General features: G+C 52.6%; 4 protein-coding genes across 13 annotated transcripts; 2 read left to right on the top strand and 2 right to left on the bottom strand.

Annotated features, from left to right (window-relative positions):
- The first annotated feature begins 4143 nt into the window (after positions 1-4143).
- Positions 4144-51740, top strand: ERBB2 (erb-b2 receptor tyrosine kinase 2). 3 transcript variants are annotated; one of them, XM_090044511.1, is made up of 28 exons: positions 4144-7032; positions 13841-13897; positions 29568-29719; positions 30713-30899; positions 31958-32095; positions 32990-33058; positions 33473-33585; positions 34042-34183; positions 34953-35069; positions 35385-35511; positions 36099-36172; positions 37104-37194; positions 37632-37831; positions 38469-38601; positions 39497-39587; positions 39807-39964; positions 40210-40257; positions 40627-40765; positions 41269-41391; positions 41892-41990; positions 42540-42725; positions 43530-43685; positions 45257-45332; positions 45412-45558; positions 46061-46158; positions 47318-47491; positions 48027-48300; positions 49606-51740. In XM_090044511.1, exons 1-28 carry the CDS (start codon positions 6945-6947, stop codon positions 49974-49976), a joined length of 3828 nt encoding a protein of 1275 aa, XP_089900637.1. In that variant the 5' UTR covers positions 4144-6944; the 3' UTR covers positions 49977-51740. The 3 variants fall into 3 exon arrangements, with proteins under 3 accessions (XP_089900637.1, XP_089900635.1, XP_089900636.1); XM_090044509.1 differs by lacking the exons at positions 4144-7032; positions 13841-13897 and adding an exon at positions 7394-7974; XM_090044510.1 differs by lacking the exons at positions 4144-7032; positions 13841-13897 and adding an exon at positions 8123-8585.
- Positions 51741-54547: 2807 nt separating this feature from the next.
- MIEN1 (migration and invasion enhancer 1) lies at positions 54548-60941 on the bottom strand. Its single transcript, XM_090044513.1, has 4 exons — positions 60538-60941; positions 59096-59193; positions 56938-57014; positions 54548-55831 (listed from the first exon to the last, which is right to left on the bottom strand). The coding sequence occupies exons 1-4, from the start codon at positions 60612-60614 to the stop codon at positions 55748-55750; spliced, it is 336 nt and encodes a 111-aa protein (XP_089900639.1). The 5' UTR covers positions 60615-60941; the 3' UTR covers positions 54548-55747.
- A 1413-nt stretch (positions 60942-62354) lies between these two features.
- LOC149866955 (zinc-binding protein A33-like) lies at positions 62355-63401 on the bottom strand. The gene has a single exon (XM_090041669.1). The coding sequence runs from the start codon at positions 63399-63401 to the stop codon at positions 62355-62357; it is 1047 nt and encodes a 348-aa protein (XP_089897795.1).
- A 2965-nt stretch (positions 63402-66366) lies between these two features.
- GRB7 (growth factor receptor bound protein 7) lies at positions 66367-119526 on the top strand. Of its 8 annotated transcripts, XM_090044503.1 has the most exons (18): positions 66644-66771; positions 69326-69498; positions 71209-71299; positions 76170-76296; positions 95910-96111; positions 97680-97821; positions 105732-105888; positions 106344-106465; positions 107012-107089; positions 107422-107559; positions 109243-109353; positions 110027-110125; positions 110324-110404; positions 112456-112572; positions 113919-113979; positions 115237-115324; positions 116405-116498; positions 116851-119526. In XM_090044503.1, exons 2-18 carry the CDS (start codon positions 69431-69433, stop codon positions 116995-116997), a joined length of 1923 nt encoding a protein of 640 aa, XP_089900629.1. In that variant the 5' UTR covers positions 66644-66771; positions 69326-69430; the 3' UTR covers positions 116998-119526. The 8 variants fall into 8 exon arrangements, with proteins under 8 accessions (XP_089900630.1, XP_089900629.1, XP_089900631.1 ...); XM_090044502.1 differs by lacking the exons at positions 66644-66771; positions 69326-69498 and adding an exon at positions 70226-70572 and having other exon boundaries at positions 107015-107089; XM_090044501.1 differs by lacking the exons at positions 66644-66771; positions 69326-69498 and adding an exon at positions 70228-70572.
- The last annotated feature ends 1425 nt before the right edge of the window (positions 119527-120951 follow it).

Here is a 120951-nt window from a genome sequence, read left to right as displayed (position 1 = left end):
TTTAGAACACTCCTGAAGAGATCTTGTCATCAATCCAAAATCCAGTCTTGACAGCAGATGTGGGAGCCAGGAGCCCCTAACAAGACTTCACGGCCTGATCAACCAGTGAAGTTGTGTTTGCAACTTTTTGGGATGGTGAGCATCCGCTTTGACTAGCTACAAATCTAAACTTTCTAAAATCCTGCTTCAATTTTAATTAGAATTGTATCTGTTAGGGTTCAATAAACTTGCCTTTAGTTTAGGACAACCATGTCTTAGTTTCCTTGCCTGATATAAGATCCATTATAGCGTCATAGGGATACAACAGGAAACATTCATCCCCAGGCCCGTGTCCTCTCACCTACTGCTGCTGCCCAGGGACCATGCGGTTACAAACTCCCAGGCCCATCTGACATTCCTTGCAGGGGGAGGACAGCGGTGCAGAGTCTAAATGGGATTGTGCCCATGCTTTCCCCAGACGCTGCCAGACCTAGCACATTGTCGAAGAGAGAGAGAGAAAATGAAATTACATGCTGGAACTAAAAGTCTAAGGGGTTGAAATGGGACAAAAATAGGAAACGGGACTAATGTGAACAAAGTGGCCATAATCATGGCCTTCTCTATGTCTGGAAGTAAGCACTGCTTTAACTTGCATGAGCTTTAAACCCATCTAATTGAACGAGCAAAGTTCCCGTCAAGAATGACGGGGTGGACGGGACAGAGGCCTCTGTTCCTCCCCACCTCCCTCCCCCCGCTTCAGGCCACGGTTGGGGCTGGGGCATGGGCTGCTTATAATTTCATAGTAGGTAGGGTAGGAAGGGACCTGAGCAGATCATCAAGTCCGACCCCCTGCCATGGGCAGGAAAGAATGCTGGGGTCAAATAACCCTGGCTAGGTGATTATCTAGCCTCCTTCCGAAGACCCCCAGGGTGGGAGTGAGCACTACTGCCCTTAGAAGTTGGTTCCAGATCCTAGCTGCCCTGACTTTGAAGTAGTGCCTCCTGATGTCTAGCCTGAATCCACTCTCCATCAATTTATGGCCGTTACTCCTTGTTACTCTCAGTAGTGCTCGGGGGAACAGGGACTTTCCCATTGCCTGCTGGTCTCCCTTGGCCAGTTTATAGATGGCCCCAGATCCCCTCCCAGCCTACATTTGTGGTTCAGGTCCCTTAACCTCTCCTCGTGGGGCTTGCCCTTCTGCCCCCTGATCATGTGAGTGGCCCTCCTCTGGACCCTCTCAATGTTGTCCACATCCCTCCTGAAGTGTGGCACCCAGAACTGGATGCAGTACGCCAACTGCAGCCTGACCAGTGTCATACAGAGGGGGAGGATCACCTTGTTGGACCTGCTTATGATGCATCTGTGGATGCATGACAAGGTATGGTTAGCCTTCCTGACTGCATCCCCACACTGCTGGCCCATGTTCATCTTGGAGTCTGTAATGACTCCAAGATCCTTTTCTGCCTCTGCACTGACTAGAAGGGAGTTCCCCAGCCTGTAGGTATGGTGCTGGTTCTTCTTCCCCAGGTGTAGCTCCTTGCACTTGTCAGTACTGAATCCCATCTTATTCTTATGTGCCCACCCCTACAACCTGTCCAGATCCAATTGCAGCCTGTCCCTCCCTTCTAGTGTGCCCACTTCTCCCCACATCTTGTTCAAATTCGCAGATAACACTAAGGTGCTTTTCACCCCTTCATCTGAGTTGCTGATGAAGTCCGGGCCCAAGGACCGAGCCCTGGGGGACCCCACTGCCCACATCCCTCCTGGTCAAAAATGACCCATCCACCACCACTCTCTGGGTGCGGCCCTCCAGCCAATTGGTGACCCATCTGACTGTGTAGGCATCGACACCACAATCTCCTATTTTTTTTAATGAGAATGGGGTGAGGGACAGTGTCGAAGGCCTTCCTAAAATCCAGAAAGACTGTCCACCGTGACACCCGTGTCCAAGGAGTTTGTGACCTGATCATAGAAGGCCACCAGGTTGGTCTGACAGGACCTGCCTCTAATGGACCCATGTTGGTTGCCCCTAAGCATACACTCCCTTGCTTGCCCCTCGCAGATGTGCACCTGGATAATTTCCCCAAAGAGCTTCCCCAGGACCAAGGTAAAATTAACAGGCCTATAATTTCCTGGGTCCTCCTTCCTCCCTTTTTTGAAAATGGGGACCACATTGACCCTTTTCCAGTCTTCTGGCACATTGCAAGAGCACCACAAGTGCTCATAAAGCTGTGCCAGGGGTTCCCCCATTCCTGCTGCTGCTTTGGGCTGGGGCCGGGGCCTGGGCGATTCACCGTCTCCCCCCGACGCTTCAGGCAACAGCTGAGGCCAGGGCTGCTCCCCGCCTCCCCCCTGCCACTTTGGGCCAGGGCCGGGGCTTGGGCTGCTCCCCGTTTCCCCTCCCCCGGCTGCTTCTATTTGGGGCCAGAGCCACTGCCCTCTTCCCCTTCCTGCTCCCCTCCCTCCATTTTTCCCCACCACATCCCCTCCCTGCTGGCTGTTGTTGTGGGGGGGACTCCATCCCGTCCATTATGGCGGCGCTCTGGTTCCCGTCCTCCCCCTCTGCCTCCAAAGCGCAAGGGAGGGGGGCAAGGCCAGCTCCACTCCCATCAGTCCCCACTGTCATGGCAGCGCTCTGCAGTCTGGCCCTGTCTGCGTACAGCACTCTGACTGGCCACCAAGACAGCCAATCAGAGCATGACTAAAGCATTACAGACAGACAGACTTAGGTTTTTATAATATTAGAATGGGTGCAAAACCCAGCATGGATACTCACTTTTTGGCTGAAGAGGAATTTGTTTGTTTGGTTTAAACTGATTCCTAATCAATTTCAGCTAAACTCAGATGACAGAGCTTAAACTGAAATAAAAGTATCCACATGCTCTTTTGCCCAAGCTTAGTGCAATTGGCTCATGATCGCATCTTAGGTCATGGTGGGCAAAATGATGGATCCGGCTACTGGCCATACTCCATTTCCAAGCAGCCTGTGTGGCTGGGGGCAGTTTCCACAGAGACCCCAGCAACAGCCTCACTGTGATAGTGTGAGGCCAGGGTTTCCATGGAGACTGGCCCCAGCAGCTGGCAGGGTGCAGGGCCAGGGCAGAGCTGCAATTGGCTGCCTGCATGCTCCAGGCAGGGGTGTGCAGGCGGTGGATCACAGCTCTGGCCCAGCTCTTCCCAGCACCACTGCCTGCCCCACACAGGTGGCAGCAGCTGAGCCTGCCCCACTCCCACCGCAGTACGCCCCCCCCATACCCCTCCCCCAGGACCAGTCTGGCTGCTGGGGCCGGTCTCCATGGAAACCCTGGCCCTAGGCTGCTGCTGGGGTCTCCATGGAAACTGGTCCCAGCCACTTCGGCTGGAGAAATGGAGTCCACTGCTAACCGGACCTGGCCTGTGAGCCAGACTTTGCCCACCCCCATCTTAGGTAAAAATAGGTGCAAACTTTTCCAGGCAGATCAATCCTCAAGAACCACTCTGTGTGTAAAGAAGGCCTAAGAAAAGTAATATAGGTGCCTTCATGCCAAATTGGCAAAAGGTTTTGACTTGAAAATATCCAAGCCAAAGTGAGCTATGGGTCTTCCATCCTGGAAACTCCTTTCAAAACAGTGCTGTAAAACCATTGACAAAGAGAGAGCCAGTTGCAATGCAGAACTCCCTTCCCAGAGATCTGCCTTGCAGGGTAGATGGGACCAAACTCTTTGTCTTCAAATCAGCTAACATCCTCTACCAAGCTCACTCTGGGCTACCCTCCAAGATGCAACTGTGTTTAACCCTCCCCTCGCAATGTAAGAGGCTCCCCTTCCCTTCATTCTTCCTTCCCAGTCCTTGTACTCCACTTGCCTCTGCTCACTCTCACACACAGACATCTCAACCAAAGCACAATTGCTGCAATTGTAAAGCAGGGCCTGGCTGTTATCAGGTGCAGATTACAGAAACCACAGAGTAATAAACTTGTTTTCCCCTCTTTCTTTTCCCTCCCATTTTCAAACTGCTGCAAGAAAGAGAGTGAGAGAAAAAAATAAATAACAACAACAGATGGGGTTTTTTATTTCTCCTCTTGGCTGCCTGAAGGGCTCGGCAGAGGCTTGAATGGAGTTCATTCTCTAATAGTCCCTCCTTCATCCAAGATTTTCCTTCCCCGGGGTGTAATCTGTCAACCCAACTCCTCCCCCAAACCACCCTCCCCTGCCCTGTGCTCTCCTTCAACTCAGAGACAGAACTGTGGCAGTCTATTGTGGCCCGGATGACAACTTCCAGCTACATGAGGAAATGAAGTGAGGTCTGCCAAAGGGACCAAGCTCCTCATATTAGTCTTTTCAGGCTGGGGACAGGCATCAAGCAGTAAGCACCAAATTCCCAGCAGCAACATCATGCCAATATCCACACAGACCCAGTACTTTAGAGACCCGTCTACGTTCCAGGACACAACGAAACTACCCTGTGCTGGTGGAAGCACTTAGGATTTTAACTAGCGGGCTCTTTTCATACACATTATCTTAAGAGTATTAACTAGCAACAGTCCCTTGTACTGAGAAACTGAAGAGGCTGCTTTTCATTTGGGATTCATATAGTATATTATATAGAAGAATAACTGAGATACTGTACCCCTCAGATGCCTTCTGCCCACCACGTTCAAAGACCTTAGAATATGAAGCCTCACAGTCTCCTGTATTTAAGGTTCATTGTGCTGTTTTAAAGCAAGGGAAACTGAGGCCTAAAAAGGTGAAGTGACATGTCTGAAGGGGTCCAGTTGGGTATGGCACAGATCCCAGTAAGGGACCTGGGAGTCCTGTCTCCCAGTCACCTGCGTTGACTAAATTAAGCACCCTGCAGTAAGGAAGTGACAACTCCTTGGCTCAGTGTTCAGTTACATTTCAATGTGGAGGCCTGAAGTTTAAAAGGCAGAGCTGGATATGGGACCAAATTCAGCCTTGGGGCAAAACCACTACAAGTTCTTTGAGAAATCAGGGGGAATGGCAACATTATGAGAGCATCATCCACACTGGAATTGGCCCAGAGTACCTTGCTTAAATTGCTGTTTCAGTTTAGGAACTTTTTTTCTTGCTGCTCTTAGCAACAAGTGATCTCTCTGTCATCCTGACTTCCAAAAACTCCAGTTCATGGCATTTGAGTGCATGAATGGCACTTGAATGCTGACTCCCTAAAGAACTCCAACAGTAAGCAGCAAAAGTAACTGATCTGTCATGGAGCTTTTAGTCTTGCCACACTCATGTCTGGATAAACTGAATCAATGCAGGCTAACACCCTCTATTTAGTGAGCTAGAACTACCCTCTCGCATAACACTTTACGGCAGGGGTGGGCAAAATGTGTCCCAGGGGCCATTCTATCCAGCCCGCAGGGCCCCTAAAAATTTAGAAAATTAACATTAATCTGCCCTGGGCTGCCCGTCATGCGGCCCTCGATGGCTTGCTGAAACTCAGTAAGTGGCCCTTCGCCCAAAATAACTGCCCACCCCTGCTTTATGGGATCCTTTTCCTTCCTTGCAAGGCAAGGAGATGGGGCAGGCTGGAAGGCATCTTTCCACAGATTTTCAGGCCATAAAGGACCTTACTGATTATCCAAATTTACCTTCATTATCCTAATTAGGGCTTTTCCATGGCATCCAGCCCATAGTGGTACCAGTCATTTCCTCACCCAGAAGCAAAGAGAGGTTTAGCTGCTCAGTTTCAGTCCAATTTGACTTTTCACAAAGTTTTGCAGTGTTCAGATTCAGGATCTTATGCTGGTTCATCTACCAATTAGGGATTGAATAGGCCAAGAAATCCATCCTGGGAGCCTCTCAAGCTCCACCCATAGATCAAACTCCTTCCCTTGAAAGGTCAGAACAAAAGGTCACTTACAGATCTTATACTTTCACCCTTCTCCTTTCTCAGATATCCTTATCAGCAGCAAAATAGTTAACAGTGAATACACAAAGTTAAATGTATCAGCCCTGATCCATAGACTTCACAGCTAACACAGGGCAACAAAGGGGAGTTCACACCCCATGTGATCTTCGGTTTCAGACTTTCAGCAAATTCAAGCAGAGATCAGCACTTATTTACAGTCCAGGATCTGAAGACTTTTTTCACATCCCCATAAACACCTCTTAAGGAAAGCTTGGATTCTGGAGTGTAAGGAGGTCATCTCCACATAATCTCCTTGTGACAACACCACCCTGGCAATTTACAACTCTTATTTCTGCTATGGAGAAATGCCACTAATTAAGAAATATCAGGGGCAGGCGAGGAGGTGATGTGAGATGCTAAAAACTCCAAGTTCAGACTATCTTTCTTACAGCTTGAAGGAGGGACAGGGCATTGGCAAGCACCAACAGACAGTCTGATTTCTGAGGGGCTGAAGTTACTGGGATGGGTGCTGGTACCATCATATTTGAGTGCCCCACAATTTTCCTTGCTAATTTTTGCACTGCAGTGTGGCAGGGCAGTGCCACTGTCCCTCTATACAGAGTGGGGACTGGATCACAGTGCATCTACATGGCAGATTCTCCAGTGTTATACATACCCACACTATCTGCACAGGAACAGCTCAGAGCTCATTGTGAGCCAGGCTGTTTAATGGTTGCCTGGGTATCTTTGCACATCAATGTAGGCTCAACCTTTGCGTGACTTACCTACTATAGTCTCACACTGCGGCAAAATAGGGAACCTGGCAGCCACAGGACACTGGCAGCCCTCATCCTCTTGCTTTACATGAGGCAGATTAGGGTGTTTGTGGTGTCTCTGGGCAATATTCCTTGCAGTTGTGCAGCTGGGTTGATTGTGTGGTTTTAAGAACAAGTTAGACAAGGACTTGTATGGGATGGCGGGGGTTGAACTAGACAGCCTCCAGAGGTCCCTTCTAGCCCTGCCTTTATGATTCTTGGGCTTCCTATGATACGTGCGAACTTTCCTGGCCGGGCCCCCCTGTCTCTGCCACAAGCCATGGGCTGGAGTCTGCAATGAAAAAGATGATCTCTCTCAGCAGCTGCTGCTTCTTCCTGGGGCTGCTTTTAGCCTCTTTCTTGCCAGGCTTCTGGAGCACTGAAGGTGGGTCAGATGATAGGAAGCCCAAGAGTATCCTAACACTCGCACCTTCCTTCCCTTTTGAAGGGGTTCAGCACCCCCACAGCCAACTGATGATGATGCCAGGCTGGGATTCACAGATAGGTATAATGCCTATGCTTGGGGCCAACGTCTTCAAAGGATCCTGGTGTTAATTTGGGCCCAGGGCCCAACCCTTCCCAGTGAGAGAAGCCTTTAAAAGCACATCCCCTTCAAAACCCTTCAACACCCCTCCCCCCCCAAAAAAAACCTAGGTGCATATTTCACTGGTGTCTTGGGAACTGCACCCTTTTGGAAATCCATCGCTCAACCTCAGCCTGCAGAATGGCAGTGAAACCCATCTGCCCAGCCTCTCTCCCCTACACTCCCTTTTGTATTTCTCTGGAGTGATTCCTAGAGCTGTCTGCCAGCTTGGGGGTCTTAGAAAAAGGGATCCCCCTCCCCCCCACCAAGGCATAGGCAGAGATCAGCCCTTCCAGCCATCCTATTTCTTCACCTCTCACTTAGCTTAGATCTGTGCCGGAGCAGCCCGGGCTGGGCTGAGGAGGGACGAAGGAGGCAAAGAGCAAAGCGAAGGCGGACTGACCCTGAAGCGGCAGCCCAGGGCGAAGCGGCTTTCCCAGGCGGCGCACAATGGGCTTGGCAGCGAGCAGGCACGGAGCGCCCTACCACTCCCCAGGGAGTCGGAATCCGGCTCAGGGGCGCGCCGCCCGTCCCGAGGAGGAAGTGCAGTAGCAAAGCGGTGCGGCTCCGGGCTTGCAAAACCAGGGAAAACACACGCGCGAACTTTCCTGGCCGGGCCCCCTCTCTCTGCCACAAGCCATGGGCTGGAGTCTGCAATGAAAAAGATGATCTCTCTCAGCAGCTGCTGCTTCTTCCTGGGGCTGCTTTTGGCCTCTTTCTTGCCAAGCTTCTGGAGCACCGAAGGTGAGTCAGATTGGAAACGGAGGGGAGGGGGGAAAGACATGGGGGCTGGAAGCTGGAATGGGACGCTCAGGAAGGGGAGAAACTTCAGAGGGCCGGTGGGATGCGGGGGAAGGAAAGCGGCAGCTCTGGATCTTGAATATTGCCGACTCCAACACCCCCTGGATCCCCCCCCCCGGCGGGGGGGGGGGCGGAAGAGTGGGTGGGAAGCACCCCCCCAAAATAAAACTTTTGCTAAAGTTCATGGAGCTCGCGTGGAGGCAGAGCTCGGACCCACGGGAAGAATTGCGGTGAAGTTCCTCAGAGATTTAGCCGGGAAAGCAGAGAAACAAACCCCGCACCGCGGAGGGCCAAGTGCGAGGCGAGCCGGGGGGTGGGCAGGAGAAGAGCGGCTCAGTTGCCCGAGGCAGGAAACGGACCAGGGCCCCGGCACTGATCCCGCCCGCTCCGGTGTCGTTTCGTGGGGTTTACGCCCCGACCGAACAGGGCGATCGCTGCTTTCCTGCCCCCGTCTCCGCGCCGGGACCTTGGCACCGTCGGACGTGACCGCGGCGGCAGCGGGCTGCAGTTGCTCTGGGGCCGAGGAGAGAGAGTCGGAGCTGGTTTTTAAAATGGTTTCTTTCATTCCTTTGCTGCTGCGCCGAGGCAGAGGGTGGCTTAGGCATTTCGGAGCTGCGGAGGGGGGTTTATTGTGTGGCCGGTCGGCGACTTTGCTTGTGGAGCGGGGCGGAAAAAAAGGCATTATAAGGCAGGCACTAAAGTTTCAGGCTTGGCACTCTGCTGTCTGCGTGCGGGAAGTAAGGAGAGTGTGGCTAACTGGTGGGAGCCGGCTGGATCGCCTCTCAGGTGCTGGGTGAGCTACGCGGCTCGGCACATGCCCTTCATTTAGCTCGGTGTCCGCAGGGCCGCCGGATAACCCGGAGAGGAGTTTACTTTGCAAAATTGGGTTCTAGCTGGACTTTGCAGCGGGGGTGGAAGGAGGTGTTTGCTCATCAGGTTACAAAACACCTGATGGGGAAATAAGCTAGATGGCAAAGGCCGTGGGTCCTCTGCACTGATGCAGAAGGCAGTGTTGTTACCATCGCACCTGTCCTGCCTGCTGGGTCAAGCCCTTTATGGCAGCTGACTGCTGTGAGGCTGCAGCCTTATGGCTACAGGGACATTTTGTTGTGGCAGTTCTCACCCTGGGAGAGGAGAAAGGCAACCTAGCAGGTAGGGTTGGGGAGGGGAAGGAGGTGGGTAAGAATTACCTCATGAAAGCAACAAACAAGTCATCAGCATTTTCTGATTCCTTAGCTGGGTATGGGGAGGACTGGCAGATTAGGCAGATCTACTTGATGCCCATTTCTCTTGGCTCTGTAATACCCTTGATTTAGTGATAACAGGCCCTGAGTCTCAAAGAATAGTCTTCTGTGTCGGACCTGGCATCCTGAAGTGCTTTACATGTACAAGAGTAACCTCATTGCATGGTGATGCAGCCACTGCTGGGGTGGAGCTGCTTCACAGTCCAGACTTTGCCAGGTGTAGTCCTGGAAGAAGAGCCTTACAATCAGCCTTTCCTATGCCCTACCATCTCTGTGCCGAGGGAAAGCTCAGCCCCTACTTGTGCCAGGCTAGCTGGAACTCCTGGTAGGAGTCTAAATAGTCTACGTCCTTTAGCAGGCTGTGCCATGAGGCTGGCCCTGCTGCCATGGTGGTCACAGTCCAGAAGAAGGCTACCCAAGAGTTTGGCAGGAAGTAAAAGGAAAACTCCTTCAAATGGAATCCAGAGGAGGGAGCGGGATTGCACTTGGCAGAATGTATTCAGTCAGGACAGCAGGGCTAACCCACCTGCTCTTGAAGGGTGGAGCAGAATCCCACAGGATTTCCATATTATATCAAGTAAGGGTAAGTTAGCTTGATACCTGAGCTGAAAGACGGAGCCTATGCCCCTGCTTGCTATGGTTCAGAGGGAAAGCTGCCTAGTGCCTCCTGCTGCAAGAGCACTGTTTGGGTTTCCCTGTGGGTGTGTCTGTCTGCCTCTCTCTTTCTCTTAGGCATTCTCTGTCCACACCCCATCCTATTCTGCTGGTGAGATCCTAGCAAACGCCGGATAGTCACTCACTTTCCCTAGTTCACATGCTAACCTGATTCTTCATGTTTACCTGGAAGAGAATATCTTACATGAACAGCCACATCAAACCCCCATGAAAGGGAACCCTTGCGGGGAATGGGGGATATTCTGGTGAGATCGGAATGACGGGGTTCCAAAGCAAACACCAGCACTGTGCTGTTAATGCTCCTGGCATTAAGAAGTCTGATCTGAGATTTTTTTGAAAGGTCTTTGCAGAGGCTAAAAGTCACATTAGCTCCAGTCCTTCCTGGATGGAGTTCAGCTTGTGTGTGGTCCCATATGCAGGTTGCTGTGCACATGTTCAAGTATCAACAGCTCAGGCACCTGTAGAAACTCCCTCAGTCTATATAGCATTACAGAGTCACTGCTGCAAAACTACTTTAGACAGTGGGTGGTCTGAAAGAACTGAGCCTGACCTGTAGGATGTGGGGTCAGGCTCACAGGCCATTTACTCAGGGCGTGACTGCAAGGTTTACATGCAGTTTGACCCCTGGGGTGAATCTCTTTTATTTATGTGTGTGTATTGTCTGAAGTTTTTTGTGCCTGTTTGTGAGGTCAGGGCATGTAAACAAATGAAGTACATTAGATCTCTCCAAGATTGTCAGCAGGCTTTGGAAGAGCCCATGTTAGATGTATAGAAAGACCTGTTGAATCACATCCTCCCACAGGTTCAGATTTTCTCCCTGTGTCTGTTCTCTGTGTCTTGCCTGCTACCTTAGTTCTGCATGTCTAGAGCAGCAGTTGGCAGCCTTTGCAGGCTGAAGTGACCCAGCTCAGGTCAAAGGCAGGCAGACTCTAAGACCCATCTAGAGTTCATGTGACGTCTCCACCATCCACTGCCACTGAAGCCCAATATCCCCGGGTTAGATCCAGTGGCTCTGTGAGCTGGATCTGGTCCTCTGGTCATAGGTTGCCAACCTCTGGTCTCGAGAGATGGCTCTTTTGTTTTTTCTTAGAATGTAATTCTGCAGCCTGTTAGGTGTCCTCCTTAGGAAGCCTTGTTCACATACGCCATCTCTTCAGTTCAGCCCCTCCAGCCCCCTGATTAGATTTTAGTGAACAGCAGATATTCTTGTTATTATGCAGGGTAATGTACAGGCCTCATTGAGATCATGGTGCTCAGTACTGTATGAACCTACAGTAAGAAACAAACCTTGGCTGAAAGACTGTGTAGCAGACAACTTGTCATTCCTAGATGTATGGTGTGAATCCATCCCAGATCTCCAAAATTGCTATGATCAGATGGCTTTGCAGTGGCAAACATGAACTGAACATATGGACCCTCAGGCCACTTCCCACTGGAAAAGTTTTGGAGCTCACTGGACCCCCTGTTAGCAGGCTTATCAGAGGGGGCTGAGTTGGAAAGCTAGACTTCCCTCCCTGTCATAGAACATATTTAGCTTCAGAGGCTATTTACAGCGCTTGAGGCACATGCTGGGAGATCACCCCCTGTTACGCTATCCTGGGGTTAAGCAGATGCTTGCAGTCATCTGGGGCTTTGAACAGGTTCTGTGTGCATGAAGCATTTAAAACCAATACACCTGAGAGGCCTGTTTGCCTCCAGGGAAAGTGCTGACTGCATGAGTGAGTCTTTAATGATTGATCATTGACTAACCTTGCCTGGAAACTGGGCTGCCTCACATTCCTGAACAAGTTTAATGGCTAAGCCCTGCTCCTTCTCCTTGCTTTGGATTCTCTTGCAAGGGGTGTACAGAGGCCTTAAAGAGAGGGAGGACCAGGGACAGAGTACATACCATCCCCCCCAGCTCCATCATTGCCCTGAAGCCATTGGGGTAAAGTGGGAGGTAGCAGGGAGCCTTTGGGGTGAAGTGGGATGAAGGGAGGAGTCTCAGCGCCTGTGTCCTGGACACTGTAAATGGGATGGATATGCCCTGCTTAGCACATACCTGGTCCAGATGTACTTCTCCTTCTGCTAGGATGTGGTGTCATGGTCAGCCCTGAATTCCCTTGATAGAGAGTAGGTGGGATGCCCATGACAGCTTGCATTTCCCTGCCCCTACAGTTTACAGTCTGCCTGGTTTACATGGCTCTGAAATCTATAACCTCTTAGCTATCTCCAGGCCAGCCTGGCAAACAGCAGAATTAGCTTTCCATGCACACATCCTTTCTCTCTGATATTGCCTTGCACCTCATCACAAGGCCCAAGAGGTGGTTTGCTTCTTGGCATACTTGGTCAGTAGGAAAAAAGGGAAGAGGCCCACCCAACCCAGTTTGTTCAGGTACCAAAGCTAAGGTAATCCAGCAAGTGGGACTGTGAACACCCATTGAACCCCACCTTAGGAAAAGTTTATCTGTCTGAGACCCCATTGAACACCAAGGCCTGGTCAAGAGCTGGAGAGGAAGGGTTACACATAGATACTAGCCTGGGAATGAAGAGAAACAATTTAATTTCCCTGCCCTACCCCATCCCCACCACTGGACCAGATCCTCAAAGGTCTTCTAGTGCCTAACTTCAATTGAAGTCCATGGAAGTTAAGCACTTAAAGACCTCTGCAGAGCTGGGACGGGTGAATGCACTAAAGATTATGACGTGGTAAATAGAGCAATTCTCCTTTAAAATGAATGCTGTGTAAAATGTGTATTCATGCTCCACACGTATTTGGATCCAGTTTGAGGTAAAAGCCACCCACTCTCATTCTCTGTGGATCACATATTAAAAGTCAGGCAATCAAGCTAAAACTAGGTGCTTCATCTGCACCACAGCCCTCCAGCACAATTCCCCTCCCATATTAGCAAAGACCTGCTCTCCTCAAAAGGCTGCACAAATAGGGTTTGGGGAAGCCCAGTGTAGGTTAACAGGGTTCTCAAGCTGAGCTTTGAGAAATCTCCACTGTGCTGTATATTTGTAGCTGGTCAAAAGGGTCCCCATGCAGAGGGGAGTGGATTCCACCATCACGCCAGGGGGGAACTGCTATGGGTGGAACCAGAGCTGTCCCAAGGGGTGCGCGGGACCTGGAGCATATCAGCCCCTGCAGGGCCAGGTGGTGGTGAATGGCCAGACCATGGAGCTGGGGGGAGTGGCTGGAGCATGGAACTGGCAGTGTGTGGAGGCCATGAGGGCCTGTACAGTACCATCCATGGGGCCCCCCCAAAGCACGGGGCCTGGGGCAGTCACCCCAATTCACCCCTCCCCCCTGGGGATGACTGGGTGAAACCCTTCTGAAAACCTGACCCTAGTCACAGGACCTTGGTTCTCCTGGCCTTTGCCTCAGGGAGGGCCCCATCCTAGTTTCAGTAGCCCATTGTTCTCTGTGATTCTGCAGCAATCTTATGGTAGCAGTTGGATTTTCGACCTTGAGCTTTGGCTGCAGGTATAAACTCATTGATTTTGCAGTCCTGCCTTCCATGCAACCAGGGACGCGCACGCACACACGCTCCCCAGCCAGGATTGTTCCGCTGGCAGCAAACAGCTGCATGTATTTGGTCCTGATCTATGTATCAGCCAAGCTCTTGGAGCTCTTCTGGTCAGATAGCATTCCCCATGCTTGCTGAGTTGGCTCCCATTATCCTCTAGGGAATGATACATAGCCTTAAGACCCCCTGGTCCTTCTGCATAGAGTACAAGAAGAGGCTTCAGTGTCTGAAAAGGATTCCTGCATTGAAATTTCCTCAGTGCTTGAAGTTAGGGGGTGAGGGGAAACAGGGGAAAACAGGTTCCTCTGTGATGGGGCAGGGCAGGGTCAAGCCCAGAAGGCCAGTCCTTGGCATTGATTATTCTCTTCTTTCTCTCCCCAGTCCCTGGGGAGCTGTGGCAGCACACACAAAGCACCCATAGCCCACCTTCTTTTAAAAGTAACCTTTAAACTCCCGCCAAGGCTCTCAGACCTCTCCTGAGCTTCCAGCCTCTCCTGAGTCCCAACACGGGCTGTTAAATGTTAACTCTTGAGTTCTGGACAGCCCTGCTTGCTGCGCATTGCAGGCCTGGCTCCCAGACCCAGGCACCAAGGAGGGGAACCCAAACCCAAACCCAATCTTCACCAAAAGCACCTGGCTGAAGGACAGGCTGGTACTAGAGAAAATTGATTTGCTGCAGATTTAATCTGTATTAACACCCCCTCGCTGCTGGCCCAGTGTTAGCAACAGGGTGGGGTGGTTCTCATGTGCCTGGTTTTTGGCTTTCAGATTGTAGGATCACAGGGAAGTAGGGCTGGAAGAGAGCTCACAAGGTCTAGTCCATGTCCCTGCTCAGGGCAGGATCATCCCTGACTAAACCATCCCAGCCAAGTGTCTGTTCAATCTACAGCTGAACATTTCCAGGGATGGAGATTCTTCCACTTCCCTAGGTAGCCTGATCTAGTAATAGGTGCTGGGATGGTAAGCCCCCAAAACAAAGGCCTATAGGAAGATGTCCTCAAGCTGCCAGTCACAGTAGAGCTTTTATTTCTGTAATCCTTCAGCTACTGGGGCAGTGATAGATGTGCAAATCAGCTTTATCGGAGGCAATCAATATGGTGGGCCGGGAAGGAAAGACCTTGCTACAAGCTGCTGCCTAGAGTTACTGGGGGATGAAACGGATTCCCCTTCCAAGCTGTCCCTGAAACAGACAGACAGCTCAGCTGGAGCTAGAATTGGCTGGGAGGTGTCCAGTGGGACACACAATACTTTTCACTGGCCAGACCCTCCTGATCTTTGGCTAAAAACTCTCATCACCTTCACTGGTTTTCCTCTACTTATCCACTCTGGCTCTTGATTTATTCCCAGCCCCTCACCGCTCCGATTCTGTGCATTCGGTCTGGTTTCCTTCCCTCTTATCTGCCCTTCCCCTACAGCCCTCTCTCTCCTGGTGGGAAAGCAGCAGTGTGGCAGACACTTTTTTGCTGCAAGCACCTCTTTTCCTTGCCCCTCTAGATTCAGCCCAAGCAGGGACGAGGTACCACACGAGGAAATAGCAAGGCTGTGATGTCTTGTGGGTGAGACCAGGCTCTGGTGGTGGAAGGAAGTACTCTGTTTGAGAAGGTTGGTTTCTGGTGACTGCAGCCCCACAAAGAGGCTCTGAGCTCTGCCCATGAGACAGTGGGGAATCTGCTAACCTAAGAGTAGGTGGTCCCCTGTTTGTTCTCCCTTATGCATATTATTTGGGTGATTAGTGGGGAACCAGGAGGCTAGACAAGTCTGGGGTGGAGTGAATTTCTCCAGCCTCTTGACCTTTGGTGTCCTGTCACTATTTTTATTCTTTTGTGAATTCTAATCTTGCTTCACAAGATGATCTTCCTGCTGCTTTGCTTCTTCAGGTCTTGGTGGGAATAAAACTTAGAAAAATTCCATGTAACCCTCTTTTTTCCTTCTTCTGGGGGAGGGGATTGATGTAATGGTCTTTTCTATCGCAGAGGGCTCTGACTCGGGAGAGTGTCCTGGGAAATGCAGCCAGCTCAGTCTGCCCTGACTAGAGAAGTGGGTAAAGAATAAAAACTAGAAGAGGGAAAACTAAAGATCTGCAGCCAGACCTTCTAGCTTCCCCATCTGACAGGGGTGGAGTGCACACTGCATGAATACTTGTTTGCCAAGCCTTTGCCTTGCTGCCACTCCCAGCTACCTGCCCTCATGACATGACGCTACTCACTGCCTGTTTACTTGTAGATCATGGTAGCACAACACACCAGGGGGCTGCCAGTAGTTATTCTCCACAGCACCCTAGCCTCCACAGGGAGGGCATGAGTGTCTGCACATGAAGTGAGTCTGGGGTCATGAAAGCTCATCTGTACATCTCTGATTTAGTTAGTCTGTAAGGTGCACATTTACCCTGTCTTTTGCACAGAAGAGGTCAGACACTGACAGGCTTAGCTGAGGTCTTCGACAGGTCAAGTGGTCCAGCTGACCAGGGCAATGGGAGAGGGAAAGGATTTCAGTAGCTGTGCTGTGGACAGGCTGGAGGGAAGTAGCAGAAGAGATGTGGAGTAAGGTACTGAGCCAGGATGGTGCTTGGGCAGAGGGAGAGAGGATGATGTCTCAGGTTGAGAGTCAAAACAGAATCCATGGCTGTTGAAGAGACGCAACCCCCACTCTCCTCCATGCTGCCTGGTCTGACCTTGCCTTTTGACATTTAATCCCGGGCTTTGTAGCCCATTCCCTGGGATGAGGGGAAGCTTAGAAGAAGGCTTCACAGACATGTCTCATGACCCAAAGCAGGTGGGGGGCTGCTAGACTCGGATGGCTTTAGGCACAAGGCAGACTGCTGCTGGGCAGCTGCTTGGCACATGGGGAGCTGTCAGTCAAGCCGTCTGACTGCCTGGGGAGTGATCTGTTTCTTAGCAGGGGCCCGGAGGCAAAAGGCTGGGAGGGGTAGATGAATAATTGACTGCTGCAGGGGGGAAGAGTGGGACTGTTTGGATTAGGAATCAAAAAGGGTGGTTAGGAGTTTGTCTGGAATAACCAGCTTGTGGCAAGGTGAGAAGAGAGGGAAAGAAACAGAGGCAAGACAGCATCTCGGCATAGATCTGCAACCTTGACTCGCAATCCTGCGCCTCACAGGCCTCCCCACGCAGCCTGGAAGGAATCCCTTGTCCTGCTGCAAAGTCACGTAGCTGATGCGTGAGCTCGTCAGGAATCTGGCGAATGGAATCCTGGTTCCCGTGATCTGGGGAGGAAGCCAATGAGCTCCCACTGGGAATGAGGGGATGGTCAAAGGCCCGAATACTGGCCTGACTCTGGCATGTGTGACAATGCAGTTTGCTTTTTATTGTCAGGGACTCGGGACACCCTGAGCGAATCCTGCTGCTCACCAGCTGCTGCCCCTCCTGCACCCTCTTATCTCAGTTGTGAGGGATTCAGATTCCCTCTCCTCCCTGGATGCTTCCCTTAATCCTAGGTCCCAGAGAAGAGAACTGAATGACTCTACATGGCTATGGAAGGGGAGGCAGGAGTGAGGGGGATGGACTCGTGGGTTGCGAATCACGGTTCTGCTTCTGGTTCTCCCACTGTCCGGTGGTATGACTTTGAGCAAGCTGCATCAGCTCCGTCCCTTAGTTTCCCCACCTGCCAAATGCTGTGGCTTTAGGCAGCAACTGAAAACCAGCAGTAATGACAATTTAACATGGCCAAGACAGGCAACACAGGCACGCTTGCCTCCCAGGAGTGTGGAGCGGGTTTGCCCACATGGAAAGGACTTTGAAGATCTTCTGATGAAGGGTAAAGGGACATGAATATAAACTTCTCCAGTGATCAGATTTGGAAGCCAGTTCCCCAGCTGGTGGAAAGGGCTCAGGGGGTTGAGCCGATCAGGGCTTGTGCTTCAAAGGGAAAGATCAAATGTTGGAAAAGGGGGAGGGTATCTCTAGCATGCTGGGGGATGTAAATGAAAGACATGGCTGAAGTTAGCTGCTCTGCAGCTTCATAGATCCTGGCATAGGCAGGGACCATGACTGTTTCTCATGGGACGTTGGGAGCTGGTCTAATGTGTTCTCCCCACACCTGCACTTGCCCGTCCTACCCAGCCAGGGTGAAAGGTGGAAACCTGTACCCCAGGGACCAGGAAGGCCAATCTGGAGCAAAAGCCCTCTAGGATCACAGAGCAGTTTTGGGGACAAACAGGGTCATGGAGGCCTGGAGACTGGGCAGAGGATTTCATAGACATCGGGGCTGGAAGGGACCTCGGGAGATCATCGAGTCCAGCCCCCTGCCCAAAGGGCAGGAAGTCAGCTGGGGTCATAGGATCCCAGCAAGATAAGCATCCAATTTACTCTTGAAGGTGTTCAATGTAGGTGCTTGAACCACCTCTGATGGCAGGCTGTTCCAGACCTAAGGGGTCTGTTCCAGGATCCCGAGGGGTTCTCAATTTTGCACATCCTGCTGCTCCTGGACCAGTCTTCCTGGCTGGGAACATCTCAAGCTGGTTTGCTGGCTTGCCTGAGAGGCCTGAGTGAATTTTAATCTGTCCTTCCCCCAAGGCCCAGATATGCATTCCCGACTCAGGCCTTTCCATTGATCTGGGCCACAGAGGCCTGAGGCCTACTACCGTCCGTTGCTGGGAGACTGTGCACAGACATCCAGAGAATGCCTGGGCTGCAGGGAGTTGACTTTATTAGAGGCCCTTTCAGGCCATTGTCCCCTGTAGAGTCCCTGCTGTGGATTAAACAGTGGGAATGAGATGTCATTAGTGCAGCTGTCTCTCTTGCTGGGCCGGATAGGCCAGGAAGGAACAGGACAGAATCTCCCCTGGTCCCGCAGGCCACATGCCAAGCTACCCCATCCACCATTGCCCAGTCCTCGTGGGAAACAGCTGGCCATTGGCTCAAATATAACTTGGCTCCTTCCCCAAAGAGAAGCATGCATTTGCTAAAGCACCGTCCTAGTGGTCAAACTCCCTAATGAGGCTCAACCCTAATTAAGAGCTCAGTCTTTCCCCTTTGTCCTACCCCAGCAGGGAAGACCCTTATTTTCCCTACATGAAGAGAGAGGAAGAGGTTAGGGCACTAGTCTGGGCCCAAGGAGGCCCAGGTTCTTTCCTTACAGTGCCAAAGTTTCCCTTTCTCGTATGACCCATAGCACATTTTTCTGCGAACCAAGTTGCTCCCTACCTCACCAGGAAGTGGTGAGGACAAAGATAACTGCTTGTGAGATGCTCAGATACTATGTGCGTGAGGCCACAAAATTAGATCAGCAGTGATTGGGAAAAGAGAGATAGGACTAAAGATGTAGCGTCCTGAGGGAGGAAGCTCTCTCTGGTCAGAGGAAGCTAAAAGGATGGTGACCCCGAGAAAATCCATATGTTCATCCTGAGGAGTATTGGTTTCTAGGGAGGCTAATATAAGCCATCGAGGATTGGTTCCCCATGTATCTATGAATCTATGCTGGTGATTACATAGTTGCTAGGATCAGAAGGGACCTCAACAGATCATTGAGTCTGACCCCCTGCTTAGGCAGGCAAGAGTGCTGGGGTCAGATGACCCCAGCCAGATGCCTATCCAACCTTCTCTTAAAGACCCCCAAGGTAAGGGAGAGCACTGCCTCCCATGGAAGCCCATTCCGAATTTTGGCCACCCTTATCATGAAGAAGTTCTTCCTGATGTCTAGCCTAAATCTGCTTTCTGTCATGTAGGTTGATGGTATGCCACAACACCTGAACAGCAGATGCCATAATGTTGTGATTGGCACTGTTGGAACACAGGATGCTATGCACCCTGATGGCACGTAGCACCTTGGGTGCTCAGAGAGTACAACACTAGCAGTGCAAAGGGGCAGCCGCAGCCAAGCAATAGGGCTGGGTAGCTGTGGGTGAGGCAGAGTTAAAAAATGCGTCCAACCTGAAAGAGCGGTTCTGTCAACTACCCGGGGGCCAACACCCTTGCTTCCCGCCACAGGGTGACTCATGGTGTTCTGGAGTAGTCTGGGACCTGACATGCTGGGACTGTTGGGTGTGAGCCACCAGGTCTCACCTGCATCTTAACACAGGAAGTGTCAGGCCCCAGCTCAGCCCCAGTCAAGGTTGGATGCTGGAATCAGGGGATGCATTTTTGGCTTGTGTTGAGGCAGGAGGCCGGATTGAGGGATCTGAATGGACCTTTCTGGCTTTAAACTCCAACGCTAGGGGGCGCTATCTGCGGCTCCATTCTTCCCCTACACCGCAGCCCAAGTCTTGCAGATGACAGCCAGATGACACAGTACTCCTGGCCTACAGCTGGACCATAGTTTCATAGTTTCTAGGGTCAGAAGGGACCTGAGTAGATCATCTAGTCCGACCCCCTGCCATGGCAGGAAAGATTACTGGGGTCAAATGACCCCAGCAAGGTGTTCATCTAACCTCCTCTTAAAGACCCCCAGGGTAGGAGCCTGCACCACTTCTCTTGGAAGTTGGTTCCAGATCCTAGCTGCCCTGACCGTGAAGTAGCGCCTCCAGATACCTAGCCTAAATCTACCCTCTGCCAGCTTGTGACCGTTATTCCTGGTCACTCCTGGCAGTGCTCGGGGGAACAGGGACTCCCCCAGTGCCTGCTGATCCCCCCTGACTAGTTTGTAACAGGCCACTAGATCCCTCCCCCAGCCTTCTCTTGTGGAGGCTGAACAGGTTCAGGTCCTGTAGCCTCTCCTCATAAGGCCTGCCCTGCTGCCCCCTGATCATACGAGTGGCCCTCCTCTGGACCCTCTCCATGCTGTCCACATCCCTCTTGAAGTACAGCACCCAGAACTGGACGCAGTACTCCAGCTGCAGCCTGACCAGTGCCACATAGAGGGGGAGGATCACCTCCTTGGACCTGCTCGAGATGCATCTGTGGATGCACAACAAGGTACGGTTGGCCTTCCAAGCTTAGGCCCCATTGTCAGGCCTTGGACACACTCACATTCATACTGCCCTTCTCTCACAAGGGCCTCACACACTCCACCCTCTCTCACAGGGTCTCTTTCTCGCATCGATAACTTATACTGCCTTGCTCCCTCTTGGAGCGGGCCCCTTAGGCTATAGGCTTTACCTAGTTCATACTTTAGGTTGCATATGTACCATCTTTTGGGCCTCTCCCGCAACCCTCACCAGGGTAGTGGCCAGCCAATTACCCAACCAGGTCTAAGCTTGCCCTGGCCCCTAACCAGGGAAACTCTATACATTCAAACATGCTGGGCTCCCAGCCCTCCGGTTCTTCTCCCCCACTGGGGTCCCTACTCTCTGCCCTCCTTCCTAGGGTCACCCCTCACCAGGGCATTCTCATCTCACACCACGACTGGTGCTACGGGGACTCTCACTCCCCCGTGGAGCAGCAGGTCATTGTGCTCAACTATAGGTCTTGCTTTTGACCCATACTCCGCCTCCCAGCAGTGGAGGACTTACCAGGGTCAGGCCTCGCCCCTGTATTTTGGACTGAGCCCCCTTACTTGGCCTCTGGCCCAGGCTACAGCCTCAGACATCTGGAGACATACCTAGGCCTACTTCCCTTCACTGGAGCCCCTCATCTCTTCCCCCCTCACTGGGGCCATGGGTCTTCCCTCCCCAGTGGGCTCAGGTGGCCATAGTCATGCCTAGGCCCAACTACCTCCAACGTTACGTTACCCACCCCAAGGTGAGGGCTAGTGTTAAGGTGCCCCGACCCACCTTTCACCAGGGTGGTAACTGGCCAGGCATTTCCTGGGGGTTCCCACACCACTGAGAGCCCTACCAGGCCACCCACTCCCGGCAGAGTACAGTTTTAGGTCATGCCCAGGACCAGGAGCCTCCTAGCCATCCCCTACAGCTCCTGCTCTTATCACCAGGATGTTGCATGGAGCCTTACAGCCAAGTGATGTTACTGCCATGGTCCCCCACAATCAAGCACCTGCTGGCTGCTTAGCTCCACTCTTAAAGTGGCAGGCACCAACAGTGCCCTGCCACACACCTTCCAACTTAAAATAGTTCCTGGGGGAGGTTTCCCCTGCTGCTCCTCTAAAGCAGGCTCCACTCAGAGCCTGTGAGAGCTCTCAAGTGGCAAGCACCCCAAAGGTGTTCTGCCATACACTTCCCCCCTTAAAATTACATTTGGGGGCTTCACTTGGCTGCCTTCCCTGCTGGCTTTGTCCTGGCTTATTGCAGCCCCTGCCACGTGGTGAGCCCCCCAAAGGTGCTCCGTCACACTGATGTATAACTGCCCCTATCTTTTCATAATGTTCCAGCCAGAGAATCAAGCAGGGGTGCTATGGGGAGGGGCAAAGGCACATGCTTTCCTCTACACATATCACAAAGCATTTCTCCTCCATGACTCTCTAAACCCAAGCACAGCTCTGGAGCCCTCCTTTTTCAGCAGCCCAGGCACAGCTTCAGAACAGATGCTAACAGAAGGTAGCTATGAAGCAAGAGTTCCCAAGTGCAAGACAGCCTGTGATCCTTCATATCTCCAGCAGAAACCAGCCAGTCCTGCTGCTACCTTAATGCAGCAGGCATGGAGAGGAGGTGATGAACTATATGGCTGCTGGCTGACCCAGGTGAAGTGATTTTGTTAGTTCTCAGCTCTTCTCCTTGTGCTTTGGGCAAACATCCAGCTCCCAGAAAGAGCCATTTTATTTGATCTAGACTAGAGTATCTGTTACCTGAGTGCCTCCCAATCTTTAATGGAGTTACCTTCACAACACCTGTGGACGGCAGGGCTGGGTGTTTCACAGGTGGGGAAACTGAGGCACATAGCAGCTAAGGGATTTCCCTGAGGTCACACTGGGAATCCATGGCAGGGCAAGGACTTGAACTGGAGACTCTAAAGCCCTAACAGCTGCTCTACATTTCCCCCTCATTTCCTACAGTTAGCTGTGCTAGAGTCTCTCCTGGGAAGCTCCCCCTCCCAGCCTGCCCATCCGACAGTGCTCAGAGCAGGCAAGGAGGGGCGTGGGGCATGGAGGCTAACTACACAGCAAACAAAACCAGATCCCCTGTAAGTTGGGAGTGTGGGGCCACAGCCTGATTCTGGGCCAGTTTAAGAGGTTGCCTCTCCTTGGCAAGGCAATGCTGTTAGTGGTTTTATTTGTTTCCAGGTCTCAACAATGAAGCCTTTTTTGTTTTAAATTCCCCCCGCTGAGATGTTGGCAGAGAATTCCTGCCAGCCTCCCTGCAGTCTGCCTCCCGCCCCCTCTCTGTGCACACTTAACACCAGCCACCGGAGAAGGGTTTTAGAGCTATCTGACATCAGCACCCCAGAAGCAGATGATCAGGGATCTGTGGGTGTCTTGCTTGGGATGCCATTGGAAATGATGAGCCCTGAGCTAAGGCCACTCCTTACATGCCCCTCCAGTCCAGCAGCTTTTTCTAGAACTGCCTGGGCTTTTTTCATCAGCATTTGCTAACTGGGCTCGGCTTAAAAAAGTGTGACTTATTACATGAGCAGAAGTGAGTGGGATTTAACTGTTTCAGTGCCTTGTACTTGCACGTGGGTGAATTGGGAGGCTGTCAGATGCACCTGTGCAGAAATGACAGCTGCCTGATCCCTTGCTATAGTACCCTGTCTACAACTGTCCCTCCCTGCTTCAGTAGAGGAAAATGCACAGCAGAGTTCAGCCATTGCAGTGTACAGTAGTAGCAGCAAAACATTCGACTGCAGGCAAGAGGACAAAGGTTATGGTAGCACCTGTTCTGGAACCTGGATGTGTGCTGGAGTCAGAAAGGCTGATAGGAACTGTTCTGTCCTCATATTTCTTCTCCATGGCTCGATGTTGGAAGCTTGCCTCTCTCAGAGAATTGGGATGATGGACAGACAGATGAAGGGATATGGGGAGTTTGTCTGGACTTCCCAGGTTTTGGCTCTGTAAAAATCCAGTCCAAGATCAGTAAGGCCTTCCCCCTGGATGATCTCTCACTGGTCTTGGCTCCTATCCTTCCCTCTCAGCTGTCAAACTTAGGTGTGTGGAGGTGCATGTGGAATGCAGAGTGGAAGAGAGCAGCAAAGTTTTCCTAAAGATTATCATGTTCAGGATGGAGATGTGGGATGCTGGGGTTTTCCAGCTGAGCTGGGGGACTGCCTTCAGCATTGTAGGGTTCTCCAACCCACGAGCGAATCAGGGGTAAGACTAACTGCCACAGCATATCATCAGAGTCACAACTGTGTTTATCAGCAGACCGGTGATGTCAGTTTCCTGCCAAGGGAGCTTATCTGATCAATTACAAACCAGTCCATAAGGCAGGATCAAATTCAGGTTCCTCTGCTAGGGCTAGTCATAGTATTATTTCTTCTAGGTGTTTGTTCATTGTCTGCAGGGAGGGACAGAGCACAGAGAGGAAAGGTAGTGAAAGGTGCCCTTCCCAGTCAGGAAGACTAGATCTTGCCTCCTGGCTAGTGATTTATCACAGGCATTTAATTTGCCACTGAACACTGGAGAGCAGATAGGGTAATGGTGTGAGGGAGGAAGGTGAGCAGGGGTAGTTTCTACAAGCCTCACCCTCAGCTTTTCCCACTGACACACTGTTGAAATTAAAGATATACCAAGTCCAGTGCCAGTACCTCCTATATGGTATGTGTTACCCATGCCTGCTCAGTGTGGCTTTCTGACCCCTCCAGTAGTGACAGGGCAACACAACAGTTTTAGTTGAAATAAAGGCATAGGTTCCCATTGCTACTCCAGGGTATGGTGCTCTATACGGCCTTCAGCTTCCTGAGGTAATATTAACAATAGGCCAGGCTTGTAGACAGCGTTTCCTCTAAGCCGCGTGGGGTATGCATGGCTGCACAGGCGCGCTCATGCTGTGCTACCAGGCACGCCTGCACAGCCACGCACACCATGCAGCTTAGAGGGAACGCTGTTTGTCGAGTCTGTATTCAGATGCTAACTCCACACATGTTCAGGGCTAGACTTTTGCCTCTACCCTTTATATGCAGGGGGGCTTGTTCTGTTAGGGTCCCAGATTCCTCCACCAAACTAGGATCATTTTTAGTTAGAGCATTGGTCTAGTTCATCCTCAGACTGTAAGGTCTTTGGGGCAGAAACTTTCGTTTTCTTACGTGAATATATGGCACCTAGCACAGCAGTTCCTTATCTGGGCTATGGCCTCAAGGCACTCTCTTTCTGCTGGGATCCCACTCAATCAGATGCTGGAAGGGAAATTTACCAGGCTGATGAATGTGTCCTTGGGGCATGCCTGAGTCTGGATCTTGGGATACCTGCAGCTAGGAGACTCAGGGATTCCTGGTACAACTACTTATTCCCTGGCAGGTTTCACCAGCCCTGTCAGATGCCTTGGAACAGTTAAGTAGTGGGGTCAGGAGCCCAAGGATTGGCCCAACAATCTTTTGCTTTCCTCCAACATCATCCAGCAGAGCTGCGAAGAGCATTAGCTCCCCTAACCCCAGTTGATTCCACCATCTTATGGGGCAATTTAGGCACAGAAAGGCAAAGCGACTTACTGACGTCATACAGGATGATACTGGCAAAGATAGGATTGGAACCCAGGAGTCCTTGGTGAAGGAAGTTGTTATTGACTGGCTCTGCCATGTAGAAATTAAACATTAGCCCATGGAGCCTGGGCTAATGGACAGTCACCTGCTAGCTTCTGAATGACCTCAGGAGATCTGCTTCGAAGGGCTGTGCTTTTAAGGCGGTGCAAACTAAAGATTTTGAGAGGTTGAGTCAGGCGGCAAAGGGCAAGGCATGTAATTTCTATTCCAGGCTCTGGAACAGGGACGGGCAAAGCCTGGCCTGTGGGCTGGATTGGGCCCATGGCAGACTCCATTGCCCAGCAGCCCCTGTCCTCGTCGCTATGGCCAGTTTCCCTGGAGAACCAGGAGCAGCAGCGCCGTGACAGTGCAGGGCCAGGGTTTTCATGGAGACTAGCTCCAGTAGCGCTGGCCAGGTGCATGGCGGGGCGGGGAGCTGCTCTGGGTCTGGGATCTTGCAGCTGTGATAGTGTGGTCTTGAGCTGGGGCAGAGCTGCGATGGGCAGGGGCATGCAGGTAGCAGGACCATTCTGTCACCACTGCAAGATCCCAACCCCAGAGCAGCTCCTTGCCCAGCCACGCGCCCTGCCAGCGCGGCTGGGGCAGGTCTGCATGGAAACCTTGGCCCTGCGCTGTCATGGCACTGCCACTACTGGGGTCTCCATGGGAATTGGCCATAGGGAAGGGGCTTCTGGGAAATGGAGTCCAGCTGCTGGCCTGATCCACCATTTTGTCCATGCCTGCTCTAGAATCTCTTCTGGAGCCTACTGTAGCTCAAACAATTGAATTCTCAATAAGCTACATTTCAAGTGCTATGATGTAGGACTGGATCCTTCCTGATCCTCCAGACATTCCCCGGGTGCAGCACCCATGAGGGTCCAGAGGCTGGATGTAGCTGTGTGGTGCACACTCTTTCCTTTTTCACCCTTGCACCTTGAGACTCTTCTAGAGAGGGGGAGGACTGGGTAAGAGGGTATTCAGAATCAGAAGATTTGCTCAGGCCTGTTGCTGCACAGGTGAGTATGTGTGCTGGGAGTCAGGCAGCACGCATACATCCCCTCTCTCTCCTTGTCCCACCTGCTCCAGGGTCAAAGCCAAAGGAAAGTGGAAGTGCCACCTGGGCTTCTTAGTACCTAGTTTTGTTTCTTGCCTCACTAGACACAATTCCCAGCTCAGTCCCAGTCAGCTCCACCCCAGACCCAGTACGGATCAGGCAGGCAGTGAAACAGAAAACACTGAAGCAAGCGTCAAGTTATGCAATACCCCTTTACCCTGGGGCCCTTGGAGACCTGGATAGCTTCCAGCCCCACACAGGTCAGCGTGCCCACCCTGCTGGCTGTGTGAATCAAGTCTGTTTAGTTTGGGGAAGCTGGGATTTCAGTAAACACAGTGTGGGAGTGCCAGATTGATGCCGCTTCAGGGTTTTTTTACCACCCTCCCTTAGCTGTGGGAAAGGGCTGTTAGCCGAGTGCAGCAAGCTCAGCTAGGCTTATAACCTCTGAGTCCAGTGAAGTAAAAAGGAAGAGCATGGCATGTAAATAGAAGGTTGGGTAACATGGTAGGAGCTGGGGAAGGGTACACTGGCGTCCAGAGGAAGAGATCAAAAACAGAGGAGTTCTCTGGGCCTGTGGGCAGGACTGATAAACTGCCTCCTGATCAGTTACATGCAGCAGAGCAAAAAGACTGGCACCCAGTGCAGGACTGACTATCCCCCCCAGCAGCATGGAGATCAGAGCTGCAGCCTGGCACTCGGAGCAAGCCAAGGAGGGGAAACTTCCAGAGGCATCAAGTGAAACAGAGCAGGTTGGCTTGGCCACCTCAGCTAGGCAAAGAGGAAAAACAATAAAAACAGACTGAGGGCACCACTGCTGGGGGGAGTGAGTGAGATCTATTTTTAACTAAGCCTTTTTGTCTGCCATGCCTAGGAGGCAGCTGATGGAAGGGATGCAGCAGGGTCTAGGTCTGTTCAGTTTTCTGGGTTTCATTACCAGCTCTAAGAAGGGAGGCAGGGGAAGTCTCTTGGGTTAGCGCAGGGGACTTAGATGCAAGTTTCAGGGGCCTTATTTCCAGCTCTGGTGGGGGAATGGGATGTAACAGTTTGAGCAATGCACCTGGAGGCAGGACTCCTGGGTTCTGTTCCTGGCTCTTGGAAAGGAGGGTGTGATCAACTGCTAAGACCTATTTTTCAAGTCTTAGAAGGAAACCAGGGATCTGTTGGTCTCTTTGCTTCAGCTGACTGGATGGCTTGGGAGAAGAGTCCCTGCTCTTCTCTATGGTGAAGTTTCTCCACCTGTGAAGCAGACACGATGGATTTATCTGCCCTCGCCTGCCCAAGGCAACATTAAATGTTACCTAGTGTTTGTGCCTCAGCCTGAAGTCCTCACATGTCAGGCCCCTATTAAGCCTCACTTGCTCCAAAACTGGACTTATAAAGTGCTGCATGCTGGACTGTGATATTGAGGGACTCTCTCTCTCTCTCTCTCTGTCTCTAATTAATCGACAGAAGCCCTTTGTTCCACTGATCACAATGCAGGGGGAACGGGGGCGGGGAGGGTGAGGAGAAAGGTCCTGACACTCAGAAGCCATCAATCCATTCGGCCTCCCGCTGCGACCTCTCCTCGCCATGAGCTTTTGTACAGGCCAAGGTGGGGGTTGAGAATGGGGTGGGGGTTGGACAAAAAACAAATTGCTCTTTTGCAGGGTCATCGCCAAACCCAATTGTTCTGCCCTGTTGTGGGGAGAAGTTATACAGGAAGCTCATAGGAAGCTGTTGAAAGCAGCCCGGAGATAAATGGATGTTACTTTAATCCGTGACATTTCCTGTAGAGACTGACACTTCCGAAATGTGTCCAGTGTCCAAAATGTGTGGGGAGCAAGTCACCGACCTGCAGGATATTAATGCCAGCCTTAATACATTTCTAGAAGGGGGGTGGTAGCAGGGGGCATGTGGCAGGAAATCATAAACTTTCCAGAGAGCTAGGGGCTGGGGGTGAGGAAGGGGTGGGGAGTTAAACTTGGCTTCAGTGAAGTTGGATTGGTCCTGAGCCTCAATAGCCATTTGTGTGGGTGTCTTTCCCCATCTAAGTATAGCAGCCAGCTACTAGCAGGGGGTATAACAGTCAGACTGTACTGCTTAGCTGTGCCATGCTCTCAGCCATCCCTCCTGAACCTTGTTGTCTGCTTTGAATGCAGCAAGGCCCCTTAATAAAGATAAATCCGGCCTGTCAGCTGTATTTCCATTCCCCTAATCAGTTGGCTAGTCCATCCTCCCTGCTTCAGACCAGCCCAGCATGAATCGACCTCAGAGTATTTCTTGAATCTCTGCTGTAAGCCCCACCTGACACGGCCAAAGTGCTGGTGAAAAAGCAACCTGCTCACACACACCTCATACATTATATTTTACTGTAACTTTTCCTTTGGCTTTCGGTGAGTATTTAAAGAGCATGTGCTTGATTTACAAACAGGCAGTGGGTGGGTGGGTAACCACTGGAACAGACAAAAAGAGATAAATGGATGCATAGATGGGAAGAAAGTCAGATCTGGCTGAAAGGTGCTTCCAGAAAAGGTTTAAGATTCACCAGAAGCTGTATTGAAAAGGTTTCTTTTTTTAAAAAACTATTAAGAACTGCTGTCAGGGTCCTGAATGTCCCTTGCAACAAAGGATGGCATCACTGCTATATAATACCATCCAGGTCTTTATTGTGTGCATTACAGTAGTGTCTGGAAGGCTCATTGGTGAGGCCCTGTGAGTGCATGTGTCAAGAGACTGTTCAAGATTATTGCCCTGTTCTTACAGCCAGGGAATTGAGACGCAGAGGGATTTCAAGACCAGGTTTTCCAATAACTCAGCTTGTTGAGGGTTTAAACCCTTCAAAAATCTGACCCCATTGTTGTGTTCTAAGTAGGAGTTAAGCTGTGCCAGAAAATCTGCCCTCCCACCCCAACACACACATTCCCTGTGACTTGCTCAGTGTCCCTGGGTAGCTTGCAGTACAGTCTGTAACAGAACCTAATCTCCGATGTTTCTGTTCAGCACCTTTGCTAAAAGGCCAGACTACACTGGACAGAGGTAGAGAACTTCCTAACTACCAGGGAAGTCCACATTTCAGCTCTGTGCCTTGTCGAGAAGTGCCCCCAAACTATGGCTCAGCATGGTGACTGCCTAGGAGTTGGTTTAGGGCACAGCACTGTTTCTCCAACCTTCACAAGGGTGAGACACACATTCAGATAGACTAGTGGTTCTCAGCCTTTTTGGATTCAAGGCACCCCTTGTTAGACTCAAGACACCCTTGGAAAGTGCCAGCTCTTAGCTTTCACTTCCTCCTTGACTACAGAAAAATAATGAAGCAGCTCTTCGGTTGCAAAGAACTCAGAAAACCCCAAGTGGGTCAGAATGGTTTTGACACTATGGATTCCTACGGGAAATTTTTGGATTTATCCTATGAATCATATTAGTGTTTGCACACCTACCGGTGCTAATATTGCCTGGCACTCTTAAAAGACTTGCATAGACCCTTTTGAGAATCATGGAGACGGATTCAATGCTGACCCATCTCTCCAATTGAAGCCCATTGCCTCTGTCCTCTCCAAGTTCCTACCACCTTGGCTTCCCACCCATCTCACTGGCTCCTTCTTTCTTACTCCCATCTTAGTTTGCACAGGGACTGATATGAAGCTACTGCATCCCTCCAGCCCAGAAAACCACTATGCCACCCTCAGTCGCCTCTATCAGGACTGCCAGGTGGTGCAAGGCAACCTGGAGATTACCTACTTGGGAGCAGATGCTGACATGTCTTTCCTCAAGGTGAGTGACTCACCACAGAAGCTCTGTGCTTTCCTTTCCTGGTTCCTGCAGTGGATGACAGATAGCAGGGGGTAACACTGCAGCAACCTGCATATGGGTCATTGCAAGGGATTGAGCCCAGGTCCATCATTCCTGAAAGCATCCTTTGCCACTGCTGGAGCTAAGGAATAGCTCCCATGGTAAGATGTTAGAAAAGGGATGGAACAAAAAAACATGCCTGTTTGCCTGAGAGGACCTTATGAGTCTCCTAATAAATGTACCCCAGCCAATGGGAGCTGCTTCAGGAAATCCATTAGAGGACCCTTCACCTGTAGTCCTGAATTTCAGTCCCACCACAGGTGAGTCCCTACCCGCTGTCTATTTGTGTTTCCTGCTGGGAACATCTACTGGGTGTCTAAGGGTCAAAACATCATGTATCCCTGGGGGCTGGTGAGGCTGCTAGGCTCCCTCTCAGCAATTTCTTTCTGTGACAAAAGGATAAAGCACTTCCAGTGGGATGGATAGTCTCCATTAGTTTGTCGGTGAGGTGGGGGGATACAGAGAAATGGAGGGAGCAATGTTAATATTCTGGGATTATTGGTTTTGGAAGAATCTTTCCAAATCAGCTCAGGAATAGTGGGTGGAAGGCTCATCTGTTCTGGGAGAGGATAGATGTCCAGGCAGTCCCCACAATAAGGGAACCAGTCCCCACAGATGTCCAGCTAGTCCTCTTCACCATTCATACATCACTTGGAATTCAGACAATGCTGTGTTCCCATCTTGGCTTTGACCAGCATGGACCTGATAGAGACTGGAGATCTCCTGGCCCTCCTAAGGGTCACCCGCATCCAGCAGCAGAGCTGTTTGTAATACTGGTGGTTCCAAAAGTCAAGGCTCTTGCTTTTGGAGCCAGAGGTCATGGGTTCTGTGCCCACTGACAGCTCATCTAGGGGGTCATCACTTTGGCGTCTGGTCTGATCCAGGTCCCTGGCCTCATCCTCTATGCCCCTGTAGGACATTACAGAGGTCCAAGGCTACGTGCTGATTGCGCAGAACCAAGTGAGCCACCTGCATTTGCAGAACCTGCGGATCATCCGGGGCACTCAGCTCTATGAAGACAAATACGCACTGGCCGTCCTTTTCAACACCAGTCCCAATGAGACAGCAGGACTGATGGAGCTGGGCATGAGACATCTGACCGGTAGGGAGACTGGTTCCGGAGCCCTTTGGGGTGTGAGTGGCAGTGGCCTGGTCTCTTCAGTAAAACACCCAGAATTATGGTGGTTGGAACATCCTGTTGTATCAGACTGGTGGTTGCCCATCCAGGGCAGTGTCCCCTGTAGCTGGGATCAAAGGTCCTTCAGCTTGATACCCTTTCCATGCCTGGTCAGACCAGCGGTCTACCAAGACCAACATTTCCACCTCTCTATTACTTTTGATCAGACCAGTGATCTGACAGTCTGCTATTCCCTGACCCAGTGACCTGAATCTGTGCGATGGCCAGTGTTCTGGCCATACCTGATCTGACTAGTAACTCATCTAGTGCAATATGCCCCATTCATGAGAACAGTGATCCCTCTCACCTCATATCCCTGCCTTCCTGCTGTGACAGAGCTGAGCTGTGGCGCATTTGCTCTAGTTTTTCCCCCTGTGATAGATCAGAACAATGGTCCATGATGGTCAGCATCTACCATGCTTTGCCAGGTTACAGCAATAGTCTATGTAGGTAGGTGTTGCCAATAGTGCTCCGTTGGCAACACCAACTGCCATGTGGACATGTGGCTAGTACCCTTGTTTCCTTACCACCAGATCCAACCACTGTGCTCAACAAATCATGAATCCCTGTCCCTGAGCAGCCAATGCCAGCTGCTTCAGTGCCCAATGGTGCAATACCCTGGCACTGTGGCTATGTGGTAGCAGATTCCTTCCCAACCATTCCACAGTGGGTGAGTCTTGAGCATGAAAACCAACAGTCCCTGCAGGTCTGATCCTAACTCAGGCATAGCTGAGTCATGCAGCTCTTCCAAAGTCCACTGCCTTTTTGATCTTTATTGATGCCTCTACCTTGCCTATATCATTGCATCCCTTTCAGCTGAGAGCACGATCCTCCAGGTACATCACATAGATAAGGATTACTGTGCTGGGGGCAGCTCAGTGTCCCTTCTGGGCCAGTGTCTCACAGCCTGGATGGATGGGCAGGCTGAAGAACAGGTTGCAGTCATGCCCAAGACTCTTTCACAGTTAAATCCATCCTTACAGAGATCCTGAAGGGAGGGGTGATCATTCAGGGGAACCCTCAGCTGTGCTTTCAGGAGACCATCCTGTGGAATGACATCTTCCATAAGTCAAACGACTTCCACCAGAACCAGATAATCGACAGCCAGCGGAACAGGACATGTGAGTGCCCTTCTTGGTTCCCCCCCAGCTGGAGGGGTCAGGTTGTCCACTGTGCTGTGGGAAGCCACAGCATGTCCAGCAGGTCCAGCCTGGCCCATCTAGTGCCATCAGAAAAGCAGTGCTGGTACATGGGGATGTGGGTCAGGCTTCGGATGTGGGAAGGGAGCACAGGCATGTTTTGTGCATGGGACCTGTCCTAGGCAGCAAATTCTTGCAATGTCTTCCACATGCTTCAGGGCAAAGCCTGGGGCAGGGCTTGCTGTAAAACATGAAGCCTCAGCGTGATCCAGACACCAGCATAGCCTCAGCTTGGACCATCCCAGGAGACTAGCTCTAACACGTGAACAAGTCCAGGCTGCTGCTGTGGACACTCCAACTAGGAGCTGAATCCACAGCCGGTGGCATCCAGAGGATTGGAGTGCTGGAGTGGTTCCTTGAGTGCTGTGGTTATGTGGTGCGCCTCACTCCCTAGAGCCACTATGCCCATTGTCACCTGCAGCCACTCACATCCCATGCTCCCTCAGACCTGTCCCAGAAGCCTTTTTACCAGCTTAGACTGTGCCCAGAATGCCTGAAGAGGGTGCAGACAGTGCCCCAAGATACTGCCCATTAACAGAGGACTGGAGATGGGGAACAGTGCTGGGCTTACCGTCCCAGGGGCCTGCTGGTCAGCTTCTGAGTCAAGAAGCCACAGCTGGGTGGGAAGCAGATTTTTCACAAATGAGGCCCTAGACCCCTCCCTGGTGGGGAGTTTGTGCAGGGGCCTGGCAAGACCGAGGAGGTGAGGAGTTCATGCCAAAGGGACTGGGGCACGTTTCCCCGTTTCCCCCCTCACCCAACCCAAAGGTTTGGGGATGTCCTCACAGCTCCTGGCTTCTCTCTGTGTATGCCCAGGTGCTGACTGCCAGAGCTTCTGCCCTGGAGAGCACTGCTGGGGAGCCAGCAAGAAAGACTGCCAGACATGTGAGTACTGGACACAGGGGCTGTGCTGGATTCCCTTTCTCTATGGCACAGCTCACCCACGTCCCAGTCCAGCCAGCCAGCCAGGCCTGCTCAGAGCTGGACAAGCATGTAGGGTGAACTAGTCCCCACAGCAATTAGGGTAAGGACTTACAAGGCTGGACTGGGCGCTGATGGGAGAGGAGAGTCAAAAATTGGAGGGTGGAGGCACTGGGCAGGGAAGAGGTCAGGATGGATCCATGTAAAGGAAGGGGAAGTTGGGACAGAGAACTTGCCCTGTTGGGTCAGGGAGCCCCAAGCTCTGTGGGTACAGTCATTATGCACCTGGCTTCCGTCCTCCAATGACACCCAGCAGGACTTAGCAGGTGCCTCTGAGCTGAGCAGATATTCATGGTGGCCCCTCTCTCTCTGTCACAGTGACCAACACTATTTGCCATGGGTGCCCCAGGTGCAAGGGCAACAAGCCAACAGACTGCTGTCATGAGCAGTGTGCAGCAGGCTGCACCGGGCCCAGGCACTCGGACTGCCTGGTGAGTGCCTGCCCACCTATGGGTCTTCACGGTGGGTTAACATGGAGGGACAGAGAACAGGCAGGGTAGGGGGATAGTAGCTCAGATGGGTTAGAGGGCAGGAGGAATGGGTAGAGGCTGGGGAGATGGGTAGTACACGGGGGTGGAGGATGTGATCACCCAGTAGGGTAGGGCAGTAGGGCCAGGGGATTCACATGGTGGAGTTAGGGTGAGGAGATGTTAGTATGGGGGATGTTAATCTAGTGGGATTAGAGGGATTGGGGAGTGGGTTTTCACATGGAGAGAGCTAGCAGGGTGGGGGACAGGACATTCATGTACAGGGGCTTAAGGTAACAGTGGGAATGGTTGGTAGGACAGGGCAGGAGGGAAGGCAGGGTGAGACTGGATGCAAGAGATGGGGCTGGGAAATTGGTTACCCCAGTGACTGAGGTCATAGATTGGCTCACTCTCCCCCAGGCCTGCTTGAACTTCAATGGGAGTGGCACCTGCCAGCTTCATTGTCCCCCGCTTGTCATCTACAACTCAGACACCTTTGAATCAGTGAATAACCCAGATGCGCGTTACACCTTTGGAGCCAGCTGTGTCAAAAAGTGTCCCTGTAAGTGTCACTCCCCACCCCTGGGCGGTCCCACTGGGGGTGGATGTAGGTGGGCTGAGGGGTGGGCTGAGGGAGGCAGCTGCAAATGCTGGGGCTGTGGCCACACACTCCTGTGTGATGGATACCCATGAATGGGGTGGGGACGGGGGGTCAGTTTGCAAAGTTCCCCTTGCTGGCAGGCTGAAGTCCCAGCTGGGAGGTCACCACAGTCTGAGAGGCTTGCTTGGGGCTTCTGCAAATAGGATGCAATCCCCTTTGTGGATTATGAATCCACAGAGCTCTAGGGAACATGCATGCCCTCTGCTTCAGCACTAACCAAACTCCTTATGCTGGGATTAAGCACGTAAAGATTAATAGCCAGGGAGCTGCATGATGCTTTGCTATGAGGAGCTGCTGTGGGGGATCATTCCTCTCCCCATCTCCCAGAGACACCCGCACTGAGGATCAGGTGCCTGGATCCAAGCGTCTGAGAGATTTGTACCCAGCTCAGAGTTTAGGGGCCTGGATTGAAACCCTGGCTTGGAACTAGCCAGGTTTGTGTGAGATACCAGGCTCATGCATTTATTGACAGTCTTTACCAGAGTCCCAATCATGAATGGCTTCCATCCTACAGCCCCACTATAGCAAGCTGAGGCCTGGAGAGGCAAAGTGACTGGCCCACAGTTACACACAGGGGGTCTGTGGCAGAGCTGGGACTCCAATCTAAGGGATGCAGTCCTGCACCCCAGACTAGAAGTCCTGACAGATGGTCCCTCTTCCTCTCCTGCAGATAACTACCTTGCAACTGAAGTTGGATCCTGCACGCTGGTGTGTCCCCAGAACAGCCATGAGGTGACCGTGGACAATGTGCAGAAGTGTGAGAAGTGCAGCAAGCCCTGCCCAGAAGGTAGAGCCAAGAGCCTGGAGCCCCCTCCTCACCTCTACCCAGAGAGAGAGTGGGGAAGGCAGGTCCAGCAAACAAGTTCCCTTTGGGAAGAAGGAGGAAGCATGTGGAGGCACATGAAGTCCCTGGGGAGTTGATAATAGGGAGCAGTAGGAGGGGCTGGGAGGTGCCTCCATCCTGACAAGAGGGGTAGGGAGGGCATGGGGAGTGTGAGGGTTAGAGGGGGTCAAGTTGAGCAGTTCCATCCTGGGGTCTAACCAGTCTGGATGAGGGAGAAGTGTTAGTCTCCCTCAGCCACCTGCCCTTTCTCTCTCCTAGCCTGCTATGGGCTGGGTGTGGACTTCCTGAAGGGTGTCCGGGCAGTCAACTCCTCCAACATCCACCACTTCACCGGTTGCACCAAGATCTTTGGGAGCCTGGCCTTCCTGCCTGAGACCTTCGCAGGGTGAGTAGCAGCTTCAGAAGTCTCCATCTCTGCTGCCCAGGCCTTGCAAACTTGGCATGGCTCCAGCCTGGGGAGCTAAGGCCCTACATAGTATTGGACTCTGGTTGGCAGCAGCGGGGCGGGGGGAAGGACTTGTGCTCATGGCATGTCAGGGCACCAGGAGCTGCCCAGCTCCAAGGTCTGCTGTCTGGCAAAGGAGCAGATCCCCTGCTCCAAAAGCACATGCCTCCATTCAGTGCAGGACCCATGACACACAGCTGAGTGACTTTGATTCTGTCCAGTAGGGGGCAAACCACTGCCACTTTATTACGCACATTTTTGTCTTGAGTCGAACCTCCCTGATGATGCAGCCTGGCTGGCCTGAGCTCAGTGTTTAAAGGGGTGCAAAGCAAGCATGACCCTGGGCTTCATCACTTCACATCCAAGCATCTGTTCACTCCTCAAAAATTTCCTGCTGGACCTAGCTGAAAGCATGGTGCAATAGGCCTTGTGGAGGAGGGGGCAGGGTCTCGGGTGATTCCCCCATTGCATGATGCTTGGGTCTACCTCTGTGGGCTCCCCCCAGAACTCTGCTCCTTCTCTAACAGGGATCCCAGCACCAAGACGGCACCCCTGGATCCAGAGCAGCTGAAGATCTTTGAGAACCTGGAGGAGCTGACAGGTGGGGGGTGGAGTCCTTCATATCCTGGCCTCTGTATGCTCACATGCATGTGCACACACCCATACACACTCATATACTTGGTCCCAGTGCCCTGCTTATTTCCACCAAACCAAAAGCCAAAGCTGCATTTTCTGACATGTAGATGCGTTCCATTCTCTTGCAAAGCTGCTGGGATGGGATTGAATGATGCAGCTGCCCAAGGAGCTCATTGCCAGGCTCAAGCCTCTCTTTGAGGCTGAGGCTGAGGCTGAGGCTTTTGCTAAAGATCATGTGACACCAGGTTAGAAATCCTAGAGCTGCTGCAGTGTGTGCATGCAGGTGGAGTGCCCACTGGGAGCAGCCTGGGGCAGGGTGCCCTTTGTCTGGACTTCACTGAAAGGTTTTGCCAGCATAGCGAAGATCACATGCCTGAGCAACACGGTTCTGCAGATAACTTCCCCCTACCCTGTTTTGGATACAGCTATGCCAGTCAGAGGGCTTTTGCCCCAAGCAGGGGTTGGCAACATTTTCAGGCAGACAGCCAAAATCACCCACAACCTTGACCTGTAAGATGTTGGCATGCCAGGGGTGGACGGCAGGGAGCCGTGAAGGGCCCGATCCTTGTTGTAGCAGCGCAGCCCTGGCCTCTTCCCCAAGGTATAAGTGCCAAGGAAAATGCCTTTGCCATGCTCTGGCATGTGTGCTGGTGGTTCCCTACCTCTGCCCCAAAGCTGCTGTGGACTGGGGAGATGGAAACCAGAAAAAAACTCTTCTCTTGCAATATGTAGCATCTCCTCTAAGAGGCTGTATACAGCTGTAGTCTTAGCCAGGCATTGAGTCATGTGGGTGATGGAAGTTGGTGGTAAGCCAGTGGGTAGAATAGATCCATTGCTGGCTTGTTGTAGCCTGTTGTTCAGATGGATCAGGACATGACCCTGTGTGTGTTTCATAGGCTTCCTATACATCGAGTCCTGGCCAGAGAGCCTGTCAGACCTGAGTGTCTTCCAGAACCTGCGGGTCATCCGTGGACGGGTACTCCACAAGTGAGTTGGCCCTTGTGGTGGAAAGAGACATGCCCTCCACTGGGTCCATGTCCCCTGGGAATACCTGAGGCATACAGCCTGATAAAGGAGTGAAGGGAGAGGCCCAAAGGTCTTGCTCACTCAAGGAGCAGCAGAACAAATCAGCTGTTCCTCTCTGGGGGCACCTCCTGAGCAATGGGCATGGGGCCCTTTGTCTCTAAACTTCTGCTTGGTTGGAAGTCACCCACATATGGAATGAGTTTGCTCAATCTCAGCCTAGAGCCCCACCCCTCCCTCTAACCACCAGCACAGTTTATGGCATGGAAGAGCCAGGTGGGATGATGAATCCATTCAAGATCTGTCCCCACTCCCTATGTGGGGTCAGCTGGGCCCCCGCTTGCTGAAACCCTCCAGTAACGCTGTCCTGCTCACCATATGCTGTGGCCATCTCTCTGCAGTGGTGCCTACTCCCTGATGCTGCAGAACCTCTCCATTGTCTCACTGGGCCTGCGCTCCTTGCAGGAGATCAGCGGCGGGATGGTGCTGGTTCACCAGAACCCCAACCTCTGCTTCCTCCAGAAGGTGCCTTGGAAGGCCATCTTCAGGAACCCACGCCAGGCCCTTTTCCAGACCCACAACAAGCCCACAGATCAGTGTGGTAAGAAGGCAGGGGTTACAGGATGGTTGGTCCTCTGCTTCCTCTGGAACCCAGTTCCAATGCCCAATTCAGCTGGGCTTTGGGTGGCCCTGGCAAGCTAGATTGGCATCAGCGGCTGGGGCATTGGAGGATGGGCTTAGCAAGGAGCAGTACACAGTGCCAATTTTATCCCCAAGCTCACCCTCAGGGCCTCTTAGTACCCTGATGCCAACTGTCTTGTCAGCTGCCTCCCTGCCCCCAGGTGCCAGTGGGTGCTGCCCTGACTGACATATCCCTCCAGCCCCAGGGCCCATGGGCACTCTTTGCATTGACTGATGTCTCTACCTATTCCATCAAGTGCTCCCCATTGACTTCCACGTGTACCCAGTGGGTACTACCTGGTGCATGTCCCATACTCCTCATTGATGCCACCATCTGTGATCTCAGCTGTGTCTCCCTGGTAACCACTGATCCTTCATCCTCCTCTTCTGTCATGGGCATTTTCTGCTGCTGTTCTGTGTCTGGGGGAGTCCCTGATCCTGCCCACCACCAAAATGCCGGGGGGGGGGGGGGGGGGGGGGGGTTGGGCATTTCTGTAAGGGGCCATGTGGACTGAGGATCAGGTAGACGGGACTCTAACCATGGCCTCCTCCTTCAGAGAAAGAGGGGTTGGTGTGCTACTACCTCTGTGCCCAGGGGCTCTGCTGGGGCCCCGGCCCGACGCAATGCATCAGCTGTGAGCGGTTTCTGCGTGGGCAGGAGTGTGTGGAGTCCTGCAACATCCTGGATGGGTAAGCAGGGGCTCTGCTGGTGCAGGGGAGCTGCTCCTTGGCTGCATGTGATGGGCACCACATCCAATACTTAACCCTGGCACCAGCCAGGCTGCCCCCTCTGCTGCCCCATCAGTCCTACTGGAGCTGCCCTAGCTGGGCTGTGCATGTCTCCAGGGGGCCCTGTGGACTGAGTACTTGCAGGGGTTGACCTTCCCAGGCCAACCACTGAGTCTCCACTAAGGAGGGCATTTGCCCTTTGGGATGGGGCTGGGAGGGAAATGGGTGCAGAGGTTGCTTCCTGACTCCCCTTGTGTGGGGAGAGTGGGGAGCAGTCTGGCAGCCTATGGGTTCAGACCAGTAGGGTCTGGGGGTTGTTTGGAGAGAGAGAGATACTTAACCTGCTTTGGAGGCACTTGGCTCTGCTCTGGCTTGAGGAAGGATGCCCTTCAGTGTGGTTCACACCCTCTTTGGGAGTGTGGATGGGGTCCAGATTGTGCAAAGTCCAGAATTCCCACTAGGTCCCTTAAAGACTTGGGCAGCAGCCTTGGAGGCTGCTGACCCCATCCCAGTCACACCTGCTCACTGCAAAAGATCAACAGGACATATCTGGGGGTGGGAGGCGGGGGGACAGTGAATGGGGCAGAGTCCAGAGGCAGGTCTGGTGATCCCTGGGGAGAGCCTCCATATGGGGCCCCCATTCCTGGTCCAGACTCAAGGGATTGGAGGTGGCTGTAGCAGCCTGGGGCAGAGGGATATCCCTGCTCCCCTGTGTGGCTCCTCTGTGAGAAGCACTGCCATGTTTTCAGGGACCTGGCACTTACTCCCATGGCTAGCAGGGAGATGGGCCTGAGCTGGGACAGTCCAGTGGGTTTGTACAGAGGCTGGGTCAGAGTCTGGTTCCTCCTCCTGACAGGGCTGTCCGGGAACATGCCAACGGGACCCGTTGCCTCCCCTGTCACCCTGAGTGTCTACCCCAGAATGGCACAGAAACTTGCCATGGATCGGTGAGGATTGGTGTGCAGGGGTGGGGGAGAGGGAAGCGGGGAGGGGATTGGGTGGTACACCCCCTTGAATAGAAAGGGAGGGGGCAGCCACCATTTCTAATCCATTTTGGCCAGCGTTATTGACCAAGTCTTTGGGTTGTCCCTGGACTCCTGGGTTTCTGAACTTCCCGCTGCACCCTGGCTGTGTTCTCTGTACTCACCACACATCCTTCACCTCAGGAGGCAGACGAGTGTGTGGCCTGCGCCCATTACAAAGATGACCAGTACTGCGTGGATAAGTGCCCAAGTGGGGTGAAAGCTGACTCCTTTGTGCCTATCTGGAAATACCCAGACAAAGATGGCATCTGCCAGCTGTGCCAAACCAACTGCACCCACTTGTGAGTACAAACAGCTAGCTGGAGCCAGGCTTTGCCTCCTGATCACAAAGGCAGAGGGGTTTGTCTGCATAGGAGAAAGCAAAACTGGGCTGAGTGACTGGGGATGGGCAGAAGGGAGGAAAGGACTGGAGGTACCCCAGCAGATGGCATAAGGCAGGAGGCCCTGTCACCTGGCACTGGGGATTTCCCCTGGCCCATCTATTTCCCATCAGTTAACAAGTCTTCTTCTCTGTATCTTCCCCCAGGTGCACAATTCGGGATGAGGATGGTTGCCCCGTGGACCAGAAGCCAAGGTATTGTGCACCCCCACCATGCCCACCTCCCTGCTCCTGCTGAGTGCCCCCACATGTCACTTACAGGGTTTTGTCCTCTCTTGGGGAATCTGGATCCCTCTGCCCCACTGTATTACCACCCTCTGGACAGGGAACCCCAGAGGAAAAATCCCTGTTGGGGAAGGAGGCAGCCCTACAGAACTCCCAGGACCACGAGATCTGGGATAGTCCTGGGCAGATCATCCTTCCCTATGGGCCTCCCTGGGAGACGTGTCCTGGGTATACCCTCCCTTGACCCCAACCCATCCCTGTCCTCTGTAGGGAGTCAAATCAGTCTCCTTCATAGACTGGTCCCCAGTGTAATTCAGCAGCCACCCCATCCTTTCCCAGCCAGGTGACATCCATCATTGCCAGCGTGGTTGGTGCCCTCCTGGCTTTGGTGCTTGTCCTCCTCACCATAGTGTGCATCAAGAAGAAGAGGCAGCAGGAGAGGAAGCACACGATGCGGCGCCTCCTGCAGGAGACCGAGGTATGGCAGAGGTCCCTAGCCTCATACCCTTAGTTCCCGGCCCTTGGGCTGCTCCCGATTCTCCATTTCCTACAGCAAGAGTGCTCAACCCCCAGGCCACAAGCCAAATCCAGCCCACAGAGCCACAGCATCTGGTTCACAGGGCTCCCCACAGGTCGGGAAATGTAGTGGCAGGGAAGCAGTGGCAATTAATACTGCCACTCCCTGGGGCTCAATTAATACTGTCACTTCCTGGGGCTCAATACAGCAGCTCCTCTGTTGCCAAATTCCTAAGCCTTGCACAGCCAGATTGGGCCCTGCCATGCCCACCCCACGTGCCTGATTGGGCCCACCAGCCAGATCCAGCCCATGGATGGAGCACGCACTGCCCATCCAACCTGCAGAGCAAAAAGGTTGACCACCACTGTCCTACAGAAATACAAGACAGGCTTCAACAGGAGCTGACAGGTCCTGTGGTCCCTGGCTTGTGTCCTCACTAATGCTGGTTTCCTCCTTACTGGCAGCTGGTGGAACCACTGACCCCCAGTGGGGCTCTTCCCAACCAAGCCCAGATGCGGATCCTCAAGGAGACTGAGCTCAAAAAAGTGAAAGTTTTGGGCTCTGGAGCCTTTGGCACTGTCTACAAGGTGAGACTGGGTGGGGGGCATCAGGCACCTTCCAGAGCATGCCAATGCTTCCCCCCTGCAAGAGTAAAGCATAAGGTGTTCAGGCTAGGAGTGTAGGGGCTACAAGACTCATGGGCAGGGTAGAGGGGTGAGACCATGGTTGTCTCAGTGGGCTGTGGGGAGCAGGGCTGAGAGCTGGGTAGATGCAGTGGGGAGCATCATGGCTGGGGGTTGTTAAGCCCACTTACTCAGACATTTAAGCAGCACCCACAGGCTCCTGGGGAGATGAGGGGATTATTCCTACCCTGAGATCCTTTATTTGGTCCTCACCGAGCAAGGCTCATGCTTGAACAGGCAGCTGTGATAGTGCATTCCCATTTCACCAGTGCCAGTGCTCAGCCCCTTGGCCATGACCTTTAGCTTCACCTAGCCCCAACTTTTGTGCTGACTTTATGGGGCCTATGGGAGCTCTCTGTGGATTGGTGTGGCAATGTGCCCATGGCTTCCTCCTCCCTCCTCAGGGCATCTGGATCCCGGATGGCGAGAGCATCAAGATCCCTGTGGCCATCAAGGTCTTGAGAGAGAACACATCGCCCAAGGCCAACAAGGAGATCCTAGACGTGAGTGCACGTGATGTACATACACTGCACACGTGTGTTCCACTGCATGGCATACGCACAATGGCCTTGTGTGGGGACAAGACTAACAAAACCAGCCACGCAGCTTCATTGCAAGCTACTAGTTCATAGACCCTCACACAGGTCCCCTCTGGTCTGAGGGCTCAAACCACTAAGCCCCAATTGACACGCCATAGCAATGAGTATAAACTGTCCTTGCCCCACAGAGCTACCCAAAGTGGCTCCTGCCCACCTGCTCCACTCTCATCCTGGGCACCTCAGCAGGTGGGTGTGATGAGTGGGGACAGCCTGTCTGGTTGTTACCCAGTTTGAATTATTGGAAAAGGGAAGAAGGGTGCCCTCATGCCATGTCCTTTGTTTGATCTCCACCTTGCAAGATTTCCTGATCACAGAGGGACCCCTGCAAGGGGTCCCAGGGACCCCAGGGGAATCAAGGGGTTGGGTCTGGTCTGGGAGTCTGTCTCTCTCCATGGCTGGGTGGAGCCTCCTGCTGGGTGTTTTTGTTTCAAACTCCCTTCCTCTCCACCCTAGGAGGCCTATGTGATGGCAGGTGTAGGCAGCCCCTATGTCTCCCGCCTGTTGGGCATCTGCCTCACCTCCACAGTGCAGCTGGTCACCCAGCTCATGCCTTATGGCTGCCTCCTGGACTATGTGCGTGAGAATAAAGACCGCATTGGCTCCCAAGACCTGCTCAACTGGTGTGTGCAGATAGCAAAGGTAGGAAGATCCCTGGCAAGGTGGGAGGGATGGCTTATCAGCCTCATCGCCAGTTAATGCTTCTTGGGTGACTGGGGAGTACAGGTTCAAATCCTAGCTGAGCCCACTAGGCCATTTCCCACTCAATGAGTTTACCCTGGTTAGGTCTCATCTCCTCTGCTCAGGCATTAAAGATCATATGGCCATGCTCATAAGCATAGGGAAGGGGCTTTACAGGACTTGCTGCCTCAAACTTGCACTGCATGGTGGTCATTCCCCATCCCAGAGGTGGCTGCATTTTTCCAGCATGTACCCCAATGCTTGCATCCTCCAGGATGAAGGGTGTTATCCAGACCCAGGAAGTAAATTGATGTCAAAATGCAGCCGCTACCTCCCATGTCTGCAGTGCTAGAGGATACTATGTCATCCAATTCATGAGTGTGCCTCATGACATCAAGTAGCTCCCTGGCACAAAAGGGCATCATTCCACATTCCCAAATGGCCTGCTAGGTATCAAGGGACTATTACCTAGTGGGTAGAGCAGGAGGGTACAGGAGGACTCCTGGGTTCTGCTCCCAGCTCTGCTATTGACTTGCTGGGTGACTTTAGGTGACTCATTAGCCCTTTCTATGCCTCACTTAGAAGAGTTCTGTCCTCCAGAAGGGGTGGTTAGGTCTGATGTCTGCAGCATGCTTTGAGACTTCCCCCAGAGGGCACTGCACTGCTAAGGTGGGTGAGGCAGTCAGATAGATGGATTCCCTGAGAACTCTAGCCCCAGGGTTGAGGGTTACGGATATCTGTGTCGTTCTCCCCTCCGAACACCAGGGCATGAGCTACCTGGAGGATGTGCGGCTTGTGCACCGTGACCTCGCTGCTCGCAATGTCCTGGTGAAAAGCCCCAATCACGTGAAAATCACAGACTTTGGCTTGGCCCGGCTGCTGGACATCGATGAGACAGAGTACCATGCGGATGGGGGCAAGGTGAGGCATGTGGGACCCAATTCTGAGAAGCCAGCAATGAGCCTGGCCATAATCTACCATTAGCGGAGCTCCTCCCTGGAGCAGTGTCTCATTACAAGCACACGGTGGCTGTGAGCTGTGGCTGGCACATGGGCAGGAAGCCATGGGAGTCCCTTGCTCCCCCAAGTGCCAGGCTGAGAGCAGTGAGGCTGGGGCACTGTACCACAGAGGGACACTTGCTGGGCAGGGAGGGCAAGGTGGCACTGGGTTGGCTTCTCCTCATGCTGTCCTGGCAGAACACCCCTTTGCCCCAAATCAGCTCCATCCCCTGCTTCCTTCACAGCCCAGTCACTGCTATGGCACTAATGATACCTCAAAGCAGGGCACTAACCTAGAGGTATCAAACTCATCTGGCCCCAAAGCCCCACAGACCAGTGCCATGTGCAGCACACACTAGCCCTGGCCTCTTGCATGGCAGGTGGCACCTACATCAAACCAACCCTGCACACTGGATCTGTCACATAGCCCTGTGGGGCCAATCTGTGTGTCCCATCTAGGGCTGGCACCAGTGTGTGCTGTATGTGGCACATGAGATCAGCCCAAGACCCACAGGCAGCACAGCAGGCCAGATGATAGCGCTCCATGAGCTGGATCAGGCCATGGGCTGGATCTTTCACACTGTTGCCCATTGCCCCCCTCCTCCCCCCTACTAGTGCACATATGTGCCCTCTCACCAGAAAGGGGCAACTCAAATGATAAGTGCCATTTCAGTCTATCTAGGCTTCCTCCTCCTCATGCACATGGATTTGGCATTTATTGTTGGCTTTATTGTCTTTAATAGCCCATGTCTTTATTGGGCTAATGCCTGGGACCTGGTTGCTAGTCGGTCTCTCTGCTATGCCATTCTGATTGGTGTGTGAGCAGAGATGTGTCCTGCAGCAATAGAGGAGTGGGTGATGAACATAAGCCCTAACTGGGCTTATAGCTACTAGGCCTTTTTACTCAAGGAAGTGAACCACACTCAAATGGTCTTTGGTTCGCTGAGCACTGCCTGTATGTACTAGCCAGGCCAATATGCCATAGTACAGGTTTGTGGCCTTATTGTGTTTTTATGGTACTAGGGTATGGGCTAGGCCTGGGGTCCATTTCTGCTGGTGTGAGACTGCAGTTGTATCTAGGAATACTTGCTGCCATCTGACCCAGTGGTGAAAAGTTGGTAGCAGGACCCAGTGAGCTGAAGAACGAGAAAGATTGGTCAAATACTGAGATATGAGACTAGGAAAAGAAATAGCAAACCTCAAAATATTTTAGTTTCTAAATATAGCTGCACTGCCTTACAGGAGCTATAATTTGGATCCCTCTTTTTCTCATTGTGCTTTGTGCTGGGCTCCCCAGCTGGACTTCAGATTCCTCTATGCATTGCTTCCCCTCACCCAGAGGGGAGACTGTGATGCATCAAACATGAGGTAGTCAGTTAGTATTTATTTGCTGTTACCTGCAAACTCCTCCACCCACGGATGCCAAAGCTCCCAAATACATACAAAGCAAAGCTGAACTTACACCACCCATGTTGCTCTCTTTCCTGTACTCAGGTCCCCATCAAGTGGATGGCTCTGGAGTCCATCCTACGCCGGAAGTTCACACACCAGAGTGATGTCTGGAGCTATGGTATGTTACATCCCCAGCTGTAGGGTCTCTGGTGGTGAAAATCCTGCTGCTCCTGGCCCTGACATGTCTGACTTTCCAGGCGTGACGGTTTGGGAGCTGATGACCTTTGGTGCCAAGCCATATGATGGAATCCCTGCTCGTGAGATCCCCGACCTCCTGGAGAAGGGGGAGAGGCTGCCACAGCCTCCCATCTGCACCATCGATGTCTATATGATCATGGTGAAATGTATGGACCTTTTAGTTTCTTATTTGTGGGCTGTATGACTAGGTGGCTTGTTTGATCTCCAGACTTGTACACGTGACTGAAGAATTCTTCACCAAAGGGCTAGGAGACTACAGTGTCAGGATGTGGAGAATGGATGACATTTTTCTTCCTGCTGAGAGCTGGGTGGTCTCTTTCCTGGGTAAAGACCCTGGAATTGGGTTATCTGTGCTGGTAGAACAGAGATGGCTATGGAGAGCATCCACTGGGAGAGTGAGATGTGCTTCTTTCTGGGCTCTAGGTTTGCTGCTTTGTCTGCTCCTGTGACAGAGTGAGAGACAGGAATCACCCAAAATCTTTTAAGCCAGCTTTAAGTGTGCAGGATATGTGGACCACAGAAAGGTGGAGTCCCATGTCCTGAGCATGAAGGAGGTCACTGCACTTAGTCCTAGCACAAATTCCTGCTGTAGCATCTCCCATATGATGTTTGGCTGGCAGGCTCACTGGTGCCTTGCTCTGTCTACAGGCTGGATGATCGACTCTGAGTGTCGCCCCAAGTTCCGGGAGCTGGTCTCAGAGTTCTCTCGCATGGCACGGGACCCGCCACGCTTTGTGGTCATCCAGGTATATAGAACAGGCCTGTGTTACTGGACAGCTTTTGGCAGGGTGGGCTCAGGGGTAGAGACTTGTGAGACTTCTCTTTATATCTGCCTTGCTACTGCTTGGGTCTAAAAATCTGTCAGTTGTGGTGTATACAACTGGGATAAACTCTACTCAACATGTACATGACCTGGCTTTATTTCACCTCATTCTAATCCTTAGCAGGTCCACAGACTCCCTAATCTCCACCAAATCTAACATCATAAATACAAGGGACAAGACAGCTAGTCCAAGGCAGGAATATCTCTGTCTAAACCATCCCAGACAATTGTTTGTCTAACCTGCATTTTAAAATTTCTAATGGTAGCCTCCATCACATTTCTAGGTTGTGTGTTCCAGTACATAACCACCTTCAAAATTGGAAAACTGTTCCTAATCTCCAATCCATATCTCTCTCTATTGCAATTTCAGCCCATTACTTCTCATCCTGTCCCCAGTGGGCAGAGTGGACACTTGATCACTATCCTCTTGACAACAACCTTTTAATTCAAAACTTCTTGTCAAATGCTCCCTTACCTTTCTTTTCTCCAGATGAAACAATTCCAATTCTTTCAGTCTTTCCTTCTATGCCATATTTTCTAGACCTATGGTCATTTTAGATGTTCTTTTCTGGATACTTCTTAATTTATTCATGTTTTTCTCAAAGTGCAGCACACCAGGCTGGGCACTGGCAAAGATGATACATGGTCTAGTGCAGGAACAAGTCAGGACTCCAGGGCTCCATTGCCTCTCATTCACTGAGCTGCTTTGATCAAGTCAGTTCTCTTTGCAGCTCAGTCTTTCCTCCTGAGGCCAGCAGGTTACACATCTGTCAAGTGGTTTGGGTTAAAAGGTGCCAGAGGCCAAGAATGAATATAGCCTTTAATGAAGGAGTGTCCTTTCTAGACAGTTAGGCACCTAGGTGCAGTCTTCATACCAACTACCTGGGGCAGAATGTATCTCCAGAACATATTGCTGGCAGAGGGCATTAGCAGCTAAGGTGCTAGCTGCTTGGCAGTCTACCCACCCACTCTCTCATCCTGGAGCTATGCTGGTTCAGGGGTCCTTGGGGGTTTTTATCCTGATGGCTCAATAGATTGAAGAGAAATGTCAATGAACAACCCTCTCCCATCCTTTCCTGTAGAATGAAGACAAGATGGGACTGGCTAGTCCCATAGCCAGCACCTTCTACCGCACCCTCCTAGAAGAGGAGGACATGCAGGATTTGGTGGACGCTGAGGAGTACCTGGTGCCTCACCAGGGCTTCTTCAACGGGGAGACCTCAACCAACTACCGCAGCAGGATCTCTTCCACCAGGGTATGTGCGGGTGTTCTCTGATGTGGGTGAGGCCTTGAATTTATCTTTGCCACCACTTTCCAGGCCAAGCCAGATGCTGAATGTGAGCCAAATCACCTTGGGTTGTATGCAAAAAAAAAGTACGTGGAGGATGACATCAGGTCAGGCCTAGGCTAGGAGAAACTCCCAGAGCTGCAGGGTGTGGTGTGGGTGACTCAGTGGCATGCCTCTAGACTGGCATTGGCCCAGGTGACCTGGCATGACAGGTGCTCAGGTGATAGAGCCCCAGGCCTTCACCTAAGGTGCACAATGAACCCCTCTCCCTGCGTTTCCCTAGCAGAGTTTGCAGTTAACTTGACTGCTGCTTTGTGCTGGAGGCTGAGCTCTCAGCTAGCTCAGGAGTATCCCTGCAAATGTCCTAGCATTGATACCTCCTGCCCCATTGCACCAGCACCTCCTCTGCCTTGGCATCTGGACTGCGTGCTGCCCCTGATTACTTACTCCATGGTCTGTTCCTTCCTCTAACCCCTCTTTTCCTTCCCCTATCACAACCTAGAGCACCGGAGAGACCCAGGTGGATGCAGAGGAGACTGAGGAACCATGTCCATACCCCTACCCAGGCCAGGCTCTCCCTGAGCAGTCGGAAGGGCCTGCTCCTGATTCGATGGATGGGGACTATGCCTCAAACAAAGCCCTGCAGAGCCTGCCTGCACGAGAGATGAGCACCCTCCAGCGGTACAGCGAGGATCCCACCAGCATTTCAAGTGATGAAAACAAGGGGTTGGAAGCCGACAGCTATGTTACACCAACTTCCCGCTGTGTGGCTCCAGGTACCGTGGTGGGTGGAAGGGCTCTCCTTGAAGCAGGGGGAAAAGAAGCCACATTCCAGAGCAGCTTCCAGTGCTGAACAGTGGTGAACAAATGCACAGAGATGGAATTGGGAGACATGCTCTTCCTAGCTCTGCCATCAATTTGCTGGGTGACCCCATCAAGTCCCCCGCTGCCCAGAAAACAGAGATCATTAGTCCTTTTGTCTCCTGAGGCCTAATTCATTAGCATCAGAAAATCATTTCTCATCTAGGGTATGTGTTTGGCCTGTATCTGAGACCTTCCCTTTCTCTCCTCCTCAGTCCTCTTTTCTATGAGTGCAAAGCTATCATCACTCTTACAGAGAGAAACTGAAGCCCAAAGAGGCTAAGAGACTTGAGCTTGTGTAAAATGACAGAACAGCTCTGAGGAAAGCATCCATCATGTCAGGTGGTTTTGATACAGAAAGGCTGTGCTCGCTGGGTGTAGCCACCCAACACTATCTGAGGTGCTGGCATGTCTTGGTCTGGGCACTCTGATATCAGTTTACATGTGATGCTTGCAATACTGTATGCCATGCTGCATAAACAGTACAGGCATCTTCTGAGACCTGGCTGCTTTTAGTTAACCTGCTTTGGTCCCAGTTCCCATGCTGAAGCCTAGGTGATAACAAGCTGTTCTGCTGGTTCTTTTCTTTTTTTGATGATGAAATAAGGTAAAACAAGGTCATAAAGGAAAAATAGAAGAGGGATCATGAGCTTAAGAGAACCGGCAGGGAGACAGTTAGTGACCTGGAAAGGAAGATTTTATTCTCTGATTAAGAAATTACCTAATTTTGCCAGCACAGCTGTCAGAGATAAGAGCAGTGCTGAGGCAGTTATACCAGTATAGCCTGTTTTACTCAGGGGCTGGTTTTACTATTACCACTGTGGAGTACAGTTTAGTCAGCAGGCTTGTGCCCACACAATGATGCGTCTATACTAATGCCACTGCAACACACACATATGTACTTTGGGTGGCTCAGATACTATCGCAGGGCAGGCTGGTGAACTGAGCTATCCACTCAGCTTCTCAGACAGGTTCTGTAGTACATGCTGAGCTCTGTGCTGCAACCCTAGTGCTGCTAGCAGTCTCAAAGCTAGCTTGGGCACGCCTAAAGTAGTCACAGTGACTGCAAAGACATAATCTAGGGGTGTTTTGTTGCTATAGTGAAGCACCCCCCCACTGTAGGCAAGAGCTAAGACAGGCTGTACCTGCCCTGGCCCAAGGAGCTGTATGAGGAGTTGGTAGAGTATCCATGACTAACTGGTGTCTACCTCCATTTCTAGAATATGTGAACCAGATGGAGAAATGCCTCTCACCTACCAAACACCCAAGGTCCCATGTATCCACGCTGGAGAAGCCAAAGGGCCATTTGGGAAAGAACGGGCTGATCAAGGAACCAAAGAACCCCTTCCAGGGCAGCTTTGCCAACGCAGTGGAGAACCCAGAGTACCTAGCCCCCCACAGCCTCCCCTTGGCCCCTGCATTCACACAGGCCTTTGACAACCCTTACTACTGGAACCAGGACCCTTCCAAAGCCAACCTTACTGAGCTGAGCTCCACAATGAACAGCTTTGCCCCAACACCAACGGCTGAGAACCCCGAGTACCTTGGCCTCACCGAGCCCATCACACGGCCCAAGGACACATTGGCTTAATGGCCACAGCTGTTTAATAGCCAGCGGAAAAAGCTCTTGCAGCCAACGTATCATTGTATGAACAGTTCTGGCTGATCTATGCACAGGACTCCAGCGATGAATGCATCCATGGAGAACAGCACCATGGCCCCTTAACTAATCACTCAAAAGCACCTCTTAAGTCTCCTTAAAATGAGATGTGGCTGGAGATGAACTGGAAGGACTTGAAAGGGCTGTTGATTCATCTCTAACACAACAAGCACCTGGCAGCAGGCGCAGTGCTACTTGCAACAAGTTTGTTTTCACTTTTTTATGCAATCAGAGTCCTTTTGGCAGATACCTTAACGTTTTGGACAAGGTGGGGACCATATCCCCATCCCCTCTTCTCCATGCAGGAATGTGCCAGACTGCTTCATTTTCATGGGCAACTTAGCTTGGAAATACCCACAGCCAACACAACGGTGGGGTTGAAACACAAGGGCCTCAATCAGAGCAATCCCGATTGGACAAAATGCAATGTGGAGCCCTATAAGGACAGCAAACCACTTGCCTCTTCTCAAGAGGAAAGGAAAGGGAGGGAAAATGTCCTTAACTCACTTTGGGTACCAGTAAGGTTGATGGTTACTCTTGCAATCTGAACAGGATCACCAGTAGTTCATGTTTTGTTTTGGTTTTACACACCTATGGAAAAAGCTTTCAGGGACTTGGTATAGAAAAAATGGGTGGGGGCAAGCTGAAACAAGAAGCACCTCTTCCCTGCCCCTAAACATCTCAGAACCAGCGAGAATCCCACATCAAACATGCACTGTGTACTCTAGCTTGGAGCTCTTTCTGTCTCTCATCAAACCACCAAGAACAGCTAAGGAGCTGTTCCCAGTCTAAACCACTACTCCTACAGGTTCCTACCAAGGACAGTACTGCTCAGCTATCAAATTCAGCACCCATTCTGGAGAACAGGGTGGAAGTCAGAGGTAGCCGTGCTCTCTTGTTGTGGGGAAAACCTTATCAGTGACTTATGCAGCTGGGAAGACTTCTTCCGTGCAAACTTTATAAAATGGGGGAGGAGTTGGGCATGGGTGTTGGTTTGCTCTGATTCTCACACTGAGAGCACAACATTAAGCTTGTCGCACTTGCCTTGACTTTCCATTAAGCCAATGGACTAAAAGCCAGGAAGGCCTCTAGCTTTTCCTGCGGTGGCACTGTTTCCACATGAATGTGATGGTTTCCTTCACTACTGTACCTGCAGTATTTATTTTTTTTAAATCAGCTGTCCCCAATTTCCCCTCCAGATTTTTCATGACTACAGATCACATAAATGCACAATGATTAATCCATCTGCTCCCCAAAACTGGTCTGTCTCCTGACCCAACAAAAACCCTTTCCCATTAGAAAGCCATTCTGTCTGCATATGACAACCACTCAGATCTTCCACACGGTTGCCACTAAATTCAGACCTTTGCTAACTTGCATATCTGGGTAAGATTTTCTCCTAAAGAAGGTCAGGTGGAACTTGGCTGTGGGTAGAAAACAGAGTTGTCTAATCTGCAGCCCAAGAGGGGTTAATTTACAGTCCACAGGCTCCCACTTCCAAACTCCTGCAGAGTCTGCTGGCTCCCCAACCTTCTGCCTGCTCAGAAATTGGACTGCCTTCTGTTAACATATCCCCAATGTCCATTTTGAACAAATGTTAGTATTGTACATTTTAGGTGACTGCTGGATTATTTTAAATCAATTGTATCAAAACTATTTGTATATTTGAGAATTGTACATTGTTTTTCTACTCTATTTGTCTAAGTGTTTTTCCCCCCCTTTTCTCCTATGAGTAGATGTTTCTATTGTTTGTTTTCTGCTTTTAGCATCGGTTGAAGAGAGAAATATCAAGCATTTAGTGTCCACAGCACATAATAATTCTTAGTGCTGTAAGAGACCCTTCTTACAGACAGCAGAGGAACATACTTACCCCTCATGGCTGTAAGTCTAGCTTGAGTCATTGGTAACATGGATGGATAATTGTATATGCTTCTGGGAAAGCCATACTTTAACTGACACTGAAACAGAATAATTAAACCCGGTATACCTACCAGTTGGAGGAAGGAGGGGGCCTCCACTCGTCTTGTTCACAGATGGGCAGTGGCTCCCAGGAGACGTCAACTTCACTTGCAGTCCCTTAAAAAAAAAAAAAGACACCCGCCTTTCCTACTACTAGCTGAGAAGGTGAGTGACCCATAGCATTCATCAATCCAGAATGCGTTAATGAAAGCCTTCGTAAGAAGCGACAAGCTTCTCATTCTAACCTGATCTCTTGAGGGTAAACAGTGTCTCTACCCACTCTGGTGTGTCAGGGACAATGGTCACCAGCATTGGAAAGCAGGATGTCCAGACTTGCTGTCCTTTTCCTGAAGATGGAGCATACACCAAAAGGGACACTAAAGTGATTTTTTTCTATCCATTAAAGCATAACCAGTGAGAAACACTTTTGCCCAATATTGCCGAAGCACAAATCAGCACCCCCCGCCCCCCGATTTCTCTCTGTAGGGCTATGCACAAGCCAACCTATGGAAGTGTTTTCAAGTTTGTTAATGTCGTTCCTCTTAAGAGAAAACAGCATGTTGTGACATTAACAACCACTTGGCATTTCACGTCAGCTTATGTCTTCTGCATATCCCAGCAACCAAGAAGGACCTCATTAGCTTTGAGTGCAGCCTTTTAAAATGAGATACCGAACACTTGAAACTGTTCGCCTACCTGTAATTAATTTACTATAACAAGTCTGGGAGCCCAGCTGGAGCTAAAATACACTCAGAGAAGCTAACCTTTGCCACATGCATGCAGTATCAAAAAGAAGAAATAAAAATACGTGGCATCTCACAATTAACCCTTATACCCCCAAAGGCATTTGCTTTTGGCTGTTTTCCTTCCCGAGAGGCTAACTCAATATAAAATCCTAGTTTCTCTGGTTTACCTTACCAAGCTATATTGACATAAAACCTGCCTATGGCTGAACTCCACTAGGCTTTTACAATGGATTAGCTATGGAGAGGCAACACATTTTTTTCCAGTGAACATACTTATTTTACAATAGAGAGAACCTGAGGCAAGAGGCCATGTGACTTTCCCTAATTGCAGCTTCCCAGATGAAAATGCATTAAGTGCTAATTATTCATCTCTCACACAAAAGCAGGCACCAAAGCAAACCTGACTGCACGCATTTGTCTCACTAATGGACCCTTCATATACAAATTTGTTGCAAACTTAAAAGTTCCCAAGGACCAACTTGGCCTAGAGCAGTGGTTCTCAACCTTTTCAGACTTGAGGTCTTCCTTGATAGATTTGAGACACCCCTTGAAAATACTGGCTCTAACTTTCACTAGATTTTTGACTCCAGAAAAACACCAGAGCAGTTTTTCTGTTGCAAGGAACTCGAAAAGAGCACACTTGATGAGAACATTTTTAACACCAAGCACTCCTATTTAAAAACACTTGGGTTTAGCTTGTGAATCATGTTTGCACATCTAATGGTGGTTGAGGATCACTGCACTAGAACAGTGGTGGTAAACCTTTTTGCCTTGGAGGGCCAGATAAGGGTTGCTGTTAGTGGGCCCAATCCAGTGTGTGAAGCAGGCACCGTGCAGCCTGATCTGGCAGCATGGAAAGCATTGGGATACAGAGCCTAGCTCCAACACAGTTACAGGACAGGGGCATGGCACAGTTCCATCTCAGCTGTGCAGGGGACAGAGACGTGGCTCAGTCCCAACTCAACCCTATGGGACTTGAGAATTTGGCAGAATGGGAGGGTGGCAGTATTAATCGCTAGGGGTGCATCAACAGAGATTTTTGGGGCCAATACCAATGGCTGATTTTTAAGGAGGCAGCGTGGCCAACATACAGCATGCAGACAACATACACCAAAGCCGGGTCGTGGAAGCAGCCCCAGCCTCCGGACACAGGTAAGTATATGGGGTGTGGGGGTTGGAGGTCCAGGAGATTGTCTGGAGGGCTGGGGTATGTGTGTGTGTGTATATATACGTACCTGCTGGCACAGGATGGTGGCCAGGCACAGGGCTGTGGTGGGGCAGGGGAGGGGGGAGGAAATTGCTTGGCCCTTCAGTAGGGGAAGGGAATGGAGGTGGGGGCAGTCTTCTGCCATGGGGAGCTCAGTGTCTGAGCTGGTGGCACGGGCCCAGTGCCTTGCAGTTGCTGCTTAGGGGGAGGGATGGGGGCAGCTGGGGGCCTCCTCCAGCAGGGCTGTGGGGGGTGGGGGAGCAGAGGACTGCAGGTTGGGAGTGAGGGGACTCAGCATGGCTTGGGGGGGGGGGGCAGGGGATTGTGGGTCAGGCGAAGCCATCCATCTTGGTAAATGAATCCTGGTACAAAAAATGCTGAGAACTGCTGGCCTAGAGCATCACACTTCAGGCAGTTCAAAGCTCTGACTTCAAATAAAAGGTGTGACCAATATTCACCCTAGGCACTACTGTAACTGTAGGTAGAGTGTAAAAGCCCACTGTGCCCATCACCTAAAACACAGTCAAAGAATCTGGTGTACATACCACCTGCCTGACAGCTACAGACGTCAAAGTGAAATGGAACAGAAGTTTTATTCTGATTTGTATTTATTACTGGCTCTTTTTATACACAGTATATAATAAATAGAGTCACCCGCCCCTATCTCAAAGCATAAATTAGTTGCCGGGTAATCAGAATTTCATTGGCACCACCAGGTTCTTTAATGCTAGCATGTCTCCCAAGTCACTTAGCACTTCTATCTTGCTCATTCCCCCTGTTGACATTTAGTGTCAAAGGGCAAAGTCCTGACACAATAGCAAGGTGAAAATTGGGTGTTAGAATACAGGAGGGGCTCATTTTTGCAGAAGCAAATGGGCAATTAGAAGAGTCACTCACATAAGGTACCCTCAGGAGAAGAACAATTCAGAAAATAATGTTTCCATCCAAAAAACCCTTACTGTCTAGCTGATCCCACTTTAGCACTGGTTTAAACAGTGATGAAGAGGATTTTAATAATTAACTGTAGCATTCAGAGTTTAAGAACAATTAATTTCTTCTGTGGTATAGTTTATGGGCAGATTTCTACCAACAGGCCTTCAAAGCTTTGGTCATTTGGCTGCAGAAGGCCCCAGAGGGTCACCTTAATCTGCTACAGAAAGAAGCCCTTCATCAGACCGCAATGCCAGGCAAAGCTTTCTTACAGTGCCTACTACAACTTCTGTTGGGAGTTGGAAGGGGGTGGCATTCAGGTCTCTCTTAGGGACCCTCAAGCCATGAGGATTCTAAGGGAGGGTGGCAGTGAGCAAGGAAGTGTTCTCCTCATGTGCTCAAGGAGTAGGAGAAATGTGGATTAAAGGAGGGCTGAAAAATAACTGAGAGAGGTACAAAAAAATGCTGGGGCTGGGAGGAAGGAGGAGGAGCCCACACTCTCCTCTCTGGGGCTTGTATGGGTGGTCTAAGGTGAGACAGGTTAACAGACAGGTTCCACTCATCAGTATCCAACACACTAAGAGCACTGCATCATAAGTTCTCAGGATCCATTTCCAATAATACCTACCCCCACAACCAACCTGTGAAACAGCTCCATTTCTCACAAGGCTCTTTATACAGCATTAGCAATTCATGTTACCTTCAATTCTCTTCCATACATGACACTGCTCAGGCACAGAGCAAACTAATTAAGCCAGAAGACAGAGAATGAAGAAGCAGCAAGATAATGAAATAAGGGTAGACGAGTGGGACTGAAGGTGATCAGAGCACAGGAATGGACAAGGGCAGTACTGCCAAGGCTACAGGATGACACATGGAGGACGACTGTTGGTGATTTTCTCTAAGGGCTCTCCATTCCTGGCTCTTCTTATTGCTTCAATCAGCTAGAAAAAAAAAGATAAAAGTTGAAAGGCATTAATCCATCCACCAAACACTCTTTTGCAGGCCTCTAGTGGATATGAATGATTAAACCTTGTCCTCACTCAGGGGTCAAGATTTCAAAAAGCACAGGCTGATCTTGGATTTCCCAATGTAGTGCACCTTCAAAAGGCCTGGCTTTCACAAAGGGCTGAGCACTCAACTTCTGAAAAACTCAGCCCTATTAAAAAAAGTATTTCAAGCCAGGTATTCAAAATAAAATAAAATATCACTACTCGCTTTTGAAACTCTTGGCCAGAGGTTTCAAAATACGCTGCAAGGAATGCATCCTGCGCTTTTGGAAGTGGGCAGCACAGCTTACAATTCCAAGCCATGCTACAGCAGGATTCAGTGGTATCAGAATGCCATGGTTCAGACTGAAATATTCCTCTTTGGTATGAAACTGGTAGGACCACTAGGATTTGAACTAAGGGCAGCAAAGTCATCAGGCAGAGACAAAGTCCACAGTGCCATTGGGCAGCTGGTTGGACACTGACACCAGCCCCAGCCTGGTCCCTCCCATGAGGTCACTGCTGGGGAGTCAGGTACCCAGGAGGAACCTATGGGAACCACAAGCCCCTAACAGGGAGACTATAAAACCCCTCCTATTTCCTGTGGGACCCACCCCAGCAATAATATCCCTGTGTGTACTTCTGGACCTCTGCCTCACTCCAGCACGATTCATGCCTTACTCCAGCCTCACCATAGCCTCTGCCCCTGCCTTGTCTGGACCTCCTGGCTCTCATCTTCCATCTGCCCTGACCACAGTACCACCTCAACCCTTAGCCAGATGACTTGGATTGCAACAGATACCTGGTATCACCCCTAGCCTGCCTACAATAACTCATTAAGTGACCACCCATGGCCCAGTCGATCCTGACAGAAATGAGCTTTAATAAGACTCCGTGGAGAGTACTAAAGCCCTAGTGTGATGAAATGCCTTTGAGAAACTGCAGGCTTCCAGAAACAGAAAACTTCTCAGTCACAAAGGAGTTGCTGTGAACACAAGAGTCCTTACAGGCACTTTCGAAACAGGCTGATGCAAGGTGTAAACTAGGATCTGGACACTTACATCTTTCTCATATGGAAAGCCACCATTCTCTAGTTTGGAGAAGACAAGCTGCCCATTAATTTCAATTTCGAAGGCACCTTAAAAATATATAAAGAGAGATGTAACAATGCACAGACACTTCCAAAACACTTTTTAAAATTCATTACTCACCGTTATAAAGTTGAATCAGACTCTCCAATGTTCAAAGAGAAGATAAAAAACATAACTAACAAGCTATATTATAAGCCTGCTCTGCACCCATCTTCATATATGGTTTTTTTAGTTTAAAAGATCTGATTGTTGTATGAAAATACCACACCTCATAACCTCCCTGCAAGGCAGACAAGTGTTACCATTGCTTTATGGAAGAGGAAACAGAAACATAAAAAGATGTCATGACTATGCCAGTCATCCAAAAGACGGGACCAAACACTCATTTTTAGAAACAGAATGCAGGAGCCCAGCTTCAAACATACAGTGTAGGATCAGCACCCAGAACTGGACGCAGTACTCCAATTGCGACCTGACCAGTGCCACACAGAGGGGGAGGATCACCTCCTTGAACCTGCTCGAGATGCATCGGTGGATGCATGACCAGGTAAGGCTGGCCTTCCTGACCGCTTCCCCACACTGTTGGCACATGTTCATTTTGGCATCAATAATGACTCTAAGATCCTTTTCTGCCTCTGCACTGACAAGAAGGGAGTTCCCCAGCTTGTAGGTATGCTGCTGGTTCTTCCTCCCCACGTGTAATACCTTGCACTTGTCAGTGCTGAAACCCATCCTGTTCTCATCCACCCACCCCTGTAACCTGTCTGGGTCCTATTGCAGCTTATTCCTCCCTTCTAGCACACCCACTTCTCCCCACATCTTAGTGTCATCTGTGAATTTGAACACGGCGCTTTTTACACTCCTGTCCAAGTCTCTGATGAAGATGAACAGTGTGGGCTTGAGGACCGAGCCCTGTGGAACCCCACTAACCACATCCCTCCAGGCTGAAAATGACCTGTCCACCAACACTCTCTGGGTGCAGCCCTCCAGCCAACTAATGACCCACTTGACTATAGGTGTTGACGCCACAGTCCCCATGTTTTTTAATGAGAATGGGGTGACAGACAGTGTCGAAGGCCTTCCTAAAACCCAGAAAGATTATGTCCACTGCTACACCTGCATCTAAGGATTTTGTGACCTGGTCATAGAAGGCCACCAGGTTGGTTTGACAGGACCTGCCTCTAATGAACCTGTGTTGGTTGCCCCTCAGCATAATCTCTCCTGCTGGCCCCTCGTGGACATGCGCTAGGATAACTCTCTCAAAAAGCTTACCCAGGACTGACTGACCTCTAATTTCCTGGGTCCTCCTCCCTCCCTTTTTTGAAAATAGGAACCACACTGGCCCTTTTCCAATCCTCTGGCACCTTGCCAGAGCACCATGAGTGCTCATAAAGCCATGCCAGGAGTCCCGCAATGACTTCTGCTAATTCCCTCAGCACTCGGGTGGAGATCGTCAGGACCAGCTGATTTCAATACGTCCAGTCCCTCCAGAAGTTCCCTGACTAGGCCCTCACTGACCCACGGGGGTCCTGGTTGGGGGGCGGGGGGGGATGACCCAGTTCCTGCTCAGAAAAATGGAGGCAAAGAAATTGTTAAATAGCTTAGCTTTGCTGTCTGGTGCGACAACCATATTTCCTAGCATGTCCTGCAGAGGCCCCGTGCTACCTGGTACCCTCTATGTATTTAAAAAAGGACTTCTTGTCCTTGATCTGGGTAGCTTCTTGAGGAGGTGTGGAAGGGGCTGAACCCCTGCACACTCAGGGCAGGTACATATCAGGGTCTCCCTTTGTTGGCAGAAGAGATAGGTGTTGGCAGTGTCCATGAAACATGCCTGATACATGGCCATGATGGCAGCTCTGTGTAGGAGTTGTCAACTGAGGTTCCCAATGGCTCGTGTCACAGTGGGGTACAAAAGCAGTGCTGAGGGCAGGCAGGTCTCAGACCAGGGAGCTGTACAGCCAATGAGAAATTCATCTACATGGGATCAAAACTACGGCCTTTTATCCCAAAGGGATTTAACTATTTTTTCCCCAAATTATTTTCTGATATACAAGACCTATATGGTTACAAAGCTTTGACTGGCACACTGGCATCCGAGCTCTTCAGAGATCTTGCTGGAAAGTCGTACCTTTCCCCCCAAGCCTGGACTCGATTTCTATGTCTGGGTACTCTTCTTTCACTGCACTCGCCAGCTCCTGGTACGTCGACTCAAACCCACAGGGCTCACTGAGAACAAGAAAAGAGAACTCTGCCGTCAGGCAAGGGGGGGTGGGGGGTGGGCACACAACACCGACAGTCTCTCTGTGAGCAGCACTAACACAGCCAGAGGTGTCACTGCACAGGCTGAATTATTACACGAGTTACCTGTGGGCCCAGGCCCGCTCTGAAACTACATGCCCCACTCTGTTTCTGGAGAAGGGGCACTAAAGGCATAACTGGGTACTTGGGACAACTGAAGAGAAAGCTGGGGTGGGGGTTGCAGGACAATGACAACTGCTTCAACTGCCAAGGACAAGGCTTGGCCACCTGTGGCCCCCAGGCCAGATCTGCCCCAGGGCACCTGGGGGGTGGGGAATGACACATACACATACCAGAATCATAGAAAGTCAGGGTTGGAAGGGACCTCAGCAGATCCTTTAGTCCAATCTCCTGCCCAAAGCAGAATCACCAACTAGATCATCCCAGCCAAGGCTTTGTCCAGCTGGGTTTTGAACATCTCTAAGGATGAGATTACACCACATCCGTGGGTAACCTGTTCTAGTGTTTTACTCCCCTCCTAGTGAGAAAAGCTTTCCTGATATCTAACCTAAACTTCCCTTGCTGCAGCTTGAGACCATTGCTCCTTGTTCTGTCATCTGTCACCACTGAGAACAGTCTAGCTCCATCCTCCTTGTAACCAACTCTTCAGGTAGTTGAAGGCTACTATTAAATCCCCTCATAGTCTTCTCTTCTCTGAACAAAACTAAACAAGACCAGTTCCCTCAGTCTTTCCTCATCAGTCATGTGTCCCAGCCCCTCACCATTTTCTTAGTTCTCCCTTGGACTCTTTCCAATTTGTCCACATCCTTTCTATAACAGGGGGCGCAAAACCAGATACAGGACTCCAGATGTAGCCTCACCAGTGCTGAATAGAGGGGAATAATCACTTCCCTTGATCTGCTGGCAACGCTCCTACCAGGGCAGCTCAGGATGCCGTTAGCCTGCTTGGCAACAAGAACACACTCACTGCTGGCTCAGAGCTGAGAGCAAAGCTGAGCCACTTACCCCCTCCTGCAAAGCCCTCCTTGCTGGGCACCTGCAGCAGGGCCGATGCCAGGGGCATTTGCTAGGAGCCACGTCAGGCTAAGGGGGGGGGGGTCCCGGGGCGGGCAGAGCAAGCGGGGAGGAGAGAGCGGAGGGGGAGCAACCCCCTGCTGCGCCCCCGGCTTGGCTGGGCTGTCTCCCTCCACCCTGTGACTTATGTCCTTCTAAGGCCACCGTACCGAACCGTACCATACCCCAGCCCACCCACAGCCGCGGCCCTCCCGTAAGGGGGAGCGGCAGCCCGGGCCCCTTCGCAGCGGATCTCACCAGTACTCCACCACAATGCGGACCCCGCGCCCCGCGGCTGAAGACAGCACCGCCGCGGGCTCGGCTCCGCCGCTCATCTCTACTGCCGCCGGCTGGCCCAGCTAGCGCTTCCGGGTTCCTGGGTCACGTGCACGGAGCACTTCCGGCTGCTCCCCCCGCCACACACAGCGCCGCGCAGGCGCACAGCCGGCACCGCGCTCCGGCACTCCCTGCTGGCCCGGTGGGGCAGCGCGGCGCCCTGCGCCCAGCCCGGCCTCGGCCCGCGAGCCGCCCTAGGCTTGGGCGGGGTGTGGGCACCCTGCGCCCTGGCGGCTGCTCGCCCACGGGGCCGGCCCCTTGGTGCCGCCCAGCGCCCGGCCCCACTGGCCTCTGCCTACTGCGGTTGCGCCGCGCGCTCGCTTGGCGGCACGCCCGGCCCCTGAGGTCTGGCCCCTCCCTGCGCGGGGTCCCGCCGCCCTCCGCTCCTACCCCGGGCCGAGCCAGGGCGGCGCCCTGCGGGGTCGCGGGGCAGTGCCGACCCACACACCTCGGCGGCGGAGGAAGGAGCGAGGAGGCCGCGTGCGTGGGCAGGAGAGAGAAGAGACGGGCACCGCATAAACCCGCTCGTTTGGGCCATCACACCCCAAAGCCGGCCCTGCTTTTTTCAGCTATGGGGTGCGACTAACTGGCAAGCCAGGCTCGCCTCGCTTCCCGCACCCCGCAACCAGGACGATCAGCTGTTGAGGACTTGTGGCGACTTGTGGCTACGGGCAGTTTCTCCTACAAACAAGTGTTCATTGTTTTGGTTCGAGGGGTCTCCCTGCCTCCCACGCCGACCTTTCTGCGGTAGCTTGAATCCCGCGTGTGCAAAAAGACACCTGGTTCAGAGAAAATGTTTGCTGTGTTCTGAGGATTCCTCTCGTCCTCCCCCTGTAGAAGACCCCCTCAGCTCCCTCTCCCCCAAAAACCTGTTTCTGTGTGGCCTCCATTAGATCTGAGTCTTAAAATGTTTCCCCCCAAACAGTCACCAACAGGTCAATGTGTTTCCATACCCATGAAATGGTATTGTAATTGGAAAATCTTTCCCCCGCAAAAAACAATTCATCCATGACAATCCTCTTCCCCTAGAAACAGCCAACCACACAGGACTCAGTTTGTTCCACCTCTTCATTGAGTTTATACCTGTGATACGCAGTCCTAGGCACTCCTGGGTGAATTGCGGCCAAAGAGAAACCTTTGGTGTAGAGGTGCTCAACCTCTATCTTTCGGGCCAAATATGGCCTGTGAAGCCGTGACATCCAGCCCATGGGGCTCCTCATGGATTGGGAAATTTAGTGGCAGGGGAGCAGTGACAAATCATTCTGCTGCCTTTCCCCCACTGCCAAATTTTCAATTCACTGATGCTGGACCACACCTCCTCCTTTCCCAGTATGGCTGTATTGGGCTTGGGACACATCCCACTTCCCCAGTGCGCAGCCAGATCCGGCCTGCGGATGCTCTGAGCGCCGTATGTCTGCTACAAAGAGGAAAAAAGTTGGGCACCACTGCTCTGGTGCATTAGTTTAATTGGTACCATGGCTGAGAGAAGAGACATGTATTAGTCACAAGTGCAGGGATGACAGACCTGTAGTGTGCAGGGAACCAAAACCCCTGGCATAACATTTCTTCGCCAAGAGCTGCAGGGGGATAAGGTGAGGAGCCGCTTGTAGTCTCAGCATTGCTGTTTGCATTCATTTAGTCGAGTCCTATTCACTGCAGGCCCAGACCCATGTTTGCTCCTCAAAGAGCAGAAAAGGGACTCATCTGGGCAGGGGTCTCCAGATGTGCCTCCCTTTGCTTCAGTCACACAGCCTCAGAGGTTCATGGTCGTGTTCAGACAGCACCAACCCAGGGCACAGGAGAGGGTACAGCATGCCCTGGAAGCAGCCCTGGAGCAGGCAGATCTTAGCCATGCTATGGGCATCATAAAACCCAACCCTACCACACTCATAATCCAGGCAAATGCCCACCCTCCTGGGTCTGGTGTTAAGGGTCAGGCGGTCTGGGGGTGAGGAGAGGGCATAGTAACGGTCACCTGGCAGCTTCCGAAGGGCCCAGTAGCCATTTTCTGGGATCAGCTCTTCTGTCGCCTGGCGGTTGACTCTGTGGCTGGCTACCCCAACTACCCAGTTGCTTTTGTTCCCAACACTCACCTCCCAGTAGTGCCTGCCCGAGCAGAAGCCTTGGGAGCAGAGTACATACAGACAGGGCTGGAAGCGCTGGGGATCCTTGGGAATGGCCTGGGAGCGGGGTCCCAGCTTCACTGCTTTCAAGTCTTCAGAAAGATCCAGATGGGCGTGAGCTGTGTGTGGATCCAGGGTGAGGCTCTCCAGCGCAGACTGCATAGCCTGTCCCAGCATCCTCCTGCAGACAGCATACATCAGAGGAGGGCTGCAAAGGCTTGCTGGCTTGCTGAGACTCAGCTCCTCCGTGTGCTCCTTCAGCTCTGCCTTGAACCTGTCTACTTGGCTCCCTGCCGCATCTGCAAGGTGTTCGTCATACTCTCTCACCTGGCCCAGGTAATCCACTATCTCCAAAACGTCGGCTGCTCTCTCAGTGATCTTCTTCAGCCTGTTCTCCAGACCTCCAATTACCTGCTCTTCCTCTTGGCTAATCTTGGCCATCACTGACTGCTCCTCAGCGTAGAGGATGTTGTGCATCTCCTTGAACTGCCCCATGACTTCCTCTCGGAGGGACTCCAGGCTCATCTGAACAGCCTGGATCCCCTCCTTGTAGTGACAACAAAGCTTTTCTGCCTCTTGGTTAGCCTCCAAGAACTCAGAGACCACGTCTTCCACTCTCTTGCCACCACCTTGCTCCCTGGGGTCCTTCTTCGAAGCCTCCATGGAGAAGCTTCCTGCCTTCTCTCTGTCCCTTCAGCTCCTGCAATGGGAGGTTAGCAGTCCCACCTCTACATGCCACTTTTTGCCTTACAGTCTCCAGGTGCCTCTACAGCTGGATCTGCCTACACCCCAGCAGGGCTCTTCCTCCTTGATAAATAACTACTGGTATTTGTGCTGCACTGGAACCAGCCCACAGCAAAGCCGCACCCTGCCACTGGCTTCGAGACAAGTTCCAGTTTCCAAAGGCTTGGCTATGAGTTACTTTCAGTTTCCCTGAAAACGATGGGAGGGTCCTGCATTCAGTTTCTCCTGACACCAGCTAGGGGATTCCAGAGGCCAGAGTCCTCTTGTTATCTGCAGACCAAATGCAGTGTCCACAAAGGCTCTCTATTGTGCCAAAAGTTTAGGGCCCTCCCCTGGGAGGGGCTCAGATATCAGAGCAGTAGTCTGAATCAGCGGTGCCCAACCTTTCAGCCCCATGGGCTGGATGGGTGGTGCCAGGTCCATCCACAGGCTGGATCTAGTCATGGGCCTCGGTACACAGGGCCAGCGTGGAGGGGAGGGTTGCAGCCTGTCCCTGGTGGGGGCAGGGAGAAGCCTGGTCCCTATCCAGACAGCGGGGAAAGGGTGGAGATGGGAGTGGAGCAGCCCTGATTTGGACACTTGTGGTTGGGAAGGAACAGAGTAGCCTAGATCTAGATATGTGGGGGATGGGGAGCAGTCCAGCCTGATCCAGATGTGTGGGGCAGGATTGGACAGGGAGCAGCCCAGCCCAATCAGACGCCCGGGTTGCAGGCCCAGCTCTGATTCTGCTGTGTGGCAATGGCCCAGGTACAGCTGGATCCGGAGCTTCTACTGCTTCTCTGCTGCCAAATTTTCTGACCTCTGCAGCTGGATGCCATGGCTCTGCAGGCTGCTTTTGGCTTGTGGGCCAGAGGGTGAGCACTCCTGGTCTAAATCAGTGATTCTCACACATGGTGCTGGGCTACTCTGGAGTACTGCCAGATCCTTTGAAAGGTACAGGGAGATGTGAAGAGCTAAGTGAGGGATGAGGAGATAAGCAGATAAAGCAGAAGCTCAGTTTACTCCTGTGTGGCCAGCCCCTCCACAAGGAGGGAAGCACTGCATTATATAAATTAGTTTTGAAATTGGATGCCACTCAATTCACAAATGCTATGGAGGTGTGCCTCAAGTCAATTGCGGGTACCTCGAGTCCAATGACTGGTGCCTGGAGACCAAAAAGGTTGAGAACCACTGATCTAAATACACAAAGAGCTGAGCAGAGAGGAGGGCCAGTTCAGAGCCCCAGTTGCCCCTGGGGAAAAGGCGGGTGTCATGAAGGCACCTAACAATTATGGAGGACGTTTTTGGACCTTCGTCTCAGAGCTCAGGCTACTGGCTGGCCACCTGCTGGCCCTTAACAGCCTAGGTGGCAGCTGGATGGTTGCAAGACATGTCCCAGACCCTGGACCCTTCAGACCCTCCAGGTGAATACTTCTGGGGCCTGAAGGTCCCACAAGGATCCCTGTCACATCTAGTGAGGCTGGGCCCATGGTTTCTGTTGTCCCATAGCCTGGCATAGTTATTTACACCTCTGCAAAAATCATGGTTGTTCTCAGACATGCCGCCAGGGGGCAGCAGCACTCCCCTCCCAAAATGATACCATGGGATAGGTAGGCCTGACCCTCACCCCCATATCTGCTGCCTAGTGGGGTCCACCTGCCCGGCTGCACTGGTGCAGAGAGCGCTGGCAAGGAAGGGCAGGTTGGATCCTGGCAAAGGGATGGGCTGTGCTATGAGCTTCCTTGGCATTTCACCCTTGCTTCTGTCCACCAGGGTGAAACCAGCCCATCATGAGATGGGCTCCACCATGAATGGATTGTAGCCAGGGTTCAGCACTATGGGTTGACATATCTCATGCCAAAGCAAGGACTTCAGGCTTTCTCAGGCCTTGCCCCATCAAAGCAGTTGAGACTCTGCCAGGTCACCACTATTTCCTTAAAGGACTGCTGTGATGGTGGGAGGGGAGGGCTCATTCCCCCCTGGAAAGAGGGGCAGGGCAGGGATGGGGAGGATCTGACTGGAATGCAGCTGCCCTGGATATAAAAGAAAGCACCACTCAGCCCCCAGATGAGGTCTAGGGAACAGCTTGAATGGAAGCCAAGCTCCTGTTGTTAAAAGTTTATCACCAGCAGGTTGGGAAATTGGGGCACCATTAACTCTTTCCCTGCTGCAAAATGCCCTGGGAGCTCTCTGGCAGTACCTTTCAGCTGCCACTTTTAATTCCCAGGAGGCCTCTGGGTGCTGGCTGGGATGGGAGGGAACAATCAGATCACTGGATTGCTTGGAAGCCCCACTTCCCATGTGCTTGAGGCCACAGTGGCATCTTCCCCACCGCCCCAAGGGGGCCAAGAGATCGGGGAGGGAGTGGAGCCCTTTACTGCCCATGTGCCACTTCCAACCCATGGCTGGGTGCAGGTTTTCCTGCCGGTGAGGGAGACCTGAGTGCCTCCATCCTGCTTGGCTCCCTCCCTCCCTGGGCAGACAGAAATAGCTCAGAACACGGCTTGGCACTGGGTGGAGCTGACGTCACCCAGGGTCCGGGGGTAAGAGCCATTCTGTATGCCAGCATGCAGGGATCCCAGCAAGTGGCCTCCCCCTTTGCTCAGAGCACTAGGTGGGTCAGGGATGGGTGGGGAACCTGGGGGGTGACCAGGTGTGGGGGTATGTATGTGTGTTGAGGGGGGGGGTGAGGTGGCTCAGCCCTGCTCCTCACAGAGCTGGACTTGTCACTATTTGAAACATCCAGCCCTGTCATCTTACGCAAGTGTGAAATGCATGGGCTCCCAGGGCAGCTGCTACGTGTATGAGCAGGGCTGCAAGGGGTATAGGCGGCGTGGCCAGGGTGGGGAGAGGGGGCGGGGAGGGAGCTGCCCACTACACTGCCAGCTGAGTCATTTCAGAACTGGGGCTTGAAGCTGGCCGGATGGCGGCAGGGATGGCTGTAAATACTTGGGCCCCTGTAACCAGCCCTTGTTAATGGCAGAACTCACCAGTTAAAGAGGGGAAGAGGGACAGGGGAGGGGGTGCTGCTGCCAAAGCCATAACAGAGGTGGGGACCCTGGAATTTATCCCCAGAGTGGCAGCAACAGTGTGGGGGGTGCACAGCGAGGGGCTCAGTGGTGGAGGCCACTCTGAGAGGCTGGCTGTGGCAAGCATGGATCGGGGCATGCAGGAGGGCCGGAGCTTTCCCTGGAAGAAGGCCATGGGGGTAGTGTTTTGCTGCACCTGCCTACAGAAACGTGGCCCCCTGGGAAAATCACCCATGTGTCCTGAACGGAAGAGGAGCCGCAGTACAGCCTCCCGTTGCAAGGTAATGCACCCATTCCCTCACCCCAGGGGTGACATGAGAGCCCGGGGAGCTGCATGGCCTTATGCCCAGTGGAGAGGGGGACCATGCCCCATCAGCACCCAGGGCCCCTTCTTTAAGATGGTGCCCAGGCATGCTGTTGTGTGCAAGCACTCTGAGTGCACATAGGCATGGATCTGGGGGCAGGGGGAGAGGGGCTTGTGCATGTGCATGTGACTGGGTAGATACGTGTGTACCCACAGACCTACCAACCAGGGAAGGTGCAGGGAGGTGCCTGCTGAGCCACAGCCTAGGACCCACAGGTCCCCATGCCCTGACATTTGCCTGGCCTGTGCCCTTGCCCCTGAGTCCTGCACAAGCAGAAGTAGGCTGCTCATGGCACAGGTGCTTCCTATGGCACAGGTGACCCGTGTGCCGCCTCTCTGGGTGTGTGCAATGAATGGCCAAGCAGCCACCAGGGGGTGCTGGTGAGAGGGACCAGGCCTTGGTCCCAGCACATGAGAAGCTGTCATTTTTTTTTTGCACCAAAGCTCTTTTGGCTCCTGCCTCCTCTTTCCACTGCTGGGGGCTTGGGGACCACCTGCTGCCCAGCCCCCAGGGGCTCCTTTCTAAGCCAGCAGGGCTCAGGCCTGTGGGGGCCAGGCACAACCTCAACCCTTCTCCTTGCTTTCCTCCCCAGCCCTTCTCCTCAGCTCCTCCTTGCACGGCTGAGAGGGGCCTGTGCTCTGGTCTGTCCTGGGCTGCTAGCTCCGGCTGCTTCACTCAGTGGTGCATTACAGCAGTGCATGGGTCAGCCTCATTAGAAATAATTCATTAGAAAGACCAAGCTGGTTCCCATGGGAAGAACGGTTTCCGTTGGCCTTTCTCCTCTGCCCACTCAGGACAGGTTTTGGGCAGGTGTGGCTGCTCCTTCACACTGTTCCTGTGCATGTGTGCCTGCTTGTATGTGTGTGTGGATGCAAGCGGACAAGGGCAGGTGGACTGTTATGCTCAGCAGCTGTGTGTGCAGGGGGCAGAGCGGCAGAGGGGCAGGCTTGGCTGCTATGAGGTACACTGACATCGGGGTGTCCACTTCACCTTAGCCTGGCTCAGGAGGAGTTGGAGTGGGAGGGTGTGAGAAGGGAACTGCCAGTGGTTCTGCATTGGGTAGGGAGGGACTTTGCCAGAGTTCAGGCCCGGGACTTTCCTGCTTCGAGTGGACACTGCAGGGCAGCAGTTCTGCACAGGGCCAAGAGGAGCCATGACAGCAGGGCAGAGGAAAGGCCAGGCGGAGCTGAAGGCAGTGAGACTCTGGCATGGCTGTGCTCCAACTTGGCATGGCTCAAAGTGAGGGAGGGAGGGGCCCCTGGTGCCTCGCACTGCTGCTGATTTATTGATCCTGGTCAGCGTGGCTCCTAATTGGTGTGTGGGAGCCAAGATGAACAGCTGTACCCAGCACCTTAGGATTATGCAGCTGGTCAGTGGCTGGCCTGAGGCTGGCAGCCCAGGTGATCACCCCTCACTGCCAGGTGGCTGCACAGCTGTATCAGGCTGATGCTACCTACCTCCCCTATGCCTTACTCCATGGCCTCTGACCTATCCTGCACATCCCTTGAGCTACAGGAAGAGACCTTCTTCCACACCCAGGTCCCACGTGCAGCACCATCCAGGCCGCTACCACCAAGCCCCCATTCACTATGCCAGCCCCATCTCCCCAGCAGGCTGTTCCCACAGCCAGGCCCCTCTGAGTCAGTAGCATAGGAGGGCTATGGCTGGCCCACAGCCTGGGTATGAGTGAAGCCCACAGACCCTCCCACGAATGCCAGGCCAGCTTAGGGGGTTTCTGGTAAGGAGAGAAATGCTGCACTCTGCCTGGGTGGAGTTGCTGGTACATATGGGGTTGTGTTCCCCACAGGTGACACGGGGGCACGGAGAGGCTGAGAAGACAGCCTGCCTTCCAGAAGCTCCCTGCTGCCACAGGCTGCTCCCAGTCCTTGGGGAACCAGCTCCCCGTGCAGTTGGGTGGGTCATGGCAGAGGCATTTTGGGGCTGGCTGCCTTGGGCAGGCTCCTGGAAGTGCTGCCTCTGTCCAAAGGGTTCCTGGAAGCAGCTTTATGTTCTTAGAAACATAATATAAGCTGGGGCATGAGGCTGTGTGGGGAGGGAGGTGGCAGCCTCACAGAGGCCCTGGCAGCCAAGCCAAAGCTGTAATTGTACAGCTATGAAGGATTTTTATTTCCTTAAAATGCTGGGAACAGGCAGGACTGACTGTTCCTGCTTGGCTGGCAAGACTCAAGATCCCAGGGAAACCCAGGGCTCTCAGAGTCCAGGTGGGGTTAACTGTGAGGCTGGGATGGTTTCACACTGTGGGATGGTGGGGAGGAAAGGGCCCGGGGCGGAGGCATAGCTCCCATCCATCAGGGATGGCCTCCCCACTCCAGATGTTGTGGGGAGTCCTTATTACTCCTGGGTCTTATTCTCATCCTAGACACTGGATCCCTGCTTTCCTTTGGGCAAATCATAGCAGCCCTGTGTCCCTTCCTGTCTTGTGGGAATGACACCCACTCTTCCCTTTCAGCATGCGTTGCGATGCAGCTCTGCTGGGAGTTGAGGGCCATGTCCTTAGCAGAGAAGGCACCTTTGCATCTCTGCCTGGTGCAGTGGCTACAGCTGGCTTCCCTCCATGGGGACCATTCTGTATTGTCACCCCCCAGCATCAGAAGCTGAAATCCCTACCACACCCTCCTCCAGGTGAGCTTAACACATCTGTGGCAGATGTACCAAGGCCCAGACCCTCACTCTGCACTTGGATTTTGGGGACACGAGCTTACAATGCTTGCTCTGTACTAGCCTGACATCACTTGTATCTTTCAATCATCCAGAGGGGTTTGCATGTGCAACCTTAGCCAGGACCTCCTCCCCCCATGCCACAGGGTGGCATCTGCTGGTACTTTCCACCCCATCTCCCCAGCACTCTGCAGTCCTTCTTGGAGAACAGCAGCATATGAATGCTCAGGGTGAAGCTCCAGCCTGTGATCTATGCCAGGAAAACAATTCTGGAGAGGTGGAGGCTTGCCAGAAGGAGAATGTCAGTGAGTTGAACTGACCCCTTGCTGAAAATTCAATGTAGCAGAGGCTGGTCTTACTGCTCTTGTTTGCTTAGCATGGACATGTTGGGGATGGAGTTTAATCTAGTAAAAGTAGGTGACTGGGAGTGAGGAGGGTCCTATTGACTGGGTCATAATGCTTCCTCAGGGAGGCAGGATCACTGAGTGGCTAGAGCAGGCAATTAAAAGGCAGGATTCATGGATTCAGTGACCACTGATAAGAAAGTGAGAGCACAGGTCTGGCTGGCAGGACTCCTGAGTTCCTTCCCCAGCTCTGCTACTGATTCACTGCATGACCCTGCAGTGACATCACTTACCCTGCCCATGCCTCAGGTTTCCTCAGTTGTCATCACTGGCTGGTCTTAAGGCTGAATTCAGTGACTGTGAGCACCAAGGTATGGTCCCAGGTGGGTTGAGGAGGTGGTGTGCCACTCTTGAGAAAGGCACTGCCCACTTCTCCAGAGCCCTGCAGAAGCGAGAACCTATCTCAAGCCTGTGGGGTGCCCTGTTGTGCCCACACAGTGCTGCCATCTCTATTCCCTCCTGCATGCAGCCAGCAGCAGCAGCGAGCTATAGCTGGGAAATTACAGCAAAGCCACAGCCCAGATAAGGCTCCCTGCTGGGGCTGGTGGTTTGGAACAGACATGGTGATAACTGCTGGGGACAGACTAGAGGAGGCAGACAGGGGATGCAAGAAGCCACCGGCGCCATGGGCGAGGTAGGGCAGCTCCTGGGCTCTATGTCCTGGAGATCCTGGGAGGTGGGGGAGCCTTGTTCCTGTCACCCTTTATTGCTATCTCTCTTCTTGTAGAAGTGTGTGTGTGGTGGGGGAGGTGGGGATCAGGAACCCTCCCTAGAACCTGGTAGGGGAAATCCTGGTGTCAGGACTGGCCATGTAAGGGGAAAGGAGGGGAGTGTTGTGGCCAACACTCTGTGTGTGTGTGTGTGTGTGTGTGTGTGTGCATGCGTGTGCGTGTGTGTGTGTGTGTCTAAGGGTCTTGGGGACTGCGGTGCAGTGACTATGGTGAGAACACATGCCTGGATGCCACGATGGTGGGCTCTGTGTGAGCATCTGCATGGACAGCCCCAGTGGATGGTTTGATGCGTGTTGGGGTGGGGAGGGAGGGGTCCTACGTGGTTCCCACAGCACCTTTGCAGCTGGTGCCCTAGCTATTCCTGTGGCTGGCGGCAAGATGAAGGGGGAGCTGAGCCTGAGCTGCCCTGGACCCAGGGCTGGGGGAACTTGTGTTGCTGTTGTCCCTACTCAGGGGCTTCTCCCCACTGGTGGAATGGGGGTCTCCCAGCCTCCAGAGGGGAAATGGGACTAACTCCTCCCTCCTGTCACCTGCTGCAGGAGAACAGAGAGTTGGGGACCTCTGGGCGCAGACTTCGGGAGTGGATCCGTGGGAGACCTCACCGACTCACCACCCAGAACCAGGGCAAAGGTAAGAAACTCACTCACATCCCCACCTGTGTGATGCACCCTCACCAGGGAAGAGAGATCTGTGGGGATACAGCCCCCTCAGCCTCACACATGGGGAACTGAGGCACAGAAAGAGGCAGGGCTAAGCTGATGAGTTTTCATGGTGGCAGGGCTGGGGGTGGACCCCAGGGTGGGGACTCTGGGCATAAGTTCAGGCCCACCCATTTCAGTACCCAGACTGGGTGTGACAGCCCTGCCCCAGGCTCACAGGCTTCTGTCCCCATACAGACTTTATGGGGAGAGTCTGCCACCCTTGTGGCCACTGCAGGCAAGCAGTTGTGCCCACCACTGGCTCCTTCTGTGCTCAGGAGGGGGCGGCATGTGGTCCAGTGCAGAGGTACCTGGAATGGGAGCCAGAAGCTGGTACTGGGTCTGACACTGCCTCAGGGAAAATCACATCCCCTTTTTGGGCTTCAGTTTCCCCACCTGCCTCTTCCTAGCTCCTTATGGCAGGACCAGGACTGGTGTGATATCTGGCATGACAGTACCCTTTAGGGGAGATACATGGCAAGGGGTTCATGATCCATGGGCCTACTGCCCAGGGGCTGAGCTGGGGTGGGAGGAAGGGAACCCCAAGGCCTCTTACCCCTGGTGAAAGTGTGACTGACAGCAGCAGAGTGACCACCCCCAACCACCTCTGTCCTGCTATGGAGGGACCCTCTAAGGGGTCATGGGTGGGGACTGATAATTGTCTGCAAGGGGGCATGATGCTGTCAGTGGGGAGGGGGGGAGGGGCAGCTTTTGTACATGGTCCCTTGGCTCAGGTCCTCTGAGGGTCCCAAAGTGCACAACTCCCATCATTTTCATCAGATGTCAGTGGGAGTTTGGTACCTAAATCCCTTTGGAAATCTGGGCCTTGGATGCTGAGATCTGGAATGAGACTTGCCAAACTCATCACACCCAGGCTACCAGTGAGAGCCCCAGATGGGTCTGACCAGCCTGGAAGGGAACTAGCAGTGGAAGAAGCAGTCTCCACAGACCACATCCCCTCTGGCCTATACCCTGGGGCTAGGGTTAAATATAGCAGGGCTGTGTCCCCTGCCCCTCCTTAGGCCACCCAACCACAAGTGGGACATGGCTGGATCCAGCCCCTGGCTGGGGAGCTGTCTCCCTCTCCCCCACTGAAGCTGGACGCTTAGCAGAGATGGCACCAGTGGGGTTAGGAGGGGTTTATAACAACAGGAAAATGGGGCATCCCAGCAGTGACTGCTTCAGGCTGGGGGACATCCACCCCCACACAAGGACCAGTAGACCAGCTGGGTGCTTTTCCCTCTAGGGTGGGAGGTTGATAATCTTTTTGCCTGACCCAGCCCCAAGCAGGATCTCATTGGGCTTTGGGAAGAGGTTTCCCCGCATGACACCACCACCTGCAGCAGCACCTGGGGTCCACACAGGCCCTTCTCCTCTCCTTGTGGCCTTCTCCACAAGGTCCCTTCTCCTCCCCAGCCCCATCCCCTGTCCCCAGGGCTGAGCTCTCCTGGCATGTGCTGGAAGCTGCCCCTGTGGCTGGCACCTGGCCTTGTCCTTGTGACCAGATCCCAGGGCTGTGAGGAGGGGTTGCTCCACTCCCAACTGGACGCATGCTGACTGTTGCTAAGTGATTTCTCCAGAGGGTGCCAAACACCATCCAGCAGTGGTGGTCCATGCTCTGAGGGGGAGAAGGAGGGGCGAGGGCACCTGGGGCCAAAACTCACAGGGACCCACAGAGTCTTTTATGGGCCTAATAATAATATCTATCCATTGCTCCCCATACACCCCTGGCATTGATTCCAGAGTCGCTCCCAGGTTATTCCCAGGGCTCCCACCACAGCTGTGTCCCAGCTTAGTCTCCCCAACCATTTCCTGCATCCCAGAGCTGCACTGAGTCCTCTCTCAGGCTTCCTTGTCTCCAACCTGGAGCACTTTGTCCAGCTAGCTGTGTTGCACAGGGAAGGAGAGCTGATGGGAGTTGGGGGTAGAGAATCAAATCCACTCACTGTGCGGTGCCAGCAGGAAGCATTCTGATTAAACATTGCATGTTGCAAGCCTGGCTCTGATGGGGCCTGGAGGGCTTCAGGCACCCCCTGCTAGCTCCTAGATGGGGGTCTTGCACAGGGAAGTCCAGCTTCTACCACTGGGGACCCATCTGTGAAGGCACAATGGGAGTTCTATGGGGCTGGAGTGCTGCCCCTCAGCCAGCAGCCTGTGTAATTGCAACACATGGATACGGGGGAGCAGAGGCTGTTCATGGAGAGGAAAAAAGCCCAACACTCACCGCAGGCTTTGAAGCCACAGCTGCGCTGCCTCCTCCTTCCCCCTCTCCCCACATGGCTATACAAGGCCTCAGGGCTACCAAGGGGACCTCTTCCTACCCCAGCTCCCAGTCCCCAAATACCTGCGCTAAGGGAGTGCTGCTGCTACAGATACCCCTGAGACATTGCACTAGGCAGCACGCTCTGTGTTCTATCGCAGCAGAGGACTAACAGCCAGGGCTCCTGGGTTCTTCCCATCTCTAGGATGGTAATGATGTGTAGTGCGTAGAAGAAGGGTAGGTAGGCTCTAAGCCAGGACTCCTGGATTCTGTTCCCAGTTCAGGACCAGTAGCGTGACAACGTGATTATAGCATAGGTGGGGATGCAGAGCTAGGCCTCCTAGGTTCTCTTCCCATTGCCAGAGTGGTAATGAGGTACAATGGTTAGAGGAGCAGTGGGCAAGCTGTGAGCCAGAACTCCTGGCTTCTGTCTCCAGCTCCATTCATGACTTGCTGTGTGATCTCAGGCCACTTCCTTCCACCCCAGTTGTCCCACCTGAAAAATGAGGCACCCCAGTCCTTACACCCCCAGGGAGTGCAGGTGGCAAATGCTTGCACAGCTCTTTGGGGTCATGTGATGTGGGGACTCAGCACTACTGGGACTGCTGGAATCAGAGCTGGGGAATCTGCAACCTCCTCCCCTCTCCTCCCTACTAGGGGTCCAGCATCTGTGACGAGTGATGGTACCAGCAGCTCTACCCACTGTGCTGAGCCCATGACACACAGCAGACAGTCCCTGCCCCACACAGTTCACAGCCTCAGTAGAACAGCTGGGGAGACTGAGGCACACGGCTTGTTAGTGACATGCCTGGTGGCTTGTGTCCTCAGAGAAGGGGCAGATGCTGGGATATGGCTGCTGCCCCTGCTGGTGCTGGGAGGTTCTGGATGCCCTGGGCCTTCTGAGGCATTTCTCAGCAGCAGTCTGAGCCATTCTTGGCCAGGACAAGAGCAGGGTTGTGGTACAGGCCCAGAGCTGGAAGCCAGGACTCTTGGGTTCTGTTCCTAGCTCTGACTTCATGTAGGTTACAATGTGGCAGAGTCTGAGGGGACTCTGGGTTTAATTTCTGATCCAGCTAAAGCTTGTCTGTCTGATTTCTGCCAAGGGGCCCAGCCTGGCAGTTAGGACCCTTGGGGTCTAATTCCTAGGGCTATGTGCCTGGTTTCTTACTCTGTAAAAGAGCAGTGGCATCTGTTCCCTTTCCCACTGTGGGGCTGAGTGAATGCTTGTGAGGGACATCAAGAGCCTGCCTAAATGGCTAGTGGTTACCCTTTTGGAGGCTCTGGTGTCCTCTCCATCAGGGAGATGTAATATTGTGATTGTCAGTAGAGGGTATTGGATGCCCTCAGTCAACATGGCCCTCAGGCCCCTTCTGCACCAGACCCACAGCACAGTGATGGCTTTTCTCACTGAGCTACCCACATAGAGGCTGCTCCTGCCTTAAGGCATGGACCCCTCTCTTCACTCCTTAACTCCAGGACAAGGGCCCAGGTGCATCCTGGGAAACTCCCCCTCCTCTCAAGCCATTAAGCAGAACAGGCAAAGTGGTGCCAGGCTGAGTGAAGCAGTGCCTGAGCCAGGCTGGTGCAGGGGGGCGGAGTGTGGGTCAGGTTCCTGGTGGCTAGACCCCGCTAAGGGCAGTGGATTGGAGGGACGATTCATGGAGCATTTAGTTTGGGGATGTGGGCTGGTCACTGAGCTCTGATTGTCCATTCAGAGATCCCAGGTCCTAGGCGGTAAAGGGGCGTGGCTGTATCTCAGCCACAGCCTGGGGGGTCCAGGCAAGAGCTGACCCTAGTGCCCTGGGTGCTGCACAGAAACCCAGCAAGTGATAGTCTCTGCCCCCAAAGAGTTCCCAGTCCACATGGGGTGGAAAGGGAAACTGAGGCACGGAGCAAGAAAATTGACCTGCCCAGGCCTAGATTTTGGGGGTAAGGCTCGAGTGGGATGGGGAGCTTGGGAGAGCCCAGAGTGCTGAGACGGGGTGAAGCACTGAGCAGTGGAAACTCAGAGGCTGTTAGGGGCACCTGGGGATCCATGTCCAGCTTTGCCCTTTCCTGAACTGTCTCCTGCCCACACAGGGGGCCATGGGGCAGTGAACACGCAGGAACCATTTGAGAGCCAAGCTTTTCACTCTGGAACCACCTTACCCATTGCAATGGCTCCTCAGTTGTGCAGCTGGGGGGCAATGCTTGCATCTTGAATTTTGAACATTAACCCCTGTGGGTTGCACAAGGTTCTGGTAGAAAATGCTGCTCCAGCACTTCATTGTGATTTATGACTCAGCTGCCACTGCTGACTGGACCCATGGGCTCTGGCAAAATCATCCCTGGAGCTGCAGCTTTGATCAGAGGCAATGGCCTTCAGGAGGCTCTGCTGCAACAGCAATGACCCATGGGTGCAAACAGACATGAGCACCATGGGTATCAGTCTGAGACTGCACATGGTGCATTTTTCTCTATTGTCTGCCCTCACCTGGACGCCTGGTCACTGCCCCCTGATGAATGAGAATTGCTTGAGGCCCCTGCATTGTTTGTTTCCCAGATATCTGTCCTGGCAGCAGAGGTCCATGGCCAGGTATTGGGGCATCAGCTTGGCTCAGCAGAGGGGCACCGTCAGCCTGCTCTGTCACAGCTGGAGAGATCAGCCCAGAGGGATCAAGCCTGTCGGGGTGAGTCAGAGCCACATCCAGCCCATGGCCGGCAAGCAGTGTGGTCAGTGGCACTGGGGCCAAAGAGATGGTGCCACTTGGAGCTGGCAATGGGAGCACAGGCACCTGCAGTGAAGGGCATATTATACAGAGATGGTGACCCACAAAAGCCCAGCCTCCCTGCTCCCCCATCTGTGCCCAAACCTGCCTTCTTCCATGTGTGCCCAGCTAGCACCTGACATGGCATGGTGGCACTGTCCAGGGGTCTCTTCCAGGACCTGGCTGTCTCTCTTCCCCACTCCCCCCACCCCCCGACAGGGTAATGAACACCCTGCAGGTCACTCAAAGCAAGCAGAGCTGCCCTACCCCTTGTGGCTGGGCCAGGCCACGGGGGCTGCCCATGTTCTGCACACCGCCACAGCAAGGCCAGAGTGGTACACGTTGGATGTACATTGCTTTTGGCCAGGGCCCAGGCTGTGACGGGATGCTGTGCGTGCACATTATGAAATCCATAACAAGAATGCTGAGTAATGCAGGTGCCAGCCTGTCTATGTATGGTGCCCCCCCCCCCCCAACCCACACAGGCTCAAAGGGGCCAGGGAGGGGATAGAGATCAGGCCAGGAGAATAGGGTGCTCAAGACAGTGGGAGAGCTCAGAGCTGGGGTCACAGGGGCCTGGCAGTTGGACTTGAGGGGCATAAAAGTGAACTCAGGTTGGGATGGCAGGGGTCTACAGGTCAGGAGTGAGGCAGGTGGGAAGGAAAGCCAGGACTGGGGTGACAGGGGCTGTGAGTCGGGTTGAGGGAATCTTACTCAGCATCTCCCCCCTCCCATGCTACAAGTGACCTTCTGTGAAGCTCAAAGCCCCTGTGACCTCCCTCACTGCCTCTTCCCCCAGCACCTCATCGTTTCCAGACAACTCCAGGAGTCCAGGAATTGGAACTGCTCCCAGGAGTCCAGCTGCCTTCCCAGGGTGGGCTGGCATAGGTGTATAAAGGCCCAAGGGTAATGTGTGCCCATTGCTCTTTGGTAGAGTCAACGTAGGAATAGACTGACCTGACAATGGGCTGAGGGTATCAAGAACACAGATGGATCCCACCAAAAGAAAGCTGCCTCTGTTCTTTGTGGTGAGACAGGTGGGGTTAGGTCATAGTGTAGCTAGTTTTCCCTCCACAGAGCTGAGGTGCTTCATAAAGCCAAGGAAAGACTCAGGTGTGGGTCAAAGCCCCTGGGTTTTGTGGCTTAGCCAGGGGAGCTCAGAAAGTCACACTGCAGGACAAAGAGGTTCCTTGACTGCCTGCAGGGCAAGGAGGGGAAGGAAACCACCTGGGCCAGGTAAGGCCCAGAGGGGAATGCAACCTGGTAGTGTCTGGCAGATGCCAGGGAACATTCCTATCGGGGCTGGGCATGGCATTGGTTGTGTGTGTTGTGACAACCTTGCATGACCCAGGTGTGGTGTGCAGGGTCATCTCACCCATGGAGACCTTGGGGCCTGACTGTCTGTGTGTTGGGAGGAATCTGTTTTTATGTTGCTCAATCCTGGGCCAGGACCTGCTTTGAGCTGGATCCGGGATCAGATCGGGGCCTGTTTCCTGGCTGGCAAGATTTCAGGAGCCCAGCAAACACACGAGCCTCAGGAGGGAACTGTTACAGCCGATGGGAGATGTGCCCAGAGACCTGTGGGGTAGTCTCCAGGGGGCACCATTGCCCAAATCCTGATGCGCCATTCTCACCAGGACTCAGGGAAGCCTGGAGTCTCCAAAAATTGTGGCCAAGCTCCCAGGCACCAGAGCCCCAGTCCCTACTGCAGCACAGGCCCTCCAGGGTGACCCCTGGTGGTGATTGTGTGTATTGCAGGCTGTGCCAGCCCTGCTGGGGGCTCCAGCCCCTCAGAGACAGCCACTCCCTGGGCTGCATGGCACTGGAACAGCTCTGCCAGAGCCATCTTGCATGAGGCCTCATGCCCCACACGGGGGATCTGGAATTAGAAGGAGGAGGGGGAAGGGCATGTGGATCTGGGACCTCTCCTATCCTCCCACAAGCTACCAGCAGTCATCTCTGTGGCAGGGAATCCCTGGCATTGTAACTGATATTGGCCATCCCCTGGGTGCAGGGGTGAATGCAGCTTTGTTCCCATGGACCCAGCTAAGGTGCTGGGCCAGGTAAGGCACCAAACAGAACCCAGCTGGGAGAGGATTTGGGGTAGGGGGAGGGGGGATACTGAGAAGACCCCAGTCCAAGGGTCCTTTCCTGGTTTTTCAAAGACCCAGATATACCCACCCTGCCTCACAACACCAAGAAGGCCCCCACCCCAATCCTGGCTGCCTCCCCGCATGCTACTGAGTGGCCCTTTCTCTCCCTAGGTGGCCCTTGGGCCCTGTCTAAGCCTTTTAGGAGGCATTCTCTAGACTGTCCCCCAACTGGGGCAACAGGGAGGGCCCCCAGCCAACATCATCCAGAAACAGGCCTTGCCCAGGGCAGTGGCAGTCCCAGGCTCTTTCCCAAGTCCCAGGGGCTGAGTAGACCCATGACCCAGCCCTATAGCTGCTTCCCACACCCAAGACATCCCATAAGGAGTCTCCACAAAGTACCAACACTGGCCAATGCACACAACATCCCCATAAGTGTGTCAGACCCACTGGGGGCACCCCCTTGCCCTCTTGGAATCTGCTGGTGCCAGGAGATGGGGCTGGGCACAGGGCAGGCAAGGGTTATCAGGAAAGCAGCTCAGTGAAGTTCACCAAGTTAATAGCAAAGCGGGCAGCCTGATCCGGGCCCCATCCCAGCACCTGTTGTGGGGCCTTGTGTTGTTGCTCACACTGGCCGGTTGGTGATGTCAAGCAGGGGGCGTGGGCTGCCAGCAGCAGGGGAGGCAGGTAGATAAAGGATTACAGTGAAACAGGAATCCCCAGTTTTGCCGTCAAGCCAGCAGGTCTGTGCGTCTCTGCCTATCATTGGGGCCAGGTAGGAGGCTGTTTTGATCCCCCTCTTCCTGATTCTCAAATACCCACTGGGTGTAGCTCGCACTGTGGACGTGTGTGTGTGTGTGTGTGTGTGTGTGTGTGTGTGTGTGCGTGTGTGTGAGAGAAGAGGAGCAACTCACCTGTGGTAGGCAGGGACTGGAGTAGTTTTCCGCTGGGAGCAGCCTCCTGGTTTCTTTCTCCTTCCGTATCCTTTCTCTTTCGTTCTAGCGTTTCTTTGTCCTCCACTTTCTCTGTTTCTTCCTCTCTCCAGTACTCTTAGTTCTTCCTGTCCTTCCTCGTCTCATCCTCTAGCTCTTCCTTCTCCATAGCCCCATCTGCCCCTTTCCCTGGCCATGCCCCCAAAATGGCCCCTTTGCTCCCTCTCTTCTTGTTCTCTGTTCCCTACCGCCCGCTCACCCCAGCCAAGTGAATGAGGTTACTGGGGGAAAGAACTGTGAAGCCTGAGGCGGGCAGGCTAGGGAGGGACCCAGGTCTGTGCAGGGACAACACTGCCTTATTCCTAGTGTGTCTGCAGAGGTGGGGGATGGAGGGGAGCCAGGGAGGTATGTGCCGGAGGGAAGGATTCCAGACAGGTACCTGTGGCTCTCCAGGGCTTCCGGGTGCTAGCAGGCACCAAGCAGAAGCTAGGAAAGCCAGAGCAGTCTCTGTGGCACCATCACTGGGGACAGAAACTTGTCTCTGGGTGGTGGGGTAGATCCTGAGTTTCTGGAGTGAATCCTGAGTCTGGCTCCAGAATAGTGGCCCTGCTTGTTAGTTTTGGGGCAAAGACAGAAGTTTAGCACCCAGGCGTCTCCCTCTCTCTGCACCAACCCTGCCATGGTGATCAGTTTTCTCCATCTCTCCAGATGTGGGGTGTGACTTGGGGAGCCTGGCATCTCTCCCCATCTCCGGGGATTTTCCCCAGGAAGCTGTAAGGTGCCCACTGGAGCTGGTGATGGACAGGACAGGTTAGGGGCACCCTGTTGAATGGAGGTACTTGGTAGTGAGTAATCTGCTGCTGGGATGTGCTGACCTGATGCTGTGGTGATGGGCAGGGCTGGTAATGGGTGGGAATAGCAGTGGTTGGAAGATGAATACAAGAGCCTGCCAAGAGCACTGGTATGAAATAACACAGCAGCAAGGGAGCCCCCGCTTTTAGTCCTCTCTCTCCAAAAGCACACTAGGCTGGATCTGCTCAGAGTCAGTGGGGGCCCTGTGGAGGCCTGCTCGGATATAGCCACTCAGGACTGGGTGCTGTATGTGGGCCAGCTGCCCAGGGACCCTGTGGGGAGGAGACAGGCCACTGGGGCTCAGACCTGTCTCAATCCTTGTCCCTGGGTTTTAAGGGAACCAACAAACATCATGTCCTGAGTGGGGCTGGGCATGGAGAAGGCTCCATGCTCTCTCACCAGCCTTGGGGCTTTATCTCCAGCGCTTCATCTTTTCCCTGGGTGCCTGTTGCAGGTGTGCTGGCTCTCAGTGACTGCTCAGCATATGGGCACATCTGTTTTTCTCTGAGGGCATATAGTGAGGGCAGCTAAGCAAGTGGCTCCCCTGTGTAGAGCACTCACAACCTGCCTCTGGTAGAATAAGATGCAGGGGCTTCTCTCCCCCACCACACCAGTCAGCTGGTGCTGTTTATTCCTGCAGTCAGTACCACACTGGCTTTCCCAGGGGTGAGCAGTCTGTTGCTTCATTCAGGGCAGCAGGGTCATCTCCCTGGGGAAAGCTTCTGTGGCTGAGCAGTCAGGGTGCTGGGGGTAGATACACACACATTACTGATTAAAGCCCCTGACTTGCATTTACGCGGGGCTGCAGGGGGGCGTCCTTGCTGGACGGCCTCTTACTGGGCAGGAGGGATTAAACGCCCCATGACACCCTCCCATGCCCTTCTGCTTAGCCAGGCACAGAGAGAGCCCAGTTCCATGCTGACCAGGCCACTCAGGAGCAGAGAGACGCTGAGTTCCAGCTGGCGGTGACTGAAGCTTCCAAAGACATTGTGGAGGCCTGCGTAAGCGGCTGGACTGCTGTGTGACTCATGTTTAAACTTCACTCGGCTTTGTGGGCACCTTGGGTTTTAAAAGATTCCAGATCCTGGGTGGGGAAAGTTCTCCAGGGACCAAAATCCTTGAGCCTGCAAAACTCGTGATCATTGTCTGCCGTGTGTTAACTGCCAGTGACAGGAAAGGTGTGCTGGGTCTGAAGCTTCAGGTATTGTAAACCTGCCTAGATTCATCAAATGATGAGGGTTTACATCAGCTGAGGAACAGGCCTGTTGCCCCTGCCCCCCACAATTTGCAATTCAGATGTGCTTAATGCACATTAGTGCATCAAAACGGTTAGTGCATTCTATTGCGCATTAGTACATTAAAATGGTTTTTGCCATGATGAGCTAATGCACAGTAGAATTAGTCTACTGTGCATTAAGTGTCTTGTGTAGATACACTCAGTGTCATAGAATAGGTGAGGAGGCCAGCTCAACTGGGGAATGTCAGGGGATGTCTCTGGGAGGTGGAGGAAGGGAGTTGATACTCTGTACTAGGTGGGCTTGGCTTCTGTGCACTGGGTTATTTCTCCTCTTGAACCCTGTCCAGCAAGACACTTCATCTGCAGAGGTCTGATGCACCATGGCACCTTTTGGATGCTCTCAGGGATTAGCTGCCGCTTTTCTTGAAATAACTTTCCCTCCCTTTATGGAGGCATGCTTTACTCTGTATCAACTTGGCCCAGCTTGGCTGGGATGGTGGTACCACGCAAGGGCTGGGTAGTGGTCTGAGATGAAGAGAGTCAGACTCTCTAGCTAGCCATACCAGTCTTGCCCAGTGTACTTCCTGTCCCTCCCCTCTGTTGTTTACACGAGTCTCAGGTTTCACGATGGTAAATGCAAACCATAACAAAACTGGCACATTTCAGATGAGATGTAAAACTGAGGTCCATTTTGGCCATTGAAGTTTGCCTATAGCTTGGGTTTGAAGCCGAGTATTATAGCCAGTATTTTTCCTGTTTCAACTAGACACAGGACTCTTCACTTCCCATCCCAAACTCTTGGGTAGTATTGCTGTGGCCACTAAAACAGCAGCCATGTTCTACCCCAGAAGCAGCTGCATTTCAGCATTGGGTGAGAAGATTTAAGGACTTAGAAAGGCTAAGCTGTGATCTTCGTTCAACTGGCATTACGTTCAGAATAAGTGAGGCCATTCTGGAGTGAAGCCAGTGAAACTGAGTTCTGGAACCCGCCCATTGTTTGGAAAGTGCTTTAGTAAGCGGCTGAGATATGTGAGGTCTGGGAACGGCTCCCTACTCAAGAACACCCATGACCTTTCAAACACAAACAACTTGGGAAGTCTCTCCAGTCCCTGAAGGGCAGTGAGCAGTAGCACAGGGGACCTTGACCAGAGACAGGAGATGAACTCTGAGAGTCCTGCTTCAGCAGTCTGGAAGCAGGGTGGGTGGAGGGAAGGGGGAGAGAAAAACACACCCTCCACGCTGGAGACTGTAAATAAGAAATGAATGATTAAACCTAGAATCAGTGAGCCTCTCAGCTTGGCACATTGAAAAAATTAAACTTTAAATGGGCAAGCTGGGTTTAGGGCTCACTGTTACTGTTTTTATACTAATTTACTGGATGGAGAAAGGAGGGGTTTAGAGGAGGGGCATACAAGCCACTGTGCATATGTGTCTGGGTGGGTGGTATGGTTCAATGGTTAGGCATATGTGTGATTCTGGCTGTGCATCTCTTGAGTACGAGTGCGAGTGTATGTATGTGTTTGTGCCTGTGATCACGTGTCTGTATTTGTGTGATGCACCTGTGTGTCTGGACGGGTGTGGGTTTGTGTGCTGACGCGTCGGTGGGTGTGTTTTGTTTGTACCCTGCTCAGTAGCTTTGCCTGTAGCCAGGAAGTCATTTTCCTGGGTTTGGCTCCCAGGAACAGAGCCTAATAGCTGACAAATTTCAGGGTGAGCAGCTCTGCCCAGTTCCCTGCTACAGTAATAAGTGGCCAAGGCCTTTTAGATTCCACATCGAGAAGGGTGAGACAGCCTTTTAGACAAGAAATTGGGAGGGACCTGGATTTCCGGAGGATGACAGCATTTCCAGAAACATAGATATCCCCAAAGAATCCATCTGTCTATTCATGCTCTTCCTTTCACCGTAAATTGTTCTAAGATGAGACACAGTTGCTTTCATCTCCGCTTTTTGCTTCACTGGGGACAGCGTGACACTCCTACCTTCCCCCCAACTTCTCTGCAAATTTCATCATTGACTATCACAGGCAGCAAGAATCCCTGCACCACACACTTCAAGGCCTAGTTGGGGCAACCATCCCCAAAGACTGGTTCAGAAGCCAGGCATGGGATTTAAGGGAAATGGATCTCTCTTTCAGGAGTCAGAGATTGAGAATCCCATGCTCCTGTCCCAAGGGGCTACTCTCCATATTAACAGGGGAGTAGGTCAGTGAGGCCAAGGTGAGTGCTGAGCTCCTGGGGCCAGCAGGGCCTGCAAAGTCCTCAGCACTCTGATACCAGGCAAACCCTGCTCCCTCATTGCCTCGTTGAACTCATCGGCCAAAAGCCAACCCTGGTGACCTGGTTTATTTCCATCTGTCTCTGGTTTCATTCCATGCCATGGCTCAGACACATCACCAGTGCCTAGTTGACAGGGAGAAGTTCCAGTCCACAGGGTCCTCCTCACACTTCACCCAGCTATGGATCAGGAACAAAGGTCCCTGATGGGGCAATATAGATCAGTAAGGGGCATTATTTTGCAGGATCAGGCCTTCCACTAGAGATTTTGGCTTTTGGAGACTCTGCTAGAGACAGTATATGGGGTAAGAGGTTTCACTGATGCAGGTGTGGCATCCCTATGGATGATTCTCCTCCCTTTTGCTGCAGTTTGATGCTGACATTCTCCTGTTCATCCAGGAAGCTCTTCCTTATTTTCACTGGTATGGGAGAACTTATGGTCCCCAGGTCCAAGCACTTGGTTGTTTCAGTGGTTACTGTCACACTTGGAAGGGGCTGGATCTTGCATTGTCTCAAGCCATCCCTGACAAAGAACTTTAGTGGAGGCAGCACTGTGCCTCCCAAAGTACTCAAAACTAAGAGGGAAGAATTGGTGGAGGAAAAAGGAACTGAGTTACAAAGAAGCCATTTGAAAGCCATGGGGACTACAGGTAGGTCCTGGCAGAGCCTGTTGGGATCAGCTTTTTCTATGGCTTGCTGAACAGTATACCTAATTGCTTACTCTGTTTTGCCATATCTAAACGAGGATTCTGGGACTTATTTTAGGAAACATGTAGAAGGGTGGACGGATGGATGGATGATCCCAGGACCTACTGAGACTACCTTCTGGGTCCGTGTCTAAGCTACTGTTTAAAAATGTGCTAATAGGGTACATTTCTACACTGTTCTGAAAGAACTAGTCCACATGGCACCCATTAGATACCATAGTATCTGGGCATCTCAGACTCGCTGTTATGTTCATGCTCAGAACACCCCTGAGAGACAAGATAGTGCTATTGTTCCCATACAGTACCCCAGGGGAAGGCAATTATTTGGGCATGAGGACCACTTTGGGAGTTTTGGTGAGTTGTTGCAGGCAAGGTCAGCACCTCTTCCCTCTGCAACAGGTCACCAAAACTCTCTAAGTGGCTCTGCCTTGTACCTGGCCACGCAGCTGGGATGGGGCTGCAAGCAGGTAGAAAGCAGCATCTGGGAACAGGGTGGGTGGGCATGGCCAGGGGAGGGATCTTGGGGCAGTGACAGTGTCAGGCTGGAGCTGGGGGCATAACCGTATGCTGCCTGCATGCCCCTGCCCAGAACCCATAACAGGCATGTGGGGAGCAGATCGTGGCTCTGCCCTGGGCCCCAGCCCCACACTGTGACTGGTCTGTGATCCTGCCCCTACCCACCCGTCCTACTCCCAGCCCAGCCTTGCCTGCCCATAGCCCCATCCCCACTGCCTGGCCATGGGAGACTCCTCCCTAGCTTGCTCCTGTGACCGTACAGCTGAGGGTAAGCGAAACTTGGGGGCATCCAAACCCCAAGTTTCTGGGCTTGGGCCTGCACGTAGGATGCCTGCCAAAGGATTTGGAAGCATCTGAAGCCCAAGGTGGGGGTGGAGGATGTTTGCCGGTAGTAGGGCCACATTTGGTTATTGAATGACTCACGGATTTGGAATTGATTTGGCAAACATAAAAAATTTTCCTTAAAAAAAAAAGAAAAAAATCCTGCCTATGTGCGTCCCATTCCTGGTGGTGGGTGGGCTGAGGTGCCTGAGCTGCAGGGCCAGGTCCAGCAGCAGCCAAGTCCGATTGCTGCACCGCCCCAGCCCTGCTATACACCTGGAGATGGTGGAACCAGCCACTCGCTCCGCAGCCCAGGCTGCCACTGTGGACTGGGCAAAATCCCTTGGTGGGCTGTATCTGGCCCGTGGACATATTTTGCCCATCCCTGCTATATCCAGATCCTAAAAAGTCCTAAATACCTTCAAGGATCTGGGCCTGAGAGGCATTTTTAAAGGTATTTAAGCACCTAGACATGCAGACAGGTGTTTCAGAAGTGCAGCAGCTACCTTTCACCATTGACCCCTAAGCGACTTGCCCAAGGTCAGACAGCCAACAGAAGCCTGAGACTCTTGAGTCTCCACCCAGGCCTTTAAAAGCTCTTCTTCTCTGTTCCCGAGTGTGGCTGACTGCATTTTGCAAGTCCTCAGGGAAGGCTCAGCTTCATGGGGCACAGCGTTGTCACAGATAGTATCCTAACCAGTGGCTGTGGGATTGGTCAATGTGACCAACACTAAAATCTTAGACATGTACCTAAATGATATGTCCCCCATACGTTTCCCATGTACTTGTGCCAAATTGCGAAAGGAACAGAAAAGCTGCCTGGTAGCTAATACAACTAAGATAGTTTGCCTCCCTGGGCCACATTCACATAAACATCCTTGAAAGCGCAGCTTTATTTCATGATAGGTATTTCCAAGTTAACTGTGGAAGCAGCACCCTGGTGCTAGGATGCCCCAGCTGGATTTTCAAAAGCACCTCAGATGATATAGGAACACAAATCTTGCTGCAAGTCAATCCAAGCCAGGCTCCTGCATCCTGTAGGCCATGTGGAGAAGTCACATACTTAGAGCATAATTCGTTTGTGAAGGAAGAAAGTGATTATCTCTGGTGGGGAAACATGCTGCTGTGGCTTCTTCTGTGCAAGATGCTATTGTCAAAGATGAAACCAGGGTGAGAGGTAGAGACAGGTGAGGCTGATGCTTTGCATTGGTAGCAACAGTGTCACCTCTGAGCATTACCCTTCTTGCAAAGAGTCAGTATCTTCCCACCTCTTAATACCGTTGGCGAAATGGAGGCACAGAGAGGGGAAATGAATTGTCCAAGGTCACCCAGTGACCCAGTGGTAAAGCCATGTCGTGAGCTCAGGAATCCTCACCCAACCTCTCCCTCCCCCAAGCAACAGGCTCCAGTCATATAGACTAGCTACAAAGATGGGCCCTACACCAGCAGATACATCTATGAGGACAACGAGTGTTTCTTCTGTAGAAAATTCTGCTGTGTTTGCAGTCTCTGACTAATCAGGGGACTCTGACCCCAGGCTCTGTGCATATCCCTCGGGGGCTCTGCTCTAATCCGGCTCATATTTTTCTGTCACTCTGTGGTACAGTATGTGCTTGAAGAGAGGGCTGGAAAGTGGCAGCCGTACTGGGCTCAGTGCCACGCACAGATGTGTCTCCATGAAGCTGCCTAATCCACTCACTATGTCTCTGGGTGACTCTAGCCTGGCTCCAGGGATCTGGCCTCTTCCCATAGCCTCTCACTTCTCCCTGGTGCCACTGTTAGGGCAGATTCCTCCCCCTGCATGGATTCAATTTCCCAGATCAGAGCTACACCTCAGAGTCTTCTGCTGAGCCCCAGGAGGTTTGGTTCTCTGCTGAGCACCAGTTGTGCTCAGCACTATACAGACATGCAGGTAGGCTGTACCCCTCCTTCAGCTCCTCCATGGTGTCCCAGTTGGGCCCCATTTAGGAGCAGCAGAAATAGGAAAAAGGCCTGGTGTCCCCGTGCTCTGGAGCGCCAGCTTGGGGGCTCCCCAGGCTCACCTAGAGAGTTGTGTGGCTAGGGTGAATCTGCGCACTGGTGGTTCTCTTTGCCCTACAAAACTGAGTCAGCAGTAGAAACCACGCAGACTGCCCAGAGGCAGGCCTAGGTCAGCCTCCACAGGGTTTGGTCCTTGCTGGGCTGGGCTGCAAGCCGAGATGTTACACAGGTAGCAATCTGAGGAGGAGTTTGAGGGATTGGGAGGGGTCTTGCTTCAAACCTAAGGGGCTTGGCTACCCACAGAACAAGCCCTTACAGTGGTCTGGGTGCCAAGAGCCTATTTCGATTGCACCATGTGAAGCAACTCTATTCTCCCTTTGGCTGGGTTTGTTTGTAAGAGATGCTAACCCCTTTTTCCACAGGACCTGCAGTATTTATCACAGACCCTACAGGATTTTGCTGCTCTGCTGCAACCAAGCCAGCTTATATTTACCAACCTGACTCTGATGGAGCACTGCCCGCTTACCCTGGGGTTGACTGTCATTCATCAAGGTCTCTAGAGAGCTGTGCTGGAAACCAGGAAGTAAACAAAACACTGTATCATGCCTCTTCACGGCTGTGCATACAAGCATGCACACATGCAGGGAAGTGCATGCCTACACTGACCCTGTGTGTACACACTGCCCACTGCCCTCCCTGCCCCTTTCATACACACTTTCCTCCTCTCCTAAGTGAAGAGACTCTATAACCTGAGGATGTAGTTGTGGGGGGCACTGCTGGGCTGTATCTTCACAAGCCTTTACCAGCACATCTCCAGCACTGCCCTGATCCCATCTTGCTGGTGGGAAAAGCACCAGTCCTGACAAGTCAGCACTGCTCACTACCATTCTAAGCCTTGTGTTACCTGCAGCAACCATGTGCAGCACTGGTAGTGATGCTAATGGTGACTGGGATGCTGGCAGCTGGTCAGCTCCAGCACTGGCACCACCAGTACCATCACCACTGACAGCAGTGGGCAAGGTGAGCGTGGACACAGTTAGAGAGATGCAGAGAGGGGGATCTAGCATCACAGATAGAGGGAACTTCCATCATAGATAGAGGGCGCATCTACATGTGCCGATTTAAAGCACTTACGGCGCATTAAGGGAACGGGGCTACACATGAGCACCCTTAATGTGCCTTAAAAATGGTGATTTTAGACTATTCGTGCCTAAATTTGATACCTGCAAAAGCAGGTAACAAATTTATGTGCGAATAGCTAAAGCACCTTAATGCACATATAGACATGCTAAGGCACATTAATGCTGTGTATGTTGACTGGCTTGGGACTATGTTGGAGGACTGGGTGGGAGGTCTGGGTGGGAGGACTGGGTGGGAGATCTACCCAGGGACATCTGGGGTAGATGAGCCACTGGTCTAATCTAGTGGGGCAGGAAGGAGGTATACTGGGTGGGATGTACTATTACTCTCATCCTGCTCCCTGTGAGCATGGCAGGGTTCTTTCTCCCCATGACAAGAGCTCAGGACCCACAGTATCTTGCTGTGCTTGAAAAGTCCCTGCCAGCTGGATGTCCCAGATACCAAGGTGTTGAGGTGTAGCAGGGAGAGGCCAGCAGTACATCTTGCGGAGGAGAGAACAGGTTTGGCCAGAAGCAAGCATCTGGGCTTGGATAGGGAAAGAGATTTTTTGCTCCATTAGCCTGTGCTGCCCTGTCCTGCATGTTCCTCTCCTACAGGAACAGCATAAGCAGCAAGGCAGGCCCAGGTTTCCAAGCACACTCACTCCTGGGTTTTCTGGGGACATGCTTTGCTTCTAGTACCAAACACATTGTAGAGGCTTCTTAAAGAATGTGGATGGAAAGGGAGGCACCAGAAAACAGAAACCTTCCTTTATGCCCAGAGAGAATAATGGTGTTGCCAGCTCAGACCTTATTCAATATTACCTGTAAAGCCCCACCTCCCAGAGTCATGAGATCCAGGAGTTCCTCAGCTTCCATTTCAAGGCAAATGTCAGTTTCTAGCACCACAGGTAAAGAAAATATGATCCCCTCACCTTTCTGTGGGAGCTATATTCAGCCTTCTACAGAGGGTCTACATGTGATGTCAATACTAGAAGCAAAACACAACACTTTGCCTCAGCTTTTGCATTCAATTAATTAAAAATAATAGCATTTGTTTCCTCCCAAAGGATCCCAAAGCCTTTTATAAGCTTGGCAGATGGGCTTGTATTTGGGAAATGCTGTGTCTCTAAGGCATCCATGTCTGGGGTGGAAGGTAGGAGCTGTCTGTAACAGCCTGCAGTGACATTACACAACTCTCCCAGTCAGGAAGTGAAGGAGAATTTTGCTTCCAGTTGCAACTCCCAGGAGGAATTTTAGGTCAGCAGGATGCAATTACCCCAGCTGGAATTTTGCCAGGAAGCTGAGGTTAGACTCCTGATTCCAGTGCAAAGTTCAGCAAGATTGAATTGCCAGAAGGGCCTCCGTTTTATAGCTCCTCCAGCAGCTTGGCCTCCCTTCCCTTTGCACTCTGATGGGGATGGGACTGTATAGAGGAAATGGCACACCCTCTTTTCAAGAGGGACCTGAGAACCCAGCAGCAGGCAGCATAGGCCAAGTAACCAGGCTTTGTGCCTGGCCCTTGTGCTGAGATGAACTCCATGGTAATTTGGTGCATAAGTGCCTCTGGGGATCCCACTCGGGGCCTGGCTGCAGCTTTTGATGTTTGTACATCTTTAATAGCTGGGCTTGAGTGCTTACCAGTCAGGATCCATTCCAGGCAGGCATATTAGTCCTGGCCAGGATTTACTCGTGATCCTGCCAGGTGACTTCCCTAAAAGGGCTTAGACACTGGGCATGGGGAGGGTACACATTACCTGTGTTCTTACTGCAAAACCTGGAATCAGTCCCCTTGCTCACTGGGAAGGGGTCCTGGAAGCAGGAGGGGAACTGCCTCCCTGTGTCCAGCCCCATGCCAGGGGTGGGTGTTCCTACCACTCAAGATGAAAGGCCAGTTGCTCCTGCTATGAGCTGAGTAGCATCAGCCCATCAGTGGCACTCAGGCTGGTCCCCGCATCCACCTCTGTTTCCATCTCTGGCATGCCCTGTTCTTCAGGAAGCTGCCCATGGTACCTCCTTTCAAACTAGTGGGGAGCCAATTGTGTGTGTGTGTGTGGGGGGGTGGACTAGACACCCCCTGAACACCTCAAATCAGTCTCCCATTCCTTGCCCGCCTTTCCAGTCTTGCTGGTGCTTCTGTCCTACCCAATGCAGCCTCAAACATCTGAGATCCTTGTCTCCAGGCCCACTTGTCTGGCCTTCACTGTACTGATGGCCAGCACACTATCTCAAGGGACATTGACAAGATATCCCTTGCTTCACAGTCTGACTGGGTGGGCTGTAGGGTGCCCAGTGTACAGAAGAAGATTGTGGGTTGTCCCGCGTGCCCACCCCCGGCACTGTCTGTGGGGTGACTGGAGTGACTGCTTGTTTTGCTTAACCATGCTGCTAAGGGTGGGTGGATGTTTTGGAGAGGGACCTGAAAGACAGGAAGCTGTTAAGGTGAGTCACAGTGCAGGGGCCCTCCTTATAAGGACCCTGCCCCTCTCCCTTCTGCCTGGGGTAGTATGAGTCACAGGAGTGCGTGGGGGAGGGCAGGAAGTGATAACAAGGCATTATCAGGCTGGGAATCTGGGTATGACTCCCCCCAGCTACCTCCCAGCTTGGATGCCCCTTCCCCAGGGCTCTTCTGAGATGAATAGCACTTTTCTGGCCAGAGATCTTGCTCTGAGGATGTCTCCAACCAGCCCCAGGGAGAAGGTGGGCACTGCAGAAGAGTGCCCACACAAGAGAGAAGGCATTGCTGGCCCCCTGATGCCTATGAAGCTGCAGCCACCACAAGCTGACACCCTCCAGTGACTTTAATGATGCTGCCACAGGCCCATAAACCCAGTAGGGAACATTCATTCCCACAAAGCTGCAGCAGCTACAGCCAAAACCAGAATGAATCAGACCCATCATGGCTTCTTTTCCAAGCCCTTTGCAGCAGCAGGCTGGAAGAGGTAGCTAGTAGGCAGCAATCTACTAGCACTGCAAGGGTTAAATCATGGGTCAGGGGGCTGTCTGAATGTTGCCCTCCACTTCATCTTCCAGTCATTTCCTTGGCATCTCCGTATCATCCCCTGGGAGGAGCACAGCCTGGGCAACAGGGATTCAAGCTTCCCTCCCGCCAGCAGAGAGCAGCTGTGCCACCCACAGGCCTCAGTCCAGCCCTGGAAGGCCCCTGCACCCAACTGGGAGAGGGAAATTTGGTTTGGGTGGTCTTTCTGTCACAGGATAATGGCTACAGTGGTCTGGGATGGGTGTGCCTTGGGTTCTGCCAGGGCAAGGGGATTCAAGTTTTGATAAGTACCAGAGTCCACAGCTGAGAGTTGTCTGCTCCCGGTGCAGAACTGGGGAGGAAGGTGGTCCACTGCTCAAGACATTCAGTTGGGACTTGGGCAAGCTACGCTCCATTTTCAACTCCATCACAGACTCCCTGCCTGACCTTAGGCAAGTCACTTCATCTCCCAGGGTGCCCATGAAACAGGAATAATGGCATTGCCTTGCCACACACGGGGTTGCAGTTAAACACTGTCAGATGCTCAGTAACACATAAGGGGACACATAAGATCCATTAGAGTTAAAAAAAACATCGGTCCTTCTATTCTCTTTTCCTCTGTTCTCTTTCCATTCCCCTTTGGCTCCAAGAGCAGCAGCTGTGTCCCTCCTGAGTGGCAGTCTCCAACTTCACAGTCTCTGCATTACTGTCTTGGTACCTTGTGCACTTGGCCAGGGACATCACTACCTCAGAAGATGGCGTGACTTGGTTTCCTCCTGGCTGATGCACCCAATGCAAAGCTCCTGGAACTCCATCCAGACTCCCTGCCCTCCAGTGTTTCATCAGCAGTGCTGAGATACCAAGCAGGATGGCAGGAGTCACAGTTTGGCTCCGTGTGGGCTGCAAAGCGGTATCTCAGGGCCTTCCTGGGGAGGAGGAGGTGGCTTACCTGGTAGGAAAGCCAGTGCTGTGCAAGCCTCAAACAGATCAGATCCTGCTCTCAGCTGTGCTGCTGTGAATCCAGGGCAGCTCAGTGGAGTTCCTGGTGTAGCTGGAATCAGAATCTGGCACAGATGCTTATGGTATCAGCCTCAAGAGGGATAAGGGTGTGTTGTCACCCCCCAGCCAGCTTGTCCCAGTGCTTGCTGAGCCAGGTAGAGAATCCAGCTGCCCTGGCTTATTTGACCCCATCATAGTTTGGCCAGGTCAGGCCCATGTCCTTCAATAGTCTTTGGATCCAAAAAAGTGGTGGAGGCAATACCATGATGACAAATTCAAGAGGGCTGCTACTGAGCTGCTTTTCTAGCCCATATGGAGCCCAGACACAGCAGTGATGGATACAGAATCATAGAATCATAGAAAATTAGGGTTGGAGGGGACCTCAGGAGGTCATCTAGTCCAACCCCCTCCCTGCTCAAAGCAGGACCACCCCCAACTATATTATCCCAGCCAAATCTTTGTCTAGCTGGGTTTTAAAAACCTTTACGGACTGAGATTCCACAACCTCTATGGGTAACCCGTTCCAGTGTTTTACTACCCTCCTCATAAGTAAGTTTTCCCTTATATCTAACCTACACTTCTCTTGCTGCAACTTGAGACCATTGATCTTTTTTCTGTCATCTGCCACCACTGAGAACAGTCCAGCTCCATCCTCTTTGTAACCACTGTTCAGGTAATTAAAGGCTGCTAATAAATCCCCTCTCAGTCTTCTCTTCTCCAGACTACATAAGCCCAGTTCCCTCAGTCTGTTCACATAAGTCATGTGCCCCAGCCTTCTAGCCATCTTTGTTTCCTTCCACTGACTTTCTCCAATTTGTCCACATCCACTCCATAGTGGGGGGCCCCAGACTGGACACAATACTCTAGATATGGCCTCATCAATGCTCAATCAAAGGAAATAATCACTTCCCTTGATCTGCTGGCAACACACCTACCAATGCATCCCAGTATGCCATTAGCCTTCTTCAGAACTAGGGCTCACTGTTGGCTCATATTCAGTTTATTGTCCAACGTAACCCCCAGGTCCTTTTCTGCAGAGCTGCTGCCTAGCCAGTCAGTCCCCAGCCTGTACTGGTGCATGGGATTGTCTTGTCCTAAGTGCAGGACTTTGCATTTGTCCTTATTGAGATTTTTTTTGGTCCAGTCCAATTTCTCTAGGTCTCTCTGAATCCTAGTCCTACTCTCCAGCATATCTACTACTCCCCCAGCTTGGTGTCATCTGCAACATTAAAAACAGTGAGACAGGTGAAAGTAGAATGCGATCAAGGAGACAGAATCTCTCTGCCATTGCCCCTGCTTCTGCGTCTGAGGCTGGGCAAAGGTCCTGGGCCCAGAGCTGGCAGGCAGGGCAGGGTTCACTCCGGAGCAGCTTCTATGCTGTGGCATGGGTGAGTCATGCCTGCCCTGCTCCCAACAAAGCCCTCTAAAGTGAGATGGAAAGGGCTGCAGCATGTAGGAAGGTGCTACTCTGCTCCGTTTCCTAATAGTATGAGTCTCCTCTGCTGGGGCTGAGCGGCCTCTAGCCAGGCCATTTGGAAACAACAGAGCAAAGGTATGTGAGGGCTGGAGTTTGCTGCTGAGGCTTGCAAGGAGGAGGGTGAGGTGGTGCTGAGTCACCTGCCCACACTGATTCATCACTTTGTTGTGGTACAGGGGAAAATAATGCACCCAGCAAGGTGCTCGGGTAGGTTTGTGATCTGGCACCCCATGGAGCCCAGCAGGTATCAGGAAAAGGCACAGATTGTTGCCAAGAGACCACATGCTAGGGCCGCTGCCTCTGATTCTGGCTTTGTGGTTCATCCTTCTGACGCTTTGCAGATTGGTTGCCATCAAAGGTGCACTCAGATGGGCACTTCCCGATGCCACAGGATGCCTCAGCCAGCTGCCTGAGTCAGTGATTTATGCTGGCCAGGGAGATTGGCATCCATGCTGAGCTACACTCATGCTAGTCTTGCTGCCAGAAAAGCCAAACATGGAGCGAGCTTGGGGAGAAGGTCATTGCCCACACTCAGGTACAGCAGTCAGCTTCCAGAAGTCCCAAGTGACATGATACATCTCCACAAACCTCTTTGGGGTGAACCACATTCAGCACTGACGGGAAGAGGCAGACTAAGATCCCTGGAGCCCAGAGAAACTACATGCACTAAGTGGATTCACATGCGTGGACACACACATACACACATCTCTTTGCTGCTAGTGGAAATGGACAGAATCCCCATGCCTGAGTGACTAGGACATGCATGAAATGGGTGCATGGGAGTGTGAACACACAGGAACTGGAGCTGGCTGACATGTGCAGACATGGTTAAATGTGCACAGGAGGCGCTGTTGCTCAACAGCTTGTGTTCCAGCCCCTTGGTCCTGTAGGCACCAGCGTTGACAGCTCCGTATGGCTCTTGCACAAACAAAACTGCCTGGGTCACTCAGCAGGGGGTTGTATTGCAGGAGCAGCTTTGTCTCCATTCCCTCTTTGGTCCTTGCGCAGGTGGGAACAGACAGAGACAAAGTCCTTTGGTTTGCCTGCTTCAGGCTGCTTGCCAGCGGGATGGCAGACAGAAGGACTGCGGGGCATGAAGCATAAGCTTCCAGCAAATGACCCACAGGTGACACCCGAGCCATCTGACCTCATTCCAGGAGTGAAGTTTTGGTGTGTCCAAGGAGATTGTTGCCACTACAGGCTGAAGGAGTCAGGCCCCTTCCCAGAGCAGGGATGAGTCCACAGAAAGAGTCTCCAGAGAAGTTGATGGGTGATATCATCCTGCCCTGGGATGAGCCCACAGCCCAGCTGAGGGGCAGAAGGTCACAAAGGCGTGGACTTTATCTCAGTAGGAATTGCTGCTTGGAAGGACTCTGCTCGTGGCTATGCTAAGATAAAAATTTAGAGTAACCCCACTGATGTCAACAGGGTCACTCTGGAGTGACTCTGGAATAATTTGCTGTCCTTAAGCAACAGCTTGTAGAGCCAAAGATGTGTCAAGTTGGATATGGGAGTGTCAGTGGCTGCCTTGCCCACTGCTGTATCCTGGTCTTCTACTCCCTCACTGTCCATGTCTCAGGGGGCTGTATCTCTTTGGGTTGGGGGTTTGAAGAGGGAATCCTCCCTCGTTCTGCTAGAGTATGCATACTCCTTCTGGTGTCCTCTCCCTGCCTAGACCCTGGGTGCAGCTCTTCTGGTGCTGCAAGGCAAATAGTCTCTTTCTCATCCCTGGTGTGTAGGCTTCACTGACCAGTTGGGTCTATTTCCACCACAGGGCAGTTCGCACAATGAGAGGAAGGGGGATGTGCCTCACTGCAGCTCTCCTGGAGATTGAAAGGTAGAGGCACAAGGCACAGTAGCCAGGCCTCTTCTGTGAGTGATGGGAGGAGGAGGGGATTTCAAAGACCACTCCTCAAATTCTGTGACTGGCTCAGCTGGTGCCTGGAGGTGTGGGGCACATGGGTCCAGAGCTCTCAGTGGTGGGTGTGGATAGTTTGAAGGATGCTGTGGAGGTAGGAATAACCATTGGTGTCTCGTGCCATCTTCCTGCAGATAATGACATGGACCTGGGCGCTCTCCAGAACAACGTGAACACCACCTTGGACAACCTCTACCAGGGCAGCCTGGAGCAGGAGAGAGCCAGGAGCCTGCCCAATGGCAATGCCTTCCCTCTCAGTGAGCGGGGGGACAAGGCTGATGTGCTGGCTGGCAGTGACATGAAGCGCTCACAGCCACTGCTCATCCACATGAACAGGTGGGTGAGGTAGAAGCAAGGCCTTGTGGGAAACTTCAGCCCTCCCTTCTATAACTGGTAGCCCATCTCCATATCTGGCTTCTCCTCTGCTCCTGGGCAGGGGCGGTAGGTGTGTCAACACCCTGTTATAGAGCTGGGGTGCCCTCTCCAGCCATTATTCCCATGAACCATATGATCTTGGGAGAGGATGGATGCATTAGAGCACTGCAAGTCAGGACTCCTGGGTTTTTCCTGCCAGCAGTGGGTGGCAAGTGGGGTCTGGTGGATTAAAACTGTGGGTCTGGGAGCTAGGACCCCTGGGGTCTATCCGTTGATCTGGACACAGTGTAATAGTCCAGTACATTAGAGCAGCCAGTGAGCAGGCCTTCTAGCCCAGCCAGTTTAGCGCTTTCTACATGCATGGTAGAGCTGCTGCCCCTTTTAAGGCTGCTTTCTTGCCTGAAAGCACAGACAAACAGCATTAGGGAAAGGCAGAAGGTTAGAGCTAATCATTAACTCTCTGCCTGCCCTTGGGGGTCAGTGCTCCAGGCCCTACTGCCCCAGCAGAGCGTAGTCTGGGCTCTTCCCACAGGAGCGGAAAGAAGCCTTCCCTCCACCCTCCCAGGGGCTGATGGCTTTATAGTGCCTTTTATTGACACAGCCACCTGTGTCTGCCCCTCCCTGGGTCTCTGAGGGGGGTCTGAGACTGGTAGGCAACTGATGAGGGGGACATGGGGGGGCATGTGCCCCCCTGAGATTGGCCCCTGACTCGGCATTGCTCAGGACGGGGCAGTTTTTTTGCCATGCGGACTGGCAGCATGTTGGAAGAGTGGGGGGGTGTCAGGGGGCACTAAGCTGCGGCACAAAAGTATAGGAGTGGATATGGGGCTTTTGGCCTGCCCCCAGGCCCTCCCCCACATTGTGACTCCTAGACTCAGGAGGCACCAGTCACCCCTTTGCTGGGTGACTGGGACCCAATTCTCTGTTCTTTGCATGTGCTGCTTCCCTCTTTGCAAAGTATGGAGAAAAAATTGGATGAATCAGGAATGGCAGGTTTGCACAGGGCTGTGCTAGAGTACGTGACCATGTCATGTATCCAGGCTAGGAATCAGCAGCGCTCCATGGTGGGGCCAAGCAATGCCCTGCTCCTGCCCAGACACACAGAAACTGGAGAGGGGATTATGGTTTTATCTACTTAACCAGGAAAACAAAATCTCTCCTGGAGAGCAGTGAATTCATGCCCTTTTCTCCACGTTTGGAATGTATGTGACTCTCGCGTATCTTGCATTTTTCATTTATGTGGCTCACATGATCTCACCATGTGCCATAGGCTTCTGACATGTGCTTCACATGAGCTCATCCTGGTTCATGGAGCTGTGTCCTGGGAAGCACCATAGGGGGTTCACATGATTTCATTCTTGTTTTGATGCCTTTTAGTTGTGGTTCATGTGACTGGTGTGGTTCACATGCCCCTTATGTGCAGCCTGTGTGGTTCATGTGACCTTGGCATGGCTCGTGTGTCTTACACAAAAGACTATGTGGGCACCTTCATGCTCACCCCTGCTCCTCTGTGTCCCTTCTCTTTGCAGGAAGTTAAAGGAGGAGGAGCCACGAGCCTCATCACTTCCATCCATCCCCAACCCCTTCCCTGAGCTCTGCAGTCCCTCCAACTCACCCATCCTCAGCAGCCCTACAGCGGGACAAGGCCCACAGCGTGAAGGTGGCTCCCATGTAAGTGTGTCTGACACATGGCTTGTTGTACTTGTCCCAGAAAATGTTGGATACATAGTGAACCAGTGAGGCTGGGAGCCAGGATTCCTGGATTTTCTCTTGGCTCTGGGAAGGCAAGGGGCATAGCGACTAGTGTAGTGGGGTAGGGTGCCATAACTCCTGGGTCCCTCTATCACTGACCTTGGGTGAGTGACCTCTCCAGTTTCAATGCTTCAGTTTCCCTCCTTTGCAGAATGGGAACAATGATCTTTGAGTGTAAATGCTACATCACACTCCTCCCCTGAGTCGGGTCTGCCTGGGGTGCTGTACAGTCCCAGAGCTGGCCAGGCATGACAGGGCTTGATGAGGCTGGAGTTGGTTCCCATGGGGACTGTCGGCATGGATCCCAGGTTGTTTGGATGGCCACAGCCCCCCCGGCTTGTAATTACTGGCGAGCAGGCAGAAGGGATAGTTTCCAGGCACCCTTGGAAACTTTCCAGTATTTCCCACTTGACACCTCCCCTGCTGTGCACCTGCCTCCCAGCAGGGTCCAACACAGCCTTTTAACTCCTTCTGTCCTGAATAATGCATCCAGAAAACCTCAACTCTTTTGTCAGTATAGGCCAGGATACCCCATAGCTCCTCCTTCTTGCATCTCTGCAGAAACTTTCCTGAGCTGGCACCAGGGTTACTAGTAAGCCTGCAGTGGTAAAGGGCCGCATCTGGACCTGAACCCCTGTAGCACAGGCTCATGGAAGTCACACTGACTACCAAACCCAGAAGGGCTGCTAAGGAGACAGAGAGCAACTGAAAGCATGAGCAGGAACTACTCTGATAACTGGGTGCGGTGCTGTGCAAACAGCCTCTGCCCCAAACAGCTTCGCATCCAAACAGCTGGATGCGATGGGGGGCAGGAGGGGGCCGGGCAGGCAGAGTAACAGCTGGAGAAGAGGTAGCTGACCCTCTGCAGAGATAGATGATCTGATCCACAAGGCAGGCAAGTGGCTGTTCTCTTAAGGCTGTTTTCCCTTTTGGTTTCTGACTTCCTTAGCCTGTTTTTTCCCAGAAGAGGTTAATCCAGGATCGAGACAAATCATGGTCACTAACAATCTCATGACACTTGGCAAGAATCCAGGGCATTGATTTTGGCAGCCTGGTCAAATCTCTGTTTGGAAAGCGTCATTCCTCCTCTTACACTGCCCCTACAGTTGCATATCCTTCTTCACCCGCTGTCCTAAAATATATTGTGCAGTGTTGCTGTGGGCTGTTCAGACACATTCAACCCCAGAGGCAGCTGCATTTCAGAGGGAGATGGTATTTCTGGCATAAGAGCAAAGTCCATTGGGATTCTTTTGGGATGAGAAACACTAAGGAATGGAGATCCCTGCCGGCGCTTATGTGTGTAGCCATTCCTTAGAGTTGGGAAGTTCCTGCGTGCAGCACAGGAAGGGTAGGGGTTTGAGGCTGGTAGCTAAGGGGTTAATCTCTCCAATGGGGTGGGGTGGGATTATGCTTCTTTCCCTGGAAGTTTCTGGATGTCTTTGGGAGATGTCTGCATCCTGACTTGCTCAGATCTCACAGCCAATTTCCAGACTTACCAGCAAGGAATAAGATTACAATTAAGGGCTTTGCAGAATAACAGCCATAAAGGATCCCTCGCCTTTCATCTGGGGTGTAGGCCCTGCTGGGTGGGCAGGGGGAGGGTGCTGGGAGCTCTTATCCTCACTGGGACTTGATTGTGAGGTGTCAGGAGAGAAGTGAGGCTGGCTTGGGGTGAAGAGCAGAAGGCAAGGTCTGTGGAGTGCACTTTCCCACAACACGGCCCTGGTGTGTGTGGTATGGGCAATGCCCTTCCACACCAGTCTCCCATGACATAGTGTGGCATCTACATCCTCCATTGTACATCTCCACTTCTTTCAGGGGTCCTGGCCCACCCCCAGGGCAACTGGTGACGGAGCTGGGGAACCCTTTGGTTAGGGATACTTCATGTCCCCTTCCTCTTGTTCATGAACCTAAAAACCACCTCAGAGCTTCCTTGGGACCCTAAGTCTTCCCTCTGATGGTCCCTTCTGCTCTGAGTCTAGGCTCTGGCTCCTGTCCCTGGCTCCTGGGGCTGTTTGCCAAGTGGACGGGGGATGAGCCATGTCCCAGATTTATATGCAGTGAAGTTCTCCAGGAGGCCCCTCCTGGGCCAGATGTCCAAATGGACTCTGAATCAGGGGGCCACAGAGTAACGTAACTTAGGATGGGATGATGAGGCAGCTGCTCTGGGTGCTGAACTGGAAGTGGGGTACGGGTGCAGAAAAATATCAGCCACACAATCACAGGGTGGCATCCAGAAGTCCTTACTGCCCCCATGTGTCTCACTGCCCAGGGTGCCCAGCTGCTTTGTTATGCCTCTGAGACTTCTCAGTGCTTGGGATGGGGCCTAACATACTTGACACAGCCTTCTTCCCCCACTGCCAGCAACACAGAAGCCCCAGTGCCCCTCACCAGCTCCACGTAGCCCCAGCCAGACTGAGCCCTCCAAATACTGGTCTTCGCACACTTGTCTCTGCCTCTGACCAAGGAGACTCTTCAGGCACGAACAGCAGCTTGGTGGCTCTGGCAGGCTCAGGAATCATGGCCCAGCCTCACCTGACTGCCAGTCAGTCCCTCCCCTACTCAGTCGTGGTGACCCCACCATGGACACTGACTGAGTCCATTTCTAGGCATCCTGCATTGCTGGTACCCTCCAGCCCTTTGGCCATACACAGGCTGCCCTTATCTTGGGTTCAGACCATTCTCCTCCCCCAAGGCGGCATGTACCCTGGGGCTGACTTGAGAAGCTGAGATCCTTTGTCTTTGGCTTTTCCTTGGAGAGGGAACATCTGGCAATGCAGCATGCCCTGGAGGGAAGCACTTCCCTGTTCCAGGGCTGCTAACAGCCTCCCTCTACTGTCTTCCAGGGCCAAGGCGCCATCCCAGAAGGGTCGGCCTGGGGGGATCTTGGCATGTTAGAGAGGATCCCACCCCTTCCTTCCCTCTGGACTTGAGGGAGCTATCAGGGGAAGGGAGGAAGATGCATGTTGCTGGTATGACTGCTTACCAGAGAGTCCTAGGGGCTGCATAGAGGGGGCCCAGGGGCTGCACAACAGTCCATGATGCCAAAGCATGACCTGGTGACAGCCTGGGCCCCTTGAAGAAGCTACTCCCTGGCTGGCTCAGGACACGATGGCAAGGGTGTGTCAAGTGGCAGGGGGCCAGGCAGGACCCAGTCTGGGAGCTTGCTTTACCTCTGCTCTGATGTGGCGGGGCCCAGACACTCTGGGTGTGGCAGCGTCTGAGAGCCCTGGAGGTGGGTGGCAAAGAGCAGCTGGCTATGGGAGACTTCCCCTCCCCCCTGCCCCTATAGAGCAGGCAGAACCAGACAGGGAAGGAGAAAGCCTCAAGGTTAAAAGAGCCACTGAAGGAAACTTGAACCTTCCCTAGGAAGGTCACAAACACCACTGCTGGTGGGAGGGAAGGCAGGAAGGAGCTGACAGGGGCTGCAGGAGGGGGCTGGGCCATATCCCAAAGCCATGCCCTTCCCCTGCCCCCAGGACAGAACTCCAGTGCCCTGCCTTTCACTGAGTTTTCAATAGTGCAGCCAGCGCTTTGCACTGGGGATCAGCCCGGGCCAGTGGGGACAAGGGCCAGTCTTGTACTCATGTCCCACTGGAGCAGAATTGGAGGGAAGGGGGCTGGGATGGGGCCATGATGCCAGGCCTGCTGCCTCTTGGAAATGTTTCCTTTTTTTAAAGGGAGAATTGCTAAGAAGACTGGAGAGGCTGCAGGGTCCTGTTTGCAGGCCCCAAATTAGGGGTTTGGGTTCTACCCCAGCTCTGGTCCTGTTGGTGGGCAAGCCCCTTCCCCTCTGTGCCTCAGTTTCCCATTGCCCTTTCTATTCTTCCTAGTGTCCCTATCATGGCCCACACCCAGCCCTACCCTAAAGATCCTTCAGCCTTTGTCTGATCAGTACAGTCAGTCCTTTCCTATGGGTCTCCCCAACCAGGAATGAGGATAAATCCTACTGTAACCTGGGTTTTTTATCGCCTCCCACAGTTGCTCTGCCTGGGGAAGGTTGGGGGGGGGGATGCTTTGCTTTGCTTTGCAGTTCAGCAGGTGCTCAGCCCCCTCTGGTGGCAAACTGGGGGTACAGCAGTGTAGTTTTGAGTCAGCTCTGATCTACCAGGCTTGAGAGTGGGGTTCTCTAGTTATGGCCCTAAGTTGTGGCCCTAGCAAGGGTTGGCCTGCATGACTTGAGTTCAGTCACTTTACTGCTCTGTGGCCCCATCTCCTTGCTGGGGGTCCATGACCCAACTCTTTCTTGCAGTGGCTGTGGGGGTTTGACATGGGCAAAGTGCTGGGGTGGGGAAAACTCTGGAAGAGCCATGTGCAATGTGCATGAAGACCTCCAGGTGCTTGTCTCATTCACTGGAGCTCCCCCTGCCCTCCCACAGCTGACTTACTACACACTTACTAGTGTGCGAGCTGTGGCAGGGCCAGGCGTAAAAACCAGGAGCCCTGAGCCCTGATCAAGCCTCTAGACTAATGATTCTCAGCCTGGGCCCAAGGCATCCTGTGGTGCTGTGAGATCCTTCTAAGTGTGCCTCACAATATTAGCACTGTGGGGTGGGCAAACGCCTCCACAGGACTCGTGAGCTAACCCCAGAGATTTCCAGTAGGAATCCACAATCTGGGGGTCATCATTGACTCCAAGATGAACATGGGCCAGCAGTGTGGAGAGGCAGTTAGGAAGGCCAACCATACCTTGGCATGCATCCAAAGATGCATCTCCAGCAGGTCCAAAGAGGTGATCCTCCCCCTCTATACGGCACTGGTCAGGCCGCAGCTGGAGTACTGCATCCAGTGCTGGGTGCTGCACTTCAGGAGGGATGTGGACAACATGGAGAGGGTCCAGAGGAGGGCCACTCATATGATCAGGGGACAACAGGGCAGGCCCTATGAGGAGAGGCTACGGGACCTGAACCTGTTCAGCCTCCAAAAGAGAAGGCTGAGGGGGGATCTTGTGGCCTGTTATAAACTAGTCAGGGGGGATCAGCAGGCATTGGGGGAGTCACTGTTCCCCCGAGCACCGCCAGGAGTGACCAGGAATAACAGTCACAAGCTGGCAGAGGGTAGGTTTAGGTTAGATATCAGGAGGCGCTACTTCATGGTCAGGGCGGCTAGGGTCTGGAATCAACTTCCAAGAGAAGTGGTGCAGGCTCCTACCCTGGGGGTTTTTAAGAGGAGGCTGGATGAACACCTTGCTGGGGTCATTTGACCCCAGTACTCTTTCCTGCCATGGCAGGGGGTCTGACTAGATGATCTGCTCAGGTCCCTTCCGATCCTAGAAACTATGAAACTATGAAACAATGTCAAAAGCACTCTGCCCTGCTATGGACTTGCTGAGTTCTTTACAACAGCCAAATTGCTCTAGTATTTTTCTGTAATAAAAATAAAAACGAGTGAAAACAAAGAGCTGGAATTTTCTGGGAGTGTCTTGAGTCTAGCGTGGGGTATTTAGAGTCTAAAAAGGTTGAGAACCACTGCCCTAGACCATGCTCTGTTGCAGAGCTGGGAGAAGACCCCAGAGGTGTTGATGTATCTTTTAGGTCACTTTAGGTCAGTAGGGGCCAATTTTTTTGGTAGACATGTCACAAATTACCCCTGCACCCTCCCCGAGTGATATCTGATCCACTTCCCCTGCCCAATCTGATGTTCTACTTTCTGCTGTCTGTTCTATGCTCCCTGCCTCATCTGCTGCTCTGCTGCCTTTTTCTTGCCCTATTTGCTACCATGGCTGCCCATGCCACTTGTGGCACTCATGCCACAGGTTGGCCACCTGCACAATATGCTCCCTTCCAGGGCTGGGGAAGAGCTCAGGACTTCTGCCTCTGTACTAGCTGCTGGAGCACACAGCTCCACAATGTTTGCGCTGTTTATATTCTCCTGGTTCTGTTGCTACTGCGTTCCCTACACAGTGGCTGCTTCCCCGCAGGAGGGGCCCAGCACCCCACCAGAAAGGTCACTCCTATCCCTGGTACAACCACCACACCTCCAGCGACCTTTTTCCTTCCAGCCCAAACACGTGCCCTGCAGGCAATCTCACACCCCTGCTATCCTTGCACCTGGCAGTCCCAGGCTGTTAAACATTAGACCCATGTTAAGAGCAGTGCCCGCTCCCTTAGGAAGGGGGAGGGGACAGCTTATACATGCCCTTGGGATCTTGCTGTAGTGTCCTATCCCCCACCTGCCAGAACATCTCTGTCTGGTTGTCCTCCTCCCCAGTGCCCGTCAGGCCCCCCTGGGGCACATCACTCCAGGAGGATGGTGGGGTAAGACCAGGAGATCCATGCCATGGGGCAGGGGCACTATCTCCACTCCTTACCCCAAGCCTGGACCCCCACAGGCTTTAGACAATGGCTGTGGAGGGGAGGTGACCCACCAGGGACACTGCCCAGGCCAGGATGGGCCTTGCTTTCCTTTCCCTGCCCTGCCTCCCCCTGCTGCTCTGGGTTCACCACCAAGGGCCAAGCAGCCCTTGGGCAGGCTCCTGGAGTGTCTTGGAGTAGTGCTCCCCCCATGCACTGCCCTGAGCAACCTGCACCTAGGCAGCCACACAAAGCAAGGCCAAGGTTACCTGGCAACTGGGTCTCTGGGCAACCAGTGTCCTTGGCACCCCTTCCCCCAGGTGCAGCAGGCAAAGGGCACTTGGAAGCAGGGAGAGCACCCTGCAGCCCTTAGTAATCCAGTGGCAGGCTGAAAACCATGGGGAGTGAAGGGCGAGGGGCATTAAGTAGCTGAGCCCCAGTCAGCCTACAGGATTTGTATCTCCAGGGGCCAAACCACTCCTTGAACCAGGACAAAGGCCTAAGCACTGTCTGTGAACCAGCTTCAGGGTGGGGGCTGGGGGGAGACTCGCAGAGCCGGTGTCCCATGGGCTCTCCAGGGATAAAAACCAGGCTGTTTAGCTCTAACACAGAACCAGTGTTCAGCACTGGTGTTAAAGCAGCCCCTCTACTAGCTAGCAGCACAAATAGGTTCTTCTCTTCCATGCAGAGTTGATACAGCCAGCTGAAACATTACGCTCCATTCCTCCCTGACACCAATGCTGGGATGCTACATCTGGTGCGTCAGCTATACTCTGACCACAAGGGACCCCAATCCAGAGGTTTCTGGCTAGAGGGTCTTGCCCCTCCACTCTGGGTCAGACCAATCACCATATCTGGGGTCAGGAAGGAATTTTACCCCATAGTCAGATTGGTGTGGATCGTGGAGTGGATGCGGGGGAGGGTTCCTTTCCTCTGTAGTGGGGACGTAGCCTTGTACCAGGGACCTCTTGAGCATATACTTTTAAGATTTCATAGAAGCAGGATGTTGGCTGCTGTGGTTCCCCTAGTTTACCTGTGGCAGATTAAGGTGTTAAGTCTGTGTTGTGTCAGGGTTGACAGTAGTCTGATGCAGAGTTTAAATTATGGATGGCATAGGGCTGATCCTGCCACCAGGGAGAGGGTGGGACTAGATGACCTCTGGAGGTCCCTTCCAGCCCTACTTCTCTATTACTCTATAACCCAGCTGAGAGCTAATGGGGGCACAGAGGAGCCTACACCTGTCTGCTTTTCAGATTCTTACTGGAGCAGCTGGCATGGGAAACTGGATGATTGGAGCTCAGGGGTGATCCAGATGGCCAATGCCTGTATATACCCTGGGGGGGGAAGCTAAACCTCTGCAGGTCTTGGGTTTGTTCTTGGGATGGCTGATATAACTCCCATCCCTAGCTCTTGCCTTTGCAGCAGGAAGTATTGGCCCCAGGATCAAATGCTTTCCGATCTGAGGCCAGAGATAGAAGGGAGCTGCAACAGGGGCTGTACTCAACCTGGCATCACACCTCTGCCTTTTCCCCGCAGGTGGTGAAGGTCTTCAGTGAAGATGGCACCTGCCGCTCTGTGGAGGTCACAGCGGGTGCCACAGCACGCCATGTCTGTGAGATGCTGGTGCAGAAGACCCATGCCCTCCATGATGACAGCTGGTCCCTGGTGGAGTTGCACCAGCACCTGGCACTGGGTGAGAAGACAGGCACATCCCAGGGACATCTGGTATAGCCAGCTTGTATGGCCACCACTGTATGACTGGTGTGCAACTTCAGGCTCAAAGGGTGGGGGGACAAGCACAGCCAGCTCTGTGCATATGGAACCAGGAACATGCAAACACATTTATGCAACTGGGTGCTTGGGGCTGGGTGGGACTCACCTGGCCAGCTCTGTATGCACCCACAGGCAAACATCTGCATGCAGCCACAGGCTGGGGACATATCAAATCAGAGACCCTCAGCAACCATAGCTGAAGCTTCTGTTGCTTGTGGCGAGTGACCCACTGGCACAGCTGGGAGTAGGTAGCAAAGCACTGTCATTGCTGTAGCCACCTCTAGAGGGAGACAGGGAGGCATCAGCTAAGCCAGAATGGTATGGTGCAAAACAGCAGGCAAGGCTGTTCCTAACATGAGATTTTCCCCTTTGCAGAGCGGTGCCTGGAAGACCATGAGTCTGTGGTGGAGGTGCAGTCCACTTGGCCTGTGGGGGGGGACTGCAAGTTTTTTTTCCGGAAGAACTTTGCCAAGTATGAGCTGTTCAAAAGCTCCCCAGTAAGTGCATGCTGGGGACCTGCCTGATACAGACACTGGGATTCAATCAGGTTCCCTTGTTCTAGCTGGTGGGATGAAGTCAGTGTGTCCCACCAAGTCTCAGGGGGCAGGATGCCCAGAGAAGATCCCTGGCACAGAGAATAGCTTAGCCTCAGGGCTCTCAGCCAACCTAGACCGTGCATCAACCCTGATCAGAGGGGAGAAAGGTGCTCACTGGAGGGGTCCCGGAGTTGCCATATTCTTGGAGGATCTGTCTGCTTTCCCCTCCCCAGACTTCTCAGGCATTTGAATTTGTTCAGCTAGGGATGTGCACCAAACACTTAATGCTGCTGGGTTTGAGAGTTTCCCTCCTGCTGCGCAGAGATCAGCAGGAGGGGTATGCCAACTTGCCAGCTCCTCAGTGTGTTAAGTCCTGCCTGTTGTAAGTCCAGTGGTCCTGCCTCAAGGGAAGCTGGTCTGACTCCTACCAAAATGTCAGCTGTTGCTGTGATGCCTCATCTCTGCCCCAGAATCTCTGCTAACCATCTTCTCTTTCCCTGCTCTCAGCAGTCCCTGTTCCCTGAGGTGATGGTCTCCAGCTGCCTGGATGCCAACAAAGGCATGACCCACTCAGAGCTCATCCAGGTGCTCACTCCTCTCTCCCTTCCTTGCAAGCCACCCCTGCTGGTCCCCAGGTCTGATCCTTGGGCATGTGGGAATGGTCCATCAGAAAGGCACCCATGTGGCTGGACCCTGTAAGCAGGCATCATGCCAGCTTGTGGCACCATGGGGCCAGGAGTGGAGGGAGAATGCACCTGGGCTGAATCCAAGGAACTACCAGGCAGAGTGCTGAATGCCACAGTTTGATGCCCTGACAACAGCAGGCATGGGGCCCATGTTAAGTATTACTAATCTACTCCCCCCCGCCGCTGGCATCCTTCTTCCTACCACCCCCACCTTGCTCTCCTCTCCTGCAGAACTTCCTCAACTCTGGCAGCTGCCCAGAGATCCAGGGCTTCCTGCACCTGAAGGAGGCTGGGCGCAAGGTCTGGAAGCGGTTCTATTTCTCCCTGCGGCGCTCAGGACTTTACTACTCCACAAAGGGCACATCCAAGGTGAGGCTGAAGCCCTGGGGTGGGGGTGGGTGCCATTCAATGCTTCCTTACCTCAGCACCACCAGGAGGTGCCCCAAGGGGGTGGGGGCTACAGACTACCTATGACCATAGCTCTCCTATAGATGTCGCTGACCCTAGTTATCAGGGGTCTAGCTCTGAATCACAGGTTCCTTACCACTCCAACTAAGGGAACATCTTCCTTAGCTGGCAGCAGTAATAGGCTCTTATCTCCAAGTGACACTGATGCTACACTGATATAATGATCCAGGCCCACAGGGAACAGCACTGTCTCCTTCTAGTGGTGGCCAGACCACATGCAGAGGTTGTGGTGCCTTGCTACCACTGGACCATGGCCAAATAAGTGGGAGGTTGGGGGATTCTGACCAGGCAATTCAATCCAGAAACCCCTGCTGTAACAACCCAGTGAATGTGTCACTAATGAACAGCTGCTGTGGCTCTTAAAGAAGAACTGGGTTTGAACTCATGACTGTTTAAAGCCATATGATTCACTCCTTCATGCTGTGTGGGGCTGCACTTATCCTGGGCCCCGCAGTAGCCCTGGTCAGGATCAGGGGTCTGCTCTGCTGTATAAATTCGCTGAGGGCTCGGATATCCTAGTAACCAACTAGCTTTTCTCTGTTTTCTCATCCCCTACTCTCTACACTGTGACCCTGGGCATTTAAGTCTCCAGTGCTCAGTCAGTGTAGTGACCCTGGGCATTTAAGTCTCCAGTGCTCAGTCAGTGTAGTGTCCTGGTGCTCTGCTGGGAGCTGGACAGGGTTGGCCTGCCCCACCCCTTTGCCCCTGCACCGTGACTGCCCCCTTAGCGCAGCACATGGCTTTCCTCCCTGGGAGTCACTGTGGACAGTCTGCTAAAAACATCAGCTCAGTGCTCAGCAGCCATCAGAAAGACAAACAAATGTTAAGGATTATTAAGAAGAGAATTGCAGACAAAACAGAAAGCATCATTATGCCTCTTTAGAAATGCATGGTGTGTTCACCTCATGAATACTGTGCTCAGCTCTGGTCCTCACACCTCAAAAAGCATAGAGAAGAACTAGAGAAGGTCCAGAGAGGAGCAACAAGGATGATTAGTGGTAAGGAGGGGTTTCCATATGAGGAAAGTCTAAAGAGGACAGGCCTATTTGGTTTAGAAAAGGTATGCCTGAGGGGGGACATGAAAGGACTTACAAAATACTAAATGGTGAAGAGAAAGTAAACAGGGATTTATTATTTACTGTCTCTCACAAAACAAGAACTAGGGGGTCACAAAATGAAACTAGTAAGTGGTAAATTTAAATCTAATAAAAGGAAGTTCTTTTTCACACAGCATGTCATCCAAGTGTGAAAGTCACTGCCACGAGGGGTTGTGAAAGCTGACAATTTAGTCAGATTCAAAAAGAGATAAGACAAATTTTTGGATGAAAGGGGCATTGGTAGCCTCTATCCTCAGAAGTTAAAGATGGGATGTTAAGGACACAGCCTCTGAAACAGAACTTCCTAGACCTTAAATGCTGGAGTCTGTAAGTGAGAGGAACAATGAGGAAAAAAACCTGGTCATATCCAGTTCCCTCCCCCTTTTAGCATCTGCTCTCTGCCACTGCATGACACAGGAGACTGGTCAAGATGGACATATGGCCTGATCCAGTATGGCAGTTCTTATATTCTTATGTTCTTCCCCAGGACCCCCGGCACCTACAGTATTTCGCTGACCTCAATGAGTCCAACATCTACTACATTACCCAAGGCAAGAAGTACTATGGCACACCCACCGAGTACAGCTTCTGCATCAAGGTGAGGAGCCCAAAACAACTGCCCCCTGAGGGGCCTCAGCTGGGCATGAGTCAATCCCTGCTTATGCAGGGCTAGATTCATCCTCAGTTTAAACCCAGCAGAAGTCAGTTGGGTTACACCAAAGTGAGATTTGGTCCAGGCTTCTGAGACCTTTAAGACACTTTCAAGGTTCAAGGGACTGGAGAACTGCAGCAATGGCATCTAGTGGTCAGAGCAAAGGAGGGCTGAGAGTCAGGATGTCTGAGTCCCAGTGTCAGGGATCAGGCGAGTGTAGCCTAGAGATAAGGCAGATGAGCCTGGGATGTAGGATGGTTGGGAGCCTCTGTCCAGCTTATATCCAGTCCAGGCCTGAACTCTTCTTGATTTAGGAAGCAGGCTGGCTTTCTGGGGTGAGGCCAGGATGCTGGACTCCTGGGTTCTGTTCCTAGTTGTCAGAGGCAGAAGGTCTAGAAATCAGGATTCCTAGGGGAGTAAGTCCTCATGGTTAGATCAAGGAGCTGGGATTCAGGACTCCTGGGTGCTTCTCCCAGCAGTCCCCCTTGGGGCTGCCGACTATAGAATGGGTCTAGGACTATCAGGAGCTCTTGTTAGCGGGCAGAAAGGGCCATGCTGCCCTCTCCTTGCCAGCATTGGGGACGGCACCATGCATTATTGCTGTTGCTTTGCCTTGCAGCCGTACAAGGTGCGCAGTGGCACAAAGGGCCTGAAGCTGTTCTGCAGTGAGGAGGAGCAGAGCCGCACCTGCTGGATGGCTGCCTTCCGTCTCTTCAAGGTATGTGTCCCCCAGCCCTACCCCTTTATCTGCTGAGATGCCAGCACCAACAGTGACACCTGCTGGTGGACCTGGGGCCTGCATGTCTGTGCCACCAAGGGCAACCCAGTGCCACCAGGGCTAATGCTGCTATTGAGCCCTTTGCACCAGTTTTGGTTCTTTCTCTGCTGATGCTGATAAATGCTGTCTCCTTCCCAGTATGGCGTGCAGCTCTACAGGAACTACCAGCAATCCCAGTCTGGGCACAGCCAGCTGGCGTGGATCGGCACCACACCCCTGGTAAGTACCTGGCCCTAACACATCTATGAGGGTGGCTTGGGGTTCCCCTAACAGCATCTCCACAGGACATTATTTTTAATAGCAGCCTTTTGCCCTGTCTCAGCAGGTTAAATGTTGCATTGTTCTAGGTTGACCCCCTTCCACATTCCCCATAGAAAGGGTATAGCCCAGGTTGGAATAGGGTCCGTGTGGACATATGCAAGCTGCTCACTGCCCCCATCACTCTAGGCTGGGGGTTTCCCTGGGCCATCCCCTCAGCATCTCCCTTTAGCACAGTGTAAAGTGTGCCCCCTCCCACTAGGGGCATGGGGGGAGGACAGATGGTCCAATATTAAAGTTGTAGCCTGGAACTTGAGGGCCTCACATTCAACTCCCTGCCCTGTCCCTTTCATCCTGAGCAAATTACTTATAGCTTCCCTTTGTGGGACCTGTGGAGGAAACATGCATCTGGCAACCCACACCTGGGTTCCACCAGGTTCCTTGTTCTCTGCAAGTCCTCTAGCACAGTGATTCTCAACCAGGATGCCTTAAGATCCTTTCAAGGGTGCCACAGGGTGTCACGCAATATTACCACTGTTAGGAGTGAAAACATGATGCACCAAATAAACCTAGAGTTATCAAATGGAAATGAATAATTGTGGTCCTTTCGAGTTCTTTGCAATAGAACACCCCCCCGGTCTATGATTTTTCTGTGGTCAAATGAGTGAAAACTAAGAGTTGGCATTTTCCCAGGGTATCAGGAGTCCATCCAGGGATGCCTCAAGTCTAAAAAATTTGAGAACTACTGCTCTAGCTCTATCAACACCAGTGTTAACACTGGGCACAACATGTGAGTGCCTAGAGGCACTATGAAAGCCTCCCAGACAGAGCCAAGCAAAACACAAAAGGTTTTCCTTCTTCCTTCCACATCTGGCCTTGGTGTGCCCTTGGGAGCCCAGTCCCTAGGGAGAATGGACAACTGTACTACAACTCCCACAGGGCAGTATTTCTAAATAGAAATACTTTGCCATGGAGCAGTGAGGTTTTCACAAATTCCCAGGTATAAGGAGACACTTTTCATGAAAAAAAATTCCTTTATTGGAAACACCAGTTTTCCAACCCCACTGTCAATGGAAAGTCTTTGACCAGAACTTCATCCAAGCTAACCCAACACATTTCCAACCAGTGGGAGCCCCTAGTACCCACTCCCCAGCAGGATATCTTCTATGCTTGTACAAGCAGAACCAAAGCCGGGATGGCCACAGACCTCCACCCCTGCCCTTCCATAATTATACAGACCCAGAGCACAGGACAGGAAGCTCACTGGCTCTGCCCAAGGCAAGTTGCTTCCAGGCCCAGAATACCTCTCAGCCTCTTCAGCACCAGATAGACCCTTAAAGGGGGTACAGAGGAATGCACATCAAGTTCTTTCTGTACGGGCCATCTAATAGCATCACCATGTTGGGGGTGGCCCTTCTGGCCCAGCCTGAGACCAGTGAATCTCAAAGCAGTGAAGGCAGAAGGAGCAGGATAGGCCACATCTCAAGCTGGGCTAAAATGGTGTCAGCTTAAAGGACCCAGTCCATTCCCTGCTTTTAGGAGGGCTGCTCTTCCAGCTGGGGCTCAGGTTAGTGGGTCCTGAGCTCTTTGGAAATCTGTCCCCAGGATTCACTGGACAGCATCAAACCAGGGTAGCATCCGGCTGGGACCAAGAAACAAGAAGGCAGTTTGGTGGAGCAGAAAGAAGTAGCCAACACAGCCAGTTGGTCAGGAGACATGCCCTTTAGCACAGCCAGGGACCTGGGGCTATGGTGGGACTTCCTGAGAGAACTTGAGGCTGCCCTGAACAGATCCAGCTCAACACTGGGTGCCAGCCTGATGCAGCACTTCCCTACGGAGTATGACTCAGTACTGGCTTAAACAGCCACCTCTCTAAGCTGCTTGCAAAACAGTGACCTACAGAGCTTCAGACCCACACCTTTGGCCCTAAGCCCCCTTCCTCCTGCATATTGCTCCCCCTTGGCATCCAATCACCTGGGCTTCTCCATGCAGCTGTTGTTTCTGTCCCATAGAGGAGCGTGTCCGATAACACCCTTGTGGCCATGGATTTCTCAGGGTGTACAGGCCGGGTGATTGAAAACCCCACCGAGGCCCTGACTGCAGCCCTGGAGGAGGCCCAGGCATGGAGGGTGAGTCTGTGCTTCTGTGCAGAGCTGGAAGTCAGGAGCTTGGGGAAGTGAGCTCTGGCTGGAGCTAGACCTGTACGCCCCATCCAACCTCCTGCCACAAGCCTGGTTTGCTTGCTGCTCCCAGCCATGTGATATGCTAGATCACTTAACCCTTTTCAGGCAGCTGCTTAGCCTTGCTGCGTGCCAGATCTTTTTAAACTGCTTGAGTTAAACAGAACCCTGGAGCTGTGAGGCAACCATGGTGAACAGCCACACATTCACGTTCATCCTCAGTCAGGGCTAAACCTGGAGATGGCCTCAACAGCTGCAGATGCACGGTTCTAGGTGGTCATCATTCACCAACATCCAAGCTGGAACTCACTGGCTGGCTGGGTTGGAGAGCAGCCCGGGCTCCCTCCATAGAAAGCACTGGAGGACAAAATGAGGATTTGAAAATGAAATGCCATCATTTTGATTTTCCTGGTATGAAGTGGGGGAAATTTATCACAATCAAGCCTTTCCCCTAGGAAGAGCTAGTGAGATTGGGATTCTTTAGCTCCCGTCCTTGTACTTGTATGTAGTCAAGGAGGAAGAGCATCTCACAGGGGCAAATCGAGAAGGAGTGCAGCAGTGGGATCCCTCCCCTGGCTGTTCCATGTGAGCACTCAGTGTGGGGTCTGCTCCCCTGCTTTTGTGTGGGGAGCCCAGGTGGTGAGCACTGCCACAGCCACTTGTACCCCTTTGCCCTGCTGCTGAATTCAGCAGTGAGGACGAAAAGAGAAGGACAGACAGCAGCAGTGTTCATCCCCTGAGCCCCAGAGCTGTGCCAAAGCAGGGGCTCCCACTAGCCCCTGCTCTGTTCAGTTGGTGAGTTCAGAGCTCATTCATGCTGAGCCGGAGCCCACGTTGATGGGGCAGTGAGCTCAGAACTCACTGTGCATCCATGGCACACCTGAAGCAGCAGGGGAAGGCTGCAATCCCCTTGCCCAGTTCCTGGGTCTGCTACAACCAGCTCAGAGTGGCTGCTGGGCCTGTGAGCTATTCTGAGCTCCAGACAGTGCCTTCAGATGTGGCTTCCTTGGTGCAGCTCCATCTGCATCCAGATGAACCCTCAAGGAGCTTAAAGGCAGGGAAACCTTGCCAGCATGGTAGGGCTGCAGTAGAGGTGAGTGCAGCTGCTCTGTGAACCTCCCACTCCTGTAGGCCTTGCTCCAGTTGTCTCCAGCTTTGCTCTGTCTTCACCACCAGGTCTGACTATCACTATCAGTCTTATTTCTTGTTTTACTTGCCATTAAAAGAGCACAGAGATAAGACCTAATAATAATGAAACCCCAGTAATACCCAATCCTTCCTTTTGCATGCCACAGAAGAAGACAAGTCACCGCTACAGCCTCCCAACACCCTGCCAGAGCTCCCCGCTCAGCATAGGTGAGTTGAGACTCCCACACCCCTTTTGACTGCTTGAGGGATGTGCAGGATTCTGGGCCTGGACAAAGGTGAATGAGCCAGCATGAGCCCAGTGTCCTTGTACTTTGTGCCCAGTGCCAGCTGGGAGTGAAATACTTGCACATGAGAATGGACATGTGTTGCCCATACGCCGCATTGGGGCAAACCACGTGGAGGCAGCCTGAATCAAGGCCCTTCCTGCCTTCAGGTCTGATGAGCTTCAAGAGTCACACCACCAAGTGTGCCCCAAGGGATATTTCCACACCTTGGGTTATCAAGGAATTACAGAGCTGGATCAAAGCTATCCCTGCTCCTGGCTCTTCCATTGCTGCCAGCTAGAGAATGCACTACTGAAAGTGTGTCAAATTCACCACCTGAATTCACTGCAGGGCTCCTTGTGGGCCAGATCTGGCCTAGGGCACGTGGTGGCTCCAGCTGTAGCTCCAGCTTAGGGCATGTGGCAGCAGCAGGGCTGGTGCCAGAAGAAGTAGAGCAAACATGGTAGTAGCAACAGGCCAAGTGGCTGCAGGACAACTGGGGGCTGTATCAACCCTTGCTGCCCTCCTGCCACTGATTGCTGTGTCCACCAGTGCCCAAAGGCCTCAGATTCTAGGGCAGACCATGCCCCCCCTGGCCATGCCCCACAACTCCATGACCCATCAGTAGCCTGGCAGGTCAAATAGAGCAGCTCCATGGGCCACATCTAGTCCACAGAGTCTGTTTGACACCCCTGCCCTAGTGGCCGAGGCCCTGGCTTGGGACTCAGGAGAGCTAAATTCCCTTCCTGTCTATGCCACAAATTCCCTGCATGACCTTGGACAAGTCTGTTCATCTGTCTGTGCCTGGATTTTCCCTCTTACCATTTGTTTTGCTTACTGAGACTCTGCTCTCTGAGGCAAGCACTTTCTTTTCCTGTGTGGTCTGTGGAGCCCTGAGCACAGCTGGGGCTCTGATCTCAGTGCCTGCAGCTAGACCAGGTTCTCATTTACTTATTGTACTGCAAGGATTTTGAGGGGCCACAAACATGAGCCAGAACCCACTGCAGCAGGCAGTGTACAAACACAAAACCAAAGGACAGTTCCTGCCCCACAGAGCTTACTTATCATCTCAGTAAAAAGCCACAGACACACGACACTTTTAAGTCTGCCACCCTGCAGTGAGAAATTTTTCTGAGGGGAAGGATTTATGAGAGAGACAAATAAAAGCATTTCCCCCCACTAACACTTCCTTTGTTCCCAGCCATCCATCGAACCCAGCCATGGTTTCACGGGCGGATTTCAAGAGAGGACTCACAGCGATTGATCATCCAGCAGGGACTAGTAGACGGGTACGGGAACTCCAACTGCTCTCTGTTAACCCAGAGTGGGAGTTAACTCAAAGGACTTGCTGCTACAGGATGTTAGTGAACACAAGGGCTTAACAAGAACCCCAAAGAAACTAGCTCAGTTGTGCCAACATCTACAGTTTTAGCCTCTATCTATTTGGTATGAAAGCCCCAGTTCTGAGATTCAAGTGATGATGTGGAGCAGTGATTCTCACTCAGGGTGCTGGGGCACCCTGGGGTGCCACCAAATCCTTTGAAAGATGCTGGGAGATGTGAGGAGGTAAGTAAGGAGGAAACAAGCAGATAAAACCCAGGCTCAAGCCAGTCCCTGCCTGGCCAGTCCTCCACCCCTATTGCCCTTTGCAAAGAGGTAAGCACTGCACTATACATACATTCATTTTTTAAATTGGGTGCCACCCAATTCACAAAAGTTATGGAGGGGTGCCCTGAGTCCAAAAAAGGTTGAGAACCACTGATGTAAAGAAATGGGTTACTTTTTAAAAAAAGCGAGATTGTAGCCTTTGTAGTCATTGATAAAAATTGTCACACATGACCCAGAAAGCTTGAAAACCAGAAGGCCAACATCAACCCTCCCCACAAGCAACTTAAGAAATAGTCTTGAGATCTTTAAGCCCATCTCGTAATATTTTTGAGAACATTACTCTTGTTTTTTGAACAGCTGGCACTTGCAGTACTAGATAATATAAGCTCTAGCAGCTGTGTTAGGGAAGATACAATGAGGAGGGCATCCATTCTTTATGCTTCTGGGAACCCACCAGTGTTAGTTGTCATGAGGAAATCCTCACTTCTTGGTGCAGGGTTGTGCTGTTAAGCAGGATTTCATGCCTTCTTGTTTTCTGTCACAGGCCCCTGGCAGAGATGAGACCTCTGGCAGGACTTACTGCACCCTGTAGCCCTGACAGGAGCTTTAGCTGCTTTCAGCAGTGTCCCAGGTGTGGCTGTGCTGTTTTCAGCTGAGCTTACCTGCAAAATTGAATGCTTCTCAGGCCACCCCTGGTGGGCAGCAGATGGTGGGTGGGCAGGGGCAGCATGTGGGTCACATCCCTTCCATGTGTCTTCCAGGGTGTTCTTGGTTCGAGACAGCCAGCGGAACCCCAAGGGGTTCGTCCTGTCCTTGTGTCATCTGCAGAAAGTCAAGCACTATCTCATCCTGCCAGTGAGTACCCCTTCCTCCTCTCCACAGATACTCTAACCTGCAGGGGCAGGGGAATTAGTTCTGGGGGGACTTCCAGCCAGTCCCAGCAGGGGATGTTGTAGGAAGCAGGGTAGACCACTGACCATGGGAAGTTCACTGCTGCTCCTGTCCCAGCCTGTCTCAGCAGGGGGTGGTGTTGCAAGCAGGGCAGGAGCCCTGGTGGGGGAAGCTCTTGACATCCTGCAGAGCTCCACAAGCCAGAGGTAGCCCCAGGAAAGATCCCAGCCATGTGGGTACCACCTCTGGCCAGCATAGGCAGTGAGCAGAGCCCCATGTAACAAGGGCCTGATACCTGCCCCCTGTTTCTCTGCAGAGCGAGGAAGAAGGGAGACTTTACTTCACCATGGATGACGGGCAGACGCGCTTCACTGACCTCATCCAGCTGGTGGAGTTCCACCAAATCAACCGGGGCATCCTGCCCTGCAAGCTCAGACACTACTGCACCTGCGTAGCCTTGTGACAGGCCCGGTGTGCAGTGGGCCTCCTGGCTGGGCCTCCATGAGCCACAGCCAACAGGCAGTGAGCAGGATCTCTGGACTTGAGCTCCAGGATCAACTCCAATTGTGTGACCATCCCCTGCTCTGCCTGGGCCAAGCCCATGGCACCAGGCAGGGAAAGGACTGGGCTGGGGCCCTGTAATCTACAGGGTGTAGCCAGTACCAGGAGAAGGTCCCAGTAAGGTAAGCGCCAGGATGGCACCTCTGGGAAGGACAACTCTGAGGAGCCTGAACATGAAGCAGGGAATCACAGTTCAGGAAGGGGTGCCTTGTCCGGGGCTTCCAGGAGACTAAGGCCTCAGAGTGGTAGTGGGGGCTTATGCCCCATATCTCTCTGCCCCATATCCTTCTGCTATGGTATCCTTCCATCTGCACCCCACTGTCCCTTTAATTCTGCTCTACCCTGTATGTCTGTACTCTCATATCTCTCTGTCTCTTCAATCCTCCTCCCCAACTTCTGTCACCCTGGTATCCCTGGCCCCTGCATCTTTCTGCACCTGTACTGTTCTACCCTGGCCCACCTCTGCCCCTTGGTTCCTCTACCCTTGTAAGCCTCCCCTACCTTCCACTCTGTATCCCTCCCTCTCCATCACCCTGCACCTCCCCACTCCATATCTTTCCACCTTGTCTTCCTCCCTCCACCACCAAATCCCTCTGGCTAGTATCCTTCCACTCCTGTAACCCTCCTCACCAGTATCTCTCTGTTCCTGTCTTTCCCTTCAATTCTTGGCCTTTTGGCTAAGATGAAGTGACAACTTAATCATACACATGCATGCTACTTATATCATGCATCTTTCTCCTCCTTGTTTCACTCCATATCTCTATCCTACCTTACTTTCCCCTGTATCCTTTCCAGCCTAACCCTCTCCACCTCGTGTTCCTCCCCCCCAAGCCACTGTACAGCTTTGGTTCCTAGAGTTTCCCCTCCCTGCCAGCTTCTCAGTGCTCATCATTGTATTATTTGCTGTTGAGCGTGAGCAGGGTGTCTCTCCTTTTCCTGCAGGGCACTGAGGGCTGGTCCTGTTCAGTGTCCCTACTGCCTCCCCTCTGACAAGCCTGTGGCTGAATGCTGGGCTTTGCACCCTTCCTTCTGGGCAGCAGCAGCCCCAGGGATTGGTTCTTTGTAACTGGGAGGTCTCCCCTACTCATGTACTTTCTCTCTGGGGCTGGGTCTCTTCTAGCCAATGCTCCCCAGGGGCCAGGCTCAGGGGCCTTCTGGGTTGGCTCTGCAGGTCTTACTTCCTTTTCTCATAGTGGGGCCAGGGTGACTCAACCTCACCTCAAGACATAAACGAACAGCTTTCATTGATATCTGAGTCAAGGTCCTTCCATGCACTGAGCTCCCCCTCCATCATTTCTCAACCATGGGGTTGCTGGCGGCTACATGGCTGGTGCAGAGCTCACTCCCATGCTTCTGGGATGGGCCTCTGCCCCAGAGGCAGTATTCAGGGCTGGCTGGGAACAGGGGATAGTAATGCACCAAGCCAGTACTGCACCAGCACCAGAGGTGTCCATGGTGTGCCAGCATTGACGGCAGACAACATTCGGGCTTGTGCTGGCATGTCTGATGTTGCTCACAGGCCTCTGGGAGGAAGGCTTGCAGAGGAGTGAGCTGGAAGCTGTTGCCAGTCAGGTAGCTGGGCCTTACTTAAAGAGTGGGGAAAGAAGGTCTGGTCTCCCTGACTCAGATGTGGATGTTGGAAGGAACTTGGGACTGAGTGTCATGGACAGCCCCAAAGGAGGTGAGGAGCTTTGATGGGGAAAGCTGGCCTTGCCTTACCCCTCCCATCTACCCTAGGGCTTTCCCTTCTTGGACATCTCTGCAGCATCTCTTCAGGCTGCCACACCTTGGGAATGGGTTTGTGCACAGGCCTGGAAAGTCACTTGTTGCCATCAGCCTGGGACTGGGGTGCCAACTGCCCTGCCGGGGTGCTTGCAATGAGCTGTTTCCTAGCACAAGCATTTAATTCCCCCCAGCAGAGACCCACACCCTTCCAAAGCCAGCCTTATCTGGGGTGTCCCTAGCCTCCAAGGCACTAAAGGACCACGTGGAGCAGAGAGAAGGGAGACAACTGTGACCCATTCTTCCTCTAGAAGTGCTGGCTGGCCACACAGAGAGGCCGATACACCCTACAGCCTCAGCTAAGAGAGCTGGGCTCGTAATTCAAGCAGTAGATTCCTATGTGAGGATCTTGGGTTCAACCTACTCAGGGCTGGTGGTACCAGAACCCCTCAGGGGATGGGTAAGTTGGACCCTGGCTTTGCCAAGAGGGTATTGTACATATAAGAGAGGCCAGTCGAACTGTGATGTGTTTTATACAAGTGAGAATAAATGTTATTTTTTCATAACCTTGCTTTTGTTTTGTACAAAAAAAGAAGGAAAAATAAAACAACCTTCCCCCAGATTAGCACTGATCCTTGTATGCAGACAGAGCTCTCTATTTATATCTGCTCCCAAATCAAGTCACGGCAAATAAAGCTCATGTATTGCACACCTGGCTGCTCTGCTTTTCTTGCTGAGGTGGGGGAGGGAGGGGAGGTGGGAAGCCGTGAGAGGAGGCCAGTTGGGGTTCCAGTCACCATCTAGCACGGAGTGGAAAACCTTCATCTCTGTGTGGTGTATAATACTCATCAGAGCACAGGAGAGGTTCCATGCAGGAGTCAGCTAGCAAAGGGTTAAGGATAAAGGTGGGCTGTTAGGCAAAAGAGGTCTTTTCAGGAGCCAGGACTCATAGGTTTTTCTCGCAGCAGTGCTCTTGGCTCCCTGGCTGACACTTGGCCCCTCACCCTGAATAAAGCTGGATCTCAAGAGACCTGAATTCAATCTCTCCTTCTACCACTCACTTCCTGCATGATCCAAGCAAGTCACTAAACCTTTTTGTGCCTCAGTTTCCCCACATACCCCATGGGGATGGTTCTCCATTGCTCATAGTGGGTGCATCTACACAAGATATTTACTGCGCAGTTGCCTAATTAGCTCCACAGTAAATGTCTCAGCATCTGCATGTGCAGTGCTATTAGGATGAAGTAAATTAATTAACTCCACTGTAGATTAGCACTTGTAAATACAAGCACTATGCTATGGCAGAGTTTTTTGATCGGCAGCAACACAACTGTAAACACTGATGGGACTGACTAGGGCATGAGGGTGTTTCAGTGCAGGAGCTGCCTGCTGGCTAGCTCCACACTGAAGCACTCTCATGCCCCGGCCAGCCCCTCTGCAGCTCATTGAGCTAGGTCAGAGCAGCCCCAAGCTGGCACACGGACCCTCAGAGCTCTCTGCCAGCCAGGGCTGCTTTGACCTGGCTCAATGTGCTGCAGTCCAGGGCTCGTTTTCAAATATGGTGAATGGGAGCAATAAACTTCAGCATGATATGTGTCAGAGTTTATTGTTGCGTATTAATTGACTATGTAGATACATTCAGTGCGTGGCTGTAAAGGAAAACCTGCTGATGTCCAAGAAGAGCTTTAGGTATTTCAGTGAAGGCCTTTCTTTCCCACACTGCCCCCTCTCAGTTGCTAGTGGGAATCTCTGACTAATCCCACAGAGGCCAGTTCAACCCAAGTCTGCAGCCCAGAGCTCCTAGTCAACCTAGGGACTTTGCTACACACAGCTTCCCAAACTAGAATCCAGCCCCTCTTCATTGCTTCAATCCAAAGACTCTCAAAACAGGCTGTAAAAAGGCCCTTGGCACCTACCTCTCTGTGTGGCTTAAACAACTTCCTTCTGCTGCCCACAGTGCCACCATCACCCAGCACCCTTATCCCTGGCCAGCACTTCCTCAGCTGGGTGCCCCAGAGCATGGTGTGCTGGGAAGGCTGCCACCTACTCCTAGGCCTCTCTCTGAGCATCACATGGGCGTTGGGCCAAATGAGATTAGCCAGCAATCCTCATGGGTTTCCTTACGGAGTCTAGC

This window comes from Crocodylus siamensis, chromosome 4 (assembly GCF_052110815.1).
Source record: "Crocodylus siamensis isolate JL-2025a chromosome 4, ASM5211081v1, whole genome shotgun sequence".
Lineage (NCBI taxonomy): Eukaryota > Metazoa > Chordata > Crocodylia > Crocodylidae > Crocodylus > Crocodylus siamensis.
Note: the sequence above shows the minus strand (reverse complement) of the source record. Positions and strands in the feature narration are given on the sequence as shown.

Bases quoted from the DNA above. Each gene is read 5' to 3' on its own strand.
- LOC149866955 (XM_090041669.1), bottom strand. From the start codon at position 63,401: ATGGAGGCTTCGAAGAAGGACCCCAGGGAGCAAGGTGGTGGCAAGAGA.
- GRB7 (XM_090044501.1), top strand. From the start codon at position 70,499: ATGGTGATAACTGCTGGGGACAGACTAGAGGAGGCAGACAGGGGATGC. The intron at 76,297-95,909 runs GTGAGTCAGAGC...ATCTTCCTGCAG, and splicing joins GAGGGATCAAGCCTGTCGGG to ATAATGACATGGACCTGGGC. The intron at 107,560-109,242 runs GTGAGGCTGAAG...GTTCTTCCCCAG, and splicing joins CCACAAAGGGCACATCCAAG to GACCCCCGGCACCTACAGTA.
- ERBB2 (XM_090044511.1), top strand. From the start codon at position 6,945: ATGAAAAAGATGATCTCTCTCAGCAGCTGCTGCTTCTTCCTGGGGCTG. The intron at 45,333-45,411 runs GTATGTTACATC...CTGACTTTCCAG, and splicing joins GAGTGATGTCTGGAGCTATG to GCGTGACGGTTTGGGAGCTG. The intron at 45,559-46,060 runs GTATGGACCTTT...CTCTGTCTACAG, and splicing joins CTATATGATCATGGTGAAAT to GCTGGATGATCGACTCTGAG.
- MIEN1 (XM_090044513.1), bottom strand. From the start codon at position 60,614: ATGAGCGGCGGAGCCGAGCCCGCGGCGGTGCTGTCTTCAGCCGCGGGG. The intron at 59,194-60,537 runs GTGAGATCCGCT...TCTTGTTCTCAG, and splicing joins CGCATTGTGGTGGAGTACTG to TGAGCCCTGTGGGTTTGAGT. The intron at 57,015-59,095 runs GTACGACTTTCC...TATATTTTTAAG, and splicing joins GTCCAGGCTTGGGGGGAAAG to GTGCCTTCGAAATTGAAATT.